At 39.3% G+C, this 125948-nt stretch overlaps 4 protein-coding genes and 1 long non-coding RNA gene across 8 annotated transcripts in view; 3 read left to right on the top strand and 2 right to left on the bottom strand.

Annotated features, from left to right (window-relative positions):
- adamtsl7 (ADAMTS-like 7) overlaps positions 1–3633 on the bottom strand; it is a 4028-nt gene extending 395 nt beyond the window's left edge. The window contains exons 1-10 of the mRNA XM_055158428.1: positions 3600–3633; positions 2811–3222; positions 2633–2741; positions 2248–2433; positions 2007–2136; positions 1462–1684; positions 1217–1390; positions 977–1150; positions 727–906; positions 501–645 (exon numbers count right to left, since the gene is read on the bottom strand). Coding sequence (XP_055014403.1) covers positions 501–645; positions 727–906; positions 977–1150; positions 1217–1390; positions 1462–1684; positions 2007–2136; positions 2248–2433; positions 2633–2741; positions 2811–2891 — 1402 coding nt within the window. The 5' untranslated portion in view covers positions 2892–3222; positions 3600–3633. The remainder of the gene's footprint in view (positions 1–500; positions 646–726; positions 907–976; positions 1151–1216; positions 1391–1461; positions 1685–2006; positions 2137–2247; positions 2434–2632; positions 2742–2810; positions 3223–3599) is intronic.
- A 2526-nt stretch (positions 3634–6159) lies between these two features.
- melk (maternal embryonic leucine zipper kinase) lies at positions 6160–13769 on the top strand. The gene is given in 19 exon segments (XM_055158735.1): positions 6160–6310; positions 6522–6638; positions 7122–7207; positions 7387–7503; positions 7577–7720; positions 8152–8220; positions 8677–8769; positions 9012–9110; positions 9252–9320; positions 9511–9609; positions 9695–9756; positions 9758–9779; positions 9926–10057; positions 10185–10340; positions 10416–10692; positions 12089–12188; positions 12268–12415; positions 12503–12606; positions 12684–13769. Coding segments are annotated over 18 exon segments (2034 nt in total). The 5' UTR covers positions 6160–6310; positions 6522–6559; the 3' UTR covers positions 12862–13769.
- Positions 13770–16259: 2490 nt separating this feature from the next.
- On the top strand, positions 16260–20569 carry LOC129410358 (uncharacterized). Its single transcript, XR_008632840.1, has 4 exons — positions 16260–16363; positions 16844–16896; positions 16974–17020; positions 17854–20569. It is a non-coding gene; the product is annotated as an uncharacterized LOC129410358 (long non-coding RNA).
- Positions 20570–27074: 6505 nt separating this feature from the next.
- pax5 (paired box 5) lies at positions 27075–77844 on the bottom strand. Of its 4 annotated transcripts, none has more exons than XM_055157872.1 (11): positions 77221–77844; positions 66062–66227; positions 63876–64073; positions 63262–63323; positions 61110–61235; positions 52845–52945; positions 44460–44592; positions 37828–37929; positions 34073–34159; positions 33504–33590; positions 27075–32007 (listed from the first exon to the last, which is right to left on the bottom strand). In XM_055157872.1, the coding sequence occupies exons 1-11, from the start codon at positions 77270–77272 to the stop codon at positions 31925–31927; spliced, it is 1197 nt and encodes a 398-aa protein (XP_055013847.1). In that variant the 5' UTR covers positions 77273–77844; the 3' UTR covers positions 27075–31924. The 4 variants fall into 4 exon arrangements, with proteins under 4 accessions (XP_055013847.1, XP_055013844.1, XP_055013848.1 ...); XM_055157869.1 differs by having other exon boundaries at positions 52761–52945; positions 77221–77841; XM_055157873.1 differs by lacking the exon at positions 77221–77844 and adding an exon at positions 71872–72985.
- A 6796-nt stretch (positions 77845–84640) lies between these two features.
- Positions 84641–120780, top strand: zcchc7 (zinc finger, CCHC domain containing 7). Its single transcript, XM_020930568.2, has 10 exons — positions 84641–84732; positions 86145–86663; positions 87788–88001; positions 104746–104795; positions 104864–105001; positions 105080–105250; positions 106517–106552; positions 116200–116295; positions 116909–117026; positions 119044–120780. Exons 2-10 carry the CDS (start codon positions 86172–86174, stop codon positions 119592–119594), a joined length of 1866 nt encoding a protein of 621 aa, XP_020786227.2. The 5' UTR covers positions 84641–84732; positions 86145–86171; the 3' UTR covers positions 119595–120780.
- The last annotated feature ends 5168 nt before the right edge of the window (positions 120781–125948 follow it).

Raw genomic sequence — 125948 nt, forward strand, 5'->3', positions numbered from 1 at the left:
GATAATTACTATATTATCTACTTCTCATTCAATGTATGACAGCTGGATCTATATACTTTAGGGCTCAATATTAATCATGTGCACATTTTCTTTAAGATATGGGTTATTTTTGTTGTAATACAAAAACACTTGAGCCATAGAAGTTTGAATAACTTCTGTGGCTAATTATTGGTTCATTCTGCTATTTATTTTTTGCATCGCAGGCCTTTTAATGATACTGTCTATTTATGTGTGCAGTGGATAACTTTTCTGGTGGAGGGTCCGGTACCTGCTTGTCTCCATGAAGATGTTATTGCTTTGCATGTTATTGGAATGTTCCATGGTATAACATTAAACTTGTCCATCTACCATTTACTCATTACAGGTTTCTATTGCTCGAAAAAACAATAATTCCTTCTGTGAAATAGGGGAGACTCTCCACAGATCTGAATTGTAATGTAGTGCTTCATTCTGTCAAGTAAAGGTTAAAATTTTTCCTCACTAAAGCTACTGAGACTTACCGATCTCTGCAAGGCAAGGCTGTAGGTTGCATTCTTCTTGTGTGTTTGGGGTCACATGTAGGTCACAGTTCTCACTTGGGACAATGTCATCAGTCAGACAGCGCACTTCACGCACACGGTAGCCACCATTACAAGAACGAGAGCACTGGAGCAACAGCACATAGACCCAGTACTCAAAATGTCACCGTGTTTTGCACTGCCAAGTCAAAATCATCAAACCACTTACTGTGCTCCACTCCGAGACATACCACTGGACTCCACAAGGCTTCAGACTGCAGGCCTGAGCTCTGATTGGCTTTGACAGACTATCACATTTTGCTTGATCAACAACATCCATCTTCCCATTATTAGTGACAATACAAGCAATACTCCGGGTCTGTGTTCCATTTCCACAGTCTGCAGAACACTGGAATACATTGAATTACATACATGAAGAACTGTAATAATTTATAAGAGAAAGTATAATGATAATTTACCCGACTCCAGGGACCTGTGTACCACTCAACGCGGTTTTGGCAGGGGCCTGAATCACATGTTGTCACCTCTGCTGGTCGCTCCCCTTCACAGCTGCCCAGTGGAAGATCTGTCACATAGTCCATGAGGCACACAGCTGTCCGAGTGCGATTCCCTCTTCCGCACTCCGTGGTGCACTGAGGAGCACAATGCAGACATTCTGTGAGGGACATTCTTGTGTCTATAATAATGTGGCGTCTCACCTGTTGGCTCCACTGTGAGGTGAACCAGCTGCGAGCACACTTGCCCATGTCACAGTTTTGCAGAGTGTCTGGCTTTATGTTCATATTACACTCTGTGTCTGGCTCTGGTTCCCCCTGGTTACTCACACACAACACCTCTCTGCTGCGTTGGCCCACTCCACACGGCACTGAGCACTGACAGATATGCAGTGTTATATGGTGAAAATATGAATTGATTTGGGTCATTTTGTTACTGTGTTTCTTACTGGAGTCCATTCAGACCGGATCTCCCACTGGCTACAGATCTTGAGCTGACAGGTGGACTTGGTCTCAGGGATATCAGTGGAGCCACACTGTTCCAGCGCTACAGTCACAGAAGTCTCGGAGCCATTGGCGTGCGCCTGAGTAACCTGACGACAGATGACCTGACGCTGCTGAGTACCAGGCCCACATTTTGCACTGCACTCAGACCACTCCCCAATGTCCCAACTGAACAAGCAAGGATGAAAAGGAACATTAAAGGTGGAACATTTGGCTGCAGACCAGATGTAAAAGACAAGAACACATGGCCAATACAGAACCTCAAGTATTCTGGCTAAAGTCAGTTGGATATCCTCTCCTGAATAACATATATGCAATAATGCCCTATTTGACTGCAGTAAGATCAGATAATATTTGCCACTTCATCACAAGTGACAGTTACGTACATACTGTACCCTTAAATATAACCCGCATACAATAGAGAAGTCAAATCCATAGGCCCATATGTTACCTTATATGTGTTTATATGGTGTGTGTGTTATTTGTTTACTATGCAGGGCATTGCTGGGGGTTGCAGTCCTCTAGCTGCTTTTCTGGTTCAAGAGCAGAGTCGCAAAGGTCAGAGGAAACTGTTGTTTGGGAATCCTTCTCCACACAGGCCCAGAGCATGTGCCGCGTGCCTGACGACATACACCACAGTGAGCATGTGTTTAGTGTGTGCATGTACAGCTGTGTGTGTTTAGTATGTGTATGTACATGTGTTTAGTATGTGTGTGCTATGTGCTTCTTACCAGTGCCACATGTGGTGCTGCACTCACTGAATCTTGATTCTACCCACTCGTACACGGTCTGCAGTTTTGTGGTCACAGCCGGTGTGGTTAGGGCCTGATTCAGATGGGAGTTCTCATTGATGTTGTTGTTGGAGATGCCACTGTTGTTGACCCCATCCCCTGAGTGGGGTGATTTTGTGGTTACACCTCATAAGAGACAGAGACATACTTTAGAATGTGATTTATATTAACCATGATACATTATGTTTAGTGAATATAAAATAAAATAATACCAAATATTTGCCTTATGTACATTGTAAGGCAGTGTTTCATTATTACATACATGAGAATCATTACATAACATGAGAATGTTTATAGAGTTAAGTGTATAGGACTGTAATCTCACCTGGGGCAATAACATTTGAACCCTCATGGGGTTTTGGATTTTGCTCTGTGTGTGGTGAGGGCACAGTGTACTCATAGTACACACTGGGATTGGGTTGTTGATAAATGAGCTGCACAAACAGGAGACTTATATAAGACTTGTGTCTAAGAATGTTAGTGGGGTTCTATGACACACTTACATATAAAATCAGGTCCTCACTCAGTGGCCCAGGGGCAGTAATAGATTCTCCTGTGCGTGAGCGAATCTCATTGGGTCTCATATACAGTAATTGGGTTCCAACTGCTGTGTAGATACCCGGTCTATCAATCACCCAGTTTCCATTGATTATGGACACACCATTTTTAGTCTGCAGGGCTGAAGAAAAAACACAATATTTTTTACAAATTCAAAAATGTGTGTGGAAGTTATTAAAATGTTTTATAAACTATGTTGCATAACACTTTCCTGGCTATTTTTATACCCAGATAATTGCGGCTCTTTATTGTCTCCTGTATGCTGATGTTGTGCGCTCCTGCTGGAATCTCAGCTATTTTGTGATAGCCAACGCGAAGGAAAGTCTGAGAGAAGTTTCCCTTCACCATCTCATACTTCTGCAAGCATAACAATATGTCCATAAACTAACACCTCCTTTTTGAAATTGATGTGTTAGATCAGAGGCAGAAGAAATAAGCATGCAAGCATTTGGATGAAGTATGAGAAAATTCAAACTGTTATGGTCAAAGAATTGTCTCTTCAAAACTGCAGCTCTTGTCTAGTGTTATTTGTTTGCAGTAGACAAGTTCAAAAGTGGTCCTATGAAGGAATAGTAGCGAAACATCTATAACAATACATAGTGTGAGTGCTCAAAAACTACCAGTATTTTTGCCATGTCATTCATCTAATACAACTGTTTTCCTTTCGTTCTGCCCAGACGTTGTGAATTTTACACATACAATGGCAAATAAATCTATTGAAACAGAAATCCTACCTTGAGAGTCAGGTCAAAATTTATGTCCGAGAAACCAGAAACAAATGATTGGTTGAGAAGCGCGAGTTGGAGAATGAGCAGGAGCAGTGCCATGGCCTGACCCCGACTGCAGGAGCAAAGCTGCAGCTGAGCCATGGGGAGACTGGACAGTGAAGACCCTCATCCAGTCTCATGCACAGGGATACAAGCTTTCATCCTTTACAGGGAGAGAAGAGCAGTGAGGTGGGGTCAACTCGAAAGGGGAGGAAAGAGGATAGTTTTAGGAGGGTATGGAGAACACTAGAGTTAGTATAGTTACAACTTGGGTAAAGGTGCTTAACATTATTGGACGTAACAAAATTGCAAAATATAGTTGTGTAGGGTAGTAGTAGGGGTGGGGTAATAACTAATAAATTACTTAGCCACTGGAAAATGTTCAATATTGTAAAAAAAAAACAAAAAAACAATAATAATCTTATCCTCAAGGAGTAAAAATGATTGTATGGAGACTATATGAAATAATCTAAAACATGTTTTGATTTATAATTTATATACCATGAAATTCCTTATGTACACGAAATCTGCTATACATGAAAACATAAAGTCAGAGAAAATATTTAGCTGTGCTGTTGCTGCACATAGCTGGAGTACATGTGTGAAGAAAGATAGGTGCTTGCATAGTGTTTAAGTGTGAATAAAGAATTGTGACACATAGGAACTATAAAAAAACTAGAATTTATGCTAGAAGAGTCTATGGTGCATGAAAGATGCAGAAAGAGAAACAGGTTGACAGTAATCCTGAAGTATGTGAAAGTATCACCAAGACAAATTCCCATAGTGTTATATTATATATTTACATTGCAGCAGCTTAGAGAATGAATGTTGGGTATATATTACCAGCTAAATCAGAGATAGTTTGGGTTATACAGTACTGTAAAGCATGCATGTAGGCATCCTGGGAGTTTGTCAAAATCTGTTCTGAAGAAATGCTCAAGCATCATCTTAATTTTAATTGTGTAGGCTACTATGTATCCCGATGGATTGTGCTGATTAACTTAAAATCAGGGACTCCAAACTATTAGAACACACATAAGTATGTTTCAAGTATATTTCATGTTCTTGAATATTAAAAGAATTTTCATAAGGTCATGCAATTATGAAATAGACATGCATTTAAAAATTACTTTTCTGTAGTTGTATTCCTTACTGTTATAAACACACTATTGTACACTATTGCCTCTTTTGTTACCTCTCCTTGCATGAGGGTCTTTGATGTACCTGTCGTGGCCAGCTGCCACAGGAACCAAATGAGCGGTTCTGTGAGCCTGCTGACACCTGGACATTTCCTAAACACCAGTTAGTTTGTTAACGACTGCCTCTTTTCATAACGACCATGAGAAACGCACAAAAGTAGCAATCAATCGCTCAAACATTGGCCCCTAAACATTAACATGAGTTCTTATGTAAGGTTTGTGTCTGGATATTAGATTGGTTACATGAGGTCATATATTCCTAATAAGGATTTGTAGAGTATAGTGACCTGGATTGTGTGATGGCCAAAAGACAATTCCAGTGCAAGTTTGAAAGTGAAATGAATGACCGGCGCACAGGAGAGCTGGACTCTCTCCTCTCACCTTTTCCTGATTACAGGGTTGGACCCAGGGCAGGTGAACACAAACTGTCAGTCTGTAAATATAGGCCTACCTCTGGTCAGCCACGGCGCCCACATACCTGGAGGGTCAAACAGAGCACATGTTTCAACACTTTTTTTTCATCTTGAAATATGTAACGGCAATCATGTACCTGGACAATTGCAATGTGTCACACTACAAAAAATGTCACTATGGTGAAGTCATGCAGCTTTATCGCCTGTGACGGAGAATTTAAAAGGTCAATTATTGTTCTGTAAGTTTACACCATACACAATCATCACCACCACCATACACCAACACCCTTTGGAATCAATACAGCCTAGTAGACTAGATTCAGTAGAATGATTAATACTCACAATCACCATTACATGAATAAGAGGTACATGGAGTGTGTAATAAAGTTAAGGAACATCATTCTCAAACTAGTTTGCATTATGGTTTGCATGGACAGCCAAGAATACATTTCTCTTGCCACTTTACAAAAAAGAGAGAGATTCATAGAATGTACAGGGAGAAACAGGCCAAGAACCTTGGGTGTCCTCCAAAGTTTCTATTCAGTACATATATTTTCTCATAACCCCAAATGTAGACCAATAAAATAAAGACTAAGCCTATTAGAAATAAATCTTCACTTAACTTTGGTATGGTTTCAAATTCATAATGTATTGGGATGTCATGGTGGCGGATGACAGGAGAACCTTGGGATATTTTCTGGAAAAAAACGAGTCGGATTGTGCGGCTAAGCAATCGGTTAGATCGGAAAATGTAGCTGAATAAACATGGCATACAGACCATCTTGTACCATCAGAGTCCCCATTTCGTACGTACATTAATTAATGAAACGTAGTTTGCCCCCGCCTTGTCTGACCTCGAGTCGAGTGCGGCATTCAACCACACGAGGGCGCAAGACATAAACCGGAAGTGGGAAGTACGTCCTGACGTCGACGTGCGAAATTCAAACTTGAGCAACAAAACACGAATAGATCCATGCAAAAAACTCGCCTTCTGCTTTTCCGTATGCACGGGGTGGATTTCTAACTCGTTTAACAACATTGTGTGACGATTTTGGGACAGTTGTAGGTAAATCATCTGTCTTCTGATTTGTTACACAAAGCGCATGATGATAGATTCTTGATGTCTTCATAGTACTAAGAGACTGATTAGCTCGTCACTAGTCACCATATCTTTTACAGCGTTTACTAGTCACATTTCTTTCATTGTTATTGCTAAATATAAAGTTTATTTTTAGATCTATCAAGTGCTGCTGTTTCAAACGGCCTTTTTTCTGCAGAGAGTTTTGGGTGTGCCGTGGTCACAGAGCTCAGCACGATGCCAGTGGAAAAGACAGAGCTGCGTGGAGCGGAAGAACTACACAAATACTATGAAGTTTATGAGACAATAGGCTCAGGTAATGTGTAATATGGATTTGAGTCCAATATTTACACTTTACTGGCATGTTACTTTTAATATTTGCCTATGGCGATCTTATGTTCAAAATCAAAAACTGGGGCACACCCGGTTTGTGATACCTGATGATAAAATAATAACATTGTGAAACGAGTGCGTAATTAAGGAAAACTAACTAACAGACTAACATCAGTCAGTATACTCATTTTCTTCAGTTTGGTCATTTTTAAACATCTTTTTCTGTATTTTACCTAAACTAATGGCAATGTATGCCTCTCTTTACTGTTGACAGCTATCAGATTAGTCAAAAATAGGAACACCTGGGACATTTCTTGTATAAAACTGGGACAAATAAATGGTTCTGTATAAATCTGCTGGGACTGTCCCAGTTAAATAGGGATGTCTGGTCACCCTGTATTTGCCTATTAACTCTTTGTTTATTTTGTCGTGTTTTTTTTTTGTTTTTTTTTTTTTTTTAACACAGGTGGCTTTGCTAAAGTAAAACTTGGGCGGCACAAACTGACAGGCGAAAAGGTTGCCATAAAGATAATGAGCAAAAAGGACCTTGGGGTATGTTAATAAACAGTTACATCAAACTGAAATGGTTTTGTAATTTCTTCTCATTTTTTTTTAATTTAATTTAATTGATTTTGTAACTGTAGAAAATGCAGCAACAACAGACCCACAATTAAACAGATTGGGTGAAAACTGCACTGGAGTTACTGACATATTAGTATTACCCTTTTTAGGATGACCTGCCTCGAGTGAAGCTGGAAATTGACGCCATGAAGAACTTAAGCCATCAGCATGTCTGCCGCCTTTACCAAGTTATTGAGACATCCACACAGATTTTTATGGTGATTGAGGTAAATGACAATCTGAACGAAACACCTGCGCCATCTGTGAAGATGTAAACATTTGTATTCTTTTTTTATTCAGTACTGTCCTGGTGGAGAGCTGTTTGACTACATAATTGCCAAAGACCGTCTTTCAGAGGAGGAAACCAGAGTATTTTTCAGGCAGATTGTGTCAGCTATTGCCTATGTCCACAGTCAAGGTTTTGCTCATAGAGATCTTAAACCGGTATATACTTACTGCTTTAAAATTACACGTAGGTAGGCCTGTCATGATAATTACTATATCGACTTGTCCTTCAATATATGAAAGCTGGGTCAATATATTTTTGGGCTCAATATTCATCGTGGGTACTTTTTCTTTCCCATTTTAGCCATTTTCAGCTGCACAGAGTAGAAAAATTAACTTGTATGGCAAATTATCGATTCAGTCTGCCATTTATTTGTTGCAGCTCAGGCATTTTAATGATACCCTCTTTAAAAATGTGTTTACTGGCATTATTCTGCTTTGTGTCAGTGGCCCTTTAAATATTACTGTTTATCGCAGTATATCTCTGTAGCAATATTTCATGCTTCAAAATGTGTCATTGTGACAGGCCTACATGTAGGTGAACCTAATATATCTGAGTTCTGTGTTCTATGTTGTGTTTATGTTTTTAGGAAAACTTGTTGATTGATGGAGATCACAATTTGAAACTTATAGACTTCGGTCTGTGTGCTAGACCTAAGGTATTTAATTTGTACCTGTTGTAATGATTTATTCTTTAAAAACCCTCTTTATTTCTGTTTATTATGGCTCTCAAACTGTACCAGTATAAATTCTGTTTTTAAAGATGCACTATGTAACATTTCTGGTGTGGGGTCCTTTAAAAGCTTGTTTCCATGGAGATGTTATATATTTTACCTGAAATGTTCCACACTGTGACGTTAAACATTTCCATCTTATATTTATTCAATTACAGGGGATTTTATTACTTAAACTCTTGAAAAAAATGCATTCTTATTGTAAGTGGGTGTCACCTTTCCACAGATCTGACTTGTAACTTGGATGATGATAGTTGTCCCCATAGAGATAAATAAGTGAAAGGACAGGCTGTGGAACATTCTCCATAGTGACGAGCAGGTGATGGACCCCCCACCAGAAGAGTTGTGTATTGCACCTTTAACATAGTCTTTGTCGTGCAGGGTGGTCTGGGCTATGAGCTGATGACGTGCTGTGGCAGTCCCGCTTACGCTGCTCCTGAACTCATCCAGGGGAAAGCCTACATCGGTTCAGAGGTGAAATCCACATCCTTATCTATCTATGCTACATTTATACCAGAACTGCACCTGTCTATTTTTACCCCTAAAAACCATTTGTTTTTTCCACCAAGTTTAATGATTACCTGCCTGTTCCACATTTTGCTTCTTCATGGTGTGCTGATCATATTCGCTGGTGCATGACTCGGTGCAACTGAGCTGTGAAATCCTGTCTGAAACGCTTGAAGCTGAAATAGTGCTGTATGATGTGTAACTTCCAGGCCGACGTATGGAGTATGGGAGTGCTGCTGTTCGCTCTGCTCTGTGGGTATCTGCCCTTTGATGACGACAACTGTATGGTGCTTTACAGAAAGATCACAGTATGTCATCTATATAAACACCTACATACCTGCTGTCCTGTTTGTATTTCAAATGGATATAGATCAATAAGATACTTGTATATTTATAGCAATGGTTTGGTTATTTTTATCTCTAATGCAACTTTTGTGTTTTGTTTTAAGCGAGGCAAATATGACAACCCACACTGGCTCTCAACCGGGAGCATTCTCCTCCTGAACCAGATGATGCAGGTGTGGGTTTGATAATTATTTAATTTTTTTTTTTACTATTTAATTGATTTTAATAATCATTGTTTTACAATACAGATTCACTTTTTTGTTTGTAATGTTCTTCCTTTCTTGCTTTCTTTATCAATTACAATTCGTAAAGCTTAATTAAGCCCTGCGCAAATTGAGTTGTAGTTCTTCATGTGTCCTCTAGGTGGACCCCAAGCGTCGTCTTACTGTCAGACAGTTGTTGGATCATCCCTGGGTGTTAAAAGATTACAACAGCCCTGTTGAGTGGCACAGCAGGCTGCCGGTAAAAGGAAAATACTTGTGCGTTTTCTATAAATATATAAAAATATTTACAAATAAATTTGTTGTGAAATTGTTTGTGTTTGTAGCTAGGCCATATTGATGAGGACTGTATTACTGAGATGGCTGTCAACATGAAGCGGTCAAGAGAGCACAACTGCACTAGTGAAAGAGGTGTGTCTTGCTTTTGCTTTAGCTCATTAAATTATGTTTTCTCTGTCAAACCCCTCACAAAAATCCCCTTTTGTAGTCCTCATATTGAGGAAATCTTATGGTCGTTGCTGGTAGAAATGCCCTCTAATTGCTGTGATCTGTGACAGTGGCAGTATGACCACACCACAGCCACCTACCTGCTGCTGCTGTCAAAGAAGCAAAGGGGTAAGCCTGTCAGACTGCGCGCTGAACCAGTGCTCCGTGAGGACTCCTGCTCTCCATTACACCAGGGACTCCAGGTCAGACTGCAGAGCCACAATCCTCTGTGCTGTTCTTCACATGCTCAATTTTACAGCCTCTATACTGTTTTATCACCTAAGGCTTGGGCTTGTGTTTCTGATTTCTCTTTTGTTTTTCTTTTATTAGACAAAAGAATCTCTTCAATTCAGTGAGGATGAAGATGGTGTGATTGTTGGTTCTTTGGACTTTTACTCTGAATACTTGGACGATTCCCCGTGGCGTACAGTCACACCAAATACACCCAAAGAAAGGCAGGATAAAATCCCAAGCAATAAAGTGATGGTATGTATCTACACTACTGTCTTTCAGTACTAATCATTAATTGTTCAAAAGTAACGAGTGAGTATGTGTCTGCAGAGAATGGCATCTCCAGTCGTAGAGAGAAGATGTGCTTACAGCCCAATGCCAGAAAGGGGGCGAGCTGCTGGGCACCGCCCTGAGAGGCGGGAAAAGAACCAGGAGCACACCACAGAGAATAAAGAGAACATAGGAGTTCCAGAGCGAGATGCAGATAAATTCTTGGTGCCTCCTCCTCAAACTCCTGTATCCAGTAAAAAGACCGGCCGACCCAACAAGAATGTGCTCACAACTCCCAATGACAATGTCAGCACCAAAACCTCAGTATCGCCAAGAGGTAAGATTTAGTAGACCTAGAAGACCTCGTTAGACCCATGCCTGTAAGAAAAAAAACATTTTTTTCATAAACTGTTTTATTCAGATATTTGCATTTGCTCACTGCTTTCTATTCATTTAGTCTTTTTCTCATCTCATGCTTCTTTTATTATTACAAGTGCCACATCCACATGCCCTGCATTTGCAAGTAAATTGTCTTCTGGTAATAAACTCATTTGTTGGACTTGTTTTTATCCCAGAGCCACTCATAATTCTATGATTTAGCTGTCATTGGACCATTAAAATGGACACACACTCATTTGCTCTCAGACACTTATCACTGTCAACTCCAAGGTAAGGTTATTATCAGGACGCTAATTCTATTCACTTATCTAAAAGTCAAGGACACTAATATGAATGGAGAATCGTTTAGGTCTTAATTATTTGTCAAGGGGAGTTTTGTTCAGATGTCCAGCCTCATTAGTTTGCTCTTCAAAGCTTTGTCATAACTTGGTTCAAGAGCTTCTGTGGAGAAAGCGTATGTTAAACCCTTGAAATGTGTGTACAGTTGCTGCTCCTGCCGCCCTCTATTCTGTAAGCAGCTCTACACTGTTGTGACAGTGTCCACACATACACATGGGCTCTGTGTGTGGCGGTCCCCAGGCATGTGCTGTGACAGGTGTAGCTGTCTCTTTCTTCTGCTCACTGTCCCACGTGGGCTGTCATGACACATGTTCCTCTGCCACTAAAGCCTAACTCTGTAGGTGTCAGCCCTTTTGTCTGATACTGTACCTTTATCATATTAGGAATCCAGTGGTATTTGTGTTTTACAACCTTTTTAAGTCTGTCCTATATGTAGGCCTGTCATGATAAAATATTTTCAAATGCGATACATATATATATTGAATCTACTTTGTGCCACTTACACAATAACCCAAGATCAGATATATACTCATTCTTAAATGTAAAATATAAATCAACAGGAGAATGAAACATTTTAGTACTTAATTTGCCTCTGTAATGAGTCATAGAAGTTATTAATTCAACTGCAATGCTCAAATCATCCAAATCAAATCAACCAAAAAAAAAAAAAAAACGTTCCCCAGTAGTGCAAAGAAAATGTACACATGATAAATTTTGACCTAACATTATATTGAACCTACCTATATGAACATTACCTACGTCAATTAATATAAATGTCCTGCATATTTTACTTTTTGATGTTCAAATGGCCTTTTATTCCAAATAAATTAAACTGGTAAATGCTTTTTATTTTACCATTGCCCTGTTCAATTCAAAATATTGTCTAAAGCGCATAGACAGATTCCGCTTCCTGTTCATAGGTGATATGTTGAGGACTTTTGCCCATTTAGTAAGAAATTTAACAGTTTGCTTGTATCTTTTCCTGTTTGTTTTAGTTGGAGGTAGTGCCAGCAAAGATCAGAAGAAGACCAAAACATCATCAGAGAATGGTGAACCTTCAAATCTAGAAATAATGGCTTTGAGTCCTGACAGACGGTAAGTAGTGTCCTTTAATCATGTAAATGACTGTAAAATAAACCGTGAAAGTACTATGATTCTCCTTGTTGTGTCTCAGGTCTCGATCTTTGGACATGGCCAGCAGTGGAGACAGTGGTAAGAAGAGGAGGGCAGGTAAAATGTTTGGGTCCTTGGAAAGAGGCCTAGACAAAGTAATCACCATGCTCACTCCAAGCAAGAGACGAGATGGTCCACGCAAGATTAAGGTACGGGATAAAAGGCTACAAAAATGAATTGATGATGGATTTGTAATGTGTATTTGTGTTGAGGAATAATTTTTACTTCTTTTTAAGGTGCAATACAATGTGACGCTGACTAGTCAAACAAACCCAGATCAGGTCTTGAATCAGATCTTGTCTGCTCTACCAGAGAAAAATGTCGACTTTACACAGAAAGGGTAGGAATGATGGAAATAAAACTGTTGGATCTATTCATTTTAAGCAAACACTAAATAGATGTTAAATTTCTTTTAAGGTATACATTGAAGTGCCAGACGTGGGGTGATTTTGGAAAGGTGACCATGGCGTTTGAGTTGGAGGTCTGCTTTCTGCAGAAGCTCGACGTTGTGGGGGTCCGGAGGCAGAGGCTTAAGGGAGATGCTTGGGTCTATAAGCATTTAGTTGAGGATATCCTTTCCTCATCCAGTATTTAAAACATTTTGTTTCTGTTTTAAGAGCACTATGTACAAGAAGGAAGAAGACAATGGAGCTCAAAAGTGACCGCCGCCCCACCCTCCGCACGGTTCTGGAAGTAAATTTTTCATTCATTTTCCCTTAGACCTTCCAAAAAAATTTATGTTAAAAGTCTGAAAGCTTGTTTTCAGGGCTAATCACCTACGTGGTAATTAATGACCACAAGACCTATAATTTTATTTAAAGTTGCACTCTGTAACTTTTCTGGTAGGGGGTCTGCCACCTGCTTGACTCCACATTGTACATGCTATTGTTTTTCCTGAAATGTTCTACAGTATAGTATTTAATTTAACTTTCTCCATTTTCTATATTCGTTACCATGTAGCTGATTAGCCTCTGTGGTGCCTTTGAGCTCTTAGTATTTGAATTTTTCTATGAGGACAAATGAATGGAAAATTTACTTCTAGAACAAGAGCAGGTGGTCACTGTTAAGCTCCATAATAAGCCGATTATTTTAGATTTTTAAATAGTCTTAATGCACTACACCTGAATGCGTGTGCGTGTTGCGATGCTGTACAGTAGTTTTACACTTTTTTTTTTTTTTTTTTTTTAGATCCAACATAATTAATAAGTGAAATAGATTCCCTGCTGTAAATTCTCCTGAGATAAAGTGTGTATGTAACAAGCCTGTTTCATCTAGACCTTCCAGCTGCTTGTTACCATATTTATGTCTAGATGTTTATTCTCCCCTCTAGGTGTATGTAGTTGGAATAACATCAACACAGCATTATTATTTAACTGACATTATTTTTATGTGCATATGTTTACAAAGCTCCATCATGTCTTACGTATTTGTCTGTTGCCTTTGTTCTCGTTATCTTGTTTTTGTAATTGTATCTGTAAATGGTCTATTAACAATTTAAAAACTGCAAAATAAATAGTTTGTGGTCCCTACTTTGTCATTTTAGAGATGGAGTTGCTTGAATGATAGAAGTGTCTTTGCTCACGTCAAGAACTGTCATTGATTCAGTAGTTTGACAGTAGTTTTCCACCCTGTCACCACCCACCTGTTCTGCCTGTGTTTTCCATATATCTTATTGATGGGAATATTTAAATTAGAGACAGCATTCTATACCACAGGGAGTACGACTAGTTTGGTTTTGATAACTACACTTATGGCTATATTTCTAATAATGGAGATAAGTTAAAAGTGTTTCTTTGCAAGCTGTTTTTATACACATTTACACTTGATTGGGATTTTGGTTAGGGTCATAACATTTTCAAAATCAAAAACTGTGACGCCGGTTTGGGATGGTTGGTAATAATAAAACAAGTGCGTAATTAAGGAGAATTGTTCTGCACTTGGCCCATTCATGACAAACATCTGACTCAGTATAATCACATTTTCTTAATGTTTTGGTCATTTTTAAGCAGTTTTTCCTGTATTTTACCTAAACAAGTGTCTCTTTATGCCTCTTTACTGTTGGCAAGCATCAAACTGGTCAAAAATATGGACATTTGGGACATTTCTTTTATGAAACTGGGACAAATCACTGGTTTTGAATAAATCTGCTGGGACAGGGGACACAGGGCTCAAAACTGGGACTGTCCCAAGTAAATAAGGATGTTTGGTCACCCTAATTTTGGTATCATGAATGGTGTCTTTCTCAATATTGCATTTCCAGCAGTAGCAGTACTAGTAGTAAAATAGAAATCACAATGTTGCTGTTGTCTTTCTCAATAATGCAATTTCAGTGTAGTAATGGCAGCAGCATTAGTAAAAATAGAAATTCAAATGTTTGGGTATCACCAGTGGTCTTTCCCAAGAATGCAATTCCAGCAGCAGTAATAGTAGTAGAAGAAGTAGTAGTAGCAGTGGCAGTATTAGTGGCAAAACAGAAATCCTACATGTAAATTGTAATCGATCTTATCACATGATGGTAAATAATTTTCAAAGGTTTTCATGGCATAGACATTTAGAGTGAATGTCCTGGAAAAATATCTTAAAAAAACAAAAACCAAAACATGCAGTAAGCACTAAAGACCTTCCCTTTTCTAATGTTTAGTTTGAATGTCTCCAGCAGTTTTGCCCTGAACATGTCTTGTGTCAAAATTCATTGTGGAGCTGGCTTGTGGTTTGATTTGGTATTTGCATTTAGAAGAATTAGAACAGGTTTACATAATCATAATCTATCCAATTTACATAGCATTTCCACACATCCAGCTTCACTTCCTCACCTGCTCCACTGTAAACCTAACAGTGCAACCAAAGCCTTGTAAATGTATTTTGTGCGCTGAAAATGGGGGCTGATCATTGTTATTGCAAGAACGGCAGTTGGGAGCACAATTTCAATAATGATCATTGCCCCGGGCTGTGTGTTGTATGTAATAAATGTACCTCGTGTGCATAATACAGATAGAGCATTCCTGCACTCCACATGTTCAAAGGCAGGAGGCCACTTATTCATGACAGTGGTGGGGCTTGATGGGCACGCATTTGGGGCAGGCTCTCCTTGGCATCTCGGTAGGAGGCTGGAGATTAAAGATGGGTTGCCGTGATTATAAGGGAGGGTTAATAGAGTCTGAGGAGAGTGGGGGGTACGTGACAGTTTAAGACAGAGGTGAAGGTGAGAGTAAACAAGTAAAAATATATCATGGTACTATGAGGGGCTGTGACTCCTGCAGGAAATGGGTTCACTGGTCATGTGTGGACAACAGCTGGACCGAGGAAATAGGACCATATGTAAAGTTGGGGGTTAAGTTGTTATATGATTATTGTAATTATTCACAATTTATTTAGAAATGATTAAGGGGCCCATATTACACTATTTTATGATCCATGTTATAACATTTCTTTGTTAAAAACATACCTCAAGTTGTGTTTTGTTTCATTCACACATGTTTAACACACAAATCCTTCATATTTAGGGTGAGTTCTCTCAAACGGAAAACATTTTGTACCATCTTGAGATGTCATGCTCCACTGTGTTTTTAAAATCCATACACCTTCACTACAATAATTTGGATGAAAATATCGCTTCTTGACATCACAAGGTGGAACAGAGCATTTATTTTGATTTGGAGATTTAAACCAACTAATAATAAAGGGTTACTCAAACAGGCATGAATGAATGAAACAAAACACAACTCCAGGTATGTTTTTGCTATGACAACAGTCAACACTACAACATTTCTTCAGTTTTGTGCATTATATTACCTTTAATTATGTTGTACAAATATGTATACTGTGGGGATATGGGCAAGTAGAATTATTAGACTTTATTTTAATCAGTATAATTTGACTGTTGTAAACTGATTCTCTAATGTGGTAAATAAGATTACATCATTTAGGTTCAGCCCTTACCCCTCCTTTCAAACAGATGGCGCTAAAATACAAAATTGTGCCACCCTGTTGAGAGGAAGCCCTAAAGTTTGCCAGTCCCAAACATAGCAGCTGTGATCAGATGCTCAGGGCATTAGGAGGGAGGCAGAGCTTTTGAGCTGCAGACTGGAACAATATTGGTACGTTTTTTTTTCCTACTTGGATTATTATTGACTTGGAAATTATCATGAAGTTCTAAATGATTACTTGTCAGATTACATTAGTTTATCTATACTGTAATTCCAAAGAATGCTCCATATTTAATTGATGTTTGGTCAAATATTGTTTATTTACCTTTTGGCGACACAGTACAGAGTTAGGGTACAGAATAATATTTCAATAAATTTTTGTGATTTCCTATTTATTTTTTAATTTAGGCTTGAGTTGAATATTAGCTAAATATATTTATGGTCTGTTACATATTGACATGTTATCTTGCTTTATTTAAAAAAAAAAAAAAAAAAAAAAAAGAAAGAAACAGAAAACTTTCTATATCTTTATATCACGTTTGCACTCCTGGTCCTGCTCCATTTAAACTTCTTAAAATACAAAATGTGGGTCAAATGTCTGAGCGGATTATGCCACCTTTATGCCAGCTTCTTTTGTAACTGTTTATATAGACGCAGCACAATGAGGGGTTTGCTTGGACTGGCTCTTATTCTCCTTTTCTTGTGTAAGTAGGAGTCATATTTTAATAGTTTTCATGCATTACAATTCTCTCTGCTAACACCCATTTTGTACCACACGTAGGGCTTCAGAAGTCCCACATGTCCAGCAGCAACTATACTCCTTGTAAGGTAAAAATATTCTAATAAGATTTACTTTTTGGATATAGCAAAGATATATTTTGTATTACTATATTTCTATATTTTATTTTTACGTGCACATATAAATTTGTATAATTATGCCTTATTTGACAACAGTCTCTTGCTATTTTTGCTACTTATTTTTGAATTTATTATTAACGTTTATATTGTTGTTCTTTGTTATTATAATATATTGTGATGCATGAGCTACTGTGTCCAAATGATTTACCTTGTGGATCAATAAAGTCTGGCTACGTTTATTGCAATAGTTAGTTAGTTCACAAAGAGGGTCGTGAAATATATTTTTGGATTGTGTACTTGGGCAAGACTTAAGTAGTTCTGTCGCAATAGAATCATGCTGGATCATGCTTCCAAATTTGTTATTGTTACAAGCCTGCAAGTACCTGTGGGTAGTTCTCCACCATGAAGGTTGAACGAGGAATTGAGGAGTGAGGAGTGGGCAATAGTAGCTCAGTTTGTAGTGTTTCCCCACTGATCTGAAGGTTGGAGGTTCGAATTTCTCGCAACATAAATACCATTGGTTAAGTTGTGATTCAAGCTCCTATGGATGAATGCTGCTTGAGTTGTGTCCTTGAGCAAGACACATAACCCACCTCTCCCCAGTGTCTGCGTACAGTGGTGTATGAATGTGTGTGTGACTGGGTGGTTCCTTGATGTAAAGGACTTTGAGTGCCTTGCAGGTGGAAAACTACTCTATAAAAATGTGACTAGGAATACATGTTTAACTGTATTTGAACTTATAATAGACATTTTAGAAGAAGAATATATTTAATTATGCATATCTGTTTGTTTTTTTTTTGTAGGATGTTTCTTTGAGTGATTCCACCGTGTCCCTGCTCCTCTCCCCTCTGTCCCTGTACTCCTGGCTGATGTCCACCACGCTCAGACTGGTCCTGTCCCTTCCAGCTCTCGTCCTAAACATCCTGCATCACTCCTGGTTTTTGCTGATGGCCTTCCCATGGTGCATTGCTTCTATTAGTCTCTCATTCGTCTTCACCATTTTGCAAGTGGCTCTGTATCTTCTTCATCTCTCTTTGGTGCTTGCGGTTGTTGCTATTTTGACCCTCTCCAAATCCCACTTGGCCAAACAGGATATGAAAAAGAAGAATATATCGAGCCTGCACAAAGTTTCTACAAGTAGAGTTGGACATCAAGGCTGAAAATACCAAGCTGAAGTCAATTTGTTTGGAGCTGCCTTACCTTCATCTATTAAATTAACATTTCACAGTACATTTTTACTCCGGCCCTGTGTGTAAATTGGCTTAGAGAAGCACTAGAGAAGCAACAGGAAGAAAAGCTCTGATTAGTGAGCGTCCATGTGACCTAAATGAGGGTGAAAATATATGTGCTTGCTGCCTCTTCAAGCCCTAGTCCACTTATCTATCTCCCAATTATCTACGGATTGTTGTACTGTTTTCTCCCTATCTACCAGTGTTTTCATTAGATATGTCCGTCAAATGAAGATGAGCGAGGGAGAAGGGAAACAGCAGAGAGGAAGAAAAGGAGGTTTTCCGCTTTTGACTGGTATTAAGTTTTCTGTGTACATCGCAATAGATCGTCCTGAGAAATACTAATAAAGGGAGTTAACAGTGAGAGAAAGTGTAGAAAGTGAGTTTCGTGGGCACTGAGGCAAGATTGCTCCAGCAGGCATTAACCAGGACAGGCAATGGACAGCACAAGAAACAAGAGTTAAAACTGTTCATGAGTGCACACGGGCTTTTAGAAATCCAATTGGTGTTTACAGAATAATGGTGTCTTTCTTTGTAAGACCCTTTTCAGCCTTTTCAGTTTGCGCTAGCAGTTCATAATACATTTTGAACAGCAAACAATATATGAAAACAATGAAGCTATATTTTCAGCTTTTGAGAAGGATGGAGCCCAAAAGATTATTCTCAGTGCTACTTTTCTTTTATAGATGGAAGCAAATTATAAGAAGTCTTAGTATTAGTATGTTAATATTAGTGTAGTATTTTAATTTGTCTCATTTCAAAGGATTCTCTTGTACTCCTATACACTCCTCATGTATGCTGCAAATTCCAGTGTTGCAAATAATTTAAAGGTGCACTGTGTAATTTCTCTGGTCTGTCCCTTGCTTGTCTCCATGGAAACGTTATTGCTTTGCCTGGAGTGTTACACAGTCATCTATCGAGCATTTATTTCAGGTCTTTTAATTGAAAAAATACCATACAAACATGCATTCATTATGTTACTAGTGTCGCCTCGTCACAGATCTGACCTGTAACTTGGGTTGGTGACGTCTCCATGGAGATACATACGTTTATTTCCATACTGGGCGGCAGTAGCTCAGATGGTAGAGCGTTTGTCCACTGATCTGAAGGTTGGCGATTCAACTCCTGCTCTCGACATAAACATCATTGGATGAGCGGTCAGATCTCCAGTACCCACATGAATGCTGTCTTTGTGTCCTTGGGCAAGACACTTAACCCACCTCGCCCCAGTGTCTGCGTACACTGGTGTATGAATGGGTGGTTCCTTGTTGTAAAGTGCTTTGAGTGCCTTGAAGGTGGAAAAGCGCTGTATAAAAATGTGACCATTTACTGTAGTACAACATTCCAGCCCAAAGCAGTAACATCTCCATACTAACAGATGGTGAACCGTCTACCCGTCAAGTTACACAGTGCACCTTAAAAATCTTTTCCGTCCATGGATAATATTATTACGTTGAATGGATTGAATTTAATTTTAAGTTACTCTTCTGAAAATGAACATAAATATAAAACTTAAAATGGTATTACTTTGACTTCAAATATTTCTTTAAAATTGCACTTATTTAAAAACAAAAAAACAAAAACATGATTGATCGAACAACAAACAAATGAAACTGGGTATCATGTGAAAAGAATGAGTGAACTTTTAGCGCTTGAGTGTGTGCGTGTGGGTGTGCGCATGTGTGTTAAAAGAGACAGACAAAAAGACAGAGGGGAAATGAGGCTGGATCATAGAGATTTATTACATGGCCGTGGCATCCTAATTAGCATAAAGACTGGACCGGCCCACTCAAGCAGAGAATTAAAAACCTTAATTGTGCTGTCAGCCCTCCTCTCTCTGTCTCACTGTTGACTCTCCCCTTTCCTCTCTCTATGAAGTAGCCTGTGTCTGCCGCGCGGTTTAATTGTTAGTGATAAATGGGGAAGCGGGATGTTTGTAATTGTCTCTGAGATGGGAAGAGGATGGCATTGATAGAGCAGAGGAACAAGAACAGAACAAGAGAAAGCTTCCCTAATTCTGAAAGTGATAGGAGAGCAGCCCAAAGCTATTTATCAAATATTTGGGAAAGTTGTAAATGAGTTTGGCAGTGAACACTGAGGACGTGGGGCGATGTGAAACAAGGCCAAATTCCAGCTAGAAAGAAAATGTTTTTTATCAAGTTTGACAATACATTTAAAGGGCATTAGAACTATTAAAAGGGTCACAAATTTCTATTGACACGGTTAACAAGAACACCAGCCATTTAAGATACAATGACTATATACAGTATGACTTTTGTTTAAGTTCATGCCAAACGGAACTTGTAAATATTTGAATAAATACTTGAGTAGCCAAACACAATTTTAATTTATGTGTGTGTCTTTGTTGCATTATTTCACACGTGCCACCTTGCCTATTTGAAAAAAAAAATCTGTTCATATAAGGAAATCTTTGCAGTCCATTTTGACCCAACCTTTTAAAGTAAATTTTGGACAACAGTGCATTGTATTGGAAGGACCCCAGAGAAACTGTTGATTTCTTGCTCAATTTCAGTTCAGATTTTTTAAATTCAGATTAAAGATTAAAGGTTTTATTGTCATTGTCATGGAAAAACATCAAAATTATAGTTAGAGCATCAAACTCTGCATAGTTTGGATGTAAAGGGCACTACCAAAGGTGCAAGAACCCATAAAGAACCCCAGTGTACACATTAGCACAATAAAGACATTCAGTGCCACCATACACCAAAGCCTTTTTCCAACCTTTTAATAACAGCAAATATGGCTCTTCATCCTAAACATGCATGGTAAAATCTTGCAGCTAAAGTAGTCCTGACCAAGCCTAGCTCAAGATCACAGAGAAGCATTGAAGAATGGGTCACTAGGCTGGTGCTTGGATAACTTAGATATTTTATGGTTGTGCAGAGCACAAATGGACAATGGACATGAATAATGGACACGTGTCTTGTGATAAGTTCCGTTTGTTGTCTGACTGTAGTGTGTGTGTGAGTGTTACTGTGTTTTTAAGTCCAAGACAAATTTCCCCTTTGGGACATTAAATTTTGTCTTATCTTATCTTATCTTGTCATTAAAGGTGCAATGTATAACTTTTCAGGTGGCAGGTGGAATGTATTGAATGTATTATCTATTAAACCTTTCTATCTTTATGGAGACCAAACCAGACCAAGTCACAGGTCAGACCTGTGGAGAGACAGAATGCCTGTTTTTCTTGGCATTTTTGAGCTATAAAACCACTTGGAATTTAATAAATGTATTAAACTGTTTAATACCATACTGTGGTACATTACAGGCAGACAAATAACATATCCATACAAATGAGTAGGTGATGGACCCCCAACAAAAAAGTTACATAGTGCACCTTTAACCTTAACCATAGATGCCCTCCTGATACAACGTTTCTCATTTATCCTGGTTTGGAACTGGCACATGGAATGACTTAACCTGTTTCTCCCAGTGGCTGTATTATAAAATGTTATAATGTATAAAGAAGGTGGGGATATTGCATAACAGTGCTTTTTCTAGAGGAGTTTGTGTTTTTGCAAAAGTCCTCTGTTTGTGCTGTCAGCGTCTCCACAGCAGCAGCAGCAGCGTACGAGGTTAAGACTTGGTATCCCTTCACACACAGAGCCTCTCCCTCAGCCCTGACAGCTCGCCCACACACACCGCTCCAGTGTCAATGCACTGTCTCAACTTCCTGCCCCAATCCTATACCTCCTTTTTAACCTATCTGCCCTTCTCCCATCCTCTCCATATCTTCCTTTTGGCTTCCTATCCCCTCTTTCTTTTTCTTCTTCTCTCTAATTGGTCTCTGCTAGGTTAGCTGAGACAGGCCTATTCATCATAGCACTATCCTTAGAGACAAACCCTCTGGGAGCTGGTGCTAGATAGACAGAGTCAGACGGGAGGGCAAAGAGGGGTCTGCTGCTTGTCAACCCTCTCCCTCTCTCTCCCCATAGTGTCAGAAAAAACCCCAGAAGTGTAGACGTATTAGTCCAGCTATTAGTTCACTGCACTGTTTAAATGACTGCCAGCGAAGCATCTTGAGGTATATCTGATGATGTGGGACAGAACAGACATAGTGTATAAAAAGTTAACATGATTTCTGATGTCCAGTGGGAGACATAACCAGGCAGACATAAGTACTGTACATGCCAGTGTAATGTAGTGCGTGTTGGTGATTTGCTGTAAAAGGGCAATGAGAAGCATGTAGGACGAATACTGTGAGGTTGACATGTCATCTGGGAAAAGGTCAAACCAGATTTTCTCATGTGGAAGTGGGATAGCCAGGAGTGTTTGTGTGGTTGATGGAGACAGCAACTATCAGAGGTAAAAGTGTTGGGAGAGCATATATAAAATTGATTTCAATATTTTGATGTTTTAAATTAGAGGGCTGGTTCAGGTTTATAATGTAACTTTTAGATTAATTCCATGTCTGTGCTGTACTGAGGGCTTTCACTGCCAACTCATTACTTTTTATATTGGCCTATGTCATTAGAGATAATACTCAAAATAGTTACCAAGTAAGTACAAAAAATATCGAGAGACTGGTGTCAAATAATAGTCTGATTCATCAGCCGGTTTCAACCTCACAGTGACAGAAATCGTTCGCTTAATGGTAAGCAGGCACTTTTTCTATTTAACCAATCGCAGCTATTTGGTTGACACGTATGTAACGCGCCGCTAATGGAGCTAACTGGTATATTAAGCTTTTCCCAAATCCCATAGGAAGAAGGACAATAACATCTTTCCTCTTGATAAAATTCACCATTCTCTTTGTTCTGGCTTTAAATCCTCGATGTCAGGAATCGTTACCAACACAGAATGTATGGCTCTTGTCTGATTGGCTGGTGACCGAACTCTCACTTCTGGGGTTTTTGTGAACCGTCTAGTGTATTCTGATTCCTGACCTAGTCACTGGAAAGAAATGAAATTGAGTGGAGGCAATAGGTAGCACCAGCCTGGCTAGTCAAATAAGGCATAAGCATAAACATTTACATGTACAGGTAAAGTAAAAATAGAAATATGGCAATACAAATATATCTCTCATACATCAACATGAGACTGGCTCACAAGAAACACACATGATGTAAAAATATAAATCAGGGGTCTCTGAACTTTTTTTCTTTTTAAAAAAAAATAACTTTTTTTATTTTGATATCTTAAAATTAGAAGGCTGGTTCAGGTTTATAATGTAACTTTTAGAGAAATTCCATGTCTGTGCTGTACTGAGGGCTCTCACTGCCAACTCATTCCTTTTTATATTGGTCTATATCATCAGAGGTATAATACTCCCTGTACTGTAAAATAAACTTTCTGTGTTACTCCAGGGTCAAGCCTCTTCTTCCAACTTTCAGACTACTTCAGTTTATTTTTAGTTTCCAAAGAGAACTTTTATTAGGTGTCTCTGAGAATATTGATCACATTGAAAAGGTTATTTATCATGTAAGTATTAAAACCATTGGAATAATTAAGAGAACAACATTACCTTGCATCATTTTTGCTTTATGAGTGAGGAACATGGTTCTGCTTGAATTGTTTTCTCTGCCCTGTGTCTCCTTAGTCCCTTCTCGTCCCAGGCAGTTGCTTCCACATATTTCTCGTCCAACAACATGCCTAATTGGACAAAATGAGGTGTCACTCCTAGTTGTTACTTTATGGTTCCCATCCAATAAATTGCCTATTAAAATGCATAGGCGATATCATACATACTTTCTTACTTTACTTTTTGTTTGTTTTAATGATTACTTTTAATGTAGTTGCTTCTACAAATATGTGTCTAAACTTTATAAACTTTATATATGCAAGTAAGCCCTTAAATATCACCATTTGTGGCCTGTCTACTGAAACAAAAAACTGTAGAATGTATAAATAAAAAACACTGAAATCTTTGCTTCACATATAGCTTGATAATGTAATCTCTATAATTTTGTATCTTTCATTGTTTTGAATTTGAGGACAATTATTACAGTAGTTATCAGCGAGTTAAATAGAAATAACTAGACTTTTTAAAACTGTTTTCTACCAAGATAGCTTAATCAGGGCAGTTTTTCCTAATGAATTATGTGTGAGAAACTCAAATATACTTTACATAAGCATAATTGCGCATTAATGACCAGTGGAGAAAATAGAATAAATGAAACAGCAGCAGAACGTGCAGCTTTTGTGTTGAATCAGTTCATTTCCTGTTTGGTCATTCTTTCCTTTTCTATCTGCAGGACTTGGCTCTTAAAAGCTCTACTCATTTTTTCTGTACAAACTGCTTTTCACTAATAAGTTGAGGCCCAATTATATTCAGCTGGCACCACACCTCCCCCCTACAGGGGCATGGGAGGGCCAAAAAGTACCAATGCTGACTGACGTTAATTTGCATGACTTCTTGGCCTCCATAAGTACCATTGTTGTGTGTCTGCTTCGTGTGCAGAGGAAGAACAAGAGGGTATAGGAGAGATAGAGCTGTCAGTATTTAGTGTTATGTAATCAAAGAAGAGGCAGAAGAGTCAAGGGCCATATAATGTCACATGGATGTTAAACTAAACTCTGTCAAACACTGAGCTGATAAACCATCGTAATGTTCGCTTACAAGCACAGCTCTGCTCAGATACACAACTCTACTTCAACATTCTTTGTTTTTCTTTGTTTTTTTTCCACAAGATGGTTTGGGGGCAACAGGTCTGGTTACTGACTTTGCCAGTTTCTCAGTTTGTTTTCTAATGAATAGACAGAGTAACTTCTTAAAAAGCAACAACACAAACTTGCTGCCATAGCCTAATATAATTTCCTGTAAGTTCCTTTTTTAATGGGAACACAATTACAATTACACATGTATAGATTTAGACTTAAACAAAACTTATTCATCCACAAGGGAAATTATTTGGACACAGTAGCTCACATATCACAATATATTACAATAACACAGAGCAATAATATAAATGATAATAATACATTCAAAATAAGTCCCCAAAATACCAAGAGATTGGTGTCAAATAAGGCATAACCATAAAAATGTATGTGTACAGGTAAAATAAAAGTAGAAATATAGCAATGCAAAATATCTCTCATACAAGAACATGAGACTGGCTCACAAGAAAGGCACATGATGTTAAAATATAGATCAGGGGTCTCTGAACATTTTTTCTTTTTTTTTTTCTACAGAGGGCAGAATATGGAAACACATTTAGGAGGGACACAGATCAATGGTCAATGCAGTGTCTATTTAATATCCCTAGAACAGTCATGGTTCATCTTTTGTAGTCATTGTGTTTGCTTATTATTATTATTGCTTATTTTGGTGTAGCTTTTTCCTTTAGCGTTGTGTGCCGTTGGTGTTTTATTTTGACATTTGTCCTTTCTGCTTCTAGTTTTGAGTTTTACTTCCTTTCTGTTGATTGTTTGCCCCGCCCTAAAGTGTTACACCTATATTTGTGAACACCCTGTGTTCTCCTGTGCCCTTTGTAGCCCTGTGTTCGATTATTTTCTGACTCCCACATGAACCTCAGTTTTGACGTCATGTCCGAGCTTGAAGCATATTATTATGTTTTGAGTGTCAGACTCAGAGAACCTCACCACAACACTGACTACCATACCCGTAGGCAGTGATACGGACGTGGTAAGGTATTGGAGTAATACGAGTGACTGAAATTGCTATTTAAACCACCAAAGTGTCCAAACACAATGAAAACTGTTCATGTTTACATGTCACAGTGTGAGCAGCCATCTTGGATTCTGACTCGGAATCCTTGCTGCTACCGAGGTCCGAGTTGTGCCATCCCAGGAAAGGGGGCATGTCACACGTGTCTCTAGGCAACTTGCTCGAAAAACCGATTCAGAAGGATAATGGAACGCAGGGTAAACCATTGTAATTGTCATTGTCAGTGTTTTTTTAATTTTTGGTTTTATGGATTTTTGGGTCTTTTCGTTTGTTATTAAAGAGCTTGAACTGCAGTCCTGTGTTTTGGGTCCTCTGAACTGTACTTTTAGGTGATACACAAAGCTTAACTTATTGCCATTAAAACGTAATGCCATGATCATTTGTGCAAATTAAGCTGGAAGCCTGAGGGTCCACAAAAACTGTTCTGAGGGCCACATTTGACCCTGGGCCACAGTTTGGACACCCGTGATATAGACACACAGCAGTGAGCAGAGTCCTGGACATGAGCCCGGAGTGCGGACAGTGTGACCTGTTTCTCAAGATGGAGGAGTACTGTTGTTGCTGTGTTGTTACCATGTCGTGCCTTGTGTCCTATTATCACCCCCACACAAACGCTCACACTAATGTAGGGTTTCCATGCTTCCCGGGGACTTTACATCGACTTACATTAATTTCCTGTAGACTGATCATAACCTTAACCATAGTTACTACTTGCTTAATCTTCACCCAAACCTTAACCTTGACTTATTTTAACCCATGTCTAACTGATTTATGCGATGGTGGATTTTGTGCCGATAAGGGAGAGAGGTCCCCATAATGAGAGTGTGTACAGATTTTAGTCCCCACAATGTGATAAATATTCATCCACACACGCACGCTACTGCCCCTGTCAACAGTGGGCCCCGAGCCAAACTGCAGACCAGGCCGGGACTCCCTGAAAGGTTTTGTAGGCTTTATACATGGATGTGTTTCATTAAACTAAAGTTAAAACAATACAAAATTAAATTAAATGTTCTTTCTCTAAACACAACTTTCATGTAATATATTTTAACCAGCTAATATACTTTTAATATAATAGTCAATATTTTGTTATAAGAATGTAATTGCAGAATGCTTTAGGACAGAAACAGAGCTGCAGGGACACACATTTAACTTCCAAAATTATTTTTTTTATTCTGAAGGATCAATAAAATTATGGCAAATATTTACAAATAATTACTTCTTAGCTTCACATTACAGGTACATAAATGGAATAATTCACCAACAACAGTCACTCAGGTGATGGACAGGTACACAGAGTATGAAGATGCATCAAGCAAACTGCAATTTATTTGTCCATTTCACAGTAAACTAAAAAAAAAAGGAATAAAATAACAATAATATTAATAGCAATAATAAAAAAGCTGAATATCAAATACACAATTTTCTTGACAGAAATTGGTCACAATTATGAAAAACTAAACCAGAGGGAAAAACAAAATTCAGTGATATGATATCTTTGGCAAATTCTCACTGCAGTAAAATACATTCAAATATTAAGACAACACACAACACACAAGAAGAAAAAACACCAAGTTTTGTTTGCAACTACTAGAAAATTGAATATAAAACATACACATTTTCTTAAAGAAGCGTTTGTTTTACTTTTTTAAATCCTCCCCTCCAGAATATTTGAAGGCAATTCTGAACTTAATCTAATGTTTGTATCTGAAATTCTTTTCTGTTAATTTAATAGTTTTCTGTACAAGACTATGTTGTTTAAACAGGCATCACAGGCTTTGGTGAGCAGTACAGATATGCTGACATTTTAGTTTGACTTTTGAAGGATCGATCAAGCGGATATTTTCTGTTTTTGATGCTTTGATATTATTTCTAAAATGCCATAGGTTAAATACCCCTTTAACACCTCAAATAGGAGGCCATGGACAATACAAACTCGGGATTGTTACACGAAAGGCCACAGTAAGGTGAAAACGTATGTATTTTTTGATTGGATTGATCGGATTACAAAACAGCAGTCGATTTTGTAGGTTCAGTCCTATGTTCGTCTCCCTTTTTCCACAGTTGAATAATATTAAGATGTACAGAGCATTGTAAGACTTCAGTAGCAGATATGTCCAAAGCCTAGTTATATTAGCAAGCGTGAAACAGATTGTGCCACTAATTGCTGTCAAGAAGTGATGCCGGAATCCCCCCAGGTTTTACACCAGGCAGTAGCCATCTTCAAGGGCTAGTATTGAGATACAGTCAGACGCTACACACTTGCTGAGAGAAGTCATAATAAAAAAGAAAGCTCATTTACATGTATTTCCCTTTTTGACTTGGACGAGAGAGTTCGGGGTGATATTTTTGAATACTGAAACCACAGACAGAAGAAACTCTGGTACAAGAATTACAGTTTAGGCATAATTCAGAATTGGAATCCATTATCTACATCACTGGGTCTAGTGATACTCATGAGAAATTTCAAAGGTGACAGAGAAAATCAATTGATATGGAAAAAAGGGAATGTTATTAACGTAGACTAGAACTGCTTAGTAAACCAATGGATTTTTTGTACTATACTATTGAAAAAGGACTTTGGAACTCAGTGGTTACAGTTGAAAATCAGGTACTATAATTTCATCAAGATACTGAGATAATTCTGAGAGTTGCCTCTAGCATCTTGGAGCCACTTTAGGTATAGCCTTTATTCTTCTACTGCCTGTGGTTGCAAAAGCATTTTCGACCCATAGACTGTATAAAGAAGTGGACTAACAGAATGTGACGCCATCCTTAACATTCAGCTCCAGTCAAATGAATTTCATGAGGCTAGCAGTTATAGGGGCGAATTTGGAGCCAGGTTCATACTGGGAATAGTTTTTTTTTTTTTTTTTGAATTTATGTATAAAATAGTGAAATAAAAACCAAACCAAAATCACGCGGGTCACTGCAGCAGTTACAAAGAGAGGGGTGACAATTTTTCAATATAAAGTTAAATGGAAACAGAGTCGATGGAGCTGGAAGATAGCCAGGCCGGCACCACCTAGTGCCTACGCTCAATTTAATTTCTCTCCAGCGACTAGGTCAGGAATCGGAATACACTATACGGTTTGCAAGAACACCGGAAGTGCGAGTCCGGGCATCAGTCAATCAACGAAGAGCTGTGAAGCCATGATGTCAAAATCAAGCACCTGTCTGGGTTCCTTTTGTAGTCCAACATAATAGTAAACAAAGTGGTTGAGATTTAGACGAAGCCATACATTCTGTGTTGGCAACAATTCCCGAGATTGAGGATTTAAAGCCGGAACAAAGAGAAGGTTTGGTGAAATTTATCAAGGAGAAAGACGTTATTGCCCTTCTTCCTAGGGGATTTGGCGCATTACATGCGTGACAACCAAATAGCAGTGATTGGTTAAATAAAAAAAAGTACCGGCCTACTGTCGACCGAACGAATCCTAATGCTGCAAGGTCAGACGGTTTCCATAAAGTGAAACCGGCTGATGAATCAGCCTAGCCGGAAGTGCCCCCGTGTTCACTTCTTCTTTGTAATGCAGCGACTAGTAGGTTAGCTATGTCCATTTTTATATACAGTCTATGGTTCAGTGTAAATTAAATGTGTGATTTTGCCATTGAAATGACCCGGCTTTATACAAACGGGACTTCTTCATTACACAGCTGTGCGAATGGTCAGATAGAGAAGTCCGCAAAAGAGAGGAAAGGGGATTAATGCGCTGTGTGAAGAAAAGAGCTTTTTGAGGGAGGTCGGCGGAGCAGTTTTAATATTCCTAATCTGGCCCGGTGTGTGGCAGAGGAACGGCATGAGGAGAGATATTCTGATGAGATTAGAGCAAAAAAACGGGATGAGCTTCTGATGGCACAGCAGGTTTGGGCGCCCCTTGGGAATGCAGGGCACGAGGGAGGGGCCACAGCGCTAAAGGACAAAAGGGGGTGTGTCCTCATGTGCCTGTACTGTAGCGTAAAGTGTATGTACGTACCACCAACTGCAGTCAATGTCACGGCTACCAATCGACTCTGGCATCTGTCCTCTCCCCCAACAATGTGAGCCAATTAGGTCAAAGCAATGGCAAGCCCGGATGTGTCCTTATGAAGATGCATAGTTAACAAATAATCCTGTTAATGGAGAAGAGACTTGTTTGGTGTCACAGCTTCTTGGACACAGCTGATTCACCGCCTCAAGGACTTCCTCAAGGATTGACTCCTGTTTACGCTAGTGTGTGACGTAATGCTTTTGTACAGGGTAACAACATTGTGGCTTTTTAATTTGTTGTGCCTTTTTAGTATTTCACTGCAGTTTGTACAATAATATGTTGGTACTAATATCACCGTCTGCTTTAAAAAGTTCATACAAGGGTGGCTGAATCCGGTTTTAGAGACACGTGGTCAGCAAAGGGGGCTGTCGACATAGAAAACTAAAGGCACTGTCCTTGTTTTTAGCTGGTGTGGTTCAGGTTTGATAATGCCTCAAAGTTTGAGAGAAAATACAGGATGGAAAGAAAAATGCTCCCCACTGCTCGGCACAGCGGGCAAGCCGTTCATTAAAATGTTTTTTAGAGTTGTTTGCTCACAACTTTCAAACTCTACAAAAGGATAAGCTCTATTTACTTGCTCAAAACTCAGAAACAACGACAGGTTGAGAAACTAATAGCTTTGTTTAGTTGTATACTTTTATATATTTTTATGTTATGCCACATACTATGTGGTGTGTCCAAAATGTTCTCTAGTAAACTACAGAAGCAATGAACAGTCTTACCCAAAACAATGAAACTGGGATTAACACTCGCAGACAATGGCTAAAACAACACCACACACCTTTGTCAAAGAAAGCTTCATCACTAAAAGCTAAATTTTCATGGGAGTATTTCAAATACCTATCAACATTGTGACTTTGTATTTTTCTATTTCACTGATCACTGTACAAAATTGTCTGGATGGAAAGTTACAAAAACAGTTTATATTAAGCAGAAAGAGGGAAAAGTTATGCTTCTCTGATGAATGTGAATGGGTAAGGCCTCAACCCTGGCATCATGCATTGTCACTGCGCAGAACCAATGTGGCAGACATTTGTTTACTTATAATTCACCAGGCAGTTTCATTAACACCATAGAACAGTTTTAAGATGTAAAGTAACAGAAGAAAAGGGAGGAGAAAATGCAGAAATGATTGAGTCTCTTTGTGCTTTTGTTGTTGTCAGCCGATCCACTAGGGGGGCCCATCTTTGGGGAGTTTCAAGAGAAATAGAAAGACAGTATTAAGTTCCATAACTTCCTGTTTTCAGGAATCAACATGGCATTTGTGTCGACTGATACCAGGCGAGAAATATCGCAGTCAGTTTACATTTATGAACAAAGACTTTGTAATATGAAGAAATGTCACTGCGTCAGCTCGGTCATCATCACTATTCTATCACAACAGCTTGACACACATTATAAATCATTACAGGCAGTAGTCACTCCCATAGCACAGAAAAGCTTCATAATATATTACTCTGTTTCTCCTTCATTATAAATAGCTCTTATATCTGGGCTGTGGGGGCAGGATAGCACCTTCATTTAGTGACACTCCCTGGCTCATTTAGATTTGGGGCTGTGCTTTTCATCTGGTTTAAATGTCTTTTGTTTTGTAAAGCTTAAAATGCAGTGGGAATTGGATGGCAACTATGTCTGTTTTCCTGCTTGAGATATTTCAGAAAAGGTGACAAAATGACAATGATTTGGTGGATTTTGGTCATTAATAGTTTTGGGAGTTGGATTGTCTTTACATCACTGTTGGATGGCATAGATACAAGATTGATTGACAGTGAATTTGCAGAAAGGTTTACACTGATGAACTCACTCAACTGCACTCTGATCCCACTGACTTGTTCAGAAACATGTCCATGATGTCAACAGCTGCTGCTAAACTATTCGTCAGCCTAACTAACTGGAATGGTCTTCACAATGTTAAGTTCTGAGATGTCCTGGTGCTATCACTCCCTCCCACATGTTGTCCTGGGGGTCAGTGGCGGTCGTAGGCTGAGGCTGTAGCAGTAGCAGCAGGGCCAGCCCCTCTGGACGTCGCACTATAGTAGTATGGTGACCCTGTGGACATGTGAATGAGTTAACATCAATACAAATCGATACTGGACAATTAAGACAGAATTAGAATCTCAGTAACAGTGGTTAATTATTTCATGTACACTGCAAAAAGTAATATCTATGTAAGTTTAAATGCAAATGAAGAACATTTAGTTTGATTTCAGTAGATTTGACTCAACAAATTAAATTATTTACCAATGGAATAAGTTATTTTGTTCTCGATTGAAATTTAATACGATTTAGTTTCTTATTTTAGAGCAAAGAGAATGTATTTTTCTATTCTAAGTACTTGCTCCATTGGTAGATAATTTTTACTTGTCATGTGAAATTTACACATTTTCTTAATTCAAGTAATTTTAACTTGGCAAGACTTTACTTTTTTGCAATGTACCAATAATCAGTTAATTTTCTGACACACTGGTAAATGCGCTGCTTGCTTTATCATGGCATCATATCGTTCAAGTCCATGATTTCACATGACCGCACCAAAAAGCACCTCATAGATATGAATTTGTTTAATTTTACAGTAGTCTAAAAAACTTGTGAATGCTTTCTTTCTAGCCACAATTGTTCTGGGGTTTACTGATAGAAATATGGCTGCCAACCTCCAATTCAAGCACCTACAACAACCACTTCTACTACACATAACACAGAGGCAAGATGGGCAAAGCTGCTTGCTCAAGGACACGACAAAAGCGTGCACTGACTGGGCCTGGGACTGACCTACCAACCTCCTTGTTATCAGATGATTGTTCCCTGAGCCACTTAATAAAACATTATATGGTACAATTCATTTAAAGGGAGCTGTCCTCTATCGCAGAGTACAAATGTGGAAAATGTTAATTGTCTGAATGATCTGCCACTTTCTGAATCTCAATGACTCAAGAATACTGTTATCAGAGGAGTAAATGACATGCATATGTAATAGAGCTATCCTTTGACTCTGTGGCAAATGTGAAATGACCAGTTACAATAGCGTCTACAGATTGTATTGTACTTTTAATGTAAGAACTGAAAGGATGACTATGAGATGACATGAGCAGATGAATCTAATGACTATAAAAGCTTTCTCTCAGACTGTTTGATCAATGAGGTGAACTCCGAGCCAGCCCACTTTCTTCTTTCTGATGATTTTCTTTTCATCTCGTAACCCACACACACCTTAAACAGCCTATCTAAGTGCCAGTTTAAGCTACTGATCCCCTGAGTCTATTCTCTCCTCAGGGAAGAGGTCAATTCAATACTGTAACCTCAAAAGCACACACAGTGAAACCGCCACACTCACACCTGTCTCTGTCACTTCCATCCATCAAGATGGCCGCACACTGGCAGGTTATGTCTGTCTACAGCGCAGGTAATCTCATGGGGCTCTTTGGGAAGTGAGGCAGTAAGCTCCTCTGATAAACTATGTAGTCTCATCCAGGACTTTAGGGCACCTTTGCCACACTTCTTCTACAGTTTGTCACTTAGGGATCACTGTCTCTCTCTTTTCAGCGTACCTTGCATCTGTCCGGCCTGGCTGGTGAAGAGACTGGAGGAGCAGCCGATTTCTGTGCCCAGGATAGAGCCATAGTCCTGCTGAAACACTGCGAAGAAAGAGAGAAGGAGAGGTGAGAGAAAAGCTTCTAAAAGTTAATTTGGACTTGTCACCTTTTGATCTTTAAACAGGAAAGGCCTTGACTTATTCCCTTTTGTATATGACCCCCAAATGTTCCCCCAAAGCAATTCCTATGACAGAGTAGCTCAGGAATTGTTTATAAATTATAAGTAGATAGCTGATGTGATTGATTTGATGTGTTGCGTGCTTCTTATGTTACAATCATAGACTACATAAAGAAGTGAACTAAGAGACCCATAGCGTTCGGTTCCAGTCAAATGAAGCTCACGATGCTAGCAGTTATAGGAGCGAATTTGGAACCGAGTTCCATATTCCTGATAGGAATTTACTCGGGTTAGCTATGTCCATTTATATATACAGTCTATGGTTACAATTCACAATTCATTTTTGTTTATAGCAGAAATAACTGTTCAGTATTAGAGGTGAGGTCTGATGTGTGTTTGTACGTACCTAATAAACTGGGGTTTGGAAATCTCCATGATTCATTGTAAGTTGAATACTGAGGATGAGAATATGGGCTTCCAGAGAAATCTCCTCCTGCAAAAAAGACAAGAAATAAAGATGAGTTCACAAAAGCATTCGTATTAAAGGGCCCATATTACACTATTTTCTGATCTATTTTGCAATAATGTATTATATATAATATAATGTTTCTTCAAAATAAACATACCTGGAGTTGTGTTTTGTTTTATTCACATATGTTTAACACACAAACCCTGCACATTTAGGCTGTTTTTTCTCAAACTTTCTGTTCCACCTTGTGATGTCATGTGGTAATACAAAATGTGTTCCACTGTGTTTTTAAACTCCATAAACCTTCACTAGAATATTTGGATAATTTCAGCCCTGGAATTTCTAATCTCAAAGGTAAAAGGAGCTGTTAACCTGAAAACTACCAGTTGTTATGACATCACAAGGTGGAACAGAGCATTTTGAACTTTGGAGATGCAGACAGACTAATAATAATGTGTGAATGCAAAAAAGCACAACTCTCCGTATGTTTTTTGATGAGATAACTACAATCTAACATGGCTTAAAGCTCACAAGAGTCATTTTTGCATAATGTAGTGCCTTTAATGTAATCTATGAAATTATCATTTTAGTATATAACACCTACAAAACATTTGTGCAAGAGGGAGAATAAGCACCTCAGTGCTTTTATGGATATAATGATCTTTTCTATTGCATTAAATGGTATAACCTTGTACGTCCACATTCATATGGGCAGTACTGGCCTGAGGGCTATTGGAAGTGACTGTTGAGCTGAGCTGGTGTGTAACGGCCTTGTGGATGATAGCGTAGCTTTTCTCCCTCATTTACTACTTGCTGTCTGGGGTCTACTCGTTCTTTCGTCTTCCCTTCATCCTCTTCACTATATACTCCCTCTCTCTCTCTGCTGACGTCTGGCTCTCGCTCGCCCGTCACCCTTCACATCAAAACAACATTCTCCCTCTCCTCTTCTGACTCTCCAGCGTTTTTATTTTTTCTCTTTCTTTCTTTTCTTTGGTTTTTCTCCTGAACCTTCACTCGTCCCGGGGGATCCCTCTCCCATCGCTGACAGTCACAGACCCCAGTGCCCCCTCCTCCCTCTGCCTCGGTTCTGTCGGTTCTGCCTCAGTGCTCTTCTACACCCCCTCCGAGTGTCAGCCCCCTGCTGCACGCGCAGACAGAGCGCACGGAGCAGCAGCAGAAGAAGAACAGGGGAAGAGAGTTGCTCGCTTAATGAAGGTATGATATTAGACAGAGCGGACAAAAAGAAGGATAATTTGCCTGAGAAGTGCTGAGATAAAACACGTCCAAGTCCAAGAAGCAAACTTGGGAGATTATCCCCTCCACTCATTCTAGCCAGCATTAAGAGAGCTCCACAAAAAGGAGAGTTTAGAAGCAGTTTAGCAGCTTAGGTACCCTAATATTGTATGATGGTAAGATGAAGAAGAAACAAATCAACACAACAGTCATCTTAATATCAATGTAAGCGATGGGTACATTTTAGTTATATCACAAATTAAGTAAAATTGTTAGTGTAGTGTAAAGTGTTTTGACATTGCAAGAGAAGATATTCTTCTTGGCATTTCTGTATAATTATAATTAGATTTACCTGAAAGAATTACTTAATAATGTCTTAGATCTATCACTAGACCCAATGGAAAAGTGAGAGTGGATGGTAGTGCACTAATAACGTACATTATGAAAATCTAATGAATTTTATGAAGATAAGTTTCCTTGTGTTCTTTTACACACTTATAAAATAAAACTAAATTAAATTACTTGTTGTTACTTGTTGTTGTCTTTTGATTCAAAATACCCACTAAACCAGAGTAGAATATTAAGAATAGAATAGTGTGGAACAGTATAGTAGGATAACATATTGTATTTATGTGGTCTGTCCAATGCTCGCATCCAGTTGTGGACCGACTTCTCTTGTTTTGCTGAAGCCTCTATATATATTTGTGTTTATCTGCGTCTGTCAGGTGGGGTCGTGATGCGGTCTCCATGGCATCCCCGGGTTCGAGCATCCCTCCCCTTGTCATCACCGTAGTGACGGCGACGTGTCAGGTTGTGTGGGAGACGCAGACGTGGGCAAGAGAGGGAAGCTGTAGGAGGCTAAGGGGGCTCTCCCGGGTGTAGCTCTGTGTCAAGGTCGCACACTTCCAAACAATCGCATGCCAACACACACACACACAAATATGCTGTCAAACCTGAACGCAGGACGGGGCAGTGCAGGGGGGTGACAGGGTTAGCCATCTTTAGACGTGCTGTTGCGACATGTCCGCTGAGAATGTGTGAGAGTGAATGAGTGGGAATACAAAGAGGACAGAACTTGTAAACACTGTTTTGATGTTGTTTGGGGGATGTTTTTTCGTCTTATCCTCTGAGGTATACTTTGCACTGACCAATATTAGAAAGCAGAGGGAAAGCCAAGAGAATCTGGTCCAAGATTGAAACACAAAAGCTCCGTGGAAGGCGGAGTGGAAGGGAATGAATGAATTAGTCGTGGGTCACTGGTGATTCTCATTAAAAACAAATTACTAATGTTGAGGAGGGACAGCTGTGCTACTGTGGCTGTTTTCTAATGATACACACACGCACGCAAACACTCAACACACACCTATACAGATGCATGCAAACACACAAGGCCCCCTGGGAGCTCTGTCAGGCAGAGTGGAGGGAGACAAGAAGAAGGAAGTGGCAAAGCTAAATACAGCCTCTGAAGATATACACAAAGAGAAGCTCCGGGGGGAATTCAGGGGACTGGGTACAGTTACAGGTTAGCTCTGCGGGAAGGGCGGCTGGGTTACGGTAAGAGGGTGTGTGCAAGTGACGGAAGTTAAGACTAGAGAGAAATGAACAAAACTATGGTCTCCTACAATGTGAGATTTGAGTCAGCATCTCAACAACATTTAAAGGATTTATCATACCAAGAAGTACATTTTGATTTATTATTTCAGAGACTATTATATTTTAGTTTCCCAACCTGGAGTTCAGCACTCAAAGATTCTGAATTGAATTATTGAATTATAATAAAGGCATGGCTGGTAACTGCTTTTAGTTTAGTTTTTTGTTTAGTTTATTTTTTTTTAGATGATAATAGACTGGCCTATAAGACTTCTTCTCATCTTCTCATGTAGATGAAAGTGCATGACATGGTAAAAGGGGGTCATTGGGAAAAAGAAAAGGCAGGGAACCATTGTTTTAGACCAAGGTATAATTATAACACTTAACGACTCGTATATTCATTCTGTTACACAGAGCAACAGATGAAAACAAACCTTGGCTTCTAGCTCTAAGTGAACTCAACACTGGAGGCTGCTGTAATTCTGCAGAACACAGCGGAGGGACATTTTTGTTCTGAGTGCTGTTATTCCCCTCAAACTGCTCTGACACAGGATCTGCTGACCCTGCGTGACCAGCCTTTCTGTTAACATGCACTGAGACCTTTAACTGAGACACGGAGGCGACTGTGAAGTGCAGTATGTTCCTGTAGCTAAACTTGAATTTCCTTTGGGATAAATAGTATCTATCAGCATTGCTACTGACAAGAACATTCTGTAAACCACCTAGCCAAAGGAGGCAAACAGATTTCAACAGCTCCTGGCAATATTAAACAGACATTTAATATTGCCTTATGTAAAGCCCAGTGTATTGAACAGACAGAAACAGAGAGTAATTTCGTGATGATCAAATGTGTATATGTACAGACTTACCAGCTACCATGCCTGTGAGCGAAGGGGTGGAGTAGCTGCCCTGTCCAGTGGGAGGGACATGAGGAGGGTAGCCTGGTAGAGTTGTGCTGGCTAAGTCTCGACCTGTAACCACAATAATACATGTTCTTGTTTATACAGTTAGCCAGTCAGGTTGCTTGTCTATTTACAATACTCATTTGAACTATGCTATGTTGTAATTCAATTGTGGGTGAAGGCTCAGTGAACACATGTTTTCTATTGAGAAACTGAAGCATACATCTGATAATTCTTCCACTTAAAGCAGAACTAAGTAAATGACGATAGAGCTCCCGCAGAGTTTTTCTTCCCCATTTCTTCTCTTGTAATATGGCTAAAGACATAAAAGAGGTTTCCCAGGAGAACTCTCTCCGGGTGGTGTCAGCCATATTGCAAGGCTGGTTTTCCCGCACAGACACAGCACAGGAAGACAGCAAAATATTACATGGCTTTACTTTACATTACTATGCTTTTGCAAAACCTTACAAAGATAAGTGGATTTGGAACCATATCCAAATTAACCAATCAGAGAGACATATGGTCCATTTGGATTAAAAACAAACATGTAAAACACTTACACACATAAAAAAGGAGGACTAAGGACTGAGAAACAATGCTGATTTTCTGAAAATCAACAACCAACGCACTAAACAATTATTTATCTGAGGTAGAACAAGTTATTTATTTTGTTCTGAATGTTATAAGAATTTTGGAGAGGAGATGTGATACAAATTAGCTGCTGTTGTTAGATGGATGTTTTTCATGCTCTGTGGTCCGGTTCCAGTAGCCTGATTCATCAGCTAGTTTCACTTCGTAGAAACCGTCTGACCTCGCAGTGTTAGAATTTGTTCACTCGACAGTAGGCGGATACTTTTTATCATTTAACCAATCACTGCTATTTGTGAGTCAAGTATGTAATGCACCGCTAACGGGGCTAACTAGTATATAAAGCTTTTCCCCATATCCTGTAGGAAGAAGGGCAATAACGTCTTTCCCCGTGATGAAATTCACCAAATATTCTCTTTATTCTGGCTTTATATTCTCGATCTCGAGGATCGTTGACAGCACATGAATATATGGCTCTTTGCTGATTGACTGGTGCCCGAACTTGCACTTCTGGGGTTTTTGCGAACCTTTAATTGTATTTTGATTCCTGACCTAGTTGCTGGAGAGAAATTAAATTGAGTGGTGGCACTAGGTGGCGCCAGCCTGGCTACAGTTTCACACCCTTCTGGATTAAAACAGAATGTAAAAGGGACTGGCTGATCAGGCAACCAATAATACATATTTAAACATCACAGCTATGAGGTAAAAATTTTTGTTCTGGTTTAAGTGAATATTTTTGGCTGTTAATGGCGTTGCTCAAATGTCACTTGAAACAGCGGAAGGAATTTAAATACTATTTCTCGTATGTTTAAGGGCTTTAAGTTTTGACACAAAAAAAGCACCTTACTTGATTCAAATAGCAAACATAGCATATTTATTTTAGATAAATTTATAGTATAGCAATTAATCATGCTATAACACATTGTTTACATTCTCTTTGTTTCTATCCCATAGCACCCTTTACTGTTAGCCTCCCCCCTCCTTCGCCCTGTCACTTGCAGGATAGGATCTATAACTGCATTAGACTACATGACAGTCTGTCGGCCCAAATCATTTCTCTGTGTTTGCTCGTAGTCGACACTGGGAGTGCGCTGAGAGCGAGACCACCATTCATCATGATCACAGCCCCTCCTCTTCTTCCCCCCGTCCTGCGCTCCCAACATTTATCATAATCATAAACACCTCACATGCTAACACCATCAATCCCATTCACTTCCCCTCCACTTAACCAGCGCTAACTAACTGCACGCCAGAGGAAGAGGGGAAGGGAGAACAACACCAAGATGGAAGAAACAGGGAAACTAGAGGAAATGTAGTTTTCTTAATATTACTGGAATTTGCAAATTAATGGAGGCTGTGTTCATTAATTTGCGTTGGGGAAATTAAATCATTGGTGCATGTCAACTGGTGCTCGATATTCACTTAGCATTAAGGTAATTTGCAGAGCTTTAATTTAGGTGTAATTTTGATTAAATCATAGAATTCCTTAACAAACCGTTGTTCTATGTAATAGTAAAACCAGGTAAGCGCACAAACCTTCACTGTATGAGTCCTGATTTTCTTCCTCTTGAGAAAAATATATGACAAAATGCATAGACTGCTGCTAAGGTTACCACTGGTCACAAATTTATTACATGTTCATGTTCATTTATTTCAGACACCAACATTATTCAGTCCATGGTTTGGGTTTTTTTTGTTTTGTTTTTTTTAAGGAAAAAGAGGATACAAAAATATACAAGGCAACCAAATTAATCCATAAAATTAAGTTCATTAGAGAGTGTAGTATCCCAAATCCTTATATTGGGCAAAGATGTGACAACTGAATCAACATTGTACCAACCCAACCCTTTTGTGGCTCTATGTTGCAATGAATGGTTTGAATGAGCGTGAATAATTTTATATTTTCATCCACAATATTTTTTTCCCTTTATTTGGACTGTGTTCTATCCATTTATTTGGGCTTGGGATAAAAACAATGAAATAATTTTAGATGTCATGTTGCTATATATTGCTTATTCTGTCATGTCAATCACTATTTCATCTTTGCGTCTTTTCTCCTTACGACTTCTTGTATATACTGTAGATTTGAGATTTATTTGTTACAATGTATTTTTATTTTTACTTATATATTTATAGAATTATGCCTTCTTTGACACCAATGTCTTGTTACTTTTGCTATTTATTTTGAATTTAGTATTCATTCATTATTATTCATTCATTCATCATTTATATTTTTTGGTCTCTTTCTTTCGAAGTCTAAGTAGAAATTGATACACGTTAAATATCAAAAACCTCTCAAGTGTGTTAATTTTTCATCGTAATTTATTCAAGCAATTCTCCACATATTCCCATGCTCTTGCCCTGGCAGTGCATTTGTTTGCTCCCTCCCCGCTCCTCTGTCCTCTCTGCTGTCTCGGCGTAGTAAAGTTTTTCTCAGTGTTTGACGCGACAGCCAGGCATTAGCGCAGACGGTCTACTCATCCGCTCAGGGTCAGTGCACAGGGCAAGAGGAGAGGGAGGAAAGGGAGGAGAGGAGGGAGGAGAGGAGGGAGGAGAGGGTGGACCACAGCTCACACAGACTCTCCACTGCCCAACTTAGAGGGGCCAGACAGGGCCACATCCTCAGAGGTGCGTGTGTGTTTGTGAAAATGTACGCCAGTTGTGTTGATGTGTCTGTTTTCTACCTCTTTGCTGTAGAGGTCAAGCAGACAGTACAAGTCTCCTCTGAACGGCTACAGATGAACATGCTTTGTGCCTCTCATAGACTGTCTATCTATCCACTGAATCCAACACCAGTCAGACATAAGGGAGGCTGGGGGTTTACAGAGCCCCTCTGGTACTACTATTATGTTTACATGCTATAAAAGATTAGCTTTGTGAGGTTTGTTTTATTGATGGTTTATGCAAAATCCAACTACGTGGGAGTCATGTCACTAAGCCTTTATAACTTAAGCTTGTATTGTATTTTCAAAGACGAAGCTAAAAAAAAAATAATAATGACGTGCATTGAATTTGAGATCCCTAATGAAAACAGCAAATCGGAAAAGGAGAATTTTCTACAAATTATTCACAGGGGATTCTTTTGGGGTTGGTGGTCAAATATGTGTTTTGCATATAAAGGAGGTCTTAAACTTATTGCTGTGTTTTGGATAATATCACAACTTGGGATGTGCAAAAATATCAAAATATCGGGATACTAAATTTGATGATACAGTGTTTTTATCGTGGGCTGCTGTATCGCCAAGAGGATTTTTTGGTATCAGTTAGTAGCAATTATATTGATATAATAATTTATCATAATATTGACATATTCACTGTGTTGATGATTAAAATAGACATATTTCATATTTACTTTGCACAAGTAGTGTTTTAACAAAGATATATTGTTGTTAAAATATATTTGGTTCTTAAAAACAGCAATATATTGTGTACAACATATCTATTATGGCATGTATTGCCATATTGTGATAATATTATGAGTCATGTATCGCGCATCATATCAAATCATGAGTGACCCTGTGATTCCCAACCCTAATCACAACATATAGACCAATATTAATTAATATAATTAACGGACGGGGTTCAGCCAAATTAATATTGATAAACTCCAGATTTTTGTTGTTATATAGTGAGTTATGTGGTCTAGGCACTAACAGAAATTATCAGCTTTAACATTTGTGAATTTACCTTTTGGTTATTTCATGGTAAAGTACAATGTAATCAATGGGGAAAACGGTCTCCTCATCTGGAAGTATAACATCAGCGCATTTGATGATTTGGAAATTACCAACTGAACTGGCGCAATTAAGAGATCTGTTAAGATGTCCTGTTAAGAAGCTTAATGGGGAGATGCAGCAGAAGTTAATGTTCTTCAGTTGCCAAATAGACAAAATGAGGTTATCCATTGTATTATGACTACAGTTTTGGTTTTGTCATCTCTAGCACACGAGATGACACCTTAAATAGAACAATCATTTTTGGCTGTCAGTATTTATTATGGGTACTTTTTCTTTGTAGTAGTGGGAAATTCTGATCAGATTTGAGCTGTAAAAGGCTGAAACTAAAATTACAGAAACTAAGTGTTGAATTCTATTTATTTATACAGCTCAACAATATTTAACAATATTGTACTTTTAGAATACTTTTTTGTTAATAATTCTGCTTTGTGGTTTGGTTTAAATATTATTATTTATCGTCTATATTTACGTCAGCAATATATCACACTTCAAAATGTGTTATCGTATCAAGCCTATGACCCATGTAAAGAAAGGTTAAAATGTACAATTGAAATATGAAGACCTCACTGCTTTAATAATGCTGTGTGAAACATGCAGACGTGTGATCCCCTAGAGGGAGCTCTGTTCTGAGGCCAAAGTCAGGAAACAAAATGCATGCATAATATTCCAAAGGTGTGCGCATATGTGTTTGCATGCATAAGCTGAAATGGAAATATTATCTCCCTCTCCCCCTTTTTCCTCACGTCTATGTTGCTGCTTCTCCTTCCTTCTCTCTATTCCTGCACTCGTTTGGAGCAGGTAATATTCCTCAGTGGTTTGGAAGGCCAGGAGAAAGAGCCCATTCCCCGATATCCCAAAATCCCAGCTCTATGATTCCCCTCATTACAGATGGGAACGTTAAAGGCTTGTCCAAGTGCTCCCCGGTCTACTCTTAATTAAGCAGCGCCGTTCCCAGTGCCCCTGAATAGAGCCTGACTTCTGCTCCATCCCTCCACTGCTCTGCTTCGTCTTTGCTCTGGGCTTTCTGTCTCTCCAGAGGGACACTGAGCTCTTTAAACAGGTTGAATACTTTGAATAGTTATGTTCATTTACAGTCAGAAAGGAGAGAAATGAGAGGGTTTCTTTTTTTTTTTTCATAATATTAAGTGGCTCAAATCTGAATGAAGGGATGTGAGCTCAGACTGAAGTGGAGCAGAGCATCAGTAGGTCAGATTTTGGAGGTTTGAAGATGCATAAGTGCTTGGACAGATATATACACTGGTTTTGTTTGCATCAAAATTGTTAAAAACATATATTACAGTATTTTCTGATCTATGTTATAATCTTGTTAACTCTTCAAAAAACATAATGTGAGTTGTGTTTAATTCATTCACATGCATATTTAGGCTGAGTTCTTCTCATGTGATAATACAGGAAGTGCTCCACTGTGTTTTTAAACTCCAGACCCCTTCACTAGAATCATTTGAATAATTTCAGCCCTTTATTGAATTAAAGGTAAAAAGTAGCTGTCAGCTTAATTTTTTAATGAAACAAAACACAACTGCAGGTATGTTTTTGAGGAGATAACAGCCCTCAAAAAAAGCAGAACTGAAAAACAGACCTCTACACAGTGTCTTCATCTAATTATTATTTATACATTTTATCTTTTACCATCTTACAAGAAAGAGCCATATTAGTCATTAAATAACACTTTGGGGTGAGAGGTGATGAGTCAGGGTGATCCACAATTTTGTGTGTAAAAGTTTGTGCATGTGAACACTAGAAATGTCCAAAATGGTTTGTGAGAGCTAGAAACCAGTTAGATATATGCAAATACTGACTTCCTTCTTTCACCGTTTGAAAATTATTTACCCCAGCTTTAAATCTTCTGCACAATATAACAGAATGACTCTAGGGTACGAACCCATAATCTTTTTGCATTCAGTCTCTTGTAGTTCAACTGATAAACACAATTTGGTAACATTTTAGTTTGCAGACCACAATATTAATAGCTAAAAATAGTAAAATGCAAACTTACTTAATAATCACATCTTTGTTAGTATTTATAATGTACTTTCAATGCACTTTTTGTACTTAACCATTAACTAATTTCCTCCCATTAAAGTTGTGGGAACTACAATACATATTTTTGTATAAAATCTCAATAAGCATTAATACGCGTTTGATAAAGACCAATTAACACCACTTAGTTAGCGATTTAATATGTGGTCCCTTGACTAAAATTGTCACCTGTAATTTCTTGTTCAATATATAAGTAACCCATGGCTTCCTTACCTGGCACTAGTGAGTAGGACTGAGGCCCAGAAACACCAGCTCCCAAATCTGCTCCTGTGCCCGGATTGGCCAAACTACTCTTCATCTCATCAAGTCCACCAGCGAGCGAGGCCATGGCCGAGTAATCTGACGTCTGCAATCACAACAACAGATCAACAAATATAACATTTTCTGGTGCTACATAAATATACAGTTGTTCCTTACAGCTAAGATCAATCTGAGTGCATCTCCTGCATGTAGCTGTTTCTCCCCTATACACACACACACACACACACACACGCACATGCACACACACACACACTTAACTGCGCACACAGAGTTATTGATCTGTTTACAAAGACAGGGATTTACTGTACAACCAAGTCCAACAGTCTATAACCACGGGATCAACTTGCTCTTTCTCTTCATCTCTCCTCATCCACACACACACACAAACAAGCACACACACTCACACTTTGTCCAACATACCACACTAGAGCAGCGTCACAGAGACCACAGCTAACACAAAGCCTTGTCTCCCCAGATACTCTCAACAATAACAACTGTGATCATCTCCGCACACCAACATTGTGTCAGATGCCCTGAACACATGGATTTCAGTCAAAGAAAAAAATATGACAGAGATGGTGTTTATCAAATGGTCAGGGATGACAAAAAAAAAGATACGTTTATGCAGACAATAATAAGGGCTGAATAAATACTAATTAATGACCAATTAACCATTTACAACTATGCTAATTAGGAGGTAGTTAGACGTTAATAAGTGTACCCTTAAATAAAGAGTTACCAAAACTAGTATTGAAACTAGACACTCATTTAAATAGCAAAACTGAAAGGGATTGGGCCTTGCTTGAATAGTTTTAGAATGATCTTGATTTATTTCAGAACTATTCTGAGACAACTGTTAACATTAAGGGTGCACTGTGTAACATTTCTAGTGGAGTGTCCGCCATCTGCTTATCTCCATGGAAAAGTTGTTGCTTTGTCTAGAATGTTCCACAGTATAGATTAAACCTATATATCACGAGGGAGACAAGCAGGTTATAGCATTACTCTACATTACAATTAAGATCTGTGGAGAGGAGCCCCTAGACTGATTCATCAGCCAGTTGCACTTCATGGAAACCATCTGACCTCACAGCAGTGGAATTTGTTTGCTCGACCGTAGATGGGTACTTTTTTTATTTAACCAATCGCTGCTATTTGGTTGTAACGTATGTAATGCGCCACTAACGGGGGTAACTGGTATATTAAGCTTTTCCCAAATCCAGTAGGAAGAATGGCAATAAAGTCTTTCCCCTTGATAAAATTCACCAAGCATTTTCTTTGTTCTGGCTTTAAATCCTCGATCACAGCAATCGTTGCCAACACAGAACGTATGGCTCTTCGCTTGGCTGGTGACTGGACTCACACTTCCGGTCTAGTGTATTCCGATTCCTGATCTAGTCGCTGGAGAGAAATGAAATTGAGTGGAGGCACTAGGTGGCACCAGCCTGGCCAAGTCGCCCCTATTCACAGAGGGAATTATTGTATTTTAATAAATGCTATGGATATGTTAAGAGTTAAACCATGGAGCATTTCTGGCAAAGTAATAACATCTCTTCATCTAAAGTTGCACAGTGCACCTTTAAAGAAACTGTCACGGCAAGGTTCTGGGTTTGAGTCTTCTGTTGCCCAGGCCCTTCTGTGTTTGTAGGCAGTTTCATCATCCCAAAACATGCAAAATGAAGTCAATGTAGTCAAATCTACAGATGATATGTGTTCAAAAATATCTCACATCTATTCCAGTTTTACCTTGTCTGTAGATAGAAATGTCATAATGGAGGCCAGAGTAAAACGGACTGTCCCCTGCCTCCTTAAACGCAGATGAATGAATGGAGAGTCTCGTCACCTGTGTGTGACCCCATCTCTCCATCAGTGACCATCGATCCTTATCAGCTCCTCTGTGTGTGATCCACAGAGTATGGTGATTTACAGAGCAGCCACTGACACTGACGACCAGGAGATTAACTATTAAATACAGCAGTGTTTCAGGGCCACAAGGAGCTACTGTCATATCTCTAATGTTTTATTTTATTTTGAAATTTTTTATCTATTTGAGATTAGTATTTCAAAATAAAACCCAACATAATTTTGTTTATAATATCTCATGAACTTGGACTTAGACTTGGACAGACTTTATTGATCCACAAGTGAAATTCTTTGGACACAGTAGCTCAAACATCACAATAAATATACTAATAAAGAGCAAAATATAAATGTAATAATACATTTAAAACAAACAAGTAGCAAAACACACAAAAATGTAATCTTACTAGAAGAGTGCTAATTCTATTGACCTAATTTGGCTCAGGCACTGTGACAGAAAACTATATTTATGAACCCTATAAAACTACTGCCCCACTGATTTTTTTTTCTTCTTTTTTTCAATTCCGTGCATTAAGTGGCTGCTTTTACCCTCTGAGCCTGTACATGTTGGAGCTGACCTGTAAGTTAGGTGTGCGTTTGTGCTCACTGACCTCTTAAACACCCTTGCACACAACACAACCACTGGACTGTGACCTGCCAAATAACAGCTTTACTCCCAGTACACACATCTCTGTCTGCCTCTTAAGAATTCCACCACATTTTAACTTCTTTTTTCTCTCTTGTCTCACCCTTTCACTTCATATCTGTAGTTTTATTTCCTTGCTACCTCTCCTCCCCCCTCAGTCGCCCCCCTGTCTTATTGTAATGGTGTTTAATGTGTCCGTGTTTCCATGTAGATAGGGGGGCATGGGGGGGCTAGGCGGCAGGGGCTGACACAAGAAGGGGTGTGCTCCAGTAATTGGCCATGATGAAGTTTGGCCAGTGGGGTGACAGGCCCGCTAAGGAAGATGGATCATTCTCATTCGCCCCCGTAAATGTTGTCAATTCCACCATTCATACAGCGCCATCAACCCTCATCAAAAAGCGGGCGGGGTGGGGGGTGTACGCTGGGCCAAAAGGAAGGGTTGGGGTTCGAGAGAAAGGGGGACTGAGGGCAGTTCTGGGCTGGACTGGTTTTGTAATCACTCTATGGGCTTTGGTTATTATTCAATATTTTTGAATAATTTTGGAGAGCACAGTCAAGTATATTTTAGTTCTGGTTCCTTGATTGGGAAAATGCGTCACGCTTTTTATGAGTATATCAATGCAAGTTCTTCAAGGAAAAGACACATTTTCAACTAGGGGAACATTGTTTATGTTCATCACATGTTTATGTTCAGCACCTAAAAAGTAATTAAACCAAAAACCATTTACAGATCATTACAGCTTCTGCACTTAGGACTTGTTTACATGAGAACGCTTGTGGGTAAAAACAACTAAATATTTAGTCAGAAGTGCCTTTCGTTTAGATGGCGAAGGCATTTTGGGGGCTTAAAAGCGCAAAAATCTGAAACCACCCTCCAGAGTGGAAAAGCTGAATACACTCCGCCATAACATTTCCATCTACACTGCCCAAGACGCAAAACTCTGATCAGAACTGCTCACGTCGCATACGCGTTTACATACATCATCATCTAGCATCACCACCTAGCCGCCTGGCATGCATTTCCAATCGAATTCCACACACTTTTGCATCACCATATGCACGGAGATTTCCTCCTGAAAATGCTCTCCTGAACATGGAATAAAACATGAAGACGCAAAGCCACTATAGCGTCTTCTGTTCAGACCGTCGTCATATAAACGTAGTCTTAGAATGCAAAAAGAAAGATGCTGACTTAAAAAAAAAACTTTCATTGTCTTGATACTGGATAATAGACTGTATAAAGAAGTGGACTGAGGGAGTGTGAGTTCACCCTTAGCGTTCACAAGTCTAGAGTTATAGGAGTGAATTTGGAGTTGAGTTCCATATTAGGAATAAGAATTGATTTACGGCCAAATACTGAAATAACCAGGATCAGGTGGAGCAAGTTAATACGAAAATTCTGACATCAAAATGAGTTACAGAGCAGTTACAGAGACAGAGGTGGTGTTTTTTTAATGCGAAGTGAATTGGAGCCAGAGTTGACGGAGGCAGATGGGCATCCATGCTCACTTCCTATTTGGAACGCGGCAGATAGTGACTTAGCTATGTTCATTTATATATACACACTATGGTCTGGATACATACGCATTAAAGTTGTCCAACACTTATCCAGTTAATTATGAAGTGAAACTAAAACAGTGGCCAAATCTTTTGTATTGTCCGCACATGAAGCTCTCTCTCCGCACACAGCAGATTGGTACAGTGCCTCTGAGATGGAAGTGTAATGGTTTGGTCAAAATCTCACATCAATAACAGATGAGCCCTAATCGGCCTGGACTCTCTCACACACACACACACGTGCATATGCTGTCAACCCACACTATTTGCATAATAGTATTTCCCCTTTTCTCCATTCTCCAATAGCTTCTGATTTCTCCATCTCTCTCTGGCATTGTCTTGTGTCGCCCCTGATAGAAAAAGGCTGGACCATAAACAAACAAATCCCTCAGAGGCCCTCGAACTGAGACAGCCACTGTGGGGAAACAATTAATCTGTGCTTAGAAAGAGCCTGGGAGCAGCAGCCAGTGTCTACTTCAGTGGAAATCTCTTAAATGCTAAAAAACATCATAGGAATTATGCATAATATGGTGTATGATTTTTTTTTTTTTTAAATATAACATTTTTCTGCTTGGTTTGTCTTGGTTTAATATCAACTCACTATTGCTAAAATTTCAATGAATAACAACTTGCATTTTACAAGTCTATAGTTGTTTTACCATTGTCAGCTATGTTGTAAAAATTGTATTAAAAGGTGATTTAACGTGAACAATAAGTAAATACTTTTGGGATTTTTATTGCAATAGAACTCCTGCGTGCATTTGGACCCAGGGGCAGCCCAGATGGGTGGGGTCTCTGCTGGAGCCCTGATTTATCACCTGAGTAATATGAAGTGATTGAAGGGAAATTCAAATGAACTCTGTTGGACAGGCACCCACATGCACACTCCCATGTGCACACACATTAATAGCAGGGCTTAATAGAGAAGAGTGAAAGGGGGAGAGATGAGATCAAATGATGGCTTGTTAGTAAGAAAGGAAAAGGTTTGAGCAGGACAGGGCTCCAGTAACTACAGCAGACAGATAAAATAAGACTTGTCTGCATGAGCGACAAGAGCAATTTTATCCATTTGGTAAAAGAAGAAACTGAGAGAGGCTTGCAATGCAGAAGTTGCAAAGAAGCATGCTTGTAAACAGAGTAGAAGGTCTGCAGTTTTAAAAATAGTAAGTGCAATAATGAATTACGATACCCAGATGGTTTGTTATTATTTCCTTTGTAGAGTACAATCTGGAATGCAAAATAAAGTAACCAAAATCTTATGTAGTTAATGCTACAGTAATTCCCTTGTGAGTGGATATAGTAAGATTTTTCTTAACTGCTTTGTACCATTCATTATCAAGGGTCCCATTCATATGTTTTATTTGTAAGAGACCCTAAAATTTCATTTGAAGTGCAATACAAATGCATTTTCCAATAGCAATGTCTTAAGTGCACCCCTATACTATTTTTAATAAGGCTGCATATGTCTTATTAGTGTCATTATATGATAGCATTGAACGTAACTGTTGAACTTTATCGATATTGCATGAGCACCTGACTTGTGTGACATGTATGTGTGTGGTCTTTTTATGCTGCGATCTGTGACTGCAAACAGAATTACCCCTCCTGGATGAATAAACTTTTCTAAACCTAAACCTAAATATTTTTTTGTCCCATGAACATTGCTCTACAGGCCCCCACCACTGCAGCAAACATCACGTTTTTCATGAGCGTCCGTCACAACACAGCATGACCCTCCTTGACCAGCTCCCTGCACACATACGCACACACACACTGGCACACACTCACACATCCACACCTCTGCGCACACAAAGAGGCCGGGCCGGGGCTGTCAGTGTGTCACCGTTAAGGATATGACTGTCAATCAACCCCTCTGGGAAATGCAGGGGGGGTGATCAACGAGACAGGAGCGCAGTTCAAGACAGATAGTGATGTACGTGTGTGTGTGCGTATGTGAGTGTGTGCCTCTTTATAATCACAATGCCGTTCGCTAAAGCCATTTTGACCCAGTGGTGACCCAAGACTTAATGCCTCCCCTATCCTAGTGCCTGACCCCAGCGGCTTGACCGGGCTCACGGAGGACACTGACCTGGGAATCATGTGCATTATAGTCCTGAGTCATACCAGTCTATAGAGGGACTAGCGCTGCTCCCAAACCGACCTCTCGCCCTCACCCCACTCCACTCCCCATGTCAGTCAGAGATGTCTGAATAGCCTAAAAAGCCCAAATCTGCCCTATAGGTCTAAGGCTGCAACCTACTTGTGCTGCTATGTACTTCTACACAGCTAATGTTTTTTGTCCTTTTGGCCTTGACTTTGGCTGAGTAAATAAACAAGAAAAGGCAGATCTTCAAAGCTTTTCTAAACAGCATTTTAAGACAGAATATTTTTACTTAATTATTGACTAGAGGGGCTGCAGATTAGAAGATATCTGAGAAACAGTGGCAAGAATACAAATGCATTTGTTTTGATTTTGTTATTCAGTGGACTCCATGCACCTGTCTATTCCACTCAGATTTACATTATAGAGAATACAAAGGGCAGGAGGTCATTTCAGATGCAGTATTTAGCTACAAAAACACACAGCACATCTCTGCATAGTCTCTCACACTCAAACACGGAAAAACACATTCCCAAGATACATCAGCATGCGGACGGCTCTGGGGGTGTCCCTGAGCAGCAGGAAGTGAGGTCATAATGAGGCGCCAGGTCAATATGCTCATTAACCCCTGGAGTGTGTCTCGATTATACGAACATCAATAGGACACTCCTGACTGGCTCTTCACAAGTCTAACCAGTCAGGAGCAGAGAAAAACACACTCAGAAGCGAACGATTATGTAGTTGTGATTCAATACATGCAATAGATCAGAGTGTGAGCTTTGAAAAGGTAATATTAGCCGATTATTGAACTTTAAAGGTGCATTGTGTAATTTTTCTAGTGGAGGGTTCGTCACATGCTTTTCTTCACAGAAATGTTATTGCTTTGTCAGGAATATTTCACAGTATGCTATTAAGTCTTTCTATCTTCATGGAGACCAAACCAGAAAAAGTCACAGGTCAGATCTATGGAGAGGGAACCCCACTCGAGCAAAATGTTTTTCTAGGTATTTTTGAGCTGTAAAACCATCTGTAATTGAATAAATGTAAGGTAGAGCTGTTTAAAGTCATACTGTGGAACATTCAAGGTAAAGCAATGACATATCCATACAAACAAGCAGGTGACAGACCCTCAACCAGAAAAATTACACAATGCACCTTTAAATATGCTGTATTTTGTTTCCTTTGTCTCTATTCATTTAGTCATTTATATTGTGTGGTACTGCATTTTAAAAGCCCAAAACACTCTCTCACAGACTCATACAAGCATAATATTATTGATCAGCTGTATGTGAGTGACATGGCTTGGCAAGGCATAGCAGGCAGGGCAGGCTTTGAGCATCAGTAGAAGCACAGAGAACCAGTCAAAAGCTGGAGCTGCAACAATTGCTTATGCTAAGCTTGGACGTACTGGCAAACTAACAGGGCTAATTTTGCATGAACAAAGTGTCATAACATTTATTTTCCATTTAACCCTACTCTGACACGCATAATGGATTTCTGAAAGTCTTTTAAAGGTCCTATTTTACACAACATTGACTCTTGTGAGCTTTAAGCCAAGTTAGAGTGTTGTTACCTCATCAAAAACATAGTTGTGTTTTGTTTAATTCACACGTCTGTCTTTATCTCCAAAGCTCAAAATGCTCTGTTCCACCTTGTGATGTTATGAAGTAGTCATTTTCAAGTTAACACCTACCTTTAGTTCAGTGGAGATTGGTAATTCCAGGGCTAAAATAATCTAAATGATTCAAGTGACGGTGTTTAAAAACACAGTAGAGCACTTCCTGTATTACCACGTGACATCGCAAGGTGGAACAGTGTTTTTGAGTTTGAGAGAAGAACACAGCAAGATTAGTGAGTAAGACATGTGTAAATGAAACTAAACACAAGTCCAGGCATGTTTTTGAGGAGGAAACAACATTATAACATAAAGCAGTAAATAGTGTAATATGGATCCTTTAAATAATACATGAGCACCATAATATAGCACAGTATTTGCTATTTCTGAAAATTACATTTTATATATAGACTAGCAGGTTGACTCCACTCCCTCCAGCCCCAGCCTGGAGCCTGCACAGTACTATGCCCTTACCTTGCCACAGTCTAGGCCCACATACAGCTCGGGGCAGGCCTGCATTGGACTGGACATCTGTCTGTCAAACAGGCGATCCAATACCTCGATCTGTTGCGGCGAGAATAGCTCCCCTCTCATCTGTTTTCGGAGGAAGTCCCGCCCACTGTGGCCATGCCCATTGGCCAGCGGCGACTCCTGCATACCTGTGCAAAAATAAGAGCCACATTAGATAGAACATCTGATTGAGAAATTGAGTTATTATAGCTAAAAAGATTCAGTTCATGAGAAAATTCAGGTCTAGAACTCTCCTGGACTGATGCTATACAAATGCAATCTATTACTTCACATATGATCCTTTTCACTACCCATCTAGTTACACTCCCAGAGACACAAATATATATTTCTTGGCTCTACTTATTGTCTGTGAGCTCCTGTATCCTGCAGTTATTGCGAAGCTGAGGGACTGAACGAGACAATTACAAGAACCCTGAAGAGTCGTGCCCCACACATGATTAGAAAAAAAAGATAAAGAGAAAGGGGGGATGAGGGAGAAAATCCCCTGCTATGGGCTCAATTCATTGGGCAAACCGCTGCCGAGAGTCCATTTTAGTCCTGGGGTCACTGTGTGTTTGGGTTTGGTGAGAAGGTGCGCTTGGTGTGGGGAGAGTGATATGACAGGCAGGTGGGGTGGGGGTTGGGGGATCAAATGTCTATTACCATTCTGCTTCTGAGTCATCTGTACCTCAGACCAAGTCCAATGTGATGAAGCAAAAAGAGAGCATGATATCTGGAATAGCTTTTAAAAATAGCTATGCATACAGAGGTTAGATTTTAGTTTAGTTTAGTTTATTTGTTTGTTTATCAGGCACAATGCACATACAAAAACAATGACCTTCACAAAGAGGTAATATGTTTGTGCCAGGTTATAGCAAAATAGCTCATTTCCTCCTTCAGTTCTTGGACAGGCTGATGTCATAAATGAGGTACATGCCAATCGAATTTATAGGTCTTTTAAGGCATTTTTAATATACATAATTTATAGAGTAATGTTGAGTTATTTTTATCAAAAGGGACTGGTAACCTTGTATTTTTCATCTACTTTTTTTTAGCCATTGCTGCCCTGAGGCTGGTAGACAAAGACACAAGCGTGCCTTCTGAGACCACCACTAATCACTCCACATTCATTCTGAGAGAAAGCGCTGGCTAGACTTGGGATCGAATTTTTAACCAAGATCATGCTACTACCTGAGCCAAAGGTGGGTATCAAAGGAGTCAAAAATAAAAATAAAGAACAATACAAGGCAATTTTGATATTATAACACTGATCAAAAGGAGGAAAAAACAATGAGAAGCCAGACTGAGATGGTAAGAAAGAGGTTAAGTTAAAGGGCCCATATAATGCTATTTTCAGCTATGTTATAATATTGTTTTGTTTCATTCACACACGTTTAATACACCACTTCTGCATATTTAGGCTTGAGTTCTTTTCTCAAACAGAAAACACTGTAGACAACCTGATAATGTAAGGTTACTCAAACATGTGTGACTGAAACCAAACACAACTCCAGATATGTTTTTCAGAATGCAACAACAGTCTAACACGGCCTAAAGGTCACAAGGGTTAATTTTGCATAATATAGAACCTTTAAGTGAAACTCAAAATCCCCAGGCAGAATGTGCAGAAATTAAGTAAACCAAAGAAATTAATAAATGAAACCAAAAGGAAAACGAGGAAGATTGACAGTGGCTTAGATGTTTTTTAAACCTACGAACTGAAAAGAGGTTTGATCCCTGTATCAACATTACATAGTATATTGTTGTGTTATTTGCCCAGACATTAGGATCTTTGGAGTAGAGGTATTGAAGCAGTGCACAGTGTATAGATATCCCAACTGTATCTCACTATGAGCAACTCAACAAAACTCCCCATTCCTCCCTAGTCCACAAAAACCTCTTTCTCCTTCTCTCACAAACACTCCTTTTCGATCGTAATCTCTCCCCTCTGGTCTGTAGCCCCTCGCGTACACCTTCAGAGTGCAGTCAGTGTATGGAGCTGGTCCCCGGTGACAGACCAATCGGGGTGGAGATAAAGCCCGTATGATGCTTTAGCCTGGTAACCCACGGCGACCCATTTAATCCCACTGGCCAGTCCCCATCATGGAATTCAATTGATCAATCATGTAGCTCTGATGGCACCATTTCAGCTACCTTATTGCTTTCTGCTGTCACTCTGCCTCACACATAAACACCACCTGAGATACTGACCAGGCTATACACACACACACTGTATTCTCACCATAAAGACATTAACATATTAAAATAATCAGTGTCCATTTGGGTGTATGTTAGAGCATGTTGTGCGGTGGAAGCTTGATATCCGGTCTCATTGTATTAGCGGATGGGTAAAGAAACTCATTGGCGTGACGGGTTAAGTCCCATTCACACAGCAGCCTCTATCTGTGCGCGGCGGTCTCAGAAGGGAAGCGCTCGTCTTGCCTCTTTTTTAGAGCAGAACAAAACAAACAATGACGCCTTATTGTTCTGGCCTCTCTGCCTTTTGCCACTCTCTTCCGGCTGCTCTGTCTATCTCCTTAACTCGTTTTCAATTCCTCTTCTCTCTCTCTTTGATACTGGTCGCTCATTACTACTCGTATATGCAGGTATCCCACTATTCAAGGACAGTCGTGTTTAAAATGGAAATACCCAGGATAATAATATTGATTTTCATTTTGGACTTTTAGCATTTTTGACTTATTTAGTGCTGAGAGATTTAAGACTGCTAAAAAATAAAAGTTGCCTTGAAATGTACCTTTGGGGAAAATTGACTTGATATGTTCTGAAAGGATTAAGATGTATGGGCTCAAAAAGCAAGTATATAATTTTGTGCAGGTTCTAAGCATAAACAAATGTAAATTGTGTTGGGAAGGACATCTGGTATGAAAATGTGCATATAAACTTTAGAAATTTAGAAAGAAAATTGAAAGACATGTTCCTAGTCAACACCAAAACAGTGGTAGCGCACATTCAGATCTGACATACGATATTTAAAAATCAAGTTCTATATCACAACTTTGGACTTGCAGATGTAATATTGCGCCACAATTTGGTTCTCCACTGTCTAATACGCCTCTTGAAATTAACACGCTTTTTACACAGACGTAAGGCAGAATAATTGTAGTGAAAACTTTGAAAAAACACACTGCAACGAGACTAAAAGAAAATGGTCCTTATAGGGCTGGGTGATGCTCTGAGTGACAAGTGGATTTGGCAAATCATAGTGAAATGTGAACTCTCAGAAATATTTTTGTTACCTTCTGAAGGCAATATAAATGGCAATCACAATTGAGACAAATTAATGGCCAGATCTATGGAAAAGCAAGTCTGGATATGGTAAGAATCCATGTTTTTAAGGTATTTTTGGGCTATAAAACAAATGTAATTGAACTAATGCAAGGGAAATATAATAACATTAAATAACATTTCCAGGGAGATAAGCAAGTAGCAGGTCCTCCACCTTAGAAGTTATATAGTACCCCTTTAAGATAAATTTTTCTGACACATAGCATGCTCCACGATGTCCCTTGTTTGGAAAGTAGAATTTAAAATAATGCTTTTTGCACTTGACAATGTTGGCTCCCTCATGTACACAACAGTCTGACCCCACACAGGGCCTTTACCAGGGTCCCGGATGGATTCACTGATCAAAGTTATTTCTGAGGGCGGGGGTTAAACAGAGGAAGCTGGGGTGAAGGACAGAGCCCCCCATGTTCTTCTCTTCTTTATGTGCTGCCCGGTACAGAGACCCTTTATCTCCCAGAGTCACAGTGGATGCACAGCGGGGTGAAGGGTCAGCTTTGTGAGTAAATGTAACTGATACTATTACTCATCATGTGATTTCTGACTCAAATTCAGGTTTAAAACAATAGTAAGTCCGAAAGTAGTTTTGACTAACAGCCACCTGGCCTGGCGCTGTATGAGGTGGCGCACACACACACATAAACATATCTATTCTCTGGAGTTCAGATAATAGGTTAAGACACAAAAGTCCCCCCTGGCCCCGTGAGTCAAGTTCTCCCATTCAATCCAATTCAACATGATTCAAACCCGGTCACCCCCTCACTTCCCTTCACTTTGGCTGGGGTCAAAGGTCACCACAGGGCTTTACCCCCGCACAATTCTGAATATACACACACACATATGCTGCGGAGACGCCTTCCTGTGTTCCCATCTCTTCGGCAGCTGCCATTTTATCAGTTACAGCAAAATTCAAAGCTTTTTTCAACGTGCACACATTGTCTTGGAAATGAAAAAAGGGAGATATGATCAAGATGTTAAGAAAACGTTAATGCAGCTTTTGGTGTCAACGTAGTTTGATTCAAACTACAAAGAAAGCAAGGTTTTTTTCATGCAATTCTAATCCAAAATGTAATGTTCAAAAAGACAAACAATTCAGGGGGATACTCAGAATAAAGCAATAAGAATACATCACATATTTAAAATCTAAGATTGTATTTTATTTGATAGACACTAGAGGTGTGCCAACATTCAACAAATCCAAGCAGTGGCAGAGCTTATTTAGAGAAAAATAAATCTATCCCTGTCATGCACTCAGCATATTTACTGTGTTAATATTAAATTGTGTATATTTCATAGAATGTGCATGTAGTGGTTTTACAAAGAAATGCCATTGTAAAAATGTATTTCTTTCTTTTAAAACAGTGATATATCATAGAATATCATATATATAACATATTGATTACCACACCACATCGGATTGTGATATTGTCATAGTCGCGAGACATGTTTTGTGTTTTGAGTCAAGAGCAGCCATGTGATTCAGAGCAGACACACACCTGAAGTAAGAATTTTGTAATGACTTTAGTAACATGACTAAACTAAGTATTTGAGAAAGCAGGGCTTAACTTTTTTTTTTGGGATGTGCTGCTGCAAATAGAAGTGCTTTTAGTAGTATTATAACATTATCATGATATTAATGAATATTAATTCATTATCTATAGCAGTGATACTCGCTACATTGAAAAACAATTATAGACAATAGTTTTGTGCATTTTGGTTAAAATATAACAGGCTAATGTGTGGGATGTTGCAGTTTAGAACTACTGTATTTCTGACAAAAACTTCCTATAACTTTTATATTAATATAAAGATTTAAACCATATGACTTTAAATCTGACAATAACATTTTAGTACTTGGCAAAACTATATCCTTGCTTCAGATTTCATGCAGATAAACCCCACTGTCATGTCTCATCTTTGTGCGTCCGCATGTTGTCACACAGAAGCATGTGTGTTTGTGTGACTGTGTGTTTGTGTGACTGTGTGTGTGACTGTGTGTGAGTGTGTGAGAGGCTGCTGTGTAATGTATGTCTGTGTCTGTCCATGTTGGTGCATGCTGTTCTCCCTGTTGCCCCTCGCTGTGTGTGTGTCATTATCCAGTGGGGGCTGCTCTAATGGAAGCTGTGATTAGCAATGCTGTTAATTAGACCACCGAGCCGGGCGTGCGGACCTCTGCCACAGAAAACTGCACGCACACACAGACACACATGCACACACACAAAGAGATGGGATGCAGGGGCCAACATGATGCTTCAGCCAGCCAGTGTAAGTGCAACAGAGGTCTAAGTATTTATCTTCAAACACAAAAGCAGCTCTAGTGAAATGACTAACAGACCGCACATGTAGTGAACAAAGACAAACAATGATGCGGCTAATTACTTATACTTGAACTGCAGATTTGGCAACACAGTTATAGCCATACTCTACAGGAAGTGTTGGGAAGTAACTGAATACATGTACTGGGAATAATATATCTTGAATATAATTTGGGTTCTTGTATTCTGGTACAGTTATTCTTTCATTTGGTAGTATTCAGAATACAGTTACTGTTCTAAATTCATAGGAATACATTGTTGTTCTCGATCACACAATTTAGGCTTCAAACTGCACAGAAACAGTGAGAAAAATAGACAACTCTGCTCTTGTGGTGAGGCATATGTGATTTTTCCATCTCCAATTAGTAATAAATAAATGTCAGACAAACATAAAGCTGTTTTGACTTATATGTTTCATTTAACAATAATTTAAATGCAACTTGATTAAAAAGTACTAAATATTCAGAATACAGTACTCTGATTGGACCATGTATCGGAATACATTATAAAATACATTCTAGCGCAGGTATTGAGTATTCTGTAACTAAATACATTTTGTTCTTCCCATCACTGACTACAGGGTGAATACTTTGTGCTACATTTGTGCAATTACATATGTTAGAAAAAAATACTGACTCTATGAAAATATTATAGGCCACTTTGAAGGCAGCAAGTGTAATGTCCCTGTCTCCTAGAAGGTGACTTGTAATCACAAAACATAAAATACAGTATTATCTGGAACCTGCTTTGACCAAATGTCAAGTGTCCAAAATGAAATAGGGATTAGCAATGTAAAAACATGGAAAAAGAAGGACAGTGCTGAACCTGACTGAAATTATGTGCAGTTTAATCTTTAGCACAGCACAAGCTAATGTCGCTAGAGCTGTGTCAGCAGTTTGTATTTATTTATTCATTATTATAAATTCAGAATGTGTTTTTCTACACAGTAATGTCACTGAATAGTCCAAAGAGGCTGTCAACTATTTAGTTACACAGCTGCATGGTCAATCTATTAAATGTCTGTTTAGAGGAGTAAGAAAAATCCCAAACTGTATTGTGTTGTTTGGTAAATTGTAGTTTTGTAGTTTTGAGAATAGGATTAGGATAATCTCTGTGACTGTGATAATTACGATCACTACTACAGCTAAATACTACAGCTAAGGCTTTAACATGTTAAAGTGTTAAAAAATTATTTCATAACACTTTAAAAACACATGTCATCTCCTTCAGTGTTATTATTGGTTGTTTTCCCATAATATGCAGTAAAAGGGTCCAAGTCTAACCTTCACCTGAGCCTCTTGTCCTGGCTTCTTCTTCTTTCAGCTCCAGCATTACTGTATTCCTCATCATGAGCGCTGCCTTTGTGTGTCTCTCTGAGTGTGTGTGAAAGCCCCCAGTGGCGCTCTGTCACCCCCCCTCTTGCTCCGACATCTGGTCCTGTCTCATTTACGGTTGGAGAATGTCGGTGTGATGGCTTTTTAATGCTACTGACAGTGCTACGTACACACATGTACATCAGCATGCTCCCCTCTATTAACATGCAAGCCGCATTGATCCACTATGACAGCATATACGATCAATAGTGCATGCATAAACTGGCTTCTCAGCTAGATCTGGATGTTAGTAAACAAAAAAGTGGTGCGGGATGGAGATGTTTGGTTTAGAAACTCCCATGATGCAACACTCACATCTGGCATTGATTCTCAGGTGTGGACACAACTTAGAAGTTGTTTGTGTGTTGTTCTCTTGATGTACAGTGAAAACAGAAACTGAATGTTTAGGTTTGCCTGGGTTATAGTTTCAATAAGCCAGATGACTATTCTAATGAAATATCGACATTTATCAAGGTTTAGAGTTGTTAAAAGTGCATATTGCTTTAGGCTGGTTTTAATTTGTGGAAAACCAGTCAAAAGTTTGGACACACTTTTCCTACTTTATTTCTGTGATTATTTACACTATATATTCTCACTGAAAGCATCAAAACTATGAATGGACACATATGGACTGTAGCAAACAAAAAGAACTCAAAACTTCTTTTAGATTAAAATCAATTAAAAATATCCACCCTTTGCTTTGAACCCTGCATCTTGGTCTTTCTTGACCCTGACATCGCACACCTCTGAGGTGAAAACCATTTCAGGAAACTTCATCACGAAGCTCATGGAGAGAAGGCCAAGGGTTTTTAGTGCTTTCACCAAAGCAAAGGATGGCTACATGGAGGATTTGAATATAAAATATATAATATATATTCAGATGAGTTTTTCTTCTACCTTCTTCTAGTTTCTACCTTTTTTCTTTACCACATACATGTGTCCAAACTTTTTGTGGCACTCCTGCTGAAACCACAAACTCGTAAGCTACGTAAGCTAAGTGTTATTTGTCTGGATATTTGAATAAGTGGAATTCAAACCAATATACATCAGGGCTTTAATGAAACTGAAACATGAGTTATGAAATGTTTTAATGGGATAAGCATTTGCGTACATGACGGTCAGTGCTGTTTTTCTAAAGAGAGCCTTCAAACATATACCCAGTACAATAAGTCAGAAGCATGCATCTGAAACGGGGTCAAGTCTCCTACTGTGTATTTCAAGTGTAGTTTTTGGTGTAATTTAATTTGATCATATCCATGGACAGACAATGGACAGCTTAAGAAAATCACATCCACTAAGAGTCTGAGAGTCTATTATCCTACCTTCATCTCTCTTCCTCTTGCCCACATCAGTTGCCGAGCTGATACCCAGAATCCCACTGATTGAGTAGGAGGAGCCTGCTGAATCACTGGTCACTGCAGAAACCTGGGTGGCAGCTACAGATGTCCCTGCAAAAAAGAATAAAAAGAGAATTAATAACAGCAAAAATAGAAAATGAGTAAAACTGATAAAAGTATCAAAAATGAAAGGATATAGGTATTCTGTTGTTGTGATCACACAGATGGAAAGAACAAGGACTAGTAGTTTCAGACACTGACTGAAGTTAGCTGTTGTAAATATGGATGTTTGAAACTATTGTGCTTGCCCCTTCAAATGCCAAAAGTATCGTGAATAGACTACAGATCTATATGTTATTGTGTGTAAAATTATAGTTCATCTTAAATGTATTGATTCTTGAGATTAAGTCAGAAGTATTTGCCAGATTAAAACTTGAAACACTTGTTGTTGATAGTCGTATGGTTTTAATCACCAGGTGTTAATAATGTGTTTTAAAGTCACAAATCTTCCATAATCTCTAAATAAGTGGATCTTGTTTAATCTTCTTTTTTAGTGACAACAGTGAACCTTAAAAAGAAGAAAAAGGACATAGGCCAGGCAGTGTAGTATGAGTGAGAGTATTTGTACTGCTCTAATCTTTCCCTGAAGGAGACAAGTTGGTTTGTGGGCGACACAGCGGCGTACTCGTCATCGCTTCACTGACACACACACAACATGGAGTCAGTCACTTTCTGGTCTCTTATCAGCGCCCTGTGAGCGGACGGTGGTGCTGAGTGACAGTATGGTATCCCAGGAGGGACAAGAAAGGTGCAGAGAGACAGACATCCTAATCCATACTCCCAGCAGACCCCCGAACACACACACATACACATAGAAAGTAGGATCTAAATAAAAATAGACAAACTCACAGGATCAAGGTCCCTTCTAGCCACTTCTGCTAACAACAAGGGGGCGATAATGAATGCATATCCCTCCTTTTTCTCCAACACTTGATTTAGCACTTCAATTATCTGATTTTCTTTTCTCTTTCTTTTTTTTAATCTGGAACGCAACGCTTTTATTCGGCAAATCCAAATGTTCAATTTTCCGCCCGGGAGTGGGACCATTTATCTGTGTAATCTCAGTGTGTCGATGTGCGTCTAGGTGCAGCTAGGTGTGTGCGCGAAAGAGGCAAGTAGCGCTGCGTGTGAAATTAATTTAGATTAATAGACAATGCATGATTATGAAGATACGAGAGACAGGGAATCCACTTTGGGGCGGAGTGGGAGATTGACTGCGCTGTGTAATGTATGTGCACGACTATAGTATGAAATACGGTAATAGATATATGGCTTTGGGAGACTTAAATCCAACACAATCTGATATCTGGAGTTGTGCATGTAAATTAGCATAATAATAAAGAGACTGGATTCTTGACATGATGTCACACCAGCACTGGCATTTGCATGTATGGTGTTAGCAGAATAAAATCGATTGAGGAAAAACGGTAATTTTAAGCAAACTGTAAATGAATTGTGAGTTTATTCATTGGGGAAACATGTCAATATTGGCACAGAGGACCTCCACAACACAACGCAAATAAGTGTGTTTGAGATTTACATACAGATGTTTGATGCATAAACTGTTGAGGTAAAGACCCTGTCATCTCTGGTCTCAAGCTTTACAGGTTAGGCTTGGTTGTATGTTAAACGTTTGAGAAATACTTTTTTGACAGATTTTTTGCCACTAGCTGTAACCAAACGTGGGTATTGAACGTGACGCTTCTTTCTTGCATGGTACTGAGTTTAACAATCAAACAGCGGTTTTCCACCAGTGTTATATGTGAAAGGGGTTAGACATTAGATTCTGCATAATCCTTTTGAGCATTACTGTGTCACTCTTCTTTCTTCATGTTACACTGTGTACTAAATTGCTTAAATAAAATAAAATGAATGAATGAACGGTATTATTAACGTGATTGAAATTGTATGATATAAATGACAAGAATGCATTGGAATTTGAAAGCCCTTACGATGTGTTACATTTGTCAAACAGTGCTGATGTGAAGACTGTTTCTGTATTTGATCTACCGCTGTCTATTTTCACAGTCCAAGCTTTGCTCCCACTGAACTGTGCATCTTCGCAGGCAGCACTTACCTAAGTTGTGAGCCGCCACTGAGCCTGTTTGGCCCGGCTGCTGAACCTTAGTCCGAATGATCCTGGTGGAGAGAGGAGAGCAGATATTAGCGAGGATCTGGGTGACACAGGAACATGAGCGTTGTGGGAACAGCCCTGTATGTGTGCCAGTCTGTGTATGTGTGTATTTGTGTGTGTGAAGTGGCTGAGGCAGGCTGACATGGCAAAGGGGCCTCACACTTCCTGCTTGGCTGCTCATGCAAACCCTATTCCTCCTCTCTCCATCCTTTCTTTTCCTCTCCTCCCCTGCTCCCCTCTGTTACTCCGGACCTTTTTTTTTCCTCCAAAGCATGGCCCTTTTATATGATGCTTATTCCCTTCCTTGCTCCAGCACACCTTACGTTCCTTTTGTTCACCTATTTTGCCCCCTCTCACTCTCTTATTACACTATCCCTCCTTCGTAGTGCTGTGCTCAGGGGGAAAGCCTTGTCATTGTACTACCGTGTTGAACCACTGAGCTGCAGCCCCTTCATACATATGGAGGTCTCTTAGCTGGTCACTATTCCGCACGCATATGAAACAGTATATCCTACCTCCACCCTGGATACCTGTTGCTATACGTGCTATGGCATCACCTGTTGATGGAGCTGACGCTGGGGACGCTGTCGTTGTCACACACTCTCTCCGCGAGCAGTCTGTCCCGGATCTCCCAGGCAAACATGGTGGGGTTTTGGCGTTTGTAATCGGCTATTTTGTCAACCACTTTGGGTGTAGCAACCTTTGGTTTGGAGCCCCCGATAACGCCGGGGCGGATGCTGCCTGTCTCATAGTACCTGCAAAAAAAAACAAAAAAAAACACATTGAATAAAAATAGTCAAATTATTTTTTAACTGTTATATCCAGCCAAGTCTGCAATCTACTCTGTCTGGTATAAGGTATGTCTTCTATTACAAAGTGTTATATTCATCACATTTTCATTAATTTCTGCCTCAGATTTTAGCCCTTACGAGCCAAAGATAACAAGTATAGGATGAACTTTTAAGACTCAATTAACTGCTTTTCAAATTTTGCTTTGTTCAATTTGTAATTATAGATATATTCCAAAAGATATTGAAACTAGTAACTATTTTGAATTGAAATTGAGTTTTACTACATGACTTATCTTGCTGCCAGCTTTCTACAGTTGAACTGAGTCATTTAACACAACATTTAAAAAGTAAAACATGCATTAAACTATGATCTTCTCTCAATCAAGTTCACAAGATAATGACAAAACTACATTGCTTAACACACTTCATCCATTATTGTTATTTCCTCCAGAGTGAGGTAAAGAGGACCACAGATCTTCGCACAGATAGTCAAGTGTCCACCATGGCTATTTCATGAATGTATTTGCATGCGCATGGGGCACAGGGGGCAGGGGGAACAGCAAATGCGCTACAAAGCTTGAAAAAAAAAAATGGGGGGATGCGGAGAGCGGATGCAAGCTGTCAGTCAGTCTTAAACCTGCTGCTCTGCCTGTTTCCCCTTCTCATTCTCTCCCTTGCACTGTATGCTAGAGTAATCCCTTCCCTCTAGATGTGTGTTCTGTAAAAAGCAATGCCACATTTTCTTGTCTTCCCCGTTTCCATTCTGCTCATTTTAACCATTTGATATTTTTTTCATAAGCACCGCTCACGAAAAATACTACCAAAATGGATTTAAATGATTCACAGGCAAATCATCAGTGAATAAAGTGGTTATTGATAGCACACATAGAGAATTCAAGTTGATGGTTTTTTTTTTGTTTTTTTTTTTCCTGTTGGCACCACAGAGACACAGAAGAGGATAAAACAAACGCATCCCACCAACACCACCCTCTCCACTAACTCTCCCCCCTCCTCCTCGCAGTAACGCTTCAGTGAGTTGAACGTCCAGGACAGGGGAGAGAGAGAGAGATACAGAGGCAAAGAGAGAAGAGAAAAGAGAGAGAGACCAAAGGGAGAACAATGAGCAACACATTTTTTGATATAGCTACGGGTCGCTACCGGCTAATCCTTCCCCCTTTTTCTGTCCCCACAAAACGGTCTCTGTGTCTAGTACTTTTTCCGAACATTCTGATTGTCTTTTATAACCATTCGCCAGTTTCCTTGTTCCCTTCATTTCGGGGAGGGGTGCAGAAATATGGTGCCACTTTTTTCATTTTGATGCAAATTTCCAAAAAAGTGATGAATCTGTTCCCCCTTTGTGGGCCTTTCTTCTCCAGGGGACGGAACGAGCATGGATTTTAGTCTTGGATTTAGCTTTGAAAAGGCAGAGGTAGACAGACATGGATGTGGAAAAAGGGAGGAGAGGTCAAGATGGGAATAACATGTCTTGAATTATTATATAGTACTTTGAACAGAGGATGTCGCTAAATTGTCCTATGACTATGTATCTTTTTATGAAGAAATACATGAGTTCCAATTAATCAACTTGGCTGATGCTTTGAGGTTTGGACTAGAATTAAATAACACTGGTGGATATCAAGAGTATTAAAGCAATTTCAATATTTTTAGCAGTTTAATGCATTTTTGATCAGCAAAACTAAATTTGAAAAAGGCATTTGGTGAAGAAGGGGAATAAGTTAGAAAAATATTTGCTTGGTCTCTCTAAGAATTAAACTAAAAAAATACTGTTATTATATTATATTTCCTACTCCTTGAAAGTGAAAAAAAAAGCAATGGACACTCAGATGACCAGTGTCCAAAGCGTCTTTAATTTTAGTTTCAGCAAAATACCTTTGTTAAATCATTTCTTTTTGTTGCTTTGGACCACAGTACAGATATTTCCTGTGTCTTACCTGCCCAGTATCTTGCTTACACATCCGTGGCTAACTCGTAGTTGTCGTGAAATATCACAGGGCCGTACTCCTTGGTGAGCGAGTTCCACTATTCGCTGCCGAACCACATCTGGAAGAGGGCGTCCGTTTACAAACACGCCTCCGAGCTGGTTCACACCTCCATGTCCTACAAGAGACAGGATCAGATCAAGGTTTAAGCACAGATAGCACTATTGAAGTACCACTACAAGAGTTACACACTAGATACTCTCTTTTTATGGCAAAGACAATGTACTTATACTGTGACACAAATAATCTGAAATAAATCTGTTGCTTAGATTTAGACTTAGACAAACTTTATTGATCCATGATGGAAATTATTTGGACACAGTAGCTCTTATATCACAAAATAAGTAGCAAAGAGACTGGTGTCAAATAAGGCATAATTATATAAATGTATATGTACAAGTAAATAAAATATAGAAATATAGTCCTACAAATATATCTCAGCTATATACAAAACACCATTATCCATGCTTAGGACTGGCAAAGACAATACTGTGATAAAAATGATCATAAATGCACCTGTTACCTCCATTTTTCAATCATTATAAACAGATTTTGACCTGTTTTGTTTTGTTTGTAACATGCACATTAAGACCAAGTGAATGAAAAAGACGCAAACCCGATGTAACTTATATAATGGTATGCAAAGTTAGCAGAGCCACTTGGTCAGGTCCTGTGCCCACGGCTGGAGTCAGTTTAACTCAAACACCAGTGATTTCCTTTCTGCCACTTATTTATCTTGTTCAGCATAATGGCAGCAGTCGAAACTCTTCCAAAAGTGCAATCTTGGCCCATTTTCACCGCAGGCAGGCTAAGCTAACACTGCAAGTAAATGAAGGGATTTCAATTAATTATTGACCAAGGCCTGGCCCCGACCCCTTTTACTGAAAGATACAGCTAATATTCCCCCTGAGGGATAGCAGAACCAAGACTGCTGCTAAAAGGACAGAATGCTAACAACACAACAGAAGGACAGTATGGAAAACATATACTATATTTTTACTCATATTTTTTAAATCCTCATTACATTACACATAAATATTTTGGAGGTTACTGGTAAAATTTGAGCAATGTTATAAAGATTAAAATCAAATGGCTGAATGGAGATGGCAACTGTTTTTTCTTTGACCTTGACATTTTGGGTATATTCACCAACTCACCAAATATGCCCAAATTAAAAAACAAACAAACAAACAAAAAAGCAATATTTTATCATTATGATCCTCCAGTCTCCAAATCCAAACAAAAACAGCGGCTGGGTGTACATGTATCTCAGCACAAAATTTTAGCATGCATCTCTGTCTTAGGCAAATACTGTATATTGTGCACATATGTGACCAAAGGCACAGTAAATCCAGAATCTCTCCTGCCCATAATCCAGCACATGGCTTTTTGTATTACCATGGTGATTACGTCTTTAGGGGGAAGCACACACATGCACACTAATCCTTGCTGTGGGGGTAATAGATTTTAAACACATTAGCCCAGCAGGGATACCCCCTAAAACACAAAGCTGGTCCCGAACCTGTCCAACTCATTTCTCCGTCAGCAGTAAGTACACAAGCACATGCACTTAAAATTATTAAAAACACTATGATCTACATATTTGAATAAATACAGATATATTTTCAGACAACGTAAGTTACAAAAAGTCTAAACTCTTCTTATTCTGTCTCTATCTTTATCTATGAAAACCTTACTCTATGTCTAATTAAAATCATCTTGTTTCCAGTAAGGTTTGGTGGTATGAACCTTAAGAACTCTAAGAACTGAAGTCTTCTTATATTTGTTATTGGAAGATTGTGATATGTCCATAGATTGCACATTCCCATTACACACATGCACCAATGTGGAGTCAAAACCCTTACATTCTACCAAACAAAACATGCTATTTCCAAATGACACCCTCTCCCACTTTATTTTTTTGAGATAGAAGAAGGCTCATTATGCAGATTGTGGCTGCAGACAGCACAATTTAAAAAAGCAATCACTTTTCACAAAAGGCAGCAATATAGAGACAGACCAAGCTCTTTATGTCATGTGAGCTCCAGCAGCAGTGGGCCTCCAAATGCCATGAAATGTAACAAGCACTGAACTTCTAAGACTACATAATCACATTAGCTGGATCAGTAACAAGTGACATTTATGAGCACATTTAAAGAAACAAGACATAATTATAGGGGGACTGAAGCAGGAAGTCATTTTAGAAGCATCTTTTAAACAGAAAGAGGAATTAAAGTAGCCAAAATAAATATAATAAAAACCATACAAGGTTCAAAGGTACTAAGAGGGATATTAAGAGGGATGAAAATATTATTTATAAAACAAATTAGACATTTTGAACACAACCACCTTCACTTTTGAGCATATTATGATGTCAGATAAACCCATCCTATACACTTATAGTTATTCTGCATCATTTTGAGAGTAAAAATACAAGCCTCAAAATATAAAATGTTATATATTCATAGCACTTTTAATTTAACCCTGAATTTGGCATTTTTGTAAGATAGGACATGTGCTTGTATTCCCATATCAAAAAGATGCCCAGTCTGGATGAGACTGTCCTGTAAAATAAAGTACTGTGCAAAAACTACTGCACAATGCAGTACAATATGAGAAATATAATAAATTATTTTCATTATGGAACTTTTCTCCAGGTTTATTTTGCCAATGTCCAAAAGTGCTAACACAGACTCTCTGGTGACCTGGCCTGATTCAGGTCTTCTGTGCTGTCAGGATGCTTTTGTAGAAGAGTTTTACAAAGGCCTGATTCCTCCATGCATTTTATTATGATCATTATGTTCTGAGACCTTTGGCTGCAGGCGTATAGCAGCCTACTGCTCCTGACTACATGTATCTCCACAGATCTCTCCATTCTTCCCTTTTTCACTCCGTGCCTTCTCCTCAGATAAGAGTAAATGAAATGGGTCCTTTCCCACTTACCTATCTAGGCCACGGCATGGAATGTGCCATGCTTTGTAAGGCGATGGAAAGGAATGACTGTAGCCTACAAAAAGGCTTTTCCGATAACTATTTATTCACTTATCTGTGTATTTACTGTTAGCATTAGCTGTTGAGGCTCTCACATTCTTGGGATTATGTGTTTGAAATTTATTTTCTGAGCCCAGAAATATACTGATAATAAATACCAACACTTGAAAGCATTTGTTTATCATTGACTTCACACAAAATAAGTAAGAAATTCTCCTGTTTACACTGTCATTGTGGATAGAGTATGCTTCATTTTGGTTTGGAGAGCTTCAGATTTCAGATAACATGCGCGTAAAAGCAAATTATAAACTACCAAACAAATGTGGACACCTATGCCTATTCAATTAACAGCAGCGCCTTGTAAGGTTTACTTAACCAAAGATTGTGCCAAATTAGAGCATTTTTGTTTCTGGGCCTTGAGTCTCAGGAGGCTGCAGTGAAGCAGCAGAGGCAGTTTATTTTCAGTTTTGAGGAAAAAAACAAATCAGACAGGACTATAGAGGTCATTATGCATACCACTTGTATTTTATTTATTTAGCTTTTTATAGCCCTGCTTCCTCCCTAAATGTTTGATTGATTCAGTGTTACCTAGGAGAAGATAACGCCAAATGTATTTGCGCTTCTCCATCCAGAAAATAAGCTCTATTAGTCTCTGTGTCTCTCAGAGTTCTCCTGTCCCCCCTTTTCCTCTTCTGTCCACGGCTCTATCTCTCTCCTACTCCTCTGCCTCGTCACGGCCTGACGCCTCAAAAATAAAGCAAAGGAGAAAATCACTACTCAACGCCAGCGTTTTTTCCCCCCTCTTTTTTCTTGCTATAAAATAGCAGGCAGAAATTACTTTTGGCTTGAATGCTGGAAGTTGCACATTGGAATACAGATGAAACGCATTTCCTTCAGCAAACACTCCTCCGGTCTCCGAGATGTCCAAAGATTTTAAATTCCTTTAAATTGTTTTAAATGCTTTATTTGAAGATGTATTGTTTTATTGTTAAAACACGCTGCGTAAAGGTATCGTCACTAGGCCGAGGTTCCACAGCGTCTATTTGCGCACAAATCCATGAGTTAATGTTGGAGTAATATTGTCACTTTTAAACAATAGGCTATGTCATTCTTCGTTTAGTTTCCATTCGTCAGTGATTCTGTGTTTTTCTTTTGACTGACTCAGGAATGGATGACCAAGGTATAGGCCGCAGTCCTGCCTGCTTAATATTCAGCATACCATCATTAACATTACAATGCGTTATTATGAAATTCAACTCATTACCATCACAATTACCTGCTATAGATTTTTCAAACATTGCTGCAATATATTTGACCTCAAAACACCCTAGAAGGAAGGCCCTGTGCAATAAAAAATATTGCTCATAATAATCAGAATTGTATATAAAAGGTTTTTAGGTTTTTATAATGTTGTGTTCATACGATTCAAAAAGTCACACCACCGTTCGTGTGCATAAATCCAAACATACAACTTTAACGAAAAAAAATATCACGGTTCATGATTAAATAAAGCTTAAGTCTTATATTCATATAAGGAGGAGAGACATAAACGCATTTGATTACTTTTAACCTTTAACATTTTAGCATGTAGGCCTTGGCGTTTTAAACCGTCCCGAGACTGTGACATATAAACTATAACTTAAGCTACGCTCCAGGCTCTACCAGCAACACCAGTAGTGCGAATCATTGGCTGTGGTAAAATCAACACCGATAGCAAAGATGATTCGTTCTAGTTTTGAATGTGAATGAATGTGGGGAGCACATTTAGTGTCGCAAAAATAACGCACCATGGGAACCTGTGTCACACGTATGTAATCAGTTCCCCCGGATCATAAAGCCAAAAAAACTGTCTCATTCATATAAGCTACATTTCACTTTTTTGAATTCATGCGACAAAAGACAAGCAAATAAGTCATAATTATAATATAGTAAAACAACAGTGCAAGACCGGCCATGTCACGACTGAGTAACCAAGTCCCACATCCCGCGCGCACCTGCTCTGCTTCTGTGCGTGTGCGCGTGGGTGGATGAGTACACCGTGTGGACAGTGTGCGTGCACCTTTTCAGTCACTGTTAAGGGTCAACAACAAAGTCTAGCCTTGTTTTTTATAAGAAGACCTGAGCAGACCTCGTGCGTAATGTGCGCTACGTGTTCTGCGTCTAACCCAGTTTGTGGATCAAGTTCAGCTTTTAGTCATGCTTTGTTAGATCCTCTCCCCCTCATTCTCTCCCTGTGGCCCTCAGGAAAGGGACAGGGCGGACACGCAACACAAGGCTCACCCACACACACCAAACCACAACAAAGCAATGGAACCTGGGACCAAAATCACCAACTTTTTAAACAAAAATGCCATGAACAATTGTCTTTCAGTTGGGTATGGCTTTGCAAATTAATATAATGATCGCAATAAACATTTATTCAGTAATAAAATTTCAGGCCTGTGTTGCTCATAGAAATGCATCTATTTAAAAATAAAACAACTACCTCCATGGAAATTGTTTGCATGTTGTTCACAGTATGCGCCAAACTTTTTCATCAAGTGAAACTTCAACCAGATACTAATAAATAGGAAAATAAAATATTCAGCACATTCAACTATTTAGGCCTATTATCCAGTTTTACAAGAGCGGTGGTGACGTTATGTAGGGTTTGAGTGTCAAACTATTCATTTTTCAAATTTTGAAACTATTAGACTAAAAAGGCTTGAACATGTGGCTGGTTTAAAACAACGTGGAGGAATGCAAGTACATAAATCAAGGTGTAAACTTACTGTGCATTGCTGCGAACGGGTCGTGCTTACAGTGAATCTCCATGAGTGATGTGGGGCTGCGGGGCCCCGTTTCAGAACGAGGCTCTTCAAAATACCACTGGACCCCCAGTTTCAGCCTGCCGCCTTTTCCACTTCGACAGCCAAAGAAGCGCACAAGGGCAAAGCGTAAATGTTTCAAGTTATTACAATTCTATGCCCGCAGAATTGCTGCCAGATTAGTTTAGTAAAAAACACTCATAGTTGTAACGTGTTTGGGATATAAAAAATACTTGGCTGATGAACAAATAACAGTGAGAATAGTGAGAATCGGATACAGACTTCCACCTCATGGGGACGGGACGCACCAAGCTCTGTTCTGGTGTCTCCAAAACCAGAGGAGCTTCACCACAGCGGCAGCGCTCATTCCTTCTATTTATCTTTAATCAAAAAGCTGTGGTTAAAAATAATAATAATAATAATAAAATAAAATAAAAAATTCTAGTGGTCTGCCCTCGGTCCTTCTTCTGTGCGGTCCGATGGTGTGACTTCTAAAATAACTTTTTTGTTTCTGAGATGTACTTAAGATACTTGAGAAATAAAGAAATAACATAACAAATTACTAAATGGATTTGGTCCAAGATAGATTGGTCCCCCAGTGACTGAGATGAGTCTTCGGACAACTGTCTCCTGTCTGTTAAAATGCAGCATGGGAATGCTACAACCGCATCCTTCTGAGTGTGTTAAATCTTGACGCACAAAAAGCGTAACACAGCAATAGTCTTGAGCTGTTCAGTTCTGTCCTCCAATGTGAATAGATGGCAGTAGGCTGAACCGCAGTTCTCTGTTGTAACCGGGTCTCACAGCTCACTGACTCTCTCAGGGGATCCGGGTCTGAACGTCACTTTTGAGACAAAATTGTTGGCTTTAAAGAGAAGCAAAAACAGTCCTGACTTGTCCAAGTAGTTGTCTCCCAAAGACGTCAGAGCCGTGGCGTGGACACAAACACCGGCGTTATGATGAGACGGAGAAAAACTCGCGGCGCCCAGCGTCCACTGTGGCGCGCACAGCGTTTCAGGACCTGCTCTCGTGCGGACAGCGCCAGCAATCCTAACCTCCACGCGCCGGCCACCTGCCCGTCACTCACTTCCGTTTCAGCCAATCACAGAGTGAGCGCTGAGGACACGTCACAGTCAATTCTGGACAGCAAAAGGAGGGGGGGTTCAGTGATTGGCTGATGCTTATCCCACGGGCCAATGACACCCTGAACGTACTGTCAAGCAGCCAATGCGAAGGCACGAGCAGGCGACGCACCGAGAGGATGATTTTATGTTTAATTTCAATTAAGGAAGCAAAACCTAGCTCCATACAGTTTGCGCTCAATTTATTCATGTCAATATTAAAGAGCTAATTAATGGTGTATTAAAAATGAGGATTAAGCCTTTAAAGTGTTTACAGAAACGTAAATATTAGCCTATATTGCCACATATGTATATTCAGAGATTTGAGCCAAGAAAAAAAAAAAAATCTAAATACAGAGCTTAATATAAAAATATAGCCTATTTTTGCTTGCAGCCTATCAGTATCTTTTGTGAGATGTCAGTTTCCCCGAAAACAACTGGCATGTGTAATTTCCTTGTTCGAACACAATGCTATAAATGTTTAGCTTGAGGAGAAAATTTGAGGGGAGAGCAAATGAAAGATGCATTGGCACTCATTACTTAATTGATTGCGGATCCAAACGGATGTGGTGTTTAATGAAATGCAATTGCAACGAGCAGCAGTAAGGCTCTGGTCTAAACAAACTAAGGCATTCAATACATGCTGGTCCCACCTGATTTGAGAGGGCAGATCTAACTCCCGCCCTTGTAATATTAACTACACAAATAGCCTAAAGCTGGAGCCAAATTAAAAACTGTTATTTCCCCTCTTCCTCTTTAGACAGTTAATCATTTTAGATTTTCCATGTTTACACTTTGGAAGAAGACCTTTAGCTTGATCTCTAGTCTGTTCATTCTTGAATCCTCATCAACTAACCCTGATATGCCTTGATATATTTTTACCATTCCCCCATATTAACAAAATGTGTGATGTTGCAGAGGGATTTTGAAAAGGTTAATATACCCTATTTTTTATGAGTGTATTTCGTTTCTGTTTTGATTTGATTTTGCTTTGGATAGCACCCTTCCTGAATGCAAACCTGACTTTGATCTCATAATGACCCCAAGGAGGACACATCCATACAGCTTACCCATCAAAATAGTCCAACAGAGTTTATGCTGATAGATCTATGCTGAAATGCCACAAGACATAGCTGGAGTTGGCCTTGCTTTCTTTTGGCTGCTGGCATTTACAACGTACACCACGAGGGGGCGTTTAAGTTTTGGGGCCTACACAACAGCACTTAAAATGAATAGAGACTATGACTAGCTTATATTTCGACAACAGACGACTCATATTTTATATAGTTATTTAAGATACTATCCAGTTAACCGTAGGCCTACATCAAACCAAACAAAGCTCAATATTGTTCAGCTATAAATCTCTTACCCACCATATTGCTTTATTGCGCTTGGTCTAAAGCTTTACGATATTATAAAGTAGCACTTAATCCCTAATATTTTGCATTTTCAAAAAAATAACCATTCAAAAACCACCTGAACAAATAACACACTTAACATATCACACATTTAACATTTGACATGAAGTACATTAAACAAAATATATACATAATATATATAAATATATATTATTATTTTTTATTTATTTTTTTTTTTATCATATTCTCTCTTGATTTAGCCTATAATAGTCAACAGTGGAAATGCCAGGTGTATGATAATTCACATCCACATCCTGACAATACTGTTTCTATTTTGGATGCTTCTTGTACGCAAACTGTTTTTATTTATTTACTAAGATACTGAGCCGAGGAGCACCCCCTTTCTTCCACCCTCCATGCGCACAAGTAAATTGCAGTCTGTGTTATTTGCAAATTAAACACATAAGCAATTAAAAATCCAAACACAATCAATCATGTATACAAATTGTTGTCGCTTTAGGGTTGGAAATTTGGAGAAAACTTCCATCAGGGTGGGACGACACGAGTCTAATCCGCGGGTCCAGGGCCATTACCATATTTCATTACCACTCCAGTGTTGGAGATGAGAGCTGGGGGGAAGATCACGATGTGTACTTTTAAAACATAGTATGTGTTGAGATAATAATTGGAGACACAGTTTGTTGTTTAACCGTTTCTCTTCTCTATTGCTTCTCACTTTCACTCTTCCCGTTTTCATCCTCCATCAAAGCCCGGCTGCTTTGGTGTTTTCGCGCCTGGGTCTCAAAACGAGAAAAAAAAGCAATGAAAAATTAATAGCGCATGTTAACTCCACCGGCTCGTTTATTACACGCCTGCTGACTGTAAACATAATGAGAAAGCTTCCGTATCTCTTTTTAAGTTTTTCATTGGCTTATAAGATATAAACTAATAAATAATATGTTGGGAGTAGGGAGTTTCTCAGAGTCTTGAGTTGGAACTGGTAGGCCTATCCAAAACAGGTGTGCCTCCTCTTCCACTCAGGCCTTTCCAAATGGACACGCACCATCACGTAACGAGGGTGCATCCGTGAGTTTGATTACAGTACACTTTCAATTATTATACAGGAGTCTCACGTTATACAGGGCGCTTGAGGTCAATAGATAAATGCCATATGAGGTCATCGCATGCACTTCACCCCTCCCATATCTTACCTATAGGCTTCATGTCTCAGCTACAATGCTCATGTTATACAAAAAACTTTCTGCGCAAAAAACGTGACTTTAATGCGTAATAATTAATATAGGCTCTGGTAATTAACGAGTTCATCCATTATTAGTGTGATTACGGCTTTTTAAGTAATCGAGTATTATGCACATAAGCTAATATGTTTTCCTTTTGAGGTTTGTGCATATATAGCCTTCTTCTTTTCCTGAAAGAAGAAAAGTTAGACCTAATACAGTGGCCACAAATTAGACCTGCGTTTTGAGCTTTCTTTGATTTGTTGAATCAAATATGGCCCATTATGTAACTGTTAAATCTTTGATTCAGATTATAACCACATGTTAACTAGTTTGATCTAATGGCCTTTTTAGGCATTTTGACAACTGAAGAATGAATGGTATATGGGGATAATTCCAAAGATTCAAGTGGTCCCTGATTTTTCTTTTATTTATTTTTTTCTTGGTTATTAGTTATTTGTTAAACAATAACCTTAAATCTTACAACTCATATTGTTCACTTGTGAGCCATGGATGTATTGCTCATTGAAAGAAGTGGCCGTGTGCGTACTTTACGCACGGCAGGCTCCAGAGCGGGAATAGAAGCCGGGTCTCATTAGATCCACATTCATTTTGATTTAGCTGCTTAGTACGCATGGCACGTATTTTAAAGTGATAGCAAATGGAGAGGCAGTAGGTAGAGGCTGTGGGCCCAAAAGTCTCAGTAAAGCAACCAAGGAGGGCCCGCTTTAAACTCTGATTTCCTCTGCGGTTAAAGAGTTATTATCCTTTTGCAAGGGATCCCACTTCTTTCGGCATTTATCAGGGATTAAAGGCCTATCCAACACTAGAGCAGCAAAGGGGCATTATTTTTTCTTAGGCTACATGGTGCGCATACCATATGTTTATAATACAATAATATCGTATTTCACTCTGTCCCACACAATGCACAACCTGAACCTTGATATAGAAAATCGTATCTTATTTCCTAAATCAGGGAAAAACAACATTAACTTGTTTTTCAATATATCCGCAGCGGGCAGTGATATGAAATTATATGATATCCACTGGGTGCCAAATAGTCGATCGACTAAAGTAGACCCTGCTGTTTTATGAATGGGCCGCAGAGAACCTGTTGAAGAAAGTAGGCCTATAATGCACGTGCACGCACACACAAATCCACAAACTAATTTGCCAGTATACCGAGTGTTCAATAATGACTTGAGAACAATAGTAAACTTAAACACCTTTATGTTTATTCTACCCACAAGAGACTAACAAAAATACTGTCTAATCAAACAGCCTACTGGCCATTTTGAATGATTGCCTATTTAGTCATAAATATTCTTTCTTATGTTAAAGGGGAAAAAAAAGTTTTGTAGCCTATTTGTAGCAAATTAATAAACTCCTGGTGCAAATTTGCCAAAACCCTAAATAACCAAAACCAATCTACAAAACTGTTTTTAAAATGTTGATAAAAGTTTGTTAAACTGCAGTACAGAATATTCAAAACCCGGAAATGCACAGACAATAGAGTAAAATAGTTTCCATTATTTCATAAAAACGCAATGTTCTAATATTTGACTGTTAAAAATGTCAAATCGAGCTGATGCTTACCTGCTCTGCCGACCCGTTGTGCGGGACTCCTAGGCCCTTGCTCCATGTTCATGGTTGGTGCGGGGGGAGGTGATGGAGCGAAAGAAAAAAGGAAAAGAACAAAAACTTTTTTCTTGTGTCCCCCTTCCGTCCTACAGTAGTTTTGGGCCAAGCTGTAAGTTAAAATAATTCGACCCTTCCGCTCCCATTGCACTCTGTGCAAGTGTTCAGTCAGCTGCAACTAAACGCTTTAGGTGGAAAAAGGGCTTCGGGGGGAAGCGTGAAATGATCACGCCGAGTGAAAGAGCTGCGCTCTCAATGTGCGCTCATGTCCTTTCGCTTCTCCTGCACGAACGTGCACTAATGCAATAGGCCTATATGTGTACGCGCACGGACACATAGATCAACCCAACTTAAGAGGCTTCCTGCACCGGACCCCCCTCGCGCATCTGTTGCCAAGTTCCACTAAACTTTGTTCCCCACGCCCATCTCTCGCCTGTCTGACTCGTCTCTGTGCGCTCTTGTTAGTAGAGCAATGGTTGTATGTTGTATTACTGTAGGCATATTAGCTCTATTCCATTTTTTAGAAACTCTGGACGGGACTTTTAGAAAACAGCTTTGCACCTCTACGCCTCCTCTTCACTGAATGGATCTACACCTGTTACGCATAGCGCGCTTTACGCATTACGCACGGGGCTCGGGTACATCAGCAGCATCCAGTCTTCTCCTTCCTCGGTCTGGCAGCGTTTGCTTCTAACAAATACAGGACAATTTTCTGTCAGATAGGCTATCGCTTACGGACACTTAATTGGTTTATAAGTAGGCTATAGACTAATAACATATCCGTTATCCTAGGCTGAGGCTTTGACCGACTTCATGTTCTTCTGAAAACGAGACATGAGAAGCGTATCCCTTTTTAATAGGAAATAGGCCTATGTTGATTTTGACATTGACAAAATATTGATTTTATCATTAGACTGACAATAACATTATAATTCACTCCTTTCTTCAAACTACAAATTAATCTAACCATTTAACCTCGAAGCTGTTTAAAAATAATTTTTTTTACAACAAAAACTGCACCCGCCCGCGTGAGGTATAACATCTGCAGCAGCTGCAGTACGCGCCAAGCTTCTGAGAGTAACAAAGCGCGGGACATCTGGCCTGGTCGTGATCGTGCGCTAACCCTGACTTTGGAACTTAAAAAAAAACATTATTATTTTAATCAATACATGCAACAAGACGCAACTTGACTAAAGATTGTCTATATAAGGTATTCCTCTTTTAAAACTCGCACAGCAGATTTAGACCAAGCATGGTTACAACATACAGACCATAAAATGTAATTCGCCAAATCATGGATAAGATTTAAATCTCCTAAACTCTGCTCATACCGGCAAAATTATAGATTTATAGCTTGTTTAACGCTTTAGTCAAAACTTTGAATCTGTAATTAAGATTGTGTAAAGGACTAATTAATCAAGGTTCAGAAGACTATTTTACAATTTGGCCACCTACGACCAGTCTGTGTCTATGCACATTTTGGTAGAGTATAGCATAATGCAAAAAAAAAGTAGGCTAGTTTTTTGGCTACGCTAGAAAAATGGATACACGCCTGGAAATGTCCCGCTACCTTGATGATGTAGGTGTATCCACGCACCCTATAGGTGTCGCTCCACTTTTGGCTTTTCGGTTAGTCGTGACAGAATTTGCCATAGTTCTGATAATAATAATCTCCTGTTTGTTTTCCCTCCCTGTGCTAATTAATGTCATTAATATGAGGGGAGAGTTGTTGGATCAGTGACCCGAGCTCTGACCGAGCGGAACCGGAAAGAATCGCATTAACCGGGACACACACAAACTAAAGGCCGATTAGAACAATGTAAACACATAAACAACAGTGAAGATGTTCTCCACGGGGCCACCCGCCGCACTCAGCACGGCATTTACACTCTGGATCAAGTCAAAAACACAGTGCATTTCAGAAAGGTCAGACTTGTGCTAAACACAGGTGACAGAACAAGGTGAGGCTATTGCTTAGTGCTTGGGGAAGTCTTTAGACTATAGGCTTTGGGCTACAGTATGAAACTTGCCTGACCAGCCAGTCCCTTAAGTTTTTGGTCTGGCTGGTCAGGTAGGTATTAAGCTGCATATCTGCTAAGATTTGCTCATGGGATTTGAAAACGATGTAGAAAATGACAAATATTCTCAATGGGAGGTAGGACCAGTGAGTTCCAGATTTGATAAATTTGTATCGTTGTATTAAGGAGGCCTAATAGTCATATTATCTACGCAGAGGATTATCTTACAATGTTATCCTACATCTTGTATTTTATTCATAGTAGGTCATGTTTAGGCCAGCCCATGGTCTTAGTAGTTTACAAAAGTAACTCTCAAAACCTGGGTTGCCAGTGCCTTAACCCTCATATAGAGGACACATACAAGTTTTCCTATTCTCAGGAGGCCTAGGCAATATGGACAGGCCATGCATCATGTGGAAGCTCAGAACCTTCAGATTCACTCCTCCAGAGCTGCAGATGTTCCAAAAGCTCAGAGAGTCCTTCTAGGTTTATTTCTGGTTTCAGTAGTAAAACTGGCAATCCAAAGGGCTCATGTGGGGCTCATTCTGGTTTCTGATTGGATAATTGTTTTGAGAACCAAACCAACCTGGCCGTCATGGTCATTGTTTTTGTAATAAAGAATAAATCAACATTACAATTATTATCAGTAAAAACAACATTTGATTTGATATTTACGTATTATCTGGGACAATAGGTCATGTTTATGAAATCACAAATTCTGTATTTGTCACTGAAGACAAATTGGCCTTCTAGAGTCACACCCAACATACCAACTAAAATGGTAGGTAGAAAGCATTTGGAATGATTTTTTTTAATGCTTTTATGCCAGCAGGACTTTGTAGCACTTGCCTGATGTGAAGAGGGGGGAGGAGTCTTTGGTGATGTGACTATGTGACTGTGACTTCTCAACACTGAGGGGATTGGACTGTACATTTTATTTTGCTTGCCTGATTTATGATTGGATTTCTGTTCTACTGTCAAAAGTCATACAGCACTTACAAACTTTTTTCATCTTTTTTATCCAGCCAAGTTATTGAAAAACTATATATTATTCATCAAAATGCAAAAAAAAAAAAAAAAAAAAAAAAAAAAAAAAAAAAAAAAAAAGCAAAACTGAACTGTTGGATCTGATGGATCAGTGGGGCATTTTTGCCCTCAAACTGTATGTTCAAAATATACTATACTGCTTCAAGCCTCATTCACAGTGGCACCATGGGCTAATTTTGCACTTGTATTCTCTCCTGCTGATTTAAAAGTAGCTCAAAAATATTATTTAGCTGTATATTTAGGGATAGGAGAGCTCATTCTCAAACAGTCTCCTACAGCTCCGTTCAAACACTGAACGATACAGGACGACATTCATACCATACTCCATACAAATGTACAACAACTCACCCTTATGTAATAGACAACCCTATATTAATCACTCTTTAATCTTTGCACTGTTTCTCCTTGTGGCCTTTTGGATATAGATAAGATATATTTACTATATATCCTTTATTTTTATTTTACATATACAATAATTATGCCTTATTTGACTTATATTTTTTGTGATGTGTGAGCTACTGTGTTCAAATAATTTCCCTTGTGGATCAATAAAGTGTAAGTAAAGTGTAAAGTAAAGTGTAAGTCTAAATGTGACTCAATATGACTTGTATGTAAAGGCAAACATTTCAGCGTGACCAGTGGACAAGGATTCTGTTCTGTTACAAATGTAATCCCCAGTCGCCTGGTCCACTCTTTGAGGAAATGTGTTGTGAAGCTTGCTCGCTTGTTCAAGATTTTTCCTGTTGAGAGCACTGACACTTTGTATTTCTAAAGATAGAATGTCGATAGGGTCTAAGCTTTTGTTACGAAAATCAGACTTAGCTGTAAATGTGTAAATAGTCTAGACTTCTTTTCACTAAGGTGGTCCAAAGGTGGCACCAGGATTTTTTATTATAATTTGGTGCCATATTATGAGTAAAATTACAGAAAGAAGTTTTATATACTGCCTTAGACCCTCTGTGTGTCGAACCTGTAGTGGCCACTCCCTAGAAGCACATACGTTTTCATAAATACATTTTTGTAGTTTATTATTTCTTTACTTTATTTATTTTTACTTTCTTTAACATGTATAATTTTATCATCATTTAATAATTTATCAATGCACAAGTGAGGGACATTACTGGAACAAGAAAACCTATAGGAATGTGAATACGCTTGTCTGAAATAATTGTATTAACATATTAAGTTTTTTTTTCTTTTGTGTTGAAATATCGTGATAACAGCAAACTGATCAACACTTTCCTCACAAACAATGTATAGCAATATATCCTACAATATATAGTATATTGTGTATACTATATATAATATATGTATAGCAATATATCCTGTACCCATTCAAATTATGAGACACACTTACATTCAAAGTGACCATTTCTTCAAAAATCCACACTGGCTGGGTTGTGGCGAAATCTGTAGCTGCATGTATCTAGTTTGGATAAAAGTCATTTCAAAACCACGGCCTCATGCTTCTGTCTCCAAATGAAAGCAGGTCCCATCACAAGAAATACAAACACCAAAAATAGGACCAATGACATGCTTCTTTTAACTTCTTCTTCCCAATAACAACCACTCATCAGGCAGAACCATCCTGTTGGATGTATGATTGGAAATCAGGGAACCTTAAGTCTCTATTGCGGACACTCCATCCATCCTCAACACATCAGTGACCTGGACACTCCAAGATGAACCTCTTCCATTCAAACGGCTTCCACCTTTTTTTTTTTTTTTTTTTAAATAGTAATAAATATTGGCAAATGCATGGAAGTCAAAATCAGGCAGCCACATCACAATTTCACCAGGGCACTGAGGCATCTCTGACCTGCATCCAATTTAGATAGATGTGGGAGTGCAGGAGGCAGAAGGGCCCATATGCACCCTCTAAAAACAAATGCAGTATTTAGTGTGTCAGTGTATACAGTGATAGTGTTGGGACAGAGGTTACAGACTAACCTTTGTAAGGCAACAATCTACTTCTGTGATGGCCTTTCCTGCACTGACACGCATGGAGAAACACCTGGAATCAGATGGTATTCAACCCCCGATTCCATATCACAATGCCATTCGCTCACTATTATTATAATGCCCATAGTTAGATATAGACTCCACAATTACGGTTCATGATATGGGATATGCAGAGGAGGGAACGGTAGATGTTAATGTAACATAGCCTGAATCAGAAACCCAAAAGCACAATTTTGCTGTATTCTGCATGTAATAAATATGACTGATGGTGATAGCCAGTCTTTTGAATTACATTTACATATAGATTTACATTCCCATCAACATGTAATAATAGCACAGACCTGCAGGCCCCCACTCAAACATGCATGCATACATTCACAACATTTATAGCTAATATTTTTGAAAGGTGAAAACTGCCTGCATCCACAAGGATCACAATAGGCTGGTGATACAGAGGTGTAGGGAATGCTGGGGATCTAGGGGATCTGATTGTGAATAGAGAAAATATATTTGAAAGAAAAATATATGCCTACACAGAAGTAATACTATTTATAATCAAGCTGCCTTTATATGGTAAATATGTAGATTTGATCAGCACAGTAATGAAAGGTGAAATTTGCTTTCACGCTGTTAAATTAGTGTATAAAAAAGTGTATTTTCCTGGTGTTTGTCACATTTTGTGTTGTAATGGATTAGAAAATATCTCAAAAAACAGTAATATTGAAACTACTTTTGCCACTAAGATAATTACCCTGAAGTTCGATAATTTTTCTAAATGCACAAATAGCCTAGTTAGTTATGTATAGTATGTTATTGTCACAAAGATTTCAAAGTCGATTTTGATACTAAGGAACAGACCTGTACTCAATACTGATTCCAAAATGATGATGATAAAAAAATTATTTATTTAAACAATAGATTGTAATTTTCAACATTAAACTGTAGTACTTTGTTTTACCATGTGGCTTTATATCTGTGTAATTCCTCAGTTGTCCAGGCCTGTTTCATAGTGATCCATACTAGTCTACAGGATCCTATACTTGTTCTGGTACAGCTCAAGATCATTCTAAAACTATTCAGGAAAGGTTCATTTCTGTCCTGTGAATGTAACTTTTTTAGTATTGATATGTTCTGGTACAGCTCAAGATCATTCTAAAACTATTCAGGAAAGGTTCATTTCTGTCCTGTGAATGTAACTTTTTTAGTATTGATACCTATTCAAATGAGATACTAGCTTTAGTATTGATTAGTATCAGATTTTCAATACTTTTGACAACCCTGTGTTATTAGACCTCCCTCTATGTTCACATGTTCAAATTCAAATGTGAATATAGAATAAAACATAGAAGGTTCCCATTAGTGCAAAACAGATGTACACAGAATACATTTAAAGTCCAAATAAATATGGTTGATCTCTTCATTTATTTTAGAGAAAAGTCTATAGTAATTATTGTGACAGATTTAGATGCAGTACTGCAGGAGCTGGGAGGTCAACAGAGGATACCATCTCCACAATCCAACTCACTCTGCCACATCTGGAGAACAACATCTGTGAAAGACTGCCCCTCATCGATCTTCACGGCTTTCGGCAGCTGTTGAAAAGATCACCTGCGCATTTTAATCCTCAGATTGAGTATTCACCAGAAGGCGTGTCCTGAGCCCCCTTCTATTTTACTTGCATGTGACTGCACAGCCATATTTAATACAAGTGAAGTAAATAAATCACTGTGGTCACTGGACACTGGTCGTGATGAACAGTAATAATGAGTAGATGTATGTGTACATATATAGCATGGTGCAAATTCTGCAACATTGCTTGAAATGCGAGTTCACCACTGCACATGACCACACCACATTCTACTCATCAGTCAAAAGTGTCTACAATTTACCCACTGGCCTAATGGCTGTACAGTACAAGGCCTGTGACAATAATTGGTCATTATTGTGAAAACAGGATTATTACTCCTGAAGATCTATGAACAAAATTCTATTTGCAATCACTTATTTTTTGTAAGAATGCCTAGAATGTATTTAAAGTGTTTAAACAAAGACATGATTATAGCTACGTATGTAGAAGAAGGAATTTAAGTGAATGTGTCATTGTGCAGGCTATGTGCACTAAACAGTTTGTGAATACAGGTATTTTGTGTCTTGAGTAAAGTGACTTATTGTTATAAGAACATGGCAGAAGAATCATTTAACAAATATCTGATTTCGAATGCACTTATCATTACTTACATAGTTACTTATTTACTTACTTATTTAGGTTAGTTACTTATTCAGTCACAGAAACAAACAACCTTTGAAACTGATTTGTCCCGGCAGAGAAACGTGACTTACTTTGAACAGACCCGGAAGTTCTTTCCCCGTCTCTCTCGGGCATGGATCTTGGGCTGCTGCTACTCGTGCCTCCACTTTTTAATTCTCATTTTTTTGCGGGGTGGTAAGTTAATATTCACAGTAGCTCTAACCATAAAGGCCAGATGAATTGGCTTTCAGTGTGGTACATTTAAAAAACAGAGTTCACGTTGTTTTTAGTTCGATGTGAGTTAATCGTTTCATTGTTTACATCCAGCGCCCGGCTGCTGCTCATAAACACGTGGAGACTGTAGTGACACATACTTACATTGGATTGGTTCCTTTAACCACGATTTGCTATTGTTAGTATGTTATTACAACGTGATAAGCAAATGGTCCTTTACCTGCAAAATTTATTTTTCATAATCTATAATTAAAAGCGGAAAACCTATGCTATCAATGTTGAGCTAGTTAGCCTAAGCTAACAACAGTTAGCTAACATTATGTCCTACCATATTGACAGTAGTTATTAAAATGTTCCCAGACATACGGTAATAACACTGACACTAACGTATGAATTATGGATCTATTAAGTTTCTGCTATCATTAAGTCTGTGAAATGACCCGTTTTTGTAGTTACTGTGTATGTGCTGGACCCTCGCTGTATCGTCCTGACAAACTCATTTGCAGGCTTTCTGTCTCTCTGCACTGCTGAACTTTTACTCCCTACATCGCGGGCCGGTGAGGCTCTTTCTGTGCTATAATCCCTGGCGGGAGGTTTGTGACTGTCTACCGTGGCCTTACTGCCGTGTGTGTGGTCTGAGAGCCAATCATCTCCAGCCATCATGGCAGAGACACGCAGGGCTGGCCAGAGCAATGGGCCAGTGCCCCTTCTATGTCCACTGAAGCCACTTTGTGCCAGTGTGTGTGCTCAAGAAAGAAATGGATCTACATATTTCATATATATCAGCTAAGGATAAGTAGGGAACTATTGTACATTATTTGTGCTTAAATCATCCAAATCTCATAATGTTTTATAATAATAATAATCATCATTTGTGTAAGCCACCAGAAATGGTCTCATTAGTGTAGGCTACAAAACGAATTCTACAAAAGTATCTGTTCAAGTCAGCCATAATCTTTCTTTAACAAGCTCTTATAGATTTCAGACAGTCTATGAAAAAAAAGGTCTCTCTTTAATAATTGGTATTTCAGTGGCTTCTCGTAGAAGTGCAATACTTTTAATGCCTCTAAATTGGAATGTGGAATAGTGGTCTATGTGCATTTTTTTTTTTTTTTTTTTTTTTTTGCATCATTAGAAAAGCACAAGGAAACTTTTTCTCCTACTTTTTTTCAAAGTGCTCTGTTTGCGGAATACCAGACAATCACAATTTTATTTCAGTTATGACATTTTAATCAATTTATGTGAATTTGGCTTTTTATGATTTTTCTTTTTAACAGTTTTTTTGTTTTGACTAAATCCATCTAACTGCTCATATATTAGATCACTGTAACTGTAATTACAGTGTCATCTGATAAATGTTTGTTCTGTGATAGGTGTCTGTGATCGAGGTGTGTGTAGTGATGTACAGTAGCTACCAATACCACGAGCAGCTGGAGGATGATCTCTACAGAGAGGAGGAGGATGACTCTGAGGGGTCAGAGGCTGACAGTGAACTTGAATTTCACCTATACAGCCAACTTCACTATTCCTCCAATGCTGGAGAGGTCAGTGAGCTGGAAGATGAAAGGAAAGAAAGGGATGAGGTCAGCACCCAAGGTGACCATAACTTAACGGATTCAGATAAACTGAGACAACTATCAGAAAACGAGTCTACAGCCGAGAAAAAAGAAAAAGTACAAGAAGACAAGGAGAAGAAAAGGACCAAACATGCGAAGAATGAAAAACGTAAAGGTCAGAGGGCATCTACAGTGTTTGAAGAAGTGATAGTGATTGACTCCAGCCCAGATGTCATCACACTCTCTGAAGATGACAGTAGTGATGAGACAGAAGGAGTTTGTGCCTTGAAGGGTCGAGGGTTACCTAAGCTTTGTACCTCCACACCTGCACAGCAGGTAAGTTACATAAACAACTGTCAAAAAGCTGTTAACAATTCACTGACCCCTAATTTGGTGTTCAAGTTATTATCATACATGATAATGGCTATTTGGCTGTTAGGTCACTTAGCTGTCATGAGTTATAGAGTAGAGAGAGGGACAAGAAGCAAAGTGTCAAAGATGTGATTTCATACTTTTTATGTGCATGTATGTGCTGCACTTCTGCCTGTAACAATAATTACAATATCTGTTTATCATTCAATAAATCTTAGACTGAACAATAATTTTGTGGGGTACTAACTTTCATGACTAATTATAGGATCAAAGTAACTATTAATGTGTTAAATAAAATAAATAGCAGAATGTTTCTTATGAGTTTTTAGTGATAAATTGTACATTTAGAATATTTTTGGGTTAGGATTTTGTGTCAGTTGGCATGGAGTAGATTAAGTATTATTGTTTGTTGTCTATATGTCCTATAGCAAAATATCGCACATCAAAATGTGTTATTGTGACAGACATGGCTGCACTGTGCCACATAAAAGTGCACATTTTAAACATTGGTTTAGTAATGGGTATGATTTCTAGTGGATGGTACACCACCTATAGACAAAAAAGAAATGACTTGGCCATTTTGTGGAACATTGTAGGTAAATCTATAACAACTCCTTTTGTCTCAGAAGCATATGCATCTTGTGCACCTTTTTGTAGTTTGGGATTTGGATTAAACTGAGAAAAAACAAACTAATTACACACTATGCAGTCTCATGTGATCTAAGATTTTTACCATTTTACTCTGATATGAATGTCTCAGGACACTAGCCACTGCTGCTGATCGTTGGTTTTCTGTCAGCAAAGCTTCTAAACAATAATTTAGAAAAAATATTTCTTTCTGCCTGAGCAAGTGCAGTTGAGCTTAAGGTATGAACCGTGTTTCTGAGACAAAAGAAGCACTGTACCGTACCCTCTACTAGAAGACATACTGTACCTTTAAATGGTTAATAACTATAACTTATAGTGAATTGAAATTACCAGAAATGTATACAATATATTATGTAATATTATAATCTTTTTTTTATTGTTTATTGTCATGCATGCTCAATGCATAACACATATTTCATTAGTATTTATTATTAACACAGGTAAAAAGAGCAGCAGTTCCTATAAATGTCAGCAGCTCAGAGTCTGAGTCTGATTCTGAGTCTGAGTCCCAGGCCCAGTCCCCATCTGTGTTGGGCTCAAGCAGCTCTTCGGACTCTGATGACCTGGAGAACTGGATGATTCTAGGCTGTGGCCAGCAGGAGGGGGACCAGTCTATCTCACTCAACTTGGATGGAGTGGCAGAGAGCGAGACAGGTGTGTTTCACTGACAAACTCTTCTAACACCTTTTAAAAACGCAATATAGCACACAAGCATAAAAATATTCACCTGAAAATCTTCTCATCATCCTGTACACATGCAAATACTTTTGTTACCTAGACATGAAAACTTTTTTGTTGATGTTTAAAAGTATAAGACAAAATGGGCCTTTACAAAAAGTGAAAAAAAGTTTTAAAAACCTTTTATAAAAAGCACACATATTTATTAGGAGGTAGGGGTGCAGCGTTTCCCAATAATAGAGGAGACTGGTGGCTCCTCTAAAATTTTCTATGTCTCCCATATTGTCTTTGTGGGAAATACTGAGGTGCACTGTAATAGTTGTATTTCATGTATGCTTGGCTTTTAGAATTCAGTGTATCTTGTGTCAAACTCTTGGTTAACCTGCTGTGCAATCAGAAAGTTGTTGTCTGTGTGTATCTGTACATATGCAGACAGTGGGCCTGCATGTTGACACATTTGTACGCCTTTAGCATTCCAGGCATACTGGCATTGTCTACCCAGCCCTTTGCCCCTCTGTTGCATCTTTAAGCGTGCCTGTGCTTATTGGTATGTGGTGCAGGTTTGTGCAAGTGTGAACATTTGTGTTTATAAAATATTCGTCTTCTAATCAGCATGCATATGTACATACACATGCATTCCGTCTGTGTGAGCGCTAATGCCAAAAACAAACAGAGACAACCCGAGGAGGAGGGAAAGGAGGGTAATCAAAAAATGAATAAAAATGTTTCCTGCAAATCTCTTCAGATCTACACATTATCTAAACCTGCAGCCTCAGCAACCTCTGGCGCTCCCGTGCTGTTCCCCCATCACCCCCCCTCCAAAGCGGCCCAACGGTCTCCCATCTCATTCTTTTGATCCTATTTTCTCACTATTGTGCCCTCGCCCTCTCTCCACTCTCTGTGTCTCTCTCTCAACGTTTCCTTCTCATTTGAATTTCCCTGGGCTGATGTTTCTGCAAGAGTGCCCACTGCCTCCGCTGAACACAACTGGGTGAGTGGGAGGGGTGCTGGGAAGGGGCTATATGTGAAGGCTTGAGGGTTTTTTTTTTGGACAGAGAGAAGGATTTTAGGTTCCTGTTCTCCCCACCTTGCCTTGCCCCGCCCCACGCTCTTTCGTCTGGCTTCTCCCTGTGATCTTTGGAGCTTGACCTCATGTCTGCACATGGGGGGTCATGGGTGTGCCGTGGGAGGGAGTTTTGTCAAAGAAGGACGAATAATGGAAAGGAAATTTGAGGGAGATATGCCTTAATAGTCAGGAGCTATGCACAGGTTCCCTCCTTCTCTGATTTTAGAACAGGCTTTGAGTTGCGTTTCTATTCTTATTTCTTACTATGTGACCCAAAAACTGAATACTTTTTTTTCAAGGGAACTGAATAAAAACACCAGAAAAGGGAATCTGGAAGGTCATTGTCATAGTTGAGGTTTATTTTTATTTTATCAGTTCGCATAAAGTGTTCATTTTGTGTCAATTATAAAGTACATTTTGAAATGCCATTTATGCCATATATTTATTATGCAGATTTATCTATTCTCAGCATTACCCCTGGATAAACATTTTACTTTTATTATTATCCATTCTATACCCAAACCCAAATGCTATTTATATTGAATGGGATGGTAAAATAACTGGTGGCAAGATTCCCTGGAGATCCTTAGATATAAACTCAGCACTTGTATAGGTTAGACTTGTTCTCCTTACATAAATTAGTTTCACCTACCCTTTCTGTTTGATGGATTGGAGACAAAATGCCATTTTTGGTCACAGAGATGCGGCTGGTTGAATTTCTATTACAGGTCTTAGTGTCCGGGCCCCGTAACATGAACTATACCATGCTATGTGTATGTCATTGCAGTGATGTGAGGCCTGTGTCTGTTGGGTGGCTGTGTGTATGTAACAGGTTTGCACAGCAGTGACTAATACTATTTGTACGCCTAAAGCCCATCACAGCGTCACCATCAAATCACATTCACTACACTTTGTGTCTCCCTGTCGCTGACTCAAATTGAATCCTTTCATCCCTTTTCTCTTTTGCTTGTCCTGAGTCTCTGCTACACAATGTTACTTGTTCACATACTTTTATAATCTCATCTGTTGTCGATCCATGGCATATTGCTTTTATCAGGTACAGGACACACACACAGGGTCAGAGGCTGTGTCTATCAGTCACCTGGCCTTGGGGCTGATGCTGTAGGAGGGTTTGTTTGACCCAGGATAAGCACAGGAGAGCAGATAGGACAAAGAGGGAAGAGCGAGGAGCATCTGTATGTCGGACAGCCACGCAGCAGCAACCAGATGGAACACGAGAGGAAAAGTAGTGCTTCCCAAAATCCAATTGAGTGCCTCTCCCACCCACAGAGGTGTGCGTGTACATGGGCTGAATGAATCCGGGCGGAGGCGGGGTGTGTTGAAGCTAAACTTGAATCGTAAGTGGTTAAACTTCCCTCACTGGTCACACTTTTTCCTTTCTTTCGCTCCACTCCCTTGCTTTGTGCCCTCCTTGGTCTTGGTCAGTGCACACCAAACTTAGTTTTAAGCTTAGAGAGAGCGCTGTGGCTCACTATCGGGGTGGCCGATCACATCACGCTGTGTGAGTGTTTGACCAAAATACAGCAGAAGTAGAGTGTGGGTTTGTGTATGCTTAGGTAGCTTTTAAGTCTCAGAAAGAAGAAAGGTAAGAGATTTTGTTCATTTTTCATTATACTTTAAGTCATGCTGTTGATGATCCAGTGATGTCTGTGTAAAAACCTTATGAAGATTTAATGATAAGGGATCTGATGCGGCCTCTTGTCAAACTTTAGTTTTAACAATTATTCATTATTATTTACAAATACAGTAGAGAGACACAACCTAATATGGATAGTCTATATTGGAATATGATTTCTTCTGTTTATGTTTGTGGCTTTGCTCATTAGTGTGTGTGTTCATGCTCATAACATGGGGATTGTGAAACGAGATTACAGTGGCTGCTAGTGTAGCTGCAGATTGTGTGTCTGAGTGTGTTTTTGTGTTTGGGGTGTGTGGGTGGGCGGGCAGGCGCTGCAGAAGGGAGGCATGGATAGGATCAGCTCTTATCTGGGCTGCCCAGTGCCACACGAGGTGTAACGCCACACCCACGCTACCCCACAGTGTGTTTGCACAGGCACACACACCAGCAAATCACGCCACCATAGTTTGACTTGTATTATCCATTTTTAACATTCAATATGTAAATGAGATTTGAATCCTGCTGTCCTAATATTTTGTGCATTAAATAGAGTTTTTAGAGACAGGGTCTATAGTTTTTCATCTCTGTATGTGTACGACTTGAGCTTCTATCCTCATATAGTTGTTACACAAAATTTTTATTTTAATTATAGGGAGATGAATACATTGGGCTTATCATTTCTCTTTTTAGTGTATCGGCTGTTAGCCTTAAAACTCAGAAGACAATGTTTTGTTTTGGCCAAAAACTTGCCCAAAGAAGATACATGAAGTCTTACACTGTAGCGTGAAGAGTACAGTGCAAAAAAATGACTAGACTGCTCTCTTAAAGCATTTTAAAAACAAGGCTGTAGCTTTCGGGATTATTTTTTTTATATATAACTGTACGCTTCATAGCTAGATCAGTGCAATGTAAAGAACCTACAGTTTCGTAGCATGTTTTTTGTAAAAAATTGTTGAAATTGGCCTTTGATATTTCCTTAGCTTATCAGCCATTGGTCGCTGGTTGATTGGCAATTGAAAAGGAATTAACAATATTTCCTTTGTCAAGTATACCACACTGCAGCTACTTTGACATGTATTAATATTACATCCCAAATAGATCAATATGTCTTTGTGAAACACAGAGACATCGTATTTGGTAGTTGTATTCAGTGTGTGTGAATTTGAATGTACAGTATCTGAAGGTGGATCTTAATAAGATGTTTAGAGTTTACTAAATGGATGAGACAGGCCTTGAACAGGATCTTCCACGCTGCTGCTGTCGGCCAAAGGAGGCTGCCTCCAAGGAGAGAGGCCTGAATGTGAACATTGAAATCATAGAATCTTTATTCTCCTATTATAAAACTAGAGCAATTTGTGTGCATATATTTTAAAGTCCCAGTGCCTTTTTTAAAATAAATGTAATATTGTTCTACTATTTCTACTAATGATCATGTGCTGTGGGGTTACAATTAAATGGTTTAGCATTAGCATCAAAATTTCTTATTGTACAGTCTACGTTAGAAATATTTATACCACAACATCAACTGCTGAAATGTGGGTAACATCCTGTTTGAAAGTGAATTTGGTCAGAATTAATCTATGAAAATGTCTTTATTCAGGGAAACTATTCTGAAACAACACCCCCACACATCTGCGGCTGCGGCTGCAGGTGCTCATTTGTATTGATTTGTTGTGAAAAATGACATTTAAATATAGTCTTTAGCATTCAGACTGTTAGAGCCAGACACACACGCATGAATATTGTCCACTTGGGTCTTCATAAAGCAGAATATAGAAATTGATGTATCTGTGAAACTGAAAGGGAATCTATGAAAGTGACGGTATAATATACAGATCGGCTGCATGTTGGAGAGTGAAGTTCTGAAATGAAAGACCCATGCTTTAGTTCGTTAGATGAGACTTTCTATGTCCTTAGTCTTCAACAGAAATCGACAAGTAACAAAACTGACTTTCGGTGCCATCAAAACACTTTTCCAACCTTTAAATTTTGGAGAGTGTTTAAGACCCGCACCAGCCCTTGTTTCTCTGCCTTTAGCCTGGAGGTAGGGGTAATAAACTGGAGACTGGTGGGTCCCTACTGTAGTTTATTATGTGTGGGAGTGTATGGGGGAAGCACATGGTTATCCTTCGACCTTTTATTTAACCAGTATTTCCCATTGAGAGCTCAAACTGCTTTCTACACTGACATACACCAGACTCTGCCTGAAGCTGCTGGATCAAGAACCATTGATAAATTTATGTATGATTAAATAAAAAGTTGTTATTCTTCAGCATTGCGTGTCCTAAACATTATGTTGGCTGACAGACTAAAGAAGTAGAGACGTGTCCTAGAGGGAAAATGTAATTTACAATTGCCAATAATCACAATAATTAAGCAATCACTTCAAAAGAAATCAAATTATTATGGGAGTGACAGGGGGTCAGATGGGGCTCCCCTGGGACTATATTAATTTCGGTTCTTTTATTTGGACGAAGAACTTTCCCTTATTGTCATAGCACGGTTTGCGGTGCTGGGAGGGGTTGTTGAGAGGGCTTTATTAACTGGTAGCCTAAGGTGCTGATATTTTGGGGGGATATTGAGTAAAGGGAATGGAGGGATTTATGTATTAATATTAATACTATTTTTGTTTGTGGAGCACAAAATAAAATTATATGAGGAAAAGTTGAAATTTTCTGCAATCAAGAAAATATCTTCTCTTATTCTGTATAAGACCTGCTAACCCTGTAGTTCAGACCTCATCTTCTGAAATCTTATTGCTTCTGGTCGCATTTAAAATGTGCACGCCAACAGGAATTGCAAATCAAATCCCAATTTCAATGCTTGTCAGAATAATATCAATTTGATATTTTCCAAACTTGTTCAGCCCCAATCTTTGTAAAAAGACTCTCCTGGTTATCCATGTTTATTCCACTTAAGGTACTGTTTTAAAATACAGTGTATTGTCGTGGTTCAAGTGCAACCGCCAGCATTTTATCATGCAGTCAATTCTGTCTTCAGACTCAATGACAAGAGCATGGAAATCTATTGTGGTCAAAGTGAATGTTAATTGCTCTGTTATTATTACTTTAGTTTAGTTTTATGACCACATGCTACACAATGGGTACAATTAAGCTCCTTTCTTGTTGTGGTATGCAAAGGGATGCCTAATAATGGTGTGGAGATGTTTTTCACATGGTCCCAGAGGATGGCACAGTGGACTTGGCGCTGTACCCTCAGATCCACAGTGGTGCCTGTTTAACAGCTCCCCTCTGGAGGCCTCCTCCAGTGTGTACAGTGTGTATGTGGTCATTCCCAGACCTCACCACATGTCTCTTAATTAAGGCACTCGTCAGACAGAGAGCAGCTGGGCCTGGTCTGTCTGAGCTGGCACTCATCTGAATTCCACTCAATCCCGGCCATGACGTCTCTGACTCGCTCTGTTCTTTAGAGGCGGGTGATGACTCCTTCCCTTTGCTGATGAACGTGTGGTGAACGTGTGATGAACGTGTGAGCTGTGATTTCCCTCCTGATGCTCTTTTCTAATTGTAGTTCTTTGACCTTTTCATCCCACCTGCTTTCAATAAAGTACTCATTAGAAGTCCCATTAGGACTCGCATGATTCTGAGTCAATGAGCTTTTAAATGTATGGATTCAGGTGTTTGATGATAAATGTTTGTGCGTGCCAGGCGTTCTGGGAATAGAACATCAGGCTATAGATAGAATGATTAGTTAAATGTGGAAATGGATATTACAGTGTTTTTACAAATGGATAAATGACGGGTAAAATATGATGTTCTTATTTCGCTACCACCCAGTGGCTAAGATTTGGTGGTCACATTAGGTTTTAATTATGTATCTGTAAATAGCCTGCCTGATTTGGCCTGTAGCTCAGGACAAACATTGATCAATAATGAAAGAGTGCAGTGATTTGAAGACAAAGTATATTTATTGGTCGACTCTTGTAGAAAATCTAGTGTCTTTGTATTTGGACCCGACCCTTTGGGTGCACAGCTGGACGCTCCGCCCCCATCCATCCAATCTCTCTATTTTTCCACTCCTTTTTCCTACAGCCCTTCCACAGACTAAGACCAAGGCCTGGTTACGTGGCTGTTGCTATGCCGGCCTGCTTACTCCAGGGGGATTCTATAGGCTTGCGTTGTAATCCAGCTTGTAGAGGTGTGCTTGGGAGGTGACACCACTCAAAGTCATAGCACTTACTGGTCCCCTCACCACTGGCTTTCTAACATTGTGTGTCAGTGAATGCAGGTAAAGTCTTTTCTCGAGGACTGCTTCAGCGTGCACACATGCTTTTGCATTAACACACATAGGTCGGCCCTTTATCCGAGGATTACGGTTAAATGGAATAGTGAGATCCTGGCGGAGAGCAGCCGATAAAGCTGAAGTCTGCCTTGGGAGAGAAAATTAATTATTGTGGATAAAATCGGAGTAAAAGCGATAGTTACTAAGTCGTTTGGGAGTTTAGTCATTGATATTTCGGCTCAGCACAACACACAGTTCATCCCAACCTGTGTTTAGTCTGCCGAGATGGCCATTCACGGCTAAGAGGAACCTTCTGAGCTTCTTTTGATTTGCTTAACGATGTCCTGCTACCTTCCATTAGCAGGAAGTAAGTTTTACAATCTCAAACTTAATTCCCGTTAACATTACATAAAATTATAAGACCTAAATAAAATTATCCTCATATTCAAACCTGCTTTCATTGTAAATAGTGTTTTACAAAATGGTGCTCTGGCAAATCCAGGTTACACCTATTCAATTCTCTAAACCAAGGGCACAGAAAGGGGAAAAATGCATCTGAATTGATTAACCTCTGCTGACACGTTTTCTTATTCTAATTTCTTTATCTCTTATTTCCTATACATTTTAGAGAATTATTTTTATTATTATTTTAATGATATCCTCAAATTCATGCATAAAATTAACCCTGACCTTAGCGGACTTTTGTGACCAATAGGGCTGTTGTGCGTGTGTGTTAGTGCGTGCATGCGTGCAGGTGAGCGAGCTGCTGTCCTCGGAGCGCAGACTGATCAATAGTAATTGGGTTGAGTGTCTCAGGCCTGTTAGCCTCCTTTGTGTCATGGACCTTTTGTAGGTTGACACAGATCTGGAAGAGAAAAGGGGACAGAAAACGGAGAAAGGAGGTAAAATGGAGGATGTTTGCACATCGATGAGCATGACCGACTCTCTCAACCAAATCTCCGGATATTTATTCTGCTTTACTCACTAATCTAAAAAAATCGCAATGCTTTTCTGGCCATTCCCATGCCATATGCTTGGGAAGTGGCAAGTACTAGTAGTTTCTTTAAAGAGCCTATGTTATGCTATTTTCGGACCTATGGTATAATTTTGTTTCCTCATCACAAACAGACCTGGAGATGGGTTTTGTTTCATTTACATTTAAAACACAAACTCTGTATATTTAGTTCTTCTTTCGAACTGAAAACATGCTGTTCTGCATTGTGATGTCATGTGGTAACACAGAAGGCGCACCACTGTATTTTTAAACTTCACACACTAGAATCATTTTGATAATTTCAACCCTGCAATTTGCTGATCTCTACTAAACTAAAGGTAAAAGTTAGTTAAAATGAAAATTACCACTACATGACATCAGAAGCTGGAACAGAGCATTTTGAGCTTGGCCAAACGCTCCCAGAAGTCACTTTTGTGTAATATAAGACCTTTTAAAGACAAACTTACATATATGTGATTTAACGCAGAGATTGTATGTATTGCATTGCTCTCGCTCTGTATTTAAATTGTCTTTAAGTGTTTCTTTTATCATCACCATAAAAGCAGAGTGTGCTGAGTGATGGCAGTGAGCTCTAGCGGTATTAGCGAAGAGGCATTAGGCAGAAACTCTAAGGTATATTAAAGCAACGGCCCTGTTGTTCATATAAACACGCCAATTCAATTTAGCCTGCCCCACGGGGAATGGGATTTCAGCAGCTACCGAGAGACGGATGAGGAGGGGAGAGGAGGAAGGATGAGGTAAGGCTCGGAGAGGAGGTGGGATCCAGGGGCCTAGTGAGAAAGAGGCGTGCTGAAGGAAGAGTAGAGTTTTTTTTTTTTTTTTTTGGGGGGGGGGGGGGGGTCCAGCAATAAGAAAGGGGCAAGAAATGACCTCCAAGAAAAAAAAAACAGGGATTTTGAGGATACAATTTTGTGTACTGTGAATTTGAATACTGACTATATCATCTATAGTAATGCTGATGATAATAAACTGTTCAAAAGCTCATTTATTGTATGCTATAATGGAATCTGATCATGTTAAATCATTTTCAGTTAATCTCATTGACAATTTGAGTTCAGGGATTTGAGTTGTTTGTACTGTCCACTGGTTAATGATAGGTCTATATATATATATATATATATATATATATATATATATATATATATACACACACACACACACATATGTATAATAGTATTCCTTCATCAAAAACAAACCTGGCATTGTGTTTTGCTTAATTCCCAATTTTTCAGTAGTTGTTTTTGGTCAGAACTCGGAAAAGGCTCTGGCAAGATTTTCTGTTGACTATTTGTCTGACTTACACAAGACTACACTCCTTTTCCTATACTGTAAAAAGATGTGTAGTTGTTCTTATCTCCCAGAGTTCAGATGGTCATGATGACTGAAAGGAAAATTTGCCAATCAGAAAAATGCATAGTCCCATAGTCCATATCAAAACAAACTAGGCTGCTTCAAAGGAAAAAAGGAGAAAAAGGAGGACAACAAAACTCAGTACAGTTTCTCTGCTAAACTCTATTAATCTGAGGTTGGAGAAGTTTGATTTGGCCCTAAATGAAAAATTACCAATGTGCTTTTTTGTTTTCCATGCGTCACAGAAAAAATTTACTTGACTGCATCCCAGACTAGCAGATTATTGACTAAACAGACAAAAACTCAGAAGTTTTCAGTGATTTAAACAATAATCTGAGCAGACTGCATTCCTTTCAATATAACTACATAGATGTATGAGCTTGACACTCGTCCTGTTTGCTAAATTGCTGCCTTTATTTTTTGGTCATGATTTATTCCTACTTCTGACAGCAGCAAATAACCTGTGGATATTTATTATTATAATTTCATTTTTGACAAATGTCCCAAGGCTCAAGTAGTCACTAGTAAATATATAACTATGGGCGGTAATAGTAATCACCAAATCTTTTCTGTTCACTCACACCATAAATACAAGACATCGCCGTATTACTCAAACATGCGTGAATCAACGTTATAACATGCCTAATAGCTTATACAAGTACATAAAAGATATAAAAATACATTTTTTCCCCTCAAATCAGCCCCACTTCATACTTTTTCCTCTGCGCAGGACACCGGATGCATTAGAGACTGTATTTGAAAGAGCTGATAAAAGAGCCATATTAGAAGCGCCTGTACTAATCCTCTATTGTTCTTTGTCTGTCCCCTGTCCCACAGAGGGGCCGCTCTAATTAAAGACTAATAATTGTATTGTTTTATAAAGTCTACAGAGACACAGATTCTGCTCTTCAATCATTCATTCTAGCCAACTCTCTCTTAACATTAGGGACTACTATCTCAACGGGTGAAGTCTGTTTGAACACACACACATATGCCTGTGTGTATATGAGTGCTACAGTAAGAGCAGGAATAGACTAAATCTAAATTAAAACTGTAAAGCACTATTATTTAATTACCCCAAAGGCTGTGGATTTGAGGATTGGAAGGTTGAGTTGCTGTGTATGTGCATACTGTTTGCTGCCCTGGATTAGTCCAGAATTCAATTTGCCCTTTCTCTTTGGCCTCTTATTGGTTGCCTTTTCCTGTTGCCCCTCCTTCACCTTTAGCACTAAACACACACGCATAGATGGGCGCTTGCTGAAACGCCGGCAGATAAAAAGGCATTATGGTAAATTCCACTTAATGACAAATTTTTAATTTGGGGAGCAGGGCCTGCTGAATGGAGCTTAATTACCGGGGCCAAAGATCCCCTCAGAAAAAGAGCCCCCTGAACGTGCCCAACCTGCCCGATAAAGAGTGCACAGCAAAATGCCTAAGATTATCCAGCACGCTTTATCTGGCCCCACTCCCCTTTCTCTCTGTATAATAACAAAAATAACAATCATGAAAATTCTATCTGCCCCCCAGCCCCCATCTTTCCCTTCTTCTGCCACTCTCCCGCCTTCACGCCCTCCGCCCACTGCCTGGCGCACTCCCACAGGAGGAAATTCATCAAAATGAAATTGAGGTTGCAACTCACTGGTTTTATTAAAATATATTTGCCCCTAAAAGACATTGTGTGTTTCGCAGACAAAAGACACCAGTGAATAATATGCCAAGTTTTTATTACTGATATTTGACTTGTTTGACTACATAGGCTTGTCTTAAATACTAAACACTTGTTGACCACCAACCTTTTCCCTCCCCCTCAAAGTGTGGAGCCCTTATGATCATTCCATGTACTTGTATGTAGCCATTTATGTACTACTAATACATAGCATCAGACTGATGGAATAGTTGAGCCGCATTATTAGAGGTTTATTTTAATGAGAATTATGATGCAGTGGCTTAGAAGTCATCATTATTTGTGAAGACAGTTTTAAGGTCATAATCCTTTTCAAAGACATAGTTGAATGAATTTGGGAGGTTTTTTTTTTATTGTAGAGAGCATACAGCGAAAGTGGTGTAATTAAAAATGGCAGACATTGTCTGCTGTTTTTGTAAATTCACAAATGTGTAAAAGCCACAAAGCGTTCATGCATGTTTACTGTAATTGAATGAGGCAAAATTCATTTTGTGGGAAGCACTGGTTAAGTGAGAACTGGACTTGAGACAGACCAGTGCAGTGATTGTCTGATGCAGTTTGTGTATGAAGTGTGAATCTTTGACCCCAAAGCAAACAGATATTAAAGAAGCACAATGGAACCTGTCTTGGTTCTATAAGTTGCTTACACCCACCACACAAACACAACACACGCTCACTTACTTTTTGGCCCGCTGTGGTCCCTGTTGATGTCTAGCCTGATTGGACCATGCGGTTGCCATGCGGTTACCAGGCCGCGCCCCTGCTGTGTGGTAATTGGTGTCTGTGATGTTGCCATGTGGCAAGGGTGTCATGACTGACAGGTTTGGCCACCTGCCCTGCCCTGGCTGCCAGCATGAAGTCGACGAGGCTAAGTAGAAATTGTGGAAGTGGCACTGGCTGGAGCTGCATACTGTAAAGGGGGGCAGATGGGTAAGAGGTATTTGATGGCCAAGCTGACAGGTTCAACAGGGAGAACCATGTGATGACACAATGCCCTATTTTGCCAATATAAAATCTATAATCTATAACTTAGCTGTACAAGAACGCTTGTATTTTGAAATGGATTAGTATTGCTCACCCATTCAAATAATGACCTCATCTCATGAACTCATCTCTAGTCGTTTTTCCAAAATATATTTATATTTATAATGCAATCTTATTTAGTACTATACTCAAATTTGCTTTACAATATTATGCATTATTCAACCACTTCTCTTACTCAATGTGATAAGATACTGTATGTCCTGTAGCCACAGCTGCCCTGGGAATTCATCAGTTAACACCACGATCATCACCTACCACTGTCTCTCACACTACGCTCAGACACAAGACAAGATGGGTGCAGTGTCTTGTTCAAGGCCACAACAACAGCCTGCACTGGTCAGAGCTGGTGTTGAATTGTCAAATTTTTACAGATAATCTTTAAATTCCCCATGTTGTGGCATCCTGCTTCTTTTGTGGGTTTTGACCAACAATTCTTAGAGTAAATCATTCTAAATGCCCTTTTGAAGTTTGAGTGCCTCCATGTTTAGTCTTTAACACAACACTCAAACTTTTCAATAGCCAACACTGACCCACTTTGCATCACTTTGCTCTCACCACTTTACACCAATTCAAAAATAAACCTCTATTAGAAGATATATACCGTATTTTGCAACATGTGAAGCTATTACTCCCCATATTAGGAGCTGACTCATTTCCAAGGGAAATGTACACTGAATTGTGTGAAGCCTTAATCTTTAAATGGTCTATATTGATTTATTTGAATTCAGAGTGCTTAATTTTAAAACTATTTACTTTCGTTTTCTCCTTAATTCATGATATCTACTTATAAAATGTGTATTCAAATAGTTAAAATTGTTATATCTGATTTTCTTATTGTCTGTGGGGTTCAAGATTATGAAACCGTCCTGGTCCTCTGCTCTTTGCCCTGGTCCTTCTCGAATGGTTCATGTTCATCCTTCTTCCCGTCCTCTTTCAGCTTTTGTGATTTACACCCTTGACCAGACTCTTTGTTTTTTAGCCCACAAAAGGGCACAGAAGAGCTGAGGAGTCTGTGTGCCAACCATTGCAGTGCGTTTAACCTTGCAGAGGGCAAGAAGTGATGTCACAATGGGAGCACTTTCCCCCTGTACACACACGGATGGACACATACACACATGAGCCCTGCACACTCCGCCCACCCTCACATTGTTATGTATAGTGTTGCTAATCTGAGCCTGTTGCTTCAGTATCAAACATAACCTCTGTTTGGGGGGGTAAGGCCTCTCTTTCTCCTGTTTTGTGTTTGTGTCAGGGTCTATATGCGCGTTAGTGTGTTAATGGGGCTAGTCAACAGCGCTGTACAATGGGCGGGCTGGCTTGGGATGCCTGTTTAAGTGTTGGGACAGGAAAGAAGGATAGGGGTGAGGCGGGCCAGACTAGGGCTTTGATGTTACAGGGATAACAGCTTGTAAATGCACATGCACATTTAGAGAAAAGGGGAAATATACATTTCACTTGAGTTATAAAAGAATAAATAAAATATAACTTTAGTTTAGGGTCTATGAGCCTTATTTATGCATAGTAGATCACAATACAACTGTGGACTAATTGTGGTGTTTGAATGTATCAAATAATCAACACTGCGAAGATCTCTGATTTGTGAATGTTTCTCTGAACTGACCTCTTGCAACAGTTGGCCTATCTTTAGCATATTAAAGTTGGGTAATAGTTTGTGCAGCCCGTGTGTGTAGTAACTGCACCTTCATTGCAAGCACCATGGTAACAGAACATGTTGGTTGGCAGGTGCCAAGTTGATGGAGGGGTGTGCCTCCTCGTCCTCTGGTTATCAGACATAAACCACTGTCCGTCCCATGAGATGGATGGTCCCTTAATATTCACTAGCTCTGCCTTTGAGTGTGTGTGTGTGTGTCACCCCATGAGAGCCGGGTGTTCATGGTTCATTAGCCACACATACACTTCCGTTCTGTTCTCACTGGAAGAAGGAACAGATTCACACACACACTGTATTTTAGTGTGGTGGTTTTGTTGTGCTGGCTCTGATGAACTGGCAGACTGCCTCCTCCCTCTCCTCCTCGTATTGGAGTAATCAGGATACCTATGAGACAGACAGGTAGCATCTGTCGCCTTCTCTCCTCTGATCGGTCCTCCCTCTGTTTCAGCGTCCCCCTTTCCTGCACTACTGTGCCCACTTAACCCAAAGAAGAGATCCAAGACGATACACTGTAATATAGTTGTGCTATAGCGGTGTTGTATTGTTTAATTTATTTAAATTAAGCATTACTTTTACAATTCTGGTTCTTTTTGAAATAAGCATAATTGTTTTTTGGAAGCACAAACATAAGCTTGCTTCCTCAAGGCGTGGATCAGTAGAACTAACAGTTGCCCTAAACATGGCGGAGGCCTCTCTTGAGTCTGTTACCATCTGCTTATTGGGCTTCCGCCTTTTTCAGATCCGCAGGGCTGTGATCGAGCAGCTCTAATGGTATGGGTTTTGAGCAGGGCCTCCAGGTTAATTAGCATATTTTGAGCCAGCATACAGACAACAGCCCCCCACCCCACCCCACCCTTGACTCTTCTTCTTCCTCTCCTGGACCCCTCCACCCATGTGTTTGATTCCTGGGCCGTGACAAAGAGCTTCACCCTTTATTCGTCTGTGTTGGTGAGATGTGGGGCCCTTAGATTAAGGGAAAGCTTCCTGCTCTTTATGTGTAGGGTTTCCCTCGGGAGATGCTTTCGGAATGACTTTAGTCACTAACGCACACCAACCTGGTGTTCCTTGTTCACATCCTACTTAAGGGTGGGCCATAACCAAAAAAATAAAATAAAATAAAGTAACAAAAATAATCATATCACTATTTTGTAAAGCCAAGATCACAATTTCTATTTTGTCACTAAATTATTTCTTGTTTGTGGGAAGGGACTGTCGTGGGCAGAGGTTTGTTCTAGTTTTTTCCTTGATTGATGCTGAAATAAGAGCACTGTCTGTGTGAAAGTCCATGTATGTTAGTATCTTTTTATACATCTAAGTTTTTCACTTTGCTATAGTTTGGTTAAATCTATCTGTCACTCACTCACTAACCAATAGGACGAGTGGGTGGTTCAAAATGTCTGCTTGAGCACATTTACAGCTGCAGTCATATTTAAAGTGTGTTTAATGTGTATCTCTGTCTGATGTTGTACCCCTCTTTGTATCATTGTCATTCCATTCGTCTGCTCTGTTGCGCATTAAAAAACCCTTCTAGGGACAAGTACTGCAAATTAGCACTATGATACATGCTGTGCTACACTAGTCAACTCTTTCATATATGTTCCTCTTCAAATAAACTAAAAATGACAATATCACAATAATAGCATATCAACGCATGGATCAGATCTCAATTTGATTTTTGTTACCATATTGCCCTAATTCTTCTTCAAAATGAACCTGCAGGTGTTTTTCCTCATAATTACAGACTCTGGCTGTAACCTGAAACCATGTGAAGTTGTTTTTTTACATTTTGTTTTATATAATGAATTAAGTTGTTCATAATGTTAGGTCTGGTTTTAGAAACAACTCCACTGTTTAAATGCAAAGGTGGATGATTAGCTGTTTGAGATTTAAAAGGCAACTAATAAACAGGATCAAAGGTCATTCAATATTGGCTTTAGTTGATGAAGAAAAAAGAAAGGCACCTTCTGTTTTAGAAGCTTACATACATTTTTGCTATTGGACATTATTAAATATAAAATTTGTTGCATAAAAGAGCTCTTAGTGATATTAAAGATCTTTTGATGAGACTTGGAGTTTGTGCTTTGGGGTGTTGTTTAAGGAAAAGGTCAAGCCTCAGAGTCATTGTAATGAGAAAACAAAATCACAATTTGATTATTGTGACTATTAACACGAACTAGTGACATCTTCCGTAGTATTGTCTTACAGATTACTGTCTCTAGCATATGAGCTGTATGAAATTATGAAGTAAAAAATTATTTTTATTCTTGAAAATAAATTTAAGATCATAAAGAAAAATGCCCTGTCCACACTGAAGCCATTTTAATTAGTTTGATGTGAAAGAGAGGTAACCTCTGTTGCAGCTGTAGTCCCAGCACAGTGACTGGCAAGAGAGGTGCAAAAACAAGGGATGACGGTAAGAGAGGGTAGAAGTGGGCTGTTCAGAATTTTAAAAAGGTGAAAGAGCAGAAGAGTGGGAGGTGGAAAGGAGAGTGTAATATTTGATTATGGCTCAAGGCTGTGTATTTGTCCAAAGGCTAAAGACTGTCAAGCAGCTAATCGCAGAGGTCGATGTAAGGGTGTCTGTATGTGCGTTGTGTGGGTCATTGCCACATCACATAATTTATGCTGAGTACACGTGTCTGTGTGTTTGAGTGTGTGCATTTGTGTATGTTCGACTGTGTGGATGTCAGTTACAGCTGTGTGGGTCTGAAGAGAGGACTCCCTCAGGGCACTGTTAGTGCCACTGTCATACAGATGTGCTGCGCTGCTCTGTGGCAGTTTCTCTGTGTTCCCTTTACAGGAAGAAGAACTCCTCCGGGTGCTTCAGCACTTTTAGTGTTGAGTTATACAAGTTTATATAAGATAATACAACACATGCTGTTTTTCACTGTTTTCTTAAGCTATTACAGTATGTTTCTGTCAGAACCAACCTATGCTCAGATGAAACAATATCCACAGCAGCCCCTTTCAGTGGTAAAATTGTAAATGTATATATTTCTTTTTTACAGATATTGAAGAACTGGATAGCAGGTGGCTGATTTCTGACAAAGACCGAAAGGTTAATAACCAATTATTAAACAGATTACACATTTTAAAACTGTGATACTAAAATGAGTATGTTTTTAGGCCCAGATCTCCAATAAAGCCAAGGGCGTTAGGACCATTGTGCCGAGGGTGACAAGTCGATATTATACAGACAAAAACGTCCACTGTAAAAACTGTAATAGAACCGGACATTTGTCAAAGAACTGTCCAGAACCAAAAGTAAGTGCACTTTAAAATCAACACGGACTGAATTAAGTATGATAATGAAAATTTATGGATATGGGTTTTGTTTTACAGAAAGTCTCACCCTGCATCCTTTGTGGCACGGTGGGCCATATTCAGAGTGGATGTCCCTACAAACACTGTAACAACTGTGGACTTCCTGGGCATCTGTACAGCTCCTGCTGTGAGAGGTCTTACTGGCACAAGCATTGTCACCGCTGCGAAATGACTGGACACTTCCATGATGTGAGTTGAAATTTAAACTCTGAAAAACTGAACAGTTGTGTTTACCTCATTTAAACTTCACCAGAAATTTCTCATGGTGAGTGACCAAACGCTTCTGTTCACGTTAATTTATAGGCATTGTGTCTGAAAGACTGAAAGGTGAATCTGTTCACTATCAATGACAGTTAACACAACTTTGCATTACCCTGCCCATTGACAGTCTTCTGCGGCATGGCCTGTGCCTCCCTGCACCTCCACTGCTGGCTCACCGTCACTCACTCATGTACTGTGCTGTGTGTAATGGATGAGTAACCAGGTGAACAGAGGAGGGAGAGGGGAGACCAGGCCACAGAGGTCCTCTCTCACCTTCTCAATCCCTCTGCCTTTTCCTACTTATTTGCATATTGTTTTTAATGACAAAGTTGTGTGTTTGTTTTTTTGGCCATTGTAATTACCTCCTTCTTGGAATGCATAAATTTCTCATTCCTCTCACAAATGATTAGCGTGTGTGTTGCAGAGACAGAGTCAGGTCTCTGTCCCTTGGGCCTTTCTGTGTCTCTCATTAAAGACAGACGGTTGACGGAGCGCGAGTGTCGCTCGCCTCGCCTGTCGCCCTCGACAACAACACACAAGCCCGCTGGTCTGGAGGGAACCAGCTAACAGGAGGAAGTGGCTATGGAGGGGGTAGCTGATGGAGAAAAAAACTTACTGAGAGTGAGAGAAGATGCTCTGTTTCAAAAGTGAACATATGAAGCCACTGTGCTGGCAACACTGATCTTTCTAATGTGAAGCAACTTTTCATAATCTACTCGGGACTAAAGAATGAGATACAATAAAGTAAAGAGCCTGTGTAGTTTACAGTCAGGTCAAAATCCTCTCGTTTCCTCTCACTCAGTAGGTGTGTGAGCAGATAAATCTTGTTGCCCGCGGCGACTGCGGCATTTTCAATTTCCCAGTGGGAAGTGACGGCAGTTTGGGAAGGATGTCGGAACGCTTAAGGAACAGCGTGGCGAAGCTCCAGAGATAATGCTTTAGATACACCGGGACAGAGTCACTGTCTGCTTTACTCACTGCCTTTTGACTGACTGGTTTACTGCAGGGAAACAAACATTAAGTTATGTTGCAAATGAAAGGAAAAGGAAACGTTTATCTACACCTTTGCCCCTATAATGAGACCAACCATGCGCTTGGCCTTTCTGCAATAGAAATGCATGTTTGAGTAGTTTGTCAGCTATGTTTAAGTTTAATGAACAGCACAACAGAGTAACCCTTGTTTTCTTCTTTTAGGACTGTCCAGAAGTCTGGAGACAGTATCATATAACGGTGAGTATTCTGTTGTAGAAAAGCTCCACAAAATACCTTGCTGTAAATAAATAAATAAATAAATAAAATAAATACTATTTATACCCTCCATCCTTTACTCAGAAGGGCTTTTGCCTTAAAGTGACATTTACAGTACAGGTGATTTGTTATGACACTCAACTAAAGATTTAAAAAGTTAACTTTATTAAAACAATAGATGAACTTTCAAAATACTTTTAAAGTTCATTATTGTCATCTTGCATCAATAAAATACATAAAACTTGTTTTCTTCTTGCATATAAAACAGGCTTTTGTCTTCACACTATGCAAAGCAATGCTGACAAAAATATACAGCACAGAGTCACATTTAGATAAATCTCTGAGTGTAGAAGTTGTGCACAAAGTCCCAATTAAAAGCAGAGAATTGGTGAAAGAACAAGGTGATGGGTGGAGGGCGCTAAGCCTGCCGCACTCACTTCCAGCCTGTGACATTTTTAAATCTTTTTTTCATGCAGAACGGGTCTCATGAGAGTAAAATATTCAAAATACTGCAATCCAAAGAAGGAGTTAAGTGTTACTCAACTAGATTATCTTTATTATAAGAATCACAGTTTATTTTAATGACGGAATATGATCAAGAATCATTTCATTTATTTAAGTTGACACTTATTCAAAAATATGAAAACAACCCTGCGTAAGATTCCTGGTGGGAGGCGTGCCACCTGCATGAATCCATGGAAGTAGATAGTTCAAACCAAATGTCTTTATGCCAGTAGTGAATTTTCAAGGCAAAGTTGATACATCTCCATGGAGACAAGCAGGTGGTGGATCCTTCACCAGAACAGTCAGGTCTGTGGAGATATAACTCCCTCACAGCAAAGGTGCTTTATTTTCGTAAAATTAAATGAATGTAAAAATGTAAAAATTAAATGCTTTATTTCAGTCTGGTTTTGGTGAAAACTTTATACAGTGGGGTGTTATTAAATTTAAATGTGAAATTTAAACCAAAGAAATTTTAAATTCCAGGTTTTTTCCTAACCTTGGGCATGATAAAGGTATGACATGATCACTGTAAATCAATAAGTTCGTCATGACTGGTATTGACCTTGCCTTGTAGCAGATGACTGAACCATGGAAGCAAACGCCTCACATGAGATTAGCAAAGTGCCAGGAGAGATGCCGCCTTTTGCCTTTTTCCTTCATTTTCACCCTTCGTGCACATGTGGCATCTGTGTGGGAGAATGTGACGGTGTGTCAAAGAGTAGAACAGTGTAACACCACATGGGCCATATGTCAGCGGAGGTGCATTTGCTTATTTGTGTATTCCTCTGAAATCTGCTAGAGTTTTCTGGGGTCTTTATTGCATGCATGTGTGTGTCTGAGCAGAAGGGGTGATATAGACCTCAGCCTAAGAGAAAAGAGCAGCTTGTTTGTCAATTAAAAGACGTGATAAAGCATGAAATGGGCTGCCAACGCCACACGGGACGAGACAGTGAGAGAGAAGGGAAGAAGAGTGTGTGCATGCATATATCTTGGTGCGCACTTTTGTGTGTGTCTGTGTTGGGGGAGGTCTGTCACTCTTCTCTATGGAGATTAATTAGCAGGGGCTGTCTAATGAAAAGGCAGCATCGTTAGCACTCGGATAGCACAGCAGGAGAGAGAGCACAAGAAAGGGGGGCACGGGACTGAAGTTCCAGCACTGATGCTGGCGTAGGACAGTAGAACTTGAGATAGTGAATAAGCCCATAGAGAGGGTTAATGTAAAAATTACACATTTGCTGTTTAAGTTTTGCCCTTGATCTTAAATGTTAATCATGTATTTGCAGTGGAGTACAGTTTAAACAGCAAGCACTTTACTTGAAGCATAATATGTGCTTAGAGAACCAAATGTACACCAGGTAAAAATGATTCTTGGCATTATATATCACAGCAGCATATTTTTTGTTTAATAGACATTTGTGTGTGTTTACCTTTTCGGAGAGCTCCCAGGCTCTGCGGACCCTGTGCCACTTTGTTTAGTTCTGTTCTGGGTTGTTGAGTTAGTATGTGTGTGATGGCGTGCTTTAACGGGTGGAAGATTGTGACCTAGGTCTAATTGAAGTATTTAAGCCATTTAAGCACTGTGAACAGAAGGTCGTTACCGATCCAAAGTGGCATGGGGGTTAGGGGCCTGCACACACAAACGCCACATACACCGACTCCTTCTGTTTAAGATGGGCTCATTTTATTCATGATGCTGCTTATGACCCTGAACTCCCCAATGTGAGCGGCTGTGTGTGTGTTCGCTTTGGGAGATGTGACTCTGTCACCTTCCGCTGGGCTCAGCCAGGTGTGAAAAGGCATTCTGTCAGACCGCCCTGCTACCGGCTCCATTTCTGTGTGTGTGTGCGCACGCGTGTGTGTGTGCATGGCCCGTTTATCTGAGTCTATGTGTCTCCTGCACCTGGCCTTCACTAACAAACTCCTCCAAACCACACACTATGGTCCACAAAGCCCTGGGGCTTCACAAACACATTTAATAAATATATAGAGTGGGAAATGATGCAAAGGACATGTGTTTTTAGGCATTTGCATAGAATGCAATGTTTGAAAATGACATCCACTGTCTGAACACCCAATGAATGCTTTTGTTTTTTGTTTTTTTCTTATCTTCTCACATCTGTACTGCTTAAGGTCTCTCTTATCGATACATAACCATTTCCATCTTTCTTGACATGTTTACAGTTTTATATTTTAAATAATTACCTAAATTGTTCTATGGGGAACTGTTCAAATGACAGCAGTATTTTTTGGTAAATCTAAAAGCTGTTCACTGCTGGTTTGTTAATTCTTGTCAGTTGTACTCCAGATGAAATGGTTTTTGGCTGAACCCTTTGTGAAGTGCAGAGCCAAAGTGTGAAGTCCGCGTATGGGCTGGAGCCTGTGAGGGGCTGACATGGTTGGAGAGGCCTCAGTACAGGCCATAGTGCAGGTTGAGTGACCTCCTGTCTGTACATTGCAGCATGTAAAGATCATTCATAAATGCATGAGTTGTAGGCAGCGCCCTGAGCTCTAGTCACTTCTCCCTGAGCTCTGTGTGATCTGCCTGTGTTGGGAGCAGACTGCCACTGACTGACTACTGACAGAACTGCAACATTCTGTTCACTTCACATAAAGTAGTTACATTTAGGTAGAAGCGTTAAATTAACTTATACTTAACTTAATGACTTTAAAATAATTTAGTTTAGACATTGTAGATTGTTTGTCTATCACTGTCGTATCACAGCAGTTGTTTTGGAGATATGCAAAATTAGAATATTGAGTAAAGAGTAACTGTATGTAAGTGTAACCCTCACAAATTAATGTTTTTGTGCTTGAATTATTTACAGTTCATTCACGTTTGTACAATATTTGAACTTCAGCCATAACATTTTACAAGGATTGGCACATTTCTGACAGACTGCCCTGATATCTTGTGAATACTGTTATGGTGATCATTCAAAAAATATGATACTGAAAAAATATTAAGAGATGGAGCCGTTGGATTATGAAAAAAATATATCATGCTATTATTATTTATAGCCGTTATTGAAATCCCAATTATTTGCTTGGAGAGAAAGAGGGGCATGAGCGCATCTAAAATAAAGGGAATTCAATGGATGAAATGAAAGTTATGTCCCCCAAAAGTGTATCTAAATGTACGATATTGTTAAAAAATATGGGCTGCAATAAATAAATAGCAGAAGGCAACATTTAAGTACCTTGTTTGTGTCTGTAATGAGTAGTAGAAATTCATAATTTAATCTTCTACAGTTCAGATCTCATTATAGTACAGAAAAACAACCAAAAATTTCCCTGTAGTACAAAGAAAAAGTACCCATGATAAAAATTGACCTCTCAAAATCCCATCTATCATCTATTAAATGATAAGTCTATATAATATTTATCATAACAGACCATACATGCACATTGAATGCGTTTAAGAGTTAAGGTTAATAATATTGATTGACTTAATTAAATGTTTTTTGTAATTAGTTAGAAGTTTAATCATTGTATCTGACCAGATATGCATTGTAATTCAAAACTGCAAAATATATGCACAAAATATATCTGAAGTGATGAAGATTAACGTCCCCATGCTTAAAATTTTCAAAATGGATCAAATTATGGATGTAACTGTGAAGTGCTTTGAGTGCTTTAAAGGTGGAAAAGAGCTATGTTAAAAAAAAAAAGCATGTGACAGACTTTCTATTGAACCAAAGCCAATATACTGTAACTCGCTATGGTAGAGTGGTAGAAGGATGCTAAAACCAAGAGTTCGTTTAGCGTGTTTGTATTGAATTACTTTTTTGTATTTATTCAATATCACATAGACTTTTCTTTTGATTTTGTGTCCATGGGTCCTTTTGGTAGCGGCCAGTGAGGACTAAATCGATCTTTGGGTCCTTTAAAGTAGTTTAGAAGTGAGCCCTGACTGATGGGGCCTCTGTCCGAAGCAGCAGTGACACCTGTATGTGTGTGTTTATTGATCGTCAGACTGACCAGGCTCTGTGCGCCTGTATGAATGGATTTTCACCTCATGCCAGTATCAGTGCGTGTATTGATCTCTTTCCCAGGGCAGGTGACGGTGTATGGACTGTGTGTGACTATGTGTGTCATGTCTTTTGGTATGGGGTAAAAAAAAAATAAAAACTTGTGAGTGACCTTTTGTTCGTCACGGGAATAAAATCCTTCTCTGAACTCCTCTGGGTCCCTCCTTCTCACCTCACTGCCCATTTCTCGGGTTTTACCTTCCACCCTTTCACCTTTTTGTACCAGTTTTCTTTGGGCCCCACTGTCTTTCTCCAGGGGGCATGCCTAATTCACATATACTTTTGTTGGGTCAAGGTTAGCAAGTCTTGTCTTTTTATTTCCTGAAGTTTCAGCATTTCTCGGCTCTTAAGAAGTAAAAATGTATAATTGAGTTAGCCCACTTAAAGACAGAAGTCATTGAGCAAAAGCAGTAAAATGTTAAATGAGGTTGTGTCCTTCGCCATTGTGTAGAAGTATATATATATATTTGCAGTGGTAAAATATATATATAATTTGATCTGATTTATGTTTGAAGGAGACCAAATTAGCTTTGCAAACCTGCAGATTTTTTTTTTAATAAAACATCAAAAGGAAACAAAAAAGAGAGAGAACAACAAAACAAGTGCAGCGCGTAGGCAGTTCTTTGCACATATCGTTCGCCATATTTATCCCACGGTTGCTAAATATTCCATTGTTGAATTTACAGAGTATGTCATCTTTTCTATATTTTATCATTTTAATGTCTATTGTTATTTCAGCCCAGTCCCTAACAGTCTGTTCATTCTGTATCATCTTTTTTTTATTGCTGCAAAGGACAGTCATCTTAGTAGCACATATTTTCAGTCTAGTGATGTAAATGTTTAAGATCATTTGCAGTGCTTTATTAATAACAGTTCCATATTAAACAATCGATGAGACAATTCAAAACACATGATGATGGCACTTACCAGCCAGTATGTCCCCTGTGAAAAGTGTGCACTTAAGAAACTCTACCACTGTGTTTTATAACGTCTGCTTCTCCATTGGGATGTATGTATATGCTCCCATTCTTCATCTGTTGTAACAGATCTATGGTGCTAATATAGAGTGGAGTTTGGAAAAATAGATTAGATTTTTAATATATAATTATATACAGATATTGATAGTTAGTTTGTTGACTGGTATTTTGTTAGTATGTGCATGTTTGTGAGTCTCAGTGCAAGAGCTCATACAAATTGCAAGTTAACATGTGTGGCAGAGTAAATCTTTTACACCTCTGTCTCACTTCACTGTGCACAGCAGGATGGTTTATCTTTCATAGTATGGGCTTGGAGCAGCCTCTAGTGGCGTAGCAGAGTACTGCATCATTTTCCCTCAGGGATTTGGGGTTTGTCTGCCCGCGCGAGGAAGAAAAAAATTTGCATGCATTGTTGAAGAAGTAAACTGAAGTCCAATTTCCTCATGATATGTAATTTGTACTCTTGTTTCAGACATGTTTTACAAAGTGATAAAAATGTTTCTTAAACTTTTACACTGTGACAAATATTGAAAACATGGAACTTGCTCTGGGAATTAAAAGTTGTGTATTGACCTGCATCTGAGTGTAGCCCAGGTTTTTGCCACGGTTGAGTCAGGCTTGTTGTTCTGTAGCGTAATGCAAAACCATAGGACTGTACACAAGCGTGAGCCCTGCGCCTCCACATACACAGGTGCCCGTTATCAGAGGGCTTGCAGACTTCTCACTTCTTTGTGCCTTTCCGCTTAGCTGGATGGTGTCGATGAGGTGCTCGTGCTACTTGAAAGCCTGGTACATTTGTGAGGATGGTGCGGGTGTAAAATTAGGATTTTACCAGAGCAAAAGACTTCATCTGTCCATCTTACAGTATTAAGTGTAAATCCCCATTCCACACTGTCCATATGTCATCTCTGTCTAATTAGATTTCCAAAAACATGGCAGCTGAATTCAGCTGTGAGTCTGAACTTCTAACTTGGACCCAGACTTGAATAGATTGTATAGCTTGTATCCCCTGTTCCGCTTGTCACGGTTTGACCAGATTACTCGTAGTTGTTCCCCCAAAAGATTTTGTTCCCCTCTAGGGGTGGCACCCGGAGGCATTTGCTCCCTCATCACATTATCACACTGTGTATCGTGTTTGCATGTTCTCCCTGTGTTAGGAGTGATTCCTTTGGGTTCCCCATTACTCTCATCAATCTAAAATGTGCAGTCGGCATAAGTTTTCCCTACACATTGGAGGGTGTGTTATTGGGGTTGTTGGGTGTGGTGTTGCACAGAACGTGAATGCACAGGTCAGCTGCTCTTTTTGAAATTTATAATCAATTAATATCGAATATGTATTGTTAATACATAATATATTTATTTGGAATATCGGTTATGTCCCCAAAATACAATTGCTATATTAATTTTACAATATATCTTCCACCTCTAGTGTCAAAGACAAGGGGCTATACAAATGGAGTGAGTTAGAATCTCGCAGTAAATCTGCGTCCCTCTGCTCATGGTAACCTTGAACAATCATTGGCTTGTTATAGCTCTTCTAATAAGTTGTTGATTTTCTAAATTGCGCTCTTCAAAATCCCATATGATAATAAGAGGATTAAATCCTATTGTCTTTGTTTTCATTTAGGGCACTCTGAAAAGATGTTCACCTTATAGGCATTCAATCTAGCTAATTCACAACAGTCTAATTAGCTTGGCAATAATATGTACATACTGGCATGTAGCAGTAGCGCAGGAGGCCTGTTTGTTTTGGTATGAGCCCAGTAGTGTTGCGTTGTGTTTCTATGATAAAGCATGCTGAGCTGCTTCCCTGTGGGTCCAGTAACATATGCAAACCTCTCCCCACTGCTGCAATAACATATGCAAAACAGTGCCGCTAGCCCCCACACATTTTCATGCACACACACACACACACACACACACTCTCATGGTACAAGCCTGTTTGCTCCTCGGATTGGGTTTGATAACTATGTATGCGTGTTCCTTCAGATTGGAGCTGGTAACAGTCCGAGCTTTGTGTTGGCCCAAGGATTATCACAGCTTTGCCACCAGCAGCCGAGGCAGGGAGCAGGGGCGAGCGTGGTTTAGAGAAACAGGACGTGTAGAGACAACTGTGGGAAAACTGCCTTCGTTTGTGTGTGCGTGTATGTGTTTGTGTTTGTGTGTGTGTGTGGGTGTGTGTGGGTGTGTGGGGGGGGGGGTGCATGAGAGGGAGCTGACCAACCCCACCCGCCCATAGACTTTTACACATCTGAGAACTTTTTGTGCTACCCTATATGCATCAGCTGACAGAGGGGCAGGCTCAAGTTTAAACACCTGTGCTCACTCAGTCATGGGAGGAGCAGCTAAATGCACTGATGCTTTGGTCCTATCTATTTATGCTGGTAGCAGTTAGGAATAATAATATAACAGCTACAGTCCTCTGCAAATGTAGTCACTCATCACTCGTGTTGGTTTGTCATGGTCAGTTTTTGATTGGGAAAGATCAGTGAATATGGGTCTGTTAATATGAAACAGAATTGCTGTTAATCCTCTCCAGTCTTCTCTGAACTAAACTTTCTAAAGTTGTACGAGACTTTCCAAAAATAGAAGTCCAAAATTAACTAACTATGAAGATGTGCATGCTTGTAGTATAAAAAAAACTTACTTGTGATGGAGTAAAAAGTCAAAAGTCAAAAAGGTTTTCATTTGGAAATACTATAAAAGTCCATTATTGGTTACATGGGACTAGTATGACGCCCAAAATTATTATGAAATTTTAAAAAAAAGCATTTTGTTGTTTGCAACATGTGCAACTCTGTTTCACTGAGGTATTTGCCATGTTACTTCTTTTAGTGCTAAATTATGTATTATGATTTACTTAGTTTGCCAAATGTGTATATATACAGAAATACCTAAAACCTCAAATCCTTTGTCTTCTATATATGTAGTCATTTTTTCTGCAGCCTGTGCATATTACAGAGGTATTAATGCTGATTCCTAAAAGAAAAATTTACAAATTAGAGTCTTAATAGATTTGATGCTAGCTATTTAGATTCTCCTGATATGATGACAGAATCAAATTAGACTGTGAATGAATAAGGTGAAGGGTTACGCAGTTAATTAATATCATATATGGCCCATTCTCTAAACCCAAATGCAAATGCTCATGGATTGCAGGGTTCAAACAGTCAGTCTTAGGTTTAGTGCAGAATAGGAGGAGATTTCATTACTGCTCTTTTACACATCCATTGGTTGTCTGTAGGCTGGATCACCGTATATGTGCAGATAACATAAGCCCAAGGTCAGGAGGAGGCAGACCTACAGCCAATTTACATGAGAGATGAATGGGAAGAAGAACTGCTTGGGTGGAGGTCTGGGTGGAGGGGGTGTTGAGATGGGGACGGTGATCTCCTTGGGGTGCACGACGTTGCTGTGTGTGTGTGTGTGTGTGTGTACGCAGCCACGCTCACAAGAGGTCTGTGATCTCCTGGCCTTTGTGATGGAGATGGGCCCCGGCCGCCCTGACCCGATAATGACGCGACGCCCTAATAGCATTCATCCTTTCTGCTACAAAACTACTCAAGCGGAAAAGAGAGAGAGGAAAGGGGGAAAACAAGTGTGAGGGGTCCGTGTGGGTTGGAGAAGGGACACTGAGGAAGAACAGGGGAGGTTAGCTATGTTTAAGAAATGACGACGACACAAATGGTCTGTAATCTTGGAATCAGGACTGGGGCACCTTAGCTTTGGGAATAGCATTAGGTGTGCATGTGTGAGCGAGAGACATTAGAAGTAAATATGCCTTGGCCTGCCCTCTCTTTCTTTATCAGTGTATATTTGCTGGGAGCACTGGAGCATGGAAGGCTTTCAGAACACTGGCCCAAAGGGGACAGGACCCTGTGTCCAATACACACACACATGCATAGAGGTTACTTATCATACTGGGTCATTACAGGGCTCCAACTATAGGCCCAGTAATCATTGGTTGATATCTCCACCGTATTCAGCATACAATACATAGCATCCCATTTCATTAGACAGCAGGGGAATGACATGTGAGAAGAGTAAGACGGGGAGACATTAAGTTGAAATAATGGGTTCTATTAGCTTTCTGCTGACACCTTTCTTCCTTTCTCTTTAGATTAAGGGGGGGCCTCCTGTAATACACCAGGGAAACCATCAGGGCCGAACTCCTGCTTACTGCTACAACTGTGCCAAGAAGGGGCATTTTGGACATGTGAGTATTTACGATATTTTGGCCTGATTCTATGAAATGTGGGTTGCCTGTCCACTGTGTGTGTTTTTGTGTAAAGAATCATTTTTTAAAAAGGAAGCACAATGGCCTGTCTCTCAGAAATGGGGTTGGGTGATTCCTTCTAATGTGGAATCTTTCTGTGTACTCTATGAACTGAAGAATCAAAATTGTCAATAAATTACATTTATTTCACTGTCATCCTGAATAGAGATGCATCGATCCAGCTTTTTCTGTTTGATACGATGTCAGTACTTTGGCTTTAAGTACCTCCGATATCAAACAATACTAGTGCAGAGGCTGAAAATATGATTTATTTATTTATTTAAAAAACAAATAGCATAAGGTCAAAAAAATTATTCAAATGTGTTTTGTAACTACAGAACAGCTTTGTAAAAATACAAGTTAAATTGCATTGGCTAGTGAATTGTTGTATTACACCAATTTATAGACAAATCCGCTGAACCGGTACCTCAGAAGCCAAAATCTGAACCAAAATGATCAGTATCGACGATATTGTATCAGTGCATCCCTAATCCTGAAAAGGTGTACTTTGTCGATGGCACTAAATAAACATGTTTGTGTGAATGTGTTTCAGGAGTGTCACAGGCAGAGGATGTTTAATGGGACCTATCCTAGCACACCTTTTATAAATCACTACGACACCACAAAAGACATAAATGTCAGACAAAGCCGCATAGAAAAGAAGGTCAAAGGTAAGTTATTAAAAAAACACATCATTTACAGTTAGAGCTGCGTTCATATTACACTTGTGTTACACCATTTCCTGATCTATGTTGAAATGTTGTTTCCTCATTGCAAACATACTTGGAGTTGTTCTGTTTCATTTAGAGCCCGACCGATATGGATTTTGTTGTGGCCAATATGAAACCGATATAATGAGATAGCTGATATATTTAGTGATGTAAAAATTCACTGTAAATCTTGAATTATTTAAAAAACTTAGGTTTGGCTCTAGTGGATTCTAAATTGGGTTTATTAAGGCAACATTTATTGTTATTCTGACTCTTTACATCATATTTACATACAGTAGATTGGCCTAATGGCATTTTTGCTTCACATTCTAGCTACTAGTGATGGGTATTCCAGTTTGGGGTTTTTTGAGAACTGGCTCTTTTGGCTCGGCTCACTAAAGCAGCTGGCTCTTTCGGCTCCCAAGCGACTCTTGAGATTGTTTTGTTACAAGCAGGACTAAACCAAAACTGAACCAGGACTAAAACAGATTTAAGCCATGTGTAAAACAGGACTAAACCAGAACTGAACCAGGACTGAGTGTCGGGACTCGGTCTCTCCCTCACTCGAGCCCAAGATTAGTCCTGGTTTATTCATTTTATGATGAACTGCAGCCAAATATGCACTTTTTTTTTTTTTTTATCCTATGCACACGCAGATTTCTGAAGTTTCGTTTTCAGCCGCTGCTGCTGTCAAACTACGGTCTACAAGCGGCTTGAAGAGAAAAAGTGAGAAAAAGAGAAAACACGGCTCCCAATAAGAAACATGCTCCCGTTGTTTGCTTCAAAGAGCCGGCTCTAAGAGCCGCTTCGATCGCGACCGACCCATAACTCCTAGCTAGTAAAGAAACTACGGCTATTAGCCTTTAGCCGTAAAAACGTGCGCGCCGCGGTAATTAATTATATGCATAAATGTGGATCATTCACACGTCTGTTCACAGCTCATTTACATATCAATGCAGGTCCAGTAACAAATATACGGACAATATAGTCACTTTACAATAGGCCAATAGAAAACAGCCTGTTTATGTGCGGGAGCTACAGCAGCTAATCGCTAATAACAAATAGCCAAAACTAGCTTCAAAGTTGATGTATTTCCAACACTCACTGCTCACACAGGCTCCTCCTCACATCACAAGTCTGCACTAATAAAAGTTATTTTAATCCAGACTCAAACCGATTGTCTGTAAAAAGAATATAATCTCAGTGTTGCGCACCGCTGCGGGTGTAAACAATAGCACGTGAGTGAAGTGACATGACTCTGTGGTGTGTTCAGGGACAGTATGACACAGACACAGACAAATTACACCGCAGATAAATACTGACGCGGAGCCACATATTAGGACATTTATCTGTCTGTAAATTGGATTAAACGAACATAATGTAGAGAGTCTAAGCTTTATAACGAGGTATAACATGCCCACGTGAAATATCGGCCCATATCAGCAAGCATATCGGCAGATAGCCGATATGTCTCCAGGTGCCCATATCGGCCAATAATATCGGCCAGCTGATATATCGGTCGGGCTCTAGTTTCATTCACACATGTTTAACACACAAACCCTGTATATTTAGGCTGAATTCTTTCCTCAACCTGAAAGCACTCTGTTCTACGTTGTGATGTCATGTGGCTATACAGGAAATGCTTCACTATGTTTTTAAACTCTAGACACCTTCTCTATAATTATTGGGATAATTTCAGCCCTGGAATTGCCCATCTCTAATGAACTTAACGTAAAAGTAGCTGTTAACCTGAAGATTACCACTACATGACATCACAAGGTGGAACAGAGCATTTTGGGCTGGAGGAGATGTAGACAGACTAGTAATAATTCAGGGTTATTCAAACATGTGTGACTGAAACAAAACACAACTCCAGGTATATTTATGAGGAGGTAATAATGTTAGGACATGGCTAAAAGCTCACAAGAGTCAATTTTGTGTAATATAGGATCTTAATATAAATGTTTTGTATTTTTAGATCTGAAGAACTCTGGCCTCTTTCCTTATGTTCCTCAATCACCTTCAACCCCAGGACCTCCAAGGAAGAAACAAAAGACCACCTTTGAAAAAAACAATTACCATCATAAGAAAACGCCACGCCAAAGCTATAAAACGGACCTGCCTGCTTCCAGCCATATCTTTTTCAGTGACACTTCCGACTCAATATCTAAACCAAGCAAGCAGCAAAAGCACAAACCAGTCTCTCAGGAAAAGCTATGGAAACCCAAGAGACCAGTCCCCCAGTCTAGAGGCTCTGTGGAAAAAATAGTTTTAGATGAAGCAGATGAGTTTCCAAGAGGTGGAGGGCAAGGCGAGGAAATGGAGAGACGAAAAAAGAGCAAAAAGTTCAAGAAAAATGGCCAGTCACTTTGCTGGACTGGTGCGAGCAAACAGGCCAAAAACAACAATGTAAATCCGAGCAAAAGGAAAAAAAAGAAGAATGCAAACAAAAATATGTCAGACAAAATGTACCCAACTGATGAAAACCTATTTATTATTAAGCAAAGGAAACACAAAAGAAAAGATTAAACTGTTTTTTTTTTTGTTTTTTTGCTGCTTTTAAAGGTGCACTATGTAACCTTTTAGCACCTGCTTGTTTCTATGGATATGTCATTGCTCGGCCTGGAACGCTCCACAGTATGACAAACTGCTCTACTTTATATTTATTCAATTACAGGTGGTTTTATAACTCAAAAAATGCTTAGAAAAGCAGGCATTCTGACTGAGCAAGGTTGCCTTTCCACAAATCTGACATGTAACTTGGTTTGGGCACCATAAAGATAGGAAAGTTTAATGCCCTACAGTGACATATTCCAGACAAAGCCATAACATCCATAAAGAAACGCATTTGACGGACCCTCCTCCTGAAAAGTACCACAATGCACCTTTACCTCTAATCCAGAGAATTCAGATTTTATTCCTCACATTCTTAAATACTGTCTAATAATCATTTAAACAGTTCTGCTAATAAAACTAACCTACTCCAATGTCCAGTAAAGGGACCTGGGCTATTGTCTGTATTTCAGTTATCCATCCAGCTGGTTCGTGATGTTTTCACCATTGCTGCTTGGATCATTGGGAAAACTTAAATTATTTAGAATTGAAAATTAGTTCTCTGACATACATCAACGGCTACATTCAGACTGCAGCCTGAAGTGACCCAAATCCGATTTTTTGGCTTCTATGTGACCTGTCTCCAATCTTTTAATGACAGTCTGAACGGCACAGATCAGATTTTTTCAAATGCGACCCAGGCCACTTGGATATGTGGTCCTGAAACCGATACATATCCGATCTTTTGACATGCGACTTCAGTCTGAACGGCCAAAGCGCATCCATCCGACCTACACGTTATCAACAAGCGACAAACGTCACTATTCTGCGCTGAAGCAGGCGGAAACCGGAACTGTAAAATCCCCAGGTGCTCAATGCTCGCGTCCATGTTTGGACAACTTCCGTAAACACAGAGCACGCTCGCTGCGGTTGACGCATGGGGTTGACGTCATCGTGTCCTCCAGTAAGCATGCGGGACACTTTCGGGCTGTTTACCGTTCACACTGGAGTCACAGACAAGTCACATTTAATTGGAAATGTGAACGACCTCGCAAAAACATCAGATTTCACAAAAAAATCGCAATTGAGCTTTAAGCCCTGCAGTCTGAACGTAGCCAACTTGTCTGTATTAACTGACCCAGAATAAAATGTTTTTTTTCCAGTTTCTCTTTTTGTTTATTTACATTTGTGTTTATGCTGATGAGCATTACCATTTTTCAGTGGTACAAGCGATCTTTATATGAATAATTTTATCTGATAACATTTTTAGTATAAATATCACTTATTACCTCCACTGATAAAAAAAAAAGCGCTCTTAATAAAATTAATCGTTTCTTCTGTATGGTTTTGACAGTACTAGAGCCTGTGGTTGGGAATCGCTGATTCTTGTTTGTTTCAGTTAAACAGACACAAGGGTTCAGAACTGTCACAAGGATATGTAAAAGACCCAAAAAACCACAAAACCAGAACACCTGCCAAGTCAAGAGCAAATATTTTTGGGATTATTTTAGTGGGACTGAAGGAGGGTGACCAGAATTTCAAAATCAAAAACTGGTTCTGCACTCGGCCCATTCACAACTAATATATGAGTCAGTATAGTCACTTTTTTCTTTTGTTTTGGCCATTTTTAAGCATGTTTTTCTGTATTTTATTATATTATGCCTCTCTTCACTGTTACCAGGCATCAGATTGGTCAGAAATAGGCACACCTGGGACATATCTTCTATAAAACTGGGACAAATCACTGGTTTTGGATAAATCTGCAGGGACAGGGGACACAGGGCTCAAAACTGGGACATCTGGGGCCTCATTTATAAATCTTGCTTACGCAAAAATCCGTGCATGCGCGCTTCCTACGCCAACCGCGGTATTTATAAAACTCGCCTAAAGCGTGGCTCTTTGCTTAACTCTACGCCAACTGGGGACCTCCTGTAAATTCTACGCAAAGTCTGGAGACACGGGGGAAAAAGCGACACTCGTGGAGAGAAGCAGAAGTGAACAGAGTTTGAGGAAGTGTTTGACCAGAAAATCCACGTATATAGAAGAATTACCTTCAGATTTGTGCATTTAAGTGTTTGGTTCGCCAAAATACGGAGAAGGGCTGTTTATTATTCATTATTCTCCACAATATTATACATTTGAAACTCGTGCACGAGCGCGGCCACGTTCCCGGACACTGTGTAGCGCAGAGTCCCACAGTCCACACCGCGACCATAGACTTCTATAGAACACAGTCTGTGACCAACACAGAGGACGAAATAATGACCCAACCTGAGAGAAAACTCTTCCCTTGGACGCAGCAGGAGCCAGACTTTGATTTAATGAACGCAACTTTAACACTTTTACTTTAGTCTTTACGCACCGAGCGGCAGATTGACCCGAGTCAGCGGACAACACGAAGCCCCCTGCCCGAACCTGACCCCAACCAAAATCTTTCCTACATTTTTGTGTAATGGGGAACTCTTGTACATGAGAGCTGCTCTCTGACTGTATGAAGAACAGAATAATGCCCGTCCCGACCCAGACCCACACTCACAGACCCAGACCCACACTCGTATCCTCGTATCCCCCCCTCGCTCCTTTCCCTCTCCAGGGGAGGGCATCTGAATCTCTCGCACGCGCTCATAATTTGACCATTCATATCAGCGCGTGCACGTATCTATGTGTATAGGCATATATATACAGGGCCAGTCCACACACACACATCATAGACAGACTTAAAAATGTAGCGATAAAACTCTTGAAACAGCGAAAAAACACATGGGCTTTACTGCAAAGATGTGCTGCCTAAATATTATTAAAAAAAATGATTAAATGAACAGATGAGTCATTGTTGTCACTTTTAGTTTTGTATTTATTTATTAAACCTTGTTTAATAAAGTATTTAATAAAGTCCTTGACGTAACTGTGTGGTGCTGCGTGGAGCGTCCTCCTCCCTCTGTCCCGCGTGTCTAGGTCAAACCCACTGATTATCGGCTCATGTTTAGAGAAATCTCATTCACGAGTCACTTTACATGCTCCTTTTATGGTGAGGTGGAGGTGTGGAGAGGGCGTGACGTGACGTGGGTTTACGTGCGCAAATTCTAGTTGCAGGTGGGATTTATAAAGCAAAGATTGCGTGGTTTGGTGCGTGCGGTGGGTTTTCTAAATATGGAGTTTGCTTGGCGCACGCCTGTCGTAGCTACTAGGCGTACGCACTAACTTACTGCGCAGTTTTTTTTATAAATGAGGCCCCAGGTCAGGCTAGAATGAAGCATAGTCTATGGATCTGAAGTCAGTCTACCTACATAAAATGTAAATGTAATAAAATGCTTTTCACACACTTTTAACACAAGTAACTTTAATAAAACTAATTTTATAAAAATGTCTATGGTTTTATTACACTGTAGTGTTTTTTTCCCCCCATATATACAATATAATATACAATGGTATAAACAGTAACATTGCTAGAGACTTAAGAATCCATATTTACAGGGCTCATCATGTTAAAAAAGATAAAATAATAAATACAATCATATTTTATTCCAAATTCCATACAAAGTGCTTTTGTTTTTGTGGCTTTTGGGATTTGTGCAATAATTTAGAGAAGTTTATATAAGAGGACCAGAGGGACATATATATATATATATATATATATATATATATATATATATATATATATATATATATATATATATATATTTTTATTTTTTTCAGGAATATCTTTCTCAAAGACACCAAAAAGTACATGTTTTACATTAAATTGTGGGTTTGTATCAAGCTTTTTTATTCATAAACAAAAATATGTCATTCCAAAAGATTTGAGCGTGTGAGCATTCCCAAAACACATGGGGCACCGTTTCAACACTGTGACAGAATAAGCAAAGATGATCTATGCTTCGGTTTCATATGTTTTATGCATGTGTAAACAAATATAGATATGTAATTCAACAACATATGTACACAGACCTTTTTATGTTTATGCAGATAAAACATAACTTGCAAAGCTAACTAGCAAAAACAAATCACTCAAGAAATACGAGTAGTCATACAAAATAATAGAACGACAATAAATATACTATTATTATTAATAATAAAGATGATCTATGTTTAAGCAAAATGTTGAAATGACAGCGTTAACAGGGTAACATCATGGATCTATAATAAAAATATTTATTATAGTTCTATGGGAATCGTGTACACATGATTTTCAGGCAGACCTAAACTTTACTCGGTACGTGAAGGCAGCAGGATCACACGTGACGCACGCAGAACGTCAGGACGCAGAGTCACCTCAACGCTGGAAACGCCGCCCGGTAGTGCGGAGGAGGTGCAAGTGTGGACATCATAATCTGTGGACATCACTTTAACATTTTAAGGGAACTATATGAGCGGTGTTTCTGTGTAGACCTCGGTTGACCGCGAACTGTAACTCTAACTGTAACCAAGGCCCCGGAGCAAAGATGGAGAACGGCGTCCCCGCGATTGGCGACACTAAACTGGATTCTGCTGTGAGGCAATGGCTACTGCTTGACAAGGTGAGATGTGCGTCTGCGTGACAGCTCTGATGATGGAGTTTCCTAATGGATCATGAGTTGACATAATGTGTAGACAAACTAGCAGGAGAGCTATTATTCATCTGTGGTTTTAGAGTATTGCTTCGTCTTTATATACACTCTCTTGAGCCTCAGTTATTTTTCTTATTGCATGTTTTAAGTCTCACCTGGTCTCTCTCTAACTTGGCCTTTATGTAATACAGACATAAGACTAATTTAAGCCACGTTTCATTAGTCCTGCGTCTATCTGTTGACACATAACTTCATAATAGCGAGTAATGCTTTGTTTCCCGCATAGCCCTGTAGTCTGTGCTAGTTAAAACATCTAAATTATGCAAGTGAAGTTAGTAACGTGGTGTATAAGCTTATTAGACATCTGGTCACTGCACACACAGTCACTCATAAACTTAAAGAGACAGACCACGCTGCCAATCAGGTCACATTGGTCCAGGGAATCAGATTTATTAGTTCTGGGATAATCAAATTGGGTCTTCTTTTTAATGGCTGCCCAGAGACTGTCATAGGGAACCACTTAATATAATTATGACAAACACCTAAAAATTATATTTTTCAACATGTAATATTTAAAACATACACGTACAATGTCTGACTAAATGTCACCAGTGCATTGCTGTGTTTGTAGAACCCTAAGACTGCTGCCCTGATTCAGGAGATGGTGAATAAGGGAAATTTGGAGGCACTTAAGAAATGTTTCTCTTCTCGGATGGAGTTTGGTACGGCAGGGCTGAGGGCAGCGATGGGCCCTGGCATATCCTGTATGAATGATTTGACTATCATCCAAACCACACAGGTTGGTAAATGAATGCATAGCTGTACCAGATTAGGTATTTGAGTCACATGTGAAATCATGCTATTGCAGATTCTTGTACTTGACATCAGTAATGTGCTTCATGCAGAGGTCTTTATATGTGCTACTAATTATTGCAGAATAGCAGTTTCACACACACAAAAAAAAAGACATCATCATCATGGTCTTTTTTTAAACATCAACTGTTTTGCAGGGCTTCTGTCAGTATCTTGAGGGGAGCTTTGAGAATCTGAAAGAGCGAGGGGTTGTGATTGGTTACGATGCTCGTGCCCATCCTCCCAGTGGTGGCAGCAGTAAACGTTTTGCCAGTCTAGCTGCAGCTGTATTCATCAGTCGAGGAGTGCCCGTCCACCTGTTCTCTGACATCACCCCCACACCATTTGTGGTAAGTAATGCTAAAAGAAAAAACTGTGGTGCAAATGTTAAAAGAAACATTTCAAAAATAATTATTGTAGTTAGTTAGCTCAGTTTATTTTATTCCCATCATTCAAAAATGTTCATCATGGTGTTAATGTTGGGAATTCATTGGGCTGAAACTACAGGGCAAATTCCAGACACACACAAAAAATGTTGCATAATACATGTATGATTGACTAAGCATTCTTTACACTGACAATAAAAATCCAGACAAATTTTATGTTTATCTAGATTGTATTTTTTCATCATAACTCTCATTTTTATTTTTTATACATATGGGTTTTTTTTGTTTTGTTTTTTTGTTACAGCCATTTACCGTCTCACATTTGGGTCTGTGTGCTGGTATAATGGTTACTGCCTCTCACAACCCTAAACAGGACAATGGATACAAGGTAACTTCTTTGTTTTCTTGTCATTCTTATATCAGCCTATATTTATTTATCACTATGTTTTACCTACAGTATGATTTCTCATGCTTTTAGGTTTACTGGGAAAATGGAGCCCAAATTATCTCTCCTCACGACAAAGGCATCGCCAAGGCCATTGAGG

This window comes from Boleophthalmus pectinirostris, unplaced genomic scaffold, assembly GCF_026225935.1.
Source record: "Boleophthalmus pectinirostris isolate CB_2022bp ecotype Guang Dong unplaced genomic scaffold, ASM2622593v1 HiC_scaffold_22, whole genome shotgun sequence".
In the NCBI taxonomy this organism is placed as follows: domain Eukaryota; kingdom Metazoa; phylum Chordata; class Actinopteri; order Gobiiformes; family Gobiidae; genus Boleophthalmus; species Boleophthalmus pectinirostris.

What these genes read in the sequence shown, in the direction of transcription:
- pax5 (XM_055157869.1), bottom strand. Translation starts at nt 77,272, where the DNA reads ATGAACATGGAGCAAGGGCCTAGGAGTCCCGCACAACGGGTCGGCAGA. An exon ending in ACAACGGGTCGGCAGAGCAG is followed by an intron (nt 66,228 to 77,220) that starts GTAAGCATCAGC and finishes TGTCTCTTGTAG; the next exon opens with GACATGGAGGTGTGAACCAG. An exon ending in GTAAGCAAGATACTGGGCAG is followed by an intron (nt 64,074 to 66,061) that starts GTAAGACACAGG and finishes TTTTTTTTGCAG; the next exon opens with GTACTATGAGACAGGCAGCA.
- zcchc7 (XM_020930568.2), top strand. Translation starts at nt 86,172, where the DNA reads ATGTACAGTAGCTACCAATACCACGAGCAGCTGGAGGATGATCTCTAC. An exon ending in AGAACTGTCCAGAACCAAAA is followed by an intron (nt 105,002 to 105,079) that starts GTAAGTGCACTT and finishes TTTGTTTTACAG; the next exon opens with AAAGTCTCACCCTGCATCCT. An exon ending in CATAGAAAAGAAGGTCAAAG is followed by an intron (nt 117,027 to 119,043) that starts GTAAGTTATTAA and finishes TTGTATTTTTAG; the next exon opens with ATCTGAAGAACTCTGGCCTC.